This window comes from Pristiophorus japonicus, chromosome 13, assembly GCF_044704955.1.
Source record: "Pristiophorus japonicus isolate sPriJap1 chromosome 13, sPriJap1.hap1, whole genome shotgun sequence".
NCBI lineage: Eukaryota > Metazoa > Chordata > Chondrichthyes > Pristiophoridae > Pristiophorus > Pristiophorus japonicus.
This window is the reverse complement of record NC_091989.1, coordinates 170,869,565-170,997,271: the sequence shown is the minus strand read 5'-3', so window position 1 is coordinate 170,997,271 and position 127,707 is coordinate 170,869,565. Positions and strand designations below refer to the sequence as shown.

At 43.4% G+C, this 127,707-nt stretch overlaps 2 protein-coding genes across 4 annotated transcripts; one reads left to right on the top strand and one right to left on the bottom strand.

The window, feature by feature from the left end:
* Window positions 1-17,830: 17,830 nt before the first annotated feature.
* On the bottom strand, window positions 17,831-90,038 carry mthfsd (methenyltetrahydrofolate synthetase domain containing). Of its 3 annotated transcripts, none has more exons than XM_070897020.1 (8): window positions 89,825-90,038; window positions 74,213-74,316; window positions 66,005-66,118; window positions 45,820-45,933; window positions 32,505-32,595; window positions 28,039-28,151; window positions 20,682-20,807; window positions 17,831-18,479 (listed from the first exon to the last, which is right to left on the bottom strand). In XM_070897020.1, the coding sequence occupies exons 1-8, from the start codon at window positions 89,850-89,852 to the stop codon at window positions 17,931-17,933; spliced, it is 1,239 nt and encodes a 412-aa protein (XP_070753121.1). In that variant the 5' UTR covers window positions 89,853-90,038; the 3' UTR covers window positions 17,831-17,930. The 3 variants fall into 3 exon arrangements, with proteins under 3 accessions (XP_070753121.1, XP_070753120.1, XP_070753122.1); XM_070897019.1 differs by lacking the exon at window positions 66,005-66,118 and adding an exon at window positions 65,859-65,972; XM_070897021.1 differs by lacking the exon at window positions 66,005-66,118.
* Window positions 90,039-122,654: 32,616 nt separating this feature from the next.
* On the top strand, window positions 122,655-124,336 carry LOC139278348 (forkhead box protein C2-like). Its single transcript, XM_070897018.1, has one exon. It carries the CDS (start codon window positions 122,655-122,657, stop codon window positions 124,071-124,073), a length of 1,419 nt encoding a protein of 472 aa, XP_070753119.1. The 3' UTR covers window positions 124,074-124,336.
* The last annotated feature ends 3,371 nt before the right edge of the window (window positions 124,337-127,707 follow it).

Sequence of the window (127,707 nt, the reverse complement as noted above, 5' to 3'; positions counted from 1 at the left end):
GAAGGGGGGGGAAGAAGAGGAGGGGGAGAGAGGGGGGGATCGGGTGTCGACTGGGGCGGGAGCGGGAGCGGGCCTCGGGGGGGGAGCGGGTCTCGTGTCGGGGCGGGGGTGGGGGAAGCGGGTGTCGGGTCGGGGAGCGGGCCTCGTGTCGGGGCGGGGGGGGAAGCGGGTGTCGGGTCAGCGGGGAACGGGCCTCGGGTCGGGGCGGGGTGGGCGGGTGTCGGGTGTCGGGTCGGGGGGTGGTGAGCGGGGGTCGGATCGGGTCTGGTCGGCGGGGGGGGGGGAGCGGGTGTCGGGTCGGAGCGGGTCTGGTCGGCGGGGGGCGGGTGAGCGAGTGTCGGGTCTTGTCGGGGGCGGGGAGCAGGAGCTGGCCGTGGGAGGAGCCTCATTCACGCAGCCCCAGTGAGGCCATTCATCCAGGGCTAGGGGCTGCGTGCTTCGGGCCCCTCCCACACAGTTCGGCGCCTGGAGCTACTGCACTTGCGTGCCGACTGTAGCACGCATGTGCAGAGGTTCCGGCACTGTTTTCAGCGCCGGGACCTGGCTCCACCCCCCCCACAGCTCGTGCTGGCTGCGCCGAGTGCCACAGGACCTGTAAGTCGGTGGAGAATACCGAGGATTTTTTTAGGCGCCGTTTTAGGCGCGAAAAACGGGTGCCCAGCTCGGAGGGGCGCCCGTTTTTTTTCTTGTGGAAACTTGGGCCCATTGACTCAATAAAATTAACGTAAGTAAAATAACAGTAATGAAGAAAATAATGGCACTATAGAGTGACAAATCCCCAGGGCCAGATGGTTTCCATCCCAGGGTTTAAAGAAAGTAGGTGAGCACATTTCAGATACCCTAACTATAATCTTCTAAAGTTCTTTCGATTCAGGAACCATCCCTTTAGATTGGAAAATAGCGTGTGTTACTCTGCTTTTTAAGAAAGGTGAGAGGTGGAAACCAGAGAATTATAGATCAATTAGCCTTACATCTTATGTCGGGAAATTGCTAGAGTCTATAATTAAGTAATTAAGGATAGGGTGACTGAACACCTCGAAAACTTTCAGTTGCTCAGAAAGAGCTAGCATGGATTTGTGAAAGGTAGATCATGCCTGACAAACCTGATTGAATTTTTTGAAGAGGTGACTAAAGTAGTGGACAGGGGGATATCTATGGATGTTATTTATATGGACTTCCAGAAGGGATTTGATAAAGTCCCACATAAGAAACTGTTAACTAAGGTAGAAGCCCACAGAATTGTTAATCTGGTTAGGAGATTGGCTGAGCGGCAGGAGTCAGAGACTAGAGATAATGGGCAAGAACTCAAATTGGCAGGATGTGACTAGTGGTATCCCACAAGGATCTGTGTTGGGGCCTCAGCTACTCACAGTATTTATTAATGACTTAGATGATGGCATATATCCAAATTTTCCGATGAACAAAGATAGGCGGCATTGTAGACAGTGTAGATGAAAGCAAAAAATTACAACAGGATATTGATAGATTAAGTGAATGGGCAAAACTGTGGCAAATGGATTTCAATGTAAGCAAATGTGAGGTCATCCACTTTGGACCTAAAAAGGATAGAACAGGGTACTTTATAAATGGTGAAAAGCTAAAAACAATGGAGGTCCAAAGAGACTTGGGGCCCAGGTACATAGATCTTTAAAATGTCATGAACAGGTACAGAAAATAATCAAAAAGGCTAATGGAATCTAGATCTAGATCTAGAATTTATATCTAGAGGTATGCAATACAAGGGGTTAGAAGTTATGCTACAGTTATATAAAACTCTGGTTAGACTACACCTGGAGGACTTTGAACAGTTCTGGGCACCATATCTTAGGAAGTATTATTGGGCTTGGAGGGAGTGCAGCGTAGGTTTACCAGAATGATACCTGGACTTCAAGGTTTAAGTTGCGAGGAGAGATTACACAAATTAGGGTTATATTCCTGGAACTTAGAAGGTTTAGGGGTGATCTGATCGAAGTTTCAAGATATTAAGAAGAACAGATAGGGTAGATAGAGAAACTATTTCCACTGGTTTGGGAGTCTAGGACTAGGGGGCATAGTCTAAAAATTAGAACTAGACCTTTCAGGAGTGATATTAGGAAACACTTCTACAAAGGGTGGTAGAATTTTAGAACTCTTTTCCATAAACAGCAATTGATGCCAAATTAATTGTTAAATTTAAATCTGAGATTGAGAGTTTTTTGTTAACCAAAGGTATTAAGGGATATGGGCCAAAGGAGTTAGGTCGCAGATCAGCCATAATCTCAATGAATGGTAGAACAGGCTTGAGGGGCCTCTCCCTGTTCCTATGTTCATAAAATCTGAAAACTGACTGCCAAGCAATATCAATGAAAAAGCGACTTTGTTGGAAAAATTAAAGGGGTATGGTTTTTGGAACTGTAGGAGGCATCTTGGGAGAGTAGAGAAGACATTGCTGCTCAGCTCTTCAACCAACCACAGGCATTTATCATTAAGCTGGTCCAGTACTGAAACTGGCATTAGCCTGAATGTAAGAAAAAGTATTTGGCACATCGAGATTGTCGCTGTAGTATTTTACCTAATCTAGCCAAGTATCCAACTGTATCTTGAACTCCACTAATGTCTTTGACCTTTTTTCAATTATTTGTTCCTGGGATGTGCAGTTTTGGTCTAATCTGAGGAAGGACGTGCTTGCTATTGAGGGAGTGCAGCAAAGGTTCACCAGACTGATTCCCAGAATGGCAGGCCTGACATATGAGGAAAGACTGGATCGCCTAGGCTTATGCTCACTGGAATTTGGATGAATGAGAGGGGATCTCATAGAAACGTATAAAATTCTGATGGGACTGGACAGGTTAGATGCAGGAAGAATGTTCCCAATGTTGGTGAAGTCCAGAACCAGAGGACACAGTCTAAGGATCATATAGGACCAAGATGAGGAGAAACCTTTTCACCCAGAGAGTTGTGAACCTATGGAATTCTTTGCCACAGAAAATTGTTGAGTCTAGTTCATTGGACATATTCAAAAGGGAGTTAGATGTGGCCCTTACGGCTAAAGGGATCGGGGGTATGGAGAGAAGGCTGGGGTGGGGTACTGAGGTTGAATGATCAGCCATGATCATATTGAATGGAAGGGCTGACTGGCCTGCTCCTGCACCTATTTTCTATGTTTCTGTGTCCCCTTCTGAGAATTTCTTCAGGATACCAACAGTTCTTTGCATTTTCATGTGGTTGTTCGTTACCTCGTCGCCAATTGTTACGCTCATAATAAAGGATGAAGCTGAGTACTGTATGCAATGAATAAGTGTGACCTTAACTCCTTTAATTAAACTCGAGTGTTGGTACAGCATGGGAGGCCTGCTTATATACAGTGCTCCCAAGGGATGCTGGGATCCTTTGGGACTTCAACAGGTAGGCCCTCTGGTGGTGGTGTGATACAGGTTGCCAAGGGTTACATACATAACAGACCCGAAACATTAACTCTGCCTCTTCTGCACAGATGCTGCCTGACCTGCTGAGTATTTCCAGCATTTTCTGTTTTATTCCAGATTCCAGCATTTGTAGTATTTTGCTTCACCTTTTAGAACATTATTTCTTCAATATGCAATGCTTTTCATTCGTCAGTATTACATTTCTTTTGCCCACTAGACAGAAGAGATTATCTCCAAGGGGTTCTCCTGATCTACTGCCGTGACTTCAGCAGCGACCCTGGTGAAACAGTGTCAAAGGCCAATTTTAGCATTAAAGTTAAGCTCTACCGTTTTTAAACTGTTTCTCTGCATCAGCCAAAGTTACAGCAGTGGATCAGGAAAACCCCTGCGGAAATTCCAGGCTTAGATGTTGCTCATTGCACTTGGATTGGAAAGGGTAATGGCAGGGTAATAATATGCTCTCCATTAGAATTTACAAGATCATGCAGGGCATTTTATTACCTATATCAGTACTCTATGTCCAGAGGCTTTGAGGAAGCTTTGGATCCTGCAGTTTATATTAAACCCTCCTTGGATTAACCATTGATCAATCCTATTGGATTTGATTCCATGTGACAATGAGTGTTCTCTCAAAGATGATGGATTAATCCTCTTCTCTTCTGCATGATGCATCTTGTGTCCAGCGCCGTTACCATCCAATGTAGCTGTAATAATATTAACATAGTCTGTGGAGTTATATTTCCTGAAAACACCATCAGAATGAGCAGACTGATAAATTATATTTTTCCTGGAAATACTCAATTTGTTTTGCTAATGCAGATTTCAAAAAGCAATAAATATATATATTTCTAAAAGCAACAGAATCCCTCGAAAACTTCGAGATATTGAGTAAACTTGACAAAAAGCAAACACCTCATTCTCTTCCCTGTAGCTTACTTCCCTGTAGCTTACTTCCCTCTAGTGGTGATATATGGACAATACTGACTGTGGAGAAAAATTAATATGAAGTTTGATGTTGTAAAGGAAGAAAGTCTCTTAGATTTTCCAGATCGTTGTGCTTACCTCACTCACTGTATTTAATGAATGAGGAGTATCGTTTTTCTATTCTCTCTAAATGTGAGGTACCACAAACAGATTTTTGCAGCTTGATACATTTCGATATTACCATTTACTTACTGTTACCATTGTTCGAATTTAATTGAAAGTACGTTATTCCTATTCAATACCTGTACTGATAACCAGACAAAATAATGAATAACAGACATTTGGTTAAGATTCCACCAACATTTAACATTTATTCCAGAAGTTCTCAGAGAACTTCACCTAAAAAAAGTGAGTGCTGTGCTACTCTACCGTATTGGACACCTTATAGGGGTCACCAGGAGAAAGGGAGTGCTTGGTTATCGACATCTTGCTAGGAGTCCCGCTTGGTTTGCAGGAGGAATGGGAGGAGAACATGAGGCCTGGCAGAGCAGCACCAGATGCTGCAGGAAAGAGAAACAGGAGGGACAGGTAGACTCCTTCCCTCCCTGTGGGTACAGGACATCCCTCCTCCTCTGGACCTCCTCCACCAGGACCTCCAGTGCTGTGTTGGAGAACCTGTGTGGCCCCTCCTTCCGTCCATGAGCCATCCTGAAACATGCCATTGTGAGTCAGTCAGCACACTCCACACCTTCAGTGGAAGGAGGTGAGTGCAGCCCATATATACTGCTCCACAAAAATTGCTTTTAAGCAGTGCCTGAGTGCTAAACCTGCAGGTGTCTCTTTTAGCACCTCCACGCAAGTTCAAATTATGGTCATCAGCAATTAGGCACAAAATTGTGTGCTAAAACCAGACTTTCAAACTGGTGTGCCTTATTAGCATGGCACCCCCTTGGCACCTATTTTCATCCTTTCATCCAAAATAACCCCCTAGAAAGAGTAAACCGTAAACAGATGACCAAAAGTGTGGTCAAAGAATTGATTTTAATGGGCATCTTAAGGGAGGAGAGAGAGTTAGAGAGGTGGAGAGGTTTAGGGAGGGAATTCCAGAGCTTAGGGCTTAAGCTGAAGGCACAGCAGCCAATGGTGTAGCAATGAAAATTGGGGGGGGGGGGTGAACGAGGTGCCAGAATTGGAAGAGCAGAGAGTTCTCGGGGGGATTCTGGGGCTGGAGGAGGCTAGAGAGCGGTGAGGCTATGGAGAGATTTGAAAACAAGGATGAAAATTTTACAATCAAGGCGTTGCCAGACAGGGTGTCAATGTAGATAAGTGAGCACAAGGGTGATGGGTGAATAGGACTTGGTGCGAGTTGGAATTCGGGCAGCAGAGTTTTGGATAAGCTCAACATTACAGAGGCTGCATGTTGGGAGGCCGCCCAGGAGATCTGTTTGCAGATCGGTATACCACATCTTTAAAATTATGAAAGGTTTTGATCGAGTGGATACAGAGAGAATGTTTCCACTTGTGGGGAAGAGCATAACTAGAGGCCACCAAAATAAGATAGTCACCAAGAAATGCAATGGGGAATTCAGAAGAAAATTCTTTACCCAAAGAGTGGTGAGAATGTGGAACTCGCTACCACAGGGAGTGGTTGAAGCGAATAGTATAGATGCATTTAAGAGGAGGCTAGACAAGCATACGAGGGAGAAGGGAATGGAGAATTAAGCTGATATGGAGTTAGATGGGGGAAAGACAAGAGTTGGCTCGAGTGGAGCATAAACATTGTCAGGGACTTGTTTCCATGCCGTATATCCTATGTAATCCTACGTAAAGAATATTTGAGCTATGGAAAGTATAGAAAAGTTTCACTGCAATGATACCAGGAAATTGAGAAGATAGCTTTAAAAAAAAACTCAGAAAAGTGGACATTTTTCACAAGAACAGAGCAGGTTAAAGGAGGGAATCTAATTGATATTTTCAAAATGATGAAAGGTTTAGAGATGCCACAAAGAGGAACATTATTTCTACTGTTTGGCAAATCAGTAAAAAGTAGCAAAGAACAAACAAGGAATTAGAAAACACTCTTTACATACAGAGGATTTTTAAAACATGGAATGGTTTGCCACAAGTGACTATTGAGACAGAGTCTAAATATCATTTAACAGAAACTGGATAAGTATTTGCAAAGGAAGAAGAGGGAAAGGGCAGGTGAATGAGATTAGAAGAGATAGCGCCAACTGAAGAACTAGTGCTAGCACAGGCATGATGGGCCAAATAGCCTCCTTTTGCTCTATAAATTCTAAGCTTTCATTTTTTGTAACAAGTTGTTCATAGTGGCTGGAACAGAACAATGGTTTCTCAGGAAGGGGGTCAAGCTGTTTAATTAAAATGGACGTCTGACAATCTAAATGTAGTTATGATAAAATCGTTTCCAATTTTATTTCTTCTATAAATTTCAAGCAATTCCAGGTTGTATGGCACCCATCCAGTTGTCAGCCTGATGGCAATAGATACAAAGATTGAGTCAGTGACTCCATGATGGCGTTTAGCTACACAAGGAATTGTGATTCAAGTTCATTTTGAAGGTTAACCTAGGCGATATGCAGGGACGGATTGGGGGCGGGTGGCAGATGGGGCAGTCGAGCCTAGGGGGCCCATACAGGGTCGGATTAAGGGTAAACAGTATTGATGTAAGTGACATGGCAAGAGCAGGGTGAAGCCACGAGGGCTCAGGCGCATGTTATTCTCGACGATGTAAACAGAATCTAGACGCCTGCAATGCCTGGCAGGACGTTACCAGCCAACCGTTCTGGCCCAGCATGTTGTACTGAAATGACATGGTCTAATCCAACACCAACACACTCCCATCCGCGAAGTGTTGGAATCCCTGGCAACTGACGTGGAACAGAAAGTTGAATGCCGAAATTAAGCTCAGTCGATCCTTGATGAGCTGGGCGAACTGAATTCAGTTATTCTCATTGTTATTTGGAACACAGTCTTGAAGCGCTTTCACCTGACCAATCTCTCGCTTCAAGAGACCGGCTTGAATCTGAATGTCATGGTGTCCTACTCGAGTCCCTTGATGATTTTGTCAAGACCCAGCAGACAGAGTTTGAGGATTTTGAAGACCTAAGGATTAAACTGTGTGGCCACGAGTACAATTCAGTTCAGAGGCACGTCAGGGTACACAACCGTCGCTGTGACAATGGAAATGCTGAAAACACTGTGGTTACCCAAGGAGAAATTCAAATCTGAAGTATTCCTTGTCATCACTGATCAACTAATCAGTACTTTGAAACACCGCCTTGAAGCATACAAGGAAATCAACTATAAGTTTGGATTCCTGTCCAAGCCAGCTGCTCTCTCGACTCATGAGATTAAGCAAGCCGCAGAAAATTTTGCCCGCTCCCATCCCAAAGATCTGGAACCTATGATTGAAAGTGAATTCATCCAGTTTTCTAGCTTGGTGGCACCCTCAACAGGGCTTCAAACCTCAATTTGTGACAAACAAACCAAGTCAGCAGAGCTGAGAATGTACCAATTCCTCCATATGAAATAGCTCTTCGGATATATCGGTCGATGATGGTATCAAATTGTAGTGGTGAGCGATCCTTCTTGAAACTAAAACGCATCAAGGATGAGGTCAGGAACCGAATGGAACAAGATCGACTTAATCGCCTTTCAATCATGAGCATCGACAGCAAAGTACTAAGAGGCCTTGACTTCTCTAAAATCATTGACAAGTTTAGCCGACAAAAATTTCGGGAAAGACCAATGTAATGTTATACCTGTAGTTGCCTCTGTGGAGAAAATGGAATACAAATAACAAACGATGGTCTTCCAAAAAGTTGCGCTATCTTGTTCTAAATTGTTGTCATTGTCGATTTATTTTCAAAATGTAAGGACTTTTTTTAAATTAAAGCATTGTTGCTTACTGTTTATACAGGGTTTCATCAAGATATCAGTTTGATTGTTTGGAAACATAATAAAATATTAAATGAGTGTCATCATAGTATCAATGAGAACATAATCTGAGATGTAGATCTGACCAGACCTTGACCTGATGCATACTCAGTATAGTATCCTGTGACCTAGCTCACTAATGTCATTTACTGTAGGATGTGAATGGGAGTAGGGGGCCCATGGTCGGGGTACTGCCTGGAGCCCAAGGCACCCTTAATCCGTCCCTGGAGACATGACTTTCTGTTTTTAATAAAGTGTGTAAATGTACTGGTTTTATTGAGTACTGTCATTTAGCTGTTTAATATTCACTACATTTGTCTATTGGTTTATTGCCTGAGCCACAGACAGAGCTAAACGTCCACCTCTAGTAATTTTACAGGATGTGGGCAAAGAAAGAAAGACTTGCATTTATTCAGTGCTTTTCACGACCACTGGACGTCTCAAAGCACTTTACAACCAATGAAGTACTTTTTGAAGTGTAATCACTGTTGTAATATAGGAAACGTGGCAGCAAATTTGCACAGCAAGCTCCCTCAAACAGCAATGTGATAATGAACAGATAATCTGTATTAGTGATGTTAATTGAGGGATAAATATTGGCCCAGGACATAAGGAATAACTCCCCTGCTCATCTTTAAAATAGTGCCATGGAATCTTTTACGCACATCTGAGAGAGCAGACGGGGCCTCAGTTTAACATCTCATCCAAATGACGGCACCTCTTAAAGTGCAGCACTCCCTCAGTATTGCACTGGAGTGTCAGCCTAGATTATTGACAAGACTGCATTTGTTACCCCTCCCTAGTTACCCCAGGGCATTAAGAGTCAAAACAAATGTAGTGTGGACCGGAATCATATATATATATGTATACATACACACAAACACACACTCAAGGCCAGACCAGGTAGAAATGGCAGTTTCCCTTCCCAAAAGGGAAACACTTGTGGTTTTTAGGACAAATTGGCCATTTTCTTTCTTTGGTGCTTGATGATCAGATTTATTGAATTCCATTTGATAACTTGCTATGTGGGGTACCATAACCACTATCTTATTGTACCTGCCGAAGACATATGATCATGAGGTGGCACTTTATATATTCCGCTGGGTCATAGAATTAGACATTTACAGTATAGCGGTATGCCATTCAACCCACTGTGTTTGTGCCAGCTCTTTGCTGGAACAATCAAAAACGAATCCTAATGCCCCACTCTCTTTTCATAGCACTGTATCTTCCTCTGCTGGCGCACAGTGACATGGGGTATCTGTTTGACTACTGGGTCTGCTGCATTTACCTAGGTGTTGGGCAGGTAATGGCATCCTTCGGCTTGTAGGGGGGCATGATGTCCATTTACAGTGACCCTAACAATGTGAAGCTAATTGAGTAAACCTTGGATGTGTTCAAATAACACTTCAGCTGCCTAGACCTCTCTGGTGGTTTCCTCATGTATACCCCAAGGATGCACCATAAGACTGTAAAACTGTGACTGTAAAATGCTCCAATGTACTGCTTACATTGGGCCAGCAATAGTCTCACAACCTGAGACAACGTCACCACTAAATGCATAGTCAATGGAATGTTCAGGCAATACTTGCGATGAACTATCGCCAACATGATTACTAACCAACAACATACCTAACATTTTAGAAAGGCAAGCATTGCATAACATTTAATATTGTTTATTTTTAACCTGGTATAACTCTTCCTTCCCAATTTGTCACATAGCTGTATTTTTAAAAACAAATTCTCACAATATGGCAAAGCCACATTTATTGCTCATTGAGGTGGTGTTGGTGGGGCTCCTAGTAATTGCTCAGTCACCTCAGAGGACACATCAATAAACCAGGTGGATTTTTACAACAATCTGGCACTTTTTATGGTCATTTGATTCAGTGCCAGCTCGTAAATGATAAGATTTATTGAATTCAATTTCACAACTTGCCCTAGTGGAATTTGAACTCATGATCGCTGGATTTCCGGCCCAGTACCATAACCAGTACACGACTCTTGCTGCTGTGGTGCACTAAGACAGGGCTGAGTTCTGGCAAATTTCACCGGGTCCACTCTGCTGTACATCACCAAGTTGGGCAGGGAGTTCTACTAAAAAGTGGCATTGAAGAGGGATTCTGGTGTTCCTGTGACCTCAGTAATCCCTGGGCTATGTCTTTATCAAAATTACTGACATCTTGTGCAATTAGTGATTATGGTGTCTCCCTTGCTTCTCCTGTGTGGTCCACCTCCAGGCATCACCCTCTCTTGGTTACATTCCTAATTGCCCCATTGTTGGCAGTTCATCTTTTCCAGTTGCTTATCCTTCTGGACTTGCATGGGTTACTTTGGATGGCCCCATGGCTCCATCCTTATCTATGTATTGCCTTTCAGAAAGGTCATCTGCCAATATGGGATTAACTTCTATGTGCACATCAATAACACCTAATTCTACCTCACCATTTGCGTCGAGGCTACTGTACTGACTGACTGAAATCAAGTCCTGAATGAGCCATAACTTTCTCTAAATCAGTATCAGCAAAACTGAAGCCATCCCATTAGGCTACACTAGAAATTGTACACCTCAGGTAGCTATTCCAGATTTTTCTCGGGCTTCTAGCTCAAACTGAGTCTGCAAGTGCATGATCTCGGTATGATCCTGATTTTCAAACCCCGTATCACCACGTCTGCTAACTTCCATTTCTGGAACCCTGATTATTTAGACCACTACCCTTATTTCTCGGTTACTGTACCCCTCATCCACATCTTTGTCACCATAATACTTGATTTCTCTAGTGTTGATTTGCAGCCTTCCTATTCAAACCTATGCAAAAACGAACTCATCCAGAACTCTGCTGCTCCGGTTCTATCCTGCATAATGTCCTGGACTCCCATAATACCTGACCTTTACCCAATAAATGTTAAAATCCTCGTCTTCAAATTTCTCTACCCTACCTCTAGATCTTTGACCAACTTTTCCAGGACCCACTTCTGGTCTTCCAACTCCAACCTATTGCACATTCCCCCACTCTCTGCGCCACCACTGGTGGCAAAGCTTTCAGTTGTTGAGCGTGTCCATTTTAGAATTTATTTGACCAAAATTCCCCTTGCTCAAAGGCTTCCTTAAAATCTTATCTCTTTGTGCCTTCAATCAATTCCTCTACATAGTGCTTATTGCTTCCTATTATAAAGCAGTTTAGAACATTTTGTTAGATGAAACGTGCTCCATAGATGTAAGTTATCATGAATTTATAGTTCCTTCACCAGGTGAAAAAAGCAGACATTAATATTTCTGTAGTATCATAGCGATACATCTGTGAAGCTCTTCCGGCTAGTTACAACAACATTTGGTAGAGAATTACAGTTCTCATCACATGGCACGCACATACCACAATGTGGTTGTACCATCCCCACATTCTAGCGATGTCAGGACCTAAATGTTTTATCAGGCATTGCTTCTTCCAAGGTCCCTAACCAGTGATAACTCTTAATTTACAATTTGGCTTAAAGCAAGAAAAATATTCAAGTTTCCGAGATGGTGCTGGTCAAGGCTGACACCCATTTATAATACTCATATGTACACATACGAGACTCTCTTGGGTCCTTCAGCCAGCTTTACTTTAAATTCTAGTGGATTTCCTTTGGCATTGCTTACAGTAAGTGGGATGATGCGCTGTTTTAAAAGGCCAGAAATGTTATACCATGGGATAAATTGTCTTCAGCCCATGGCGGAGCGGACTGACTGTCTGTTGTAGAAACTGCCCGATTTTCATCCCATGTGGTGAAAATAAAAGTTTATCCGATGGGCCGAAATGGCCTCCTTCCGTGCTGTAAATGTCTATAATTCTTTGAGAATGCATTATTTTGATGCTTAAGGTTGCAAAGTCCCGAGCCAATCAGTTTAATTGTTGTTTCGGAAAGGAATTTCGCAGACTGGAAATTACAAGCTCCAGGTCAGAATAAAATGTAGCACTTTGAAGCATCACAAGCAGAACTACTCATTCAGTCCTATGGATACAAAGGGTCTCTGTTAAAGTCAAATGACAATACACTTCTGCATTTCCAATCCTAGAACGTGACTTGTTTCTATCAGACAATCGGTCCATCACTTTATGCAATGCATTTTACTTCAGAAGATACTATTTTTGTCTAAGTCAGTGTCTGCACATTTGCATTTATATTTCATTTGTCACATCATATTTGGTCCATGCCATGCCAACAGGATTTTTATATAATAAACAACTTGACATGTGACCTTACTTTGGCCATTCCATATTATAATCCTATTAGCTCATTTTATTCCAGTTATTAAACCTTTTTCTGACCTCCATCTAGAACTGGGGAGGGGGGGGCGGAAAGAGAGTCATGGACAAAATATACACTCTCGTTGTGATTTCAGCATGAGACCTATGTGGCTGCAACCACTAGTTAGCCAGAAATACCCACTTCCTTTCCAGGATTACATCAGCGAGCACTATCATGACGTTGCCTGTGAAACAGGCTTCACACCATCTCTCCCGAGATCCATTTCCTTGGAAAATATGCTGCCTGAATGGCCCTTGCCCACTACTTTAATTAGTTACAACCCTATGTGAAACAAGCAATATTACATTATTACAATACTAACGGAAACGGTAGCATAGTGGTTATGTTACTGGACGAGTAATCCAGAGTCCTAGACTAATAAAATCTGGAATAAAAAGCTAGTATTAGTAATGATGACCATGAAAATACCGATCGTCATAAAACCCCATCTGGTTCACTAATGTCCTTTAGGGAAGGAAATCTGCTGTCCTTACCTTGTCTGGCCTATATGTGACTCCAGACCCAAAGCAACGTGGTTGACTCTTAACTGCCCTCTGAAATAGCCTAGCAAGTCACTCAGTTGTACTCAAGAAGGCAGCTCATCACCATCTTCTCGAGCACACTTAGGGATGGGCAATAAATGCCGGCCATGCCAGCGACGTCTACATCCCATGAATGAATTTTTTAAAATTACGTTCTGATGGCCCAGATTTCGACTGTTAGCAGTAAAGCTAACGGGTTCCATTAATTCTCATGGCAGGAAACATGGGTACATGGCAATATGGAATTAATTAAGTTAATAGTCCAAAAAAAAAGAGTACTTAATGCAAACATTATCGAAAGCAAAAAAATAAATTGATTGCTTATGTTCACTTACGTGTCGATCAACTTTGTGAGCATAGAGCCATTAATATTTACTGAATGCTTATTGTAAAGCTGTATGGGGAATACATACAAATTCTGTTGCAGAGTACTTTATAAGGTTTCTCTATTATAGTGGGTATCATGTTATGTCAGAGACTGCATGTTATCAGAGAGTCCCACAGTATCTTGTACATAATGGGGCAGAATTTGCAGTAGGTAATAGCGGCAAACTAACAGCTTTTGCCATTATTACCCTTTTGCAACTTCAGAATATAGCGCGTGCACATCTAAACATGGAAATCCTGAAGTTGTGGTCAGTCCGACACTGGCTGCACTGTGAGGCTCCTCACATAGCAGGCACTCGGTATAATCAGTGAAACTAATGAAAGCTTGGGCTTTTTCACAGTGATATCGCTGTTAAATATCCCATTAAATGTTAGGCCTTGTTGGATTTGGTGTAACTGGGGTTTTTAAACAGTGTACTGACTGCTAAGCAAAAGTTATGGCCCTGAAAAACAAATTTTAATTTTGTGGAGTGTCAAATGTCTCCATTATGATAAAAATTACAATTGTTAAGAAACTTAAAAATAATTGTATTTTTTTTTTTAAAGTTTGTTCATATTTATTTCAGGTTCTATCTTATCCCCATGTGAGAGCCTCAATCTTTGTTTTGCTCTCTAATATATATATATTTTTTTAAAAAGTCCAGATAAAAGCAGCTTCTCATTTCCTGCTTCCCTGTCTGTGAGGATCCTGCAATGTGATTGGCTGCTTAGACAGTTTGTTGACATCACGGCAGATCGCATTAGAGAATCCCAATTAAACTGCACTGAAATCACCTGTGCGTCAAAAAAGGCTAATTTCTAGCCTCGGAGATCGAAAGATCTCCGTGAGGAGTTTTCTTTGGGGCCATCGGCAAATATCTTTGCCTCGATGCTAACTGCAAATCCCGGGCCACTGACTGTATGTACCACATCAGATTAGCTCTTTTGAATGCTCATGTAGAACAAAGTTTCTAATTCCATTGTCTGTTCATCGAGTGCATATATGTTATTTGATGTGATTCAACAGTAGCCTGTTTGAATTCTACCTTTTTCCAACTGTGCAGCAGGGAGGGATTCAAATTCCTGGGGCATTGGAACCGGTTCTGGGGGAGGTGGGACCAGTACAATCCGGACGGTCTTCACCTGGGCAGAATCGGAACCAATGTCCTCGGGGGAGTGTTTGCTAGTGCTGTTGGGGAGGAGTTAAACTAATATGGCAGGGGGATGGGAACCAATGCAGGGAGATAGAGGGAAACAAAAAGGAGGCAAAAACAAAAGACAGAAAGGAGATGAGGAAAAGTGGAGGGCAGAGAAACCCAAGGCAAAGAACAAAAAGGGCCACTGTACAGCAAAATTCTAAAAGGACAAAGGGTGTTAAAAAAACAAGCCTAAAGGCTTTGTGTCTTAATGCAAGGAGTATCCGCAATAAGGTGGATGAATTAACTGTGCAAATAGATGTTAACAAATATGATGTGATTGGGATTACGGAGACGTGGCTCCAGGATGATCAGGGCTGGGAACTCAACATCCAGGGGTATTCAACATTCAGGAAGGATAGAATAAAAGGAAAAGGAGGTGGGGTAGCATTGCTGGTTAAGGAGGAGATTAAGGCAATAGTTAGGAAGGACATTAGCTTGGATGATGTGGAATCTATATGGGTAGAGCTGCAGAACACCAAAGGGCAAAAAACGTTAGTGGGAGTTGTGTACAGACCTCCAAACAGTAGTAGTGATGTTGGGGAGGGCATCAAACATGAAATTAGGGGTGCGTGCAATAAAGGTGCAGCAGTTATAATGGGTGACTTTAATATGCACATAGATTGGGCTAACCAAACTGGAAGCAATACGGTGGAGGAGGATTTTCTGGAGTGCATAAGGGATGGTTTTTTAGACCAATATGTCGAGGAACCAACTAGGGGGGAGGCCATCTTAGACTGGGTGTTATGTAATGAGAGAGGATTAATTAGCAATCTCGTTGTGCGAGACCCCTTGGGGAAGAGTGACCATAATATGGTGGAATTCTGCATTGGGATGGAGAATGAAACAGTTAATTCAGAGACCATGGTCCAGAACTTAAAGAAGGCTAACTTTGAAGGTATGAGGCGTGAATTGGCTGGGATGGATTGGCGAATGATACTTAACGGGTTGACTGTGGATGGGCAATGGCAGACATTTAGAGACCGCATGGATGAACTACAACAATTGTACATTCCTGTCTGGCATAAAAATAAAAAAGGGAAGGTGGCTCAACCGTGGCTATCAAGGGAAATCAGGGATAGTATTAAAGCCAAGGAAGTGGCATATAAATTGGCCAGAAATAGCAGCGAACCTGGGGACTGGGAGAAATTTAGAACTCAGCAGAGGAGGACAAAGGGTTTGATTAGGGCAGGGAAAATGGAGTATGAGAAGAAGCTTGCAGGGAACATTAAGACGGATTGCAAAAGTTTCTATAGATATGTAAAGAGAAAAAGGTTAGTAAAGACAAACGTAGGTCCGCTGCAGTCAGAATCAGGGGAAGTCATAACGGGGAACAAAGAAATGGCGGACCAATTGAACAAGTACTTTGGTTCGGTATTCACGAAGGAGGACACGAACAACCTTCCGGTTATAAAAGGGGTCGGGGGGTCTAGTAAGGAGGAGGAACTGAGGGAAATCCTTATTAGTCGGGAAATTGTGTTGGGGAAATTGATGGGATTGAAGGCCGATAAATCCCCAGGGCCTGATGGACTGCATCCCAGAGTACTTAAGGAGGTGGCCTTGGAAATAGCGGATGCGTTGACAGTCATTTTCCAACATTCCATTGACTCTGGATCAGTTCCTATGGAGTGGAGGGTAGCCAATGTAACCCCACTTTTTAAAAGAGGAGGGAGAGAGAAAACAGGGAATTATAGACCGGTCAGCCTGACATCGGTAGTGGGTAAAATGATGGAATCAATTATTAAGGATGTCATAGTAGTGCATTTGGAAAGAGGTGACATGATAGGTCCAAGTCAGCATGGATTTGTGAAAGGGAAATCATGCTTGACAAATCTTCTGGAATTTTTTGAGGATGTTTCCAGTAGAGTGGATAAGGGAGAACCAGTTGATGTGGTATATTTGGACTTTCAGAAGGCGTTCGACAAGGTCTCACACAAGAGATTGATGTGCAAAGTTAAAGCACATGGGATTGGGGGTAGTGTGCTGACGTGGATTGAGAACTGGTTGTCAGACAGGAAGCAAAGAGTAGGAGTAAATGGGGACTTTTCAGAATGGCAGGCAGTGACTAGTGGGGTGCCGCAAGGTTCAGTGCTGGGGCCCCAGCTGTTTACACTGTACATTAATGATTTAGATGAGGGGATTAAATGTAGTATCTCCAAATTTGCGGATGACACTAAGTTGGGTGGCAGTGTGAGCTGCGAGGAGGATGCTATGAGGCTGCAGAGCGACTTGGATAGATTAGGTGAGTGGGCAAATGCATGGCAGATGAAGTATAATGTGGATAAATGTGAGGTTATCCACTTTGGTGGTAAAAACAGAGAGACAGACTATTATCTGAATGGTGACAGATTAGGAAAAGGGAAGGTGCAAAGAGACCTGGGTGTCATGGTACATCAGTCATTGAAGGTTGGCATGCAGGTACAGCAGGCGGTTAAGAAAGCAAATGGCATGTTGGCCTTCATAGCGAGGGGATTTGAGTACAGGGGCAGGGAGGTGTTGCTACAGTTGTACAGGGCATTGGTGAGGCCACACCTGGAGTATTGTGTACAGTTTTGGTCTCCTAACCTGAGGAAGGACATTCTTGCTATTGAGGGAGTGCAGCGAAGGTTCACCAGACTGATTCCCGGGATGGCGGGACTGACCTATCAAGAAAGACTGGATCAACTGTGCTTGTATTCACTGGAGTTCAGAAGAATGAGAGGGGACCTCATAGAAACATTTAAAATTCTGACGGGGTTAGACAGGTTAGATGCTGGAAGAATGTTCCCAATGTTGGGGAAGTCCAGAACCAGAGGTCACAGTCTAAGGATAAGGGGTAAGCCATTTAGGACCGAGATGCGGAGGAACTTCTTCACCCAGAGAGTGGTGAACCTGTGGAATTCTCTACCACAGAAAGTTGTTGAGGCCAATTCACTAAATATATTCAAAAAGGAGTTAGATGAGGTCCTTACTACTAGGGGGATCAAGGGGTATGGCGAGAAAGCAGGAATGGGGTACTGAAGTTGAATGTTCAGCCATGAACTCATTGAATGGCGGTGCAGGCTAGAAGGGCCGAATGGCCTACTCCTGCACCTATTTTCTATGTTTCTATGTTTCTATGTTTCTACTAAGCCCACTTAAGGCAATAAATGCAATGCCAAATTGTAAATAAGTTGACTCCATTGTATTTTATACACCTAGATATAACCAATACTTTTAAAACATCTTTGAGATACATGAAGTTGAATGCTGTCACTTTTGGTGTGTGATCAGGATAATAATGGCTGTTTGCTCGTTTTTTCAGTGGTCTGATTTCTAGATCGGTTACCTCTCTGGTTCTTAGCAAATTCAACTGTAATCATACTCCCACTTATACTTAGCTTAGCTAGGGAAGTTACAGCTTCTTTTGCAGTTTCTGCATCCTTATAGTCAAGAAAGGCCCTGTGCTGGGCACCCTGCCAGTTCAGACGCAATGGAACTGCATTGTGATCTCTCAAGATAGTCTTCAATTCACTGACTCTCAGGCTATGGGGTATGTTACCCATATAAACCGCAGTGACTCTGTTTGGAGCATTAAGCTGCGATTTACAGTCAGATTCTATTTGTTCTTTACTATTTCCAGCCATTTCAGTTGGAGTATGTTTAAACTTGGTTGCGTTTCCACCTTTTCCTGACGGCATCCTTTTGTCCGAGGACCACTGAAGGTCTTTTTTCTCCATGAACCTTTCGTCCTTCAGCGTGACATCCTTGCCTGCTTTCTTTTCCCTGAATTGAAGGCTTACGAGGATCGGCATTTTATCCATCATCTCTGAATCCACCTGTCCAACAGAAAAGGGAAAAGGCGGAGCTGAAGGAGCGGCTACAAGATGCTTAATGTGAGCAAGGTATGTTTTTATTTGAGACACGATGGGAAAGATTTTTAATTTATGCCCGGAACAGGTGGAGGGGCCCCAACAAAAAAAAACAGCGTCAGGAGGCCCAACACATTTCCAGGTTCAGTCCCCATCAGTATAACCTGGGGAACTGCCGACCAAGCTCAATGAGCACCAGCCAGCAGTTCACGACACCGGAGGGTGGGGGAGAAAAATCCCACGCTCCAAGGGTGAGCCGAGCTGGGAGTCAGCAATCAAAGGGAAGAGGGAAGTAGTCGGCAGCAGCCGAAAGTACTTTTATGGGGCTATGAAAAAAAACATTCCTCTTCATCCTGGTCCTACAAAAATCCTCCCCAACCCCCACAAAAAAAAGTTCAAACAGCCTCCAGCATTCTCTTTAAGGACCGCTGGTTAGGTCGCTCACTGCCTGATACAAATGGGCAGAGCATACATGGCTCCGCCCACTTGTACCTGATAATTGCCAACTGGGTTCCACAATTTAAAAAAAATGTATTCGTTCCTGGGATGTGGTACGTCACCAGCATGGCCAACGTTTATTGCCCATCCCTAATTGCTCTAGAGAAGATGATGGTGAGCCGCCATTTCAGAGGGCAGTTAAGAGTCAACCACATTGCTGTGGGTCTAGAGTCACATATAGGCCAGATCGGGTAAGGATGGCAGATTTCCTTCCCTAAAGGACATTAGTGAACCCGATGGGGTTTTAAGACAATCGCAGCTTTTAACCCATTTCTAGTGGGCTTGCAGTGATTTGATTTACAGGCCCAGCTGACAGGCCTTGGGAGTCCTTGGCACAGCCCATTATGACTCTAGCTACTTTCTTTTTTAAGTTTTGTAAAAAAAATTGTTGATGCAATTGATTACAACATGTTCAGATAGGGCAGGGCAACTGTTCGGTACTTTTCAATGCACGATTGTTAACCTGTTGAGCCTGCAGATAAACTCTAATGCTTGTTCACTGAGATAACGCAAAAAATACATTTCCCATACTTGGGGCCAGCATCAGACATTCCCAATTCATGGATAATAGTTTGTACTACTCTAATGTGCTAATTCCAATCTCAGAAAAAACACCAGCAAGACTCTTCCATTTATAACACCAGCCATCCTTGTACTCAACTTAGTGCCAATTTATGGGCAGTTTTATGCCATGGGCACATATCCACTCAGAAGTTGTGTGAGATTGCCCAACATGATTTACTTTAGATTGGATATCTGTAAGTGATCTAGATTGCTTGCAGACATCATAAGAATTCTTTCATTCCACAATATAGAGTTAATAAATAAATGCATAACAGAGATTGCAATAGTGTTGCAATGGTGCAGTTCACTGATTCCCACGCAATGTCCATCCATCCCCTCTGATTTCTCAATCTCAGCCAAGCTTTCATGGGGTGGAGTGGTGGCCATGCACTTCTCCACTGAACAGGGACAGAGAAATGTGTATGGGACGGAATGAAAACGAGACTCACTGTGCTTTTGCACCTCTTAGTGACTGTTTACAATGTGGCTATCTTAGATCTGGGTCATCTATGTGGAGAATGGTATGTGCTCCAGGGAGAGCTAAAAGACTTACATTTATATAGTGCCTTTCTCAACCTCGGAACATCCCAATTAAGTGGCTGTAAAGTGTAGTCCCTGTTGTAATGTGGGAAACGCGGCAGCCAATTTGCGCACAAGCTCCCACAAACAGCAATGTGATAATGGCCGGATAATCTGTTTTTAGTGATGTTGATTGAGAGATAAATATTGGTCAGGACACTGGGTATAACTCCGCTGCCTTTCTTCAAAATATTGTAGTGGGATCTTTTACATTCACCTGAGGGGGCAGATGGGGCCTCAGTTTAATGTTTCATCCAAAAGATGGCACCTCACACAGTGCAGTGCTCCCTCAGCACTGCACTGGAGTGTCAGCCTAGATTTTTGTGCTCGAGTCTCTGGAGTGGGACTTGAGCCAACAACCTTCTGACTTAAGCAGGAGGTCCAAGATGAAAGAGTACGAGTATAGTTCCAAAACTTGGATTCTAAAAGAGGGAAAGGGGAGAAAAAATATTGTGACAAAAACAATGAACCTTCCCTTCCAGCCGAAAGAACAGATTGTGCAGAAAAAAAAAATAAAGGATTGTAAACCTTTGACCATATAATTCCTTGAGGTTTGGAGCGTTTGCAGTCTGTTCTGATCACTTGTGTAGGTGTAAGGATGTAATCTACGGTTAGATCGTGGTCGCCCATCAGCTCTTCTGGGATGTCAAGCAACTAGAAAAAAAAAACATAGAAATGGGGAAATTGGTTAAAACTCTTGAAACTTTCTTCAATCTTTGTCCCAAGAATAGAAACATAGAAAGTAGGTGCAGGAGTAGGCCATTCGGCCCTTCTAGCCTGCACCGCCATTCAATGAGTTCATGGCTGAACATGCAACTTCAGTACCCCATTCCTGCTTTCTCGCCATACCCCTTGATCCCCCGAGTAGTAAGGACTTCATCTAACTCCTTTTTGAATATATTTAGTGAATTGGCCTCAACAACTTTCTGTGGTTCAATAATCAGTGGGTGCTCCTAAGTACTAAACATATTATTACACCCTACAAATCATTTACTAATGCTGGAATTCGCTTGGTAGAGCTGCAAAGACGGCACCCTCTGACATCTTCTCTGAGTCAGTGAACTGTAGTGAGAGTGATGCCAAATGGCATCTTTGGCAGTGAATGAATTAAAAGGAAAAATTCAAGGATTGGGCTGCAAAGCAGCCTTATCCTCGAGTAAATATACATCCAGGTATTTATTTTTTTTAAACTTATTTAGAACTTAAGACCATGTTTAAATGTTTACCTTGTCATGATTGGCTTCCTGATTGGAGCCGGAGTTTTTGCACCATCTTTCGATGCTGGGCGGTGAGGCATGATACTTCAGCCCTCAGCCTTCACCTCCCACTGGGTTTGCTCCTCCAGTAAAAGTCATCTCCCTAAGGCGCCGAGATGCTCACGGATGCATGCCTTTCACAGCTACTTTTATATACTTACAAAACACTTAAGCACCTAGAGGGAATAAACAGGATGCTTCTTCCAACTACAACTAAGTATTTTTCCGAACTACAGCAGTTCAAAAGTGATTATTTTGAGCTCTATCTACTTGTACCTTGCAGTACATATTCCACCTCCTGGTTCGTTCATCTCCTTGTAGTCTGTCCAGGGCCATTGGAGCCACTTGGGCTACCGCCATACTTTTTCCTTTCCTTGTCTGAAGCTGGCCTGATTTCTTCTGAATGGGCCAACCTGCACGATAGGAAGGTACAGCCTGTGTTCAACTGGGTGCGTCCTGCCAAGTATGAACAGCTGTTCAGAATTCCTGTTTCTTTCTGGGCAAGAAGAGCTTGGATCTCTGCCCGGGTAAGAAACAAGCAAACAGTACTAACTGTTCTTGTTTAGTAAAATAAGCAGAATATTTTGGAAGAGTAGAGAGATGTATTGTATCGTGCAGGTTTTGTGAGGCTGTTCATGTCCTGTGTTTGTTGCTTAGTAAGGTTCCACCTGTCCTGGAGCCACTATACCCTGCTGGTAACTAAGCAGCCCAAAAAAACTATTCCAAAGGTAACATTTTTGGAAATACAGGAGAAGATTTTCCTGTTGCTGCACTCCACTTGGGGATAATCAATGGACACAATGAATACAGAACAATCAGATAAGAGGAATCCATACTCCGAAGAGTGCCCGTCCAATTTTCAATCGATTTAAATTAATGGAGTGCATTAGTGATTGGATATCGCACTTGCATTATTAAATTTATGGATGGAGGAATGTGGGCAGTTATAACCCCAACCGATAATCTTGAATAGTGATGAAAGCCACTCAGTGCTGGAGGAAAACCTGGTAAATAATTGTAAACTAAGGCAAGGACATTCATGATTTTGTTTATTCATTCATGGGATGTGGGTGTCGCTGGGAAGGCCAGTATTTATTGCCTTGAGAAGGTGGTGGTGAGCTACCTTCTTGAACTGCTACAGTCTGTGCGGTGAAGGTACTCCCACAGTACTGTTGGGTAAGGATATTGACCCAGCGAAGATGAAGGAACGGCAATATATTTCCAAGTCAGGATGGCGTGTGACTTGGAGCGGAACCTAGAGGTGGTGGTGTTCCCATGCGCCTGCTGCTCTTGTCCTTCTAGGTGGTAGAGGTGGTCTGGGAGGTGCTGTCAAAGAAGCCTTGGCGAATTGCTGCAGTGCATCTTGTCGATGGTACACACTGCATTGGTGTGATAATGGTTCCTTGCTCAACCCATGAACCACTGCTGTCAGAAAAAGCCTTCTACTTGCTCATGGGTAGGAAACTTCAAATGCAAAACTTCAATGGCTGGTTGGATATTTTTTTAAGAAGTGCCAAATCTGCGAGTGGTGAAAATGCAAGAACAGTAATGGTCATCTTATTGAATGGTGGTGCAGGCTCGAAGGGCCGAATGGCCTACTCCTGCACCTATTTTCTATGTTTCTATGTCATGATGAACAGAAGGAGAAATTGCTATTAATAATCAGTGATTCTGATCCTTGTGATTACTTCAACCATGGTGAAACTGATGTGTTCTATTGAGCACTCAAGAGTCGAACTGTCGAACACATTGCAAATGGAAGAAAAGAAAGCAGAACTGTCGGAAAAGACCTGCTGTTATTGGAATATTGATAAATTCCACTTCAGAAACGATCCCAAAAGGAGCTTCCATGACCTACATTGCAAATAAAAAAGCATGGGTGACTGGAATCATTTATATTATTGTTACAAGGTGTTCGATTGAGGCAGAAACATTAAGCTCTCTTCTTTGTGCTTGTGGTCACTCTGCAAAGGACACTTACACTTCAGAATGTCAGTCAAATTCCTTCCAGGAAACAATATTTCAAAATTTCAGCTATTGGTTCAATTTATGTAAAGATTGTCTGTAGAACATTTCTGTCGTGTTAATTTCATTTTAGGAATAACCAGGCTATGCTGGCATTTATGCTCCATTCGAGCCTTCTCCCATCTTTCCTCATCTACATATATCAGCATAACCCACTACTTTCTCCCTTGTATGCTTGTCTAGCCTCCCTTTAAATGCATTTACACTTTTCGCTTCAACTGCTCCCCATGGAAGCGAGTTCCACATTCTCACCACTCTATTGGTAAAGAAGTTTCTTCTGAATTCTCTATTGGATTTCTTGGTGACGATCTTATATTGATGACCTCTAGTTATGCTCTTCCCCACAAGTGGAAACATTTTCTCTGTATCCACTATCAAACCTTTCATAATTTTAAAAACTTCTATTAGGTCACCCCTCGGCCTTATTTTTTCAAGAGAAAGGAGACCCAGCCTATTCATCATTTCCTGATATGTATACCCTCACATTTCTGGTATCATCCTTGTAAATCTTCTTTGCACCCTCTCCAATGCCTCTATATCCTTTTTATAATATGGTGACTAGAACTGTATGCTGTGTGGTCTAACCAAGGTTCGATACAGGTTTAGCATAACTTCTCTACTTTTCAATTCTATACCTCTGGAAATAAACCCTAGTGCTTGGTTTGCTTTTTTTTTTAAATGGCCGTGCGAACCTGTGTCACAACTTTTTTGATTTGTGTATTTGTTCTCCAAGATCACCTTCATTCCTCTATCCTACTTAGACTCACATCTTCTAAGTAACAAGTGACCTCCCTATTCTTCCTACCAAAATATAACACCTCACATTTGTGTGTGTTGAACATTTGCCAATTATATGCCCATTCTGCAAGTTTATTCATGTCCTCCTGTAATTTGTTGCATTCATCCTCAGTATTGACTATTAATTTGGTGTCATTTGCAAATTTAGAAATTGTATTTTTGATTCCAAGGTCTAAATCGTTAATATAAACAGAAATTGTGAACAACATAAGTGATACAGGTACAACGACCCAAATCTGGAATTCTGAAAACCGGAATTGCCTGAAAACTGGACATTTTGAGGTGGCCAAGATGGCCACATTGGGCAGCAAGGGACCAGGAAACAGGTAAAAAATGCAGTGCTGCGGGGCCACAGGTGGCAAGAATCGGCGGGCAGCGAGGAGCGGCGGGAATCAGCGAGCGGAGGAGCGGCGGGTGGCGAGGAGCATCAACAGTGAGGTCCGAAATCCGGCAAAACCCATAAACCATCATGGATTCGGACCTGAGGATTCTGGATTTCAGACGATTGATTTTCTTGTCCGAAATCCGGAGGAAAAAAACAAAATCCGGCACAGACTCGGTCCTGAGGATTCCAGATTTCAGACGTTGTATCTGTAATACTTTGGATGTCCTGAAGTACATTATGGACCGCGATGTCATTTGCTGGACTAAGAAAGCATGGGATCAGATCAAATCAGAGATGATCATCATCAAATGCTTCAGTAATTCAGGATTCCCAATTGATGCCAAATGACGATAGTGTCCCGATATTAGCACACGTTGTCATAATGGGTGAACGGAGCTGCTAGTGTTATCAGTGAGCTCTTGACTGCAGGTTAGGACACGATACTGGATTAAGAAATGTTGACTACAGACTACTTTCATTTGGATGATTACACTGTCTGAGTAGCAATCAATGTCAGATCATGATGACAGTGAAGATGATAGGAAATTGAAAGTGCCATGAATCAACCCACATTCCTTTGCCATAAAGACTGTGACCACATCATTGAATCTATAAAAGTGATTTAACTGTTATGAACTTTCGGCACGGCACATTAATGAATCTACGTTGGCTTTCAAACAGGAAAAGCAAGTCAGCAGAGGGACAATTTTCTCTTGAAACTACTAAGTGATGGCCTGTCAATGTTCCTGTTAAATAGTGCTATTGTTAACTAATGCTGATTAAATATACTGCAATGCAGGCACTTCAACAGGACAAACCAGTGAATTATAAAATATGATTGCTGTATATTGCATCCATCTGTGAATTATGACAACTCTGCCCATGGGGTCCTGCAATAGACAGGATTCAGTTGGAGCCAATGGTGCACAGACTACCAAATTAGCAGGTACTTTTCTTAAAAGTCTTGAGGTTGAAACCACTGTGGATAGAATCACAGAATCATACAGCACAGAAAAAGGCCATTCAGACTTTTGTTCCTGTGCTGGCTCTTTGAAAGAGTATTTAAATTAGTGCCACTCTGGTTTCCTTTCCCCATAGCCCTTCCAAATATGTTTTTCAAGTATATATCCAATCCCCTTTTGAAAGTCACTATTGAATCTGCTTCCGTCACCTTTCAGGCAGTGCATTCCAGATCCTAGCTCGCTGGGTAAAAAAAAAAGTCTTCTCATCTCTCCTCTGGTTCTTTTACGAATGATTCAAAGACTTGAGCACATAACCTAGGCAGACACTCCAGTGGACAACTGAGGGGGCTGCGACATAATAAGGAGTGTTAATCATTGAATGAGATGTTAAACTAAGGCCCAGTCGGTTTAAGTTAATGTTAAAGATCCCAAGGCACTTCCTGAAAATAATAGGTAGTTCTCCCAGTGTCATATGAACAATGACGGACAGGTAAAGACCCTCTGGTCCATCGAGCCTGTCCCACACAATTGCGATACCTTGTGTATCACAACTTATACACTCCACCCCACCCAAAACCACATGATCTCCTGGGAGAGGCAAAAATGATTATTAAATCTGTGTCCTCTGGTTACTGACCCTCCTGCCACTGGAAATAGTTTCTCCTTATTTACACAATCAAAACCTTTCATGATTTTGAACACCTCCATCAAATCACCCCTTAACCTTCTCAGCTCTAAGCAGAACAATCCCAGCTTTTATAGTCCCTACACATGACTAAAGTCCCCAATCCCATCTAATCAGTTAGACAATAAAATCACTCTGCCCTTGCAATGTAGACATATTGTTTTTCCCCTTTCTGAACCGCATGAATAGAACCGGACACATTTTGTACAACATTTCGGAATGGGAGACATTACTCCCAGGGGGCTGTGAACGTAGACATTAACAGGACTTCAACAAGAAACACCTTCCTCAGTGCTACTCAGTCACAGATATGCTCCAGCCAAACACTTTGATTCTTAATATAAAAATTCAAAATGCCAGAAATGCACAGCAGGTTGATCAACATCTGGAACAGACAGGTTAATGTTCCGGGTGTAACCGTTCAGTGGAACAGAATGTCCTGCTGTCCACTTGCAGTATTTTCGGTTTTTATTTCAGATTTCACCATTTGTGGTTTTTCTTTTTCCTCTACTTATTTATTTTTTCTAGTTGAAAGGAAAATATTCTATTGATGGCCTCAGTCACAACATGGTGTTCAGCATTACCCGTGTGCAAAGGTCGATTCATGCCATAGTCCAAACTGGATGGCGTGTCCATTGATGGAATATTTCAGTTTGACAGATTGGGGAGGATCAGGGAACATGCATTTAAACGAGGCAAAAGTAGGAATAGGCTAGATGTTAGTCGGTTCTGCCTTTCCCAGAGAAGCATGAGGCTGATGGTGGTAGGCGCTGACTCTTTGCACGCCTTCAAGAGGGAGCTGAACCACTTCTAGGCTGGGGCAGAGACAGCATCATACACAAGTGGATTAACACAGTGATGTGAGATGATCTAAAACTCGGCTGCCCATGTCCTAACTCACACCAAGTCCCGCTCACCCATCACCCCTGTGCTCTCTGACCTACATTGGCTCCTGGTTAAGCAACGCCGCGATTTCAAAATTCCCATCCTTGTTTTCAAACCCCTCCATCCCTTCGCACCCCCCCCATCTCTGTAATTGCCTCCAGCCCCACAACCCTGAGATATCTGCACACCTCTAATTCTGTACTCCTGAGCATCCCTGATTATAATCTTTCAACCACTGGTGACCATGCCTTCTGTTGCTAAGGCCCTAAGCTCTTGAATTTCCTGCATAAACCTCTCCGTCTCTCCACCTCCTTTAAGATGCTCCTTAAAACCTACCTTTGACCAAGCCTGCCCTAATTTCTCCTCGTGTGGCTTGGTGTCAAATTTTTTGTCTCGTAACACTCCTGTGAAGCGCCTTGAGACGTTTCGCTATGTTAAAGCCGCTATATAAATACAGGTTGTTGTTGTTTGTTGTTGGTTTTGACCGCTTTGGAGGGGGGGGGGGGGCAGAAATTTTCCAGATTTTCATTCCCCTTATTAGCCCTGGTTTTATTTTCTGGCTTCTTGCCTCTCGCAGGAGATTGCATAGCTGCGAGGCAGGGTAGGAAGAGTCTAGTCATGATGCTCCAGGCATCATGGTTGTGGGGCAGGCCTGGTGGACCAACTGGTCTTTTCCTGTCATTTTCATACGTTCGTATATCTGAAACCCCTGTGCTTAGGTTGCAGACAGTGGGACTGCGCATTATATAATGTCAAGGCTCACTTTTCTAAGATATCTGTTTTGACCTACCGAAGTAAAAAGGATTGGATTCTTTTTTTTTTAAATGAGTGAGCAACACACAACCTCAATGTTACACTTTGCAGTTCCTTGTACTTTTGTTTAACGAACCTGACAGTCATGCACTGAGGTGACAACAACGGTGTTCTCATCAACGGCTCCCATCGATACCATCATCGAGTATTCCAAATCAGCAAAGCCCTCTCCTTTTCCAATTCTCCAGCCTTGACGTTAAACACAAATTACATTTTAAGAACAGTATTACAGACGAAAGAAAAAAAAGAGACAATTGTGAAGTGAACATTTGTATTTTTTTTAAAAATAGGTCTAAAAGCTCAAAAAGTAAAATGCATAGGGGGAGAAATTTGGTTGCGCCTCTGTTGCGGCATTAATCCAGGTGGAGCGGTAAACTTTTCGTCGGGAAATGGCTTGCGTCTTCAGTCGCAAAATTCACTAGCTGGGTCTCGGGTGTGAAGCACAGCACTAAGGGAGGCGTTCCACACCTCTTTTAGGGTGCTAGACCGGCTGAGCAGATGAAAGTCCCGAGCTAAACAGCCGGCCTTGGAGCGCACTCAAAGAGGCTTCCGTGAAAAAAAATTTAATCAGAAAAAAAAATAACACCAAAAACATTCGCAATACATTACTGACGCCACCACAACATAAATTGCAAAATTACAAAAAAAATAACTAACAATCACACTTAGCTCAGGTCGACATTGCTTACCTCACTGTGGCCACTATAGCTTGGAATGCCACCTTCCACAGGCATTGCCACCAGGGCGCGCTATTGTTCGGACGCCAACCAAATATCGACCCGGTGTTGCAACCACGGGCGTTGCACACTGGCTTGCCTCTTCCGGGCGGTAATGTTCCTTGGCCCTTCGAAACTAGCACCGGATGTCCGAGGGGTGGCTGGGAGCTTTTATTGCATTACAACAGTAACTACATTCATTGGCTGCAAGGCGCTTTGAGACGTCCAGTGGTCATGTAAGGCACTGTATAACTGCAAATCTTTCTTTTCTTTTTATTGCAGTCATCGGATGTAGTTAAAATTATAGTCCGCATGTTGAGTCTATTTAAAATATTTTGCACCTCTCATCATGTTCTGTGCAGATTTTGGTGTGGCTTTTATCACATGAAATATTCTTATGCTCTTATTTTGAACCTAAGAAATAGGAGTAGGAGTAGGCCATTCGGCCTTTCGAGCCTGCTCCGCCATTTAATATGATCGTGGCTGATCTTCGACCTCAACTCCACCTTCCCGCACTATCCTCATATCCTTTGATTCCCTTAATATTCAAATATATAATTAGCTGTTAGTCCCCAATATGAATACTTAAGTAACTAGAGTTCATAATGGTGTTGCATTTATTCTTACCAATCTGTAGGAGACCAAAGCTGTTTCCTTAATACTCAAATAAAGTGTTAGCATGGCTTAGTGGCTGAGTTAAGGAACGGGCAGCATGAACACCGAGATCGTGGACCTGTGTCTTAATTCTCAACCAGTCTTCCAAAAGATTTGCATGGCAAGGAAGGTGCCTCAGAAAAATAAGAGGAAAGTGTAAATCAGAAAACAGAAAAATTAAAAACCTGGCACCATGTTTAGTATTGAGTAATGAGCCAGATTTAGTTACCAGCCTAACTGTACGTAAACATTTATCTAATAACGATCATAACATCGAGCTCAAAGTAGCATTTGAAAGGGAGAAATGTGAAACAGCTACTAAGTTTCTAGATTTAGGCAAGACCGACTTCAACGGGCCGAGGCAGGGACTGTCCATGGTTAACTGGGCAAATCTGTCAATGGGTAAAATGACAGATGATCAGTGGGAGATGTTCAAAGAAGAATTTAATGTGATACAGAATCAGTTTATACCCCTGAGGGGCAAGAGCTCTAGTTGCTAAAAAACTAGCCATGGATGACTAAAGAGGTAAGGGCGAGCATTAAACTAAAAGAAAAAGCATACAAAAATGCAAAAAGTAGCACAGATCCTGACGAATGGGAAAGGTACAAAGAACAGCATAGGATCACAAAACATTTAGTAAGGGCTACAAAAAGGGAGCATGAAAGAAAACTTACAAGGGATATCAAAATCAATACAAAGAATTTTTACAATTACATTAGGAAAAAGAGAGTGGTCCCTTAAAAACTGAAAGCGGTGATATTGTCAATGACAATGTCGACTTCTAATTAAGGATAGGGTGACTGAACAGCTCAGAAATTTTTCATTGATCAGAGAGAGCCAGCATGGATTTGTGAAAGGCAGGTCATCCCTGACAAATTTTTTGAAGAGGTGACTAAAGTAGTGGACAGGGGAATGTCTATGGATGTTATTTATATGGACTTCCAGAAAGAATTTGATAAAGTCCCACATAAGAGACTGTTAACTAAGGTAGAAGCCCACAGAATTGAGAGCAATTATTGACCTGATTAGGAAATTGGCTGAGCGGCAGCAGATAGAGAGAGTAGGAATAATGGGCAGGAACTCAAATTGGCAGGATGTGACTAGTGGTGTCCCACAAAGATCTGTGTTGGGGCCTCAACTATTCACAGTATTTATTTACGACTTAGATGATGGCATAGAAAGTCATATATCCAAATTTGCCGATGACACAAAGATAGGCGGCATTGTAGGCAGTGTAGATGGAAGCATCAAATTACGAAGAGATATTGATAGATTAAGTGAATGGGCAAAACTATGGCAAATGGATTTCAATGTAAGCAAATGTGAGGTTTGGACCTAAAAAGGAGAGAACAGGGTACTTTGTAAATGGTGAAAAGCTAAAAACAATGGCGGTCAAAAGAGACTTGGGGATCCAGATACATAGATGATTAAAATGTCATGAACAATTCTGGGCACCACACCTTAGGAAGAATATATTGGCCTTGGAGGGAGTGCAGCACAGGTTTACCAGAATGATACCCAGACTTCAGTTACGAGGATGATTGCACAAATTAGGGTTGTATTTCCTAGAATTTAGAAGATTGTGGGGTGATCTGATCGAAGTTGTCGAGATATTAAGGGGAACAGATAGGGTAGATAGCGAAAAGCTATTTCTGCTGGTTGGGGATTCTCGGACCAGGAGGCATAGTCTAAAAATGAGAGCCAGACCTTTCAGGTGTGAAATTAAGAAACACTTCTATGCACAAAGAGTAGAAGTTTGGAACTCTCTTCTGCAAACAGCAATTGATGCTACATCAATTGTGAATTTTAAATCTGAGATTGATAACCTTTTGTTAACCAAAGGTATTAAGGGATATGGGCCAAAAAGGTTGCAGATCAGCCATGATCTCATTGAATGGCTAAATGGGCTCGAGGGGCTGAATGGTCTACTCCTGTTTCTATGTTCCTGCTAAGGTGCACGTGCGACCACACCATAATCTGAAAGGTCCACGTAAATACAGCGCATGAGCAGAGATTTAAAGGGACTGCGCATTAAAAGACCCAGGCCATGCAGAACAAAGCGCTGCTTACAGGGAACCTTGTATGTGAAGCCATCAGGCTTTAACTGTCTGCTCCGTAAACTTGAACTCAATCAGATCTCGGCTGCCTGTGTCCGAACTCGCACCAAGTTCCGTTCACCCATCACCCCTGTACTCACTGACCTAAATTGGCTCCCGGTCCGACAATGCCTCAATTTTAAAAGTCTCATCCTTGTTTTCAAATCCCTCCAAAGCCTCCCCCTTCCCGATATCTCTGTAACCTCCTCCAGTCCTACAACTCTCTGAGATCTCAGCGCTCTTTCAATTCTGGCCACTTGTGTACCCCCGATTTTCATTGTTCCACCATTGGTGGCCGCGCCTTCAACTGCCTGGGCCCTCAGCTCTGGAATTCCCTCCCTAAACCTCACTGCCTCTCTCTCCTCCTTCAAGACACTCCTTAAAATCTACCTCTTTGACTAAGCTTTTGGTCTTCGGCCCTAATATCTCCTTGTACGTCAGTGTCAGCTCAGTGGGTAGCGCACTCGCCTCGGAGTCAGAAGGTTGTGGGTTCAAGTCCCACTCCAGGAACTTGAACACATAAATCCAGGCTGACACTCCAGTGCAGTGCTGAGGGAGTGCTGCACTGTCGGAGGTGCCGTCTTTCGGAAGAGGCATTAAACCAAGGTCCCGTCTGCTCTCTTAGGTGGACATAAAGGATCCCTTGACAGTATTTCGTAGAAGAGCAGGGGAGTTATCCCTGGTGTCCTGACTAATATTTATCTCTCAATCAACATAATAAAAACAGATAATCTGGTCATTATCACATTGCTGTTTGTGGGATCTTGCTGTGCGCACTTCCCACATTACAAGTGACTGCACTCCAAGAATTGGCTGTAAAGTGCTTTGTGATGTCTGGTGGTCATGAAAGGTGCTATTTAAATGCAAGTCTTTCTATATGGTTCGGTGTTCAATATTATCCGATAACGCTAATGTGTAGCGCCTTGGAATGTTTTACTATGTTAAAGGTGCTATATAAATGCAAGCTGTTGCTGTTGGTGGTGCTAAAAATCTTTAGCAGTGGCAGATTGGCACATACTTTTTAATATTACAATAGCAAGTACTTATTTTTTGGAGTTTACATTGTAAATATTACCTTTCTTTGATACAGCCACAGAACCCACCACAACCAGGTCCACACGTACTTTTGCATCAAGTCCCACAGGTACACTGAAATCCTTCACTCCCTGGGGTGGAAAAAAGAAAGTTTTATATCACATCGCAGAATAGAGGTATTTGCCAGCCAAGCATCCTAAATTGAATGGGAAAAGAAGTTTTAGGTGAAATATCCTGGTACAGTACACCACAAATGTTATATAATCAACAGTGATTTCAAAAGTACTTCATTGGCTGTAAAGCACTTTGGGACGTACTGAGCCCGTGAAAGGTGTTGTACCAATGAAAATCTTTTTTTTCCCCATTTAAAATTTTTTTAAATTACTTTGCCATCTTACCTCCCGAGGATATGTTCCGCAAAATTATTTTTCTTTTCATATCTATTTTCAAATGGTTAGGGAAATATACTCAACTGAGCCCGTCCTACCTCTGACTACATATAGGTGACAGAAATTATGGTGGGAATGTGTGACGCACTGTCTGGTAAATGGTGTCAGACGGCAGCTGGACTGAAACCTCTAACTTGATTCATTTTAACTAGCCTGTTAATTCTGTTCTATAATAAAGTGTATTAACAACATTGCAATTTAGTTTTATTAAAAGTGACTCAATATGAGCAACAAATATATTCAAAGTGTTAAGTAGCTCCCTGTACACACTCTAATGATGTATCGGATATGTCCTTTAACGATTTTGTGGAACTTGAAGGTGCTGGCTTTTTCATGTATGCCTTTGTGTATAACAGCATCAGATAATTGTCTTATTAAAATCAAGAATTGGCTTGAAAACAGGGTATGCAATTCAACCTCTGAGGGTGTGAAACAGGCAGTAACAGATCAGCCACCTGTCACATGCCCCACTCGATTTTCTGTTCCAATGATTTCAAGAGAAAGGAAAATAAGGCGGGTTGTTTTACAGTCAATCCGGTACTGCCCGTTTGGCACCTCTGTCGAGATTGAAGTTCAACAACTCCAAAAACTTTAGATTAGAAAAATTCTTAACTATGTTGAGAATTATCAAAATAAGCTCTTTTCATTTATATTACCTGTACTGAGGTACATTTTCAAGTCAATTCTTGATTTAATAAGACAATTATCTGTTTTACACAAAGGCATACACGAAAAAAGCCAGCACCTTCAAGATATGGCAGGAGGATGGGAACCAATGCAGGGAGACAGAGGGAAACAAAAAGGAGGCAAAAGCAAAAGACAGAAAGGAGATGAGGAAAAGTGGAGGGCAGAGAAACCCAAGGCAAAGAACAAAAAGGGCCACTGTACAGCAAAATTCTAAAAGGACAAAGGGTGTTAAAAGAACAAGCCTGAAGGCTTTGTGTCTTAATGCAAGGAGTATCCGCAATAAAGTGGATGAATTAACTGTGCAAATAGATGTTAACAAATATGATGTGATTGGGATTACGGAGACGTGGCTCCAGGATGATCAGGGCTGGGAACTCAACATCCAGGGGTATTCAACATTCAGGAAAGATAGAATAAAAGGAAAAGGAGGTGGGGTAGCATTGCTGGTTAAGGAGCAAATTAAGGCAATAGTTCGGAAGGACATTAGCTTGGATGATGTGGAATCTATATGGGTAGAGCTGCAGAATACCAAAGGACAAAAAACGTTAGTGGGAGTTGTGTACAGACCTCCAAACAGTAGTAGTGATGTTGGGGAGGGCATCAAACATGAAATTAGGGGTGCGTGCAATAAAGGTGCAGCAGTTATAATGGGTGACTTTAATATGCACATAGATTGGGTTAACCAAACTGGAAGCAATACGGTGGAGGAGGATTTCCTGGAGTGCATAAGGGATGGTTTTTTAGACCAATATGTCGAGGAACCAACTAGGGGGGAGGCCATCTTAGACTGGGTGTTGTGTAATGAGAGAGGATTAATTAGCAATCTCGTTGTGCGAGGCCCCTTGGGGAAGAGTGACCATAATATGGTGGAATTCTGCATTAGGATGGAGAATGAAACAGTTAATTCAGAGACCATGGTCCAGAACTTAAAGAAGGGTAACTTTGAAGGTATGAGGCGTGAATTGGCTAGGATAGATTGGCGAATGATACTGAAGGGGTTGACTGTGGATGGGCAATGGCAGACATTTAGAGACCGCATGGATGAACTACAACAATTGTACATTCCTGTCTGTCGTAAAAATAAAAAAGGGAAGGTGGCTCAACCGTGGCTATCAAGGGAAATCAGGGATAGCATTAAAGCCAAGGAAGTGGCATACAAATTGGCCAGAAATAGCAGCGAACCCGGGGACTGGGAGAAATTTAGAACTCAGCAGAGGAGGACAAAGGGTTTGATTAGGGCAGGGAAAATGGAGTACGAGAAGAAGCTTGCAGGGAACATTAAGACGGATTGCAAAAGTTTCTATAGATATGTAAAGAGAAAAAGGTTAGTAAAGACAAACGTAGGTCCCCTGCAGTCAATCAGGGGAAGTCATAACGGGGAACAAAGAAGTGGCAGATCAATTGAACAAGTACTTTGGTTCGGTATTCACTGAGGAGGACACAAACAACCTTCCGGATATAAAAGGGGTCGGAGGGTCTAGTAAGGAGGAGGAACTGAGGGAAATCCTCATTAGTCGGGAAATTGTGTTGGGGAAATTGATGGGATTGAAGGCCGATAAATCCCCAGGGCCTGATGGACTGCATCCCAGAGTACTTAAGGAGGTGGCCTTGGAAATAGTGGATGCATTGACAGTCATTTTCCAACATTCCATTGACTCTGGATCAGTTCCTATGGAGTGGAGGGTAGCCAATGTAACCCCACTTTTTAAAAAAGGAGGGAGAGAGAAAACAGGGAATTACAGACCGGTCAGCCTGACATCGGTAGTGGGTAAAATGATGGAATCAATTATTAAGGATGTCATCGCAGTGCATTTGGAAAGAGGTAATATGATAGGTCCAAGTCAGCATGGATTTGTGAAAGGGAAATCATGCTTGACAAATCTTCTGGAATTTTTTGAGGATGTTTCCAGTAGAGTGGACAAGGGAGAACCAGTCGATGTGGTATATTTGGACTTTCAGAAGGCTTTCGACAAGGTCCCACACAAGAGATTGATGTGCAAAGTTAAAGCACATGGGATTGGGGGTAGTGTGCTGACATGGATTGAGAACTGGTTGTCAGACAGGAAGCAAAGAGTAGGAGTAAATGGGGACTTTTCAGAATGGCAGGCAGTGACTAGTGGGGTACCGCAAGGTTCTGTGCTGGGGCCCCAGCTGTTTACACTGTACATTAATGATTTAGACGAGGGGATTAAATGTAGTATCTCCAAATTTGCGGATGACACTAAGTTGGGTGGCAGTGTGAGCTGCAAGGAGGATTCTATGAGGCTGCAGAGCGACTTGGATAGGTTAGGTGAGTGGGCAAATGCATGGCAGATGAAGTATAATGTGGATAAATGTGAGGTTATCCACTTTGGTGGTAAAAACAGAGAGACAGACTATTATCTGAATGGTGACAGATTAAGAAAAGGAGAGGTGCAACGAGACCTGGGTGTCATGGTACATCAGTCATTGAAGGTTGGCATGCAGGTACAGCAGGCGGTTAAGAAAGCAAATGGCATGTTGGCCTTCATAGCGCGGGGATTTGAGTACAAGGGCAGGGAGGTGTTGCTACAATTGTACAGGGCCTTGGTGAGGCCACACCTGGAGTATTGTGTACAGTTTTGGTCTCCTAACCTGAGGAAGGACATTCTTGCTATTGAGGGAGTGCAGCGAAGGTTCACCAGACTGATTCCCGGGATGGCGGGACTGACCTATCAAGAAAGACTGGATCAACTGGGCTTGGATTCACTGGAGTTCAGAAGAATGAGAGGGGACCTCATAGAAACGTTTAAAATTCTGACGGGGTTAGACAGGTTAGATGCAGGAAGAATGTTCCCAATGTTGGGGAAGTCCAGAACCAGGGGACACAGTCTAAGGATAAGGGGGAAGCCATTTAGGACCGAGATGAGGAGGAATTTCTTCACCCAGAGAGTGGTGAACCTGTGGAATTCTCTACCACAGAAAGTTGTTGAGGCCAATTCACTAAATATATTCAAAAAGGAGTTAGATGAAGTCCTTACTACTAGGGGAATCAAGGGGTATGGTGAGAAAGCAGGAATGGGGTACTGAAGTTGCATGTTCAGCCATGAACTCATTGTATGGCGGTGCATGCTAGAAGGGCCGAATGGCCTACTCCTGCACCTATTTTCTATGTTTCTATGTTCCACAAAATAGTTAAAGGACATATCCGATACATCATTAGTGTGTGTACAGGGAGCTACTTAACACTTTCAATATGAGCAACAAATATATTCAGTCACTTTTAATAAAACTAAACTGCAGTGTTAAAAATACACTATTATAGAACAGAATTAGCAGGCTAGTTAAAATGAATCAAGTAACATATACAAAAACACACTGTTTATTACAATATTTGATGAAACATTTTTTTTTAATTTTCAATGCATCTCAGTCTCACTCCTTTTTAAAATTGTCAATTGACCCCAAATTAACCAGCTTCTCTTGAAATCATTTTTTCTAATTTCCTGATAAAAGCTTGGGAATCTTCTACTTAAATCTTGCACCATCCAAATTAACAGACTTTCTGCAACCTTATCTACATCTTTTCACATTCTATGTAGCTACATAATGTGTCTTTTCTGCAGCTATAATAAAAGTGTTGATAGTAGCACTCAAATCTTCATCCAGTTTCCGAAGAACAACATCTGTTCCTGGCTCTCCTGGACTGGGAATCTGGTAGCCTTCGGCATGCTGGGCCCTGCATCACTAAAACTCTCTCTGTTACCCAAGGAGCAAAACCCACATTTTTGGCTTCTTTAAGACAGAGATAGACAGTTTCTTAACCGATAAGGGATTAAGGGGTTATGGGGAGTGGGCAGAGAAGTGGACCCTAGTCCATGATTGGATCAGCCATGATCGTAATAAATGGCAGAGCAGGCTCAAGGGGCTGTATGGCCTACTCCTGTTTCTTATGTTCTATGTTCTTATGACCTTGAGGGATGAAGTCCATGAACATCCCCTTCTGTCAGCTGCACTTGTACTTGGGCTACTAGAACGGGTGTGCTTAGGGGAATACCTGTGACTCCAAGCCTTGCTCTCCACTTTGTGCATTAGCCAGTTGATATCAGTCTACATTGTCTCTCCGATGGCCGAACAATAATATCCTGGACACGGATGACGGCACAGTTCCTTAGCTGCTGGAGCAGTGCGCACTTGCTGCCAACTTACACGGTCAATTTAAAATTTCACTTGGAAGAAATGCCAGTATTGATTGGAGAAAGCCATTCATGAATACTGGTTCAAACTGGCTGAAGGTTTTTTTAAGTTAATATAAGATAAGATAGTGCATGCCGTCACCACAGGAAGGATGTAAAATAAATACTGAAACAGAGTCTGTTTAAATACTGATACTGAAAATTGTGTTAGTTATATAAAGCTCTTGTTACAACCTATTTAGAGTACTGCGCTCAGTTCTGGACACCACATCTCTTTTATTTGTTCGTGTAAATGGGCGTCACTGGCATGGCCGGCATTTATTGCCCATTCCTAACTGCCCTTGAGAAGGTGGTGGTGAGCCACCTTCTTGAGCCGCTGCAGTCTGTGTGGTAAAGGTACTCCCACAGTGCTGTTAGGGAGGGAGTTTCTGGATTTTGACCCAGCGACGATGAAGAAACGGCTATATATATTTCCAAGTCAGGATGATGTGTGATTTGGAGGGAAACATGGAGGTGATAGTGTTCCCATACGCCTGCTGCCTTTGTCCTTCTAGGTAGTAGAGGCCGTGGGTTTGGGAGGTGCTGCTGAGGAAGCCTTGTCAAGTTGCTGCAGTGCATTTAGTAGATGGTATACACTGCAACCATGCCGGTGATGGAGGGAGTGAACGTTTAAGGTGATGAATGGGGTGCCAATCAAGGGAGCTGCTTTGGCCTGGATGATGTCAAGCTTCTTGAGTGTTGTTGGAGCTGCACTCATCCAGGAATGTGGAGAGTATTCCATCACACTCCTAACTTGTAACTTGTAGATGGTGGAAAGGCTTTGGGGAGTCAGGAGATGAAACACTCGGCGCAGAACCATCATCATCATAGGCAGTCCCTCGGAGTCGAGGGTGACTTGCTTCCACTCTAAAAGTGAGTTCTCAGGTGACTGAGGAGTCAAATGCGGGACCTCCAGTCTCTGTCACAGATGGGGCAGACAGTGGTTGAAGGAAAGGGTGGGTGGAGAGCCTGGGTTGACGCATGCTCCTTCCGTTGTCTATGCTTGCTCTCGCGACGAGACTCAAGGTGCTCAGCACCTTTCCGGATGCTCTTCCTTCACTTTGGCCGTTCTTGGGCCAGGGATTCCCAGGTGTCGGTGGGGTTGTTACACTTTATCAAGGATGCTCGGCACACTTGCCGTGTAGGAGTTCCGAGTGGAGCGCTTGCTTTGGGAGTCTCATGTCGGGCATGCGGACGATGTGGCCCACCCAATGGAGTTGTTCAATTGTGGTCAGTGCTTCGATGCTGGGGATGTTGGCCTGAGCAAGAACACTGACGTTGGTGCATCTATCCTCCCAGGGGATTTACAGGATCTTGTGGAGGCAGCGCTGGTGGTACTTCTCTAGCGTTTTGAGGTGTCTGCTGTATATAGTCCACATCTCTGAGCCAGCCTCTGACCTGCTCTTGTAGCTACAGTATTTATGTGGCTGGTCCAGTTAAGTTTCTGGTCAATGGTCACCCCAGGATGCTGATGTTGGGGGATTCGGCAATGGTAATGCTGTTGAATATCAAGGGGCGGTGGTTAGATGCTCTCTTGTTGGAGATGGTCATTCCTGGCACTTGTGTGGCACGAATGTTATTTGTCACTGATCAGCCCAAGCCTGAATGTCGCCCAGGTCTTGCTGCAGGCAGACATGGACTGCTTCATTATCTGAGGAGTTGCGAATGGAACCAAACCCTGTGCAATCATCCACGAACATCCCCACTTTTGACCTTATGATGGAGGGAAGGTAATTGATGAAACAGTTGAAGATGGTTGTGCCTAAGACATTACCCTGAGGAACTTCTGCAGCGATGTCCTGGGGTTGTGATGATTGACCTCGAACAACCACAGTCATCTTCCTTTGTGCTAGTATAACTGCAGCCAGTGGAGAGTTTTCCCCCTGATTCCCATTGACTTCAATTTTACTCGGGCTCCTTGAAGCCACACTCGGTCAAAAGCTACCTTGATGTCAAGAGCAGTCACTCTCACCTCACCTCTGCAATTCATCTCTTTTGTCAATGTTTGGACCAAGGCTGTAATAAGGTCTGGAGATGAGTAGTCCTGGCGGAACCCAAACTGAGCATCGGTGAGCAGGTTATTAGTGAGTAAGTGCCACTTGATTAACATTGTCAACAACACCTTCCATTAAAAATTCTGACGGGTTTAGACAGGTTAGATGCAGGAAGAATGTTCCCAATGTTGGGGAAGTCCAGAATCAAGGGTCACAGTCTAAGGATAAGGGGTAAGCCATTTAAGACCGAGATGAGGAGAAACTTCTTCACCCAGAGAGTGGTGAACCTGTGGAATTCTCTACCACAGAAAGTTGTTGAGGCCAATTCATCAAATATATTCAAAAAGGAGTTAGATGTAGTCCTTACTACTAGGGGGATCAAGGGGTATGGCGAGAAAACAGGAATGGGATATCACATCATAAGGTCAAAAGTGGGGATGTTCGTGGATGATTGCATGTTGCAGGTTCAGCCATGAACTCATTGAATGGTGCAGGCTCGAAGGGCCAAATGGCCTACTCCTGCACCTATTTTCTATGTTTTCTATGTTTATTACTTTTCTGATGATTGAGAGTAGGCTGACGGGGCGGTAATTAACCGGATTGGATTTGTCATGTTTTATTGTGGACAGGACATACCGGGGCTGTTTTCCACATCGTCAGGTAGATGCCAGTGTTGTAACTGTACTGGAACAGTTTGGCGAGAGGCACAGCTAGTTCTGGAGCACAAGTCTGCAGCATGACAGCCGGGATATTGTCGGGGCACATAGCCTTTGCTGTATCCAGTGCGCTCAACTGTTTCTTGATAGCACGTGGAGTGAATCGAATTGGCTGAAGACTGACTTCTGTGATGCTGGGGAGCACTGGAGGAGGCCGAGATGGATCAGCTACACAGCACTTCTGACTGAAGATGGTTGCAAATGCTTCAGCATTGCCTTTTGAACTCGAGTGCTGGACTCTGCCATCATTGTGGATGGGGATGTTCATGTAGCCTGCTCCCTCCGTTAGTTGTTTGATGGTCCACCACTATTCACGACTGGATGTAGCAGGACTGCTTTGAACTGATCGGTTGGTTGTGGGATCACTTAGCTCTGTCTGTAGCATGCTGCTTCCACTGTATGCATGTTGCATGCATGTAGTCTTGTATTGCAGTTTCCCCAGGTTGGCATCTCATTTTTAGGTACGATTGATACTGCTCCTGGCAAAGACTTCTACATTTCTCACTGAACCAGGGTTGGTGCCCTGGTTTGACGGTATGGTAGAGTGAGGGATATGCTGGTTACAGTTTGTGATTGAATACAACTCTGCTGCTGCTGATGGCCCACAATGCTGCATCACGATGGAGGGTGTCTTCAGTTTGAAGACAGGATTTCATCTCCACAAGGACTGTGTGGTGGTCACTGCTACCAATGCTATCATGGACAGATGCATTTGCAACGATAGATTGGTGAGGACGAGGTCAAGTAGGTTTTGCCCTCGTGTTGGTTCTCTCACCACCTGCTGCAGGCCCAGTCTGGTAGCTATGTCCTTCAGGACTCGGCCAGCTCAATTAGTAGTGGTGCTACCGAGCCACTGTTGTTGATGAACATTGATCTTCCCCCATCCAGAGTACATTCTGTGCTCTCGCTACTCTCAGTACTTCTTCCAAGTGGTGTTCAACATGAGGAGTACTGATTCATCAGTTAAGGGAGGGTGATAGGTGGTAATCAGCAGGCGGTTTCTTTGCCCATGCTTGACCTGAAGCCATGAGACTTCATGGGGTCCGAGAGCCAATGTTGAGGGCTCCCAGGGCCATTCCCTCTCGACTGTAAACCACTGTGCCGCCACCCCTGGTGGGTCTGTCCTGCCGGTGGGACAGGATATACCCAGGGATGGTGATGGAGGGGTCTAGGAAATTGGCGGAAAGGTGTGATTCTGTGAGTATGACTATGCCAGGGTGTTGCTTGACTAGTCTGTGGGACAGGTGCTCTGACATAAGTGATCCCATCCAGGGAAAGATGCTTTTCCACTGCCTCCCATGTTTGTCAGAAGTGCCGTCATTGGGATGAGACGTAAAACCGAGGTCCTGTCCACCCTCTCTGGTGGATGTTAAAGATCCCATGGCACTATTCAAAGAGCAGAGAAGTTATTCCCAGTGTCCTGGCCAATATTTATCCCTCAACTAACATCTAAAAAAGAGAGAGATAATCTGGTCATTGTCACATTGCTGTTTGTGGGACCTTTTTGTGCACAAATTGGTTGCCCTGTTTCCTACATCACAACAGTCACTACACTTAAAATAAAAAAGTACTTCATTGGCTGTAAAGAGCTTCGGGATGTCCTGAGGTCGTGAAAGGAGCTATATAAATGCAGGTTTTTTTTTTACTGCTGTACGTCAATGAGAGCTTGTAAGGGAACATCCATACCAACGGCTCCAAGATAACCCATACTGAGCTTTGCAATGTTAATTTTCTTCCTTTGTCGTGATGGGGGGGGGGGGGGGGAAGAGAAAGGGTGGTGAACAATATTCTAGTATGTGTAGAAAATCACAGCAGAATGTATTGAATAGCTCTGATTCAATAGCCAAGTGAGAGCCGTTCTCAATTCTCGGTGCGCCTGTTAGTAGATAAATGTGTAACCGAGTAAAAAAATATACTGAATGTTGAACGAATGAAGCTTAAAACAAATGAAGACTATTTCAGTAACCTCCTGATATTTGCAAATGCTATGTGTAAACTTGTAAACAGCCAGAGTGAACCCCGTTTCCAAGTTTCTCAAATTAACGGCCCTATCAATCAGAGAAACAAAAGGGAACTTAAATATTAACCACGTCAGTCAGCTTTGAACAAAAAGATCACAGTTTCTGTTAGCACACGGTGCCAGCACAAGGAGTTAACCTTTTATAATGGCACCCTTGTGATACAGTCACTGGTATCATTATACCAAGACGTGTGACCACGTTACTGAATCTAATCGTTTGCTGCGGATTCTCTGCACGTTTTTTCCATGTCTACTTCTCAGTTAATTCATCAACAGTTCACATCCTGTCACAGCGGCAATTTTAAGTGGATGGTGACCCTGTTAATGAAAGCCCTATCATTACCCCTTAACTTCTTCCTCTGTTAAAGACAATCGCGTTGGTGTCCTCTCATTTATTCTCTACCAGATCTTGAATCAAGGTAACATGCTGCTCCAAGTTTGTGCCCTGTTCCAGATCACTTGAGCTGCCAATCTTTAACTAGCTGTTAATATTTGCAGGTCCGAATTGATTGCCCATTTCCAAGCAGTAGCAATCGGTGTACCAGAAAGAAACACTAGGTGGTGCTCTATCACCAGCAGAAGCCCTCCAATGCAGCTGGCAACAAGCAGAAATATTCCCCCTAGTCAAAAGGCAACTACTGCATGGTACACTGGCCATGAAAAGTCTTTTGAATTGGGTCATCATAACACAGCAAAGAGTTATCAAATGAAGACATCTAACAAAAATAAAATAAGTTCGAAAACTGAAAGGACCGCCCAGAGTTTTCAGGAAGGCCAGGCTTTTGGAACGGTCTGGCCGTGTTTTCCCAAAGTTCATAACGTTGATTTCGTCGTTAGGTATTTTGAAAACATGGATAAAAAGAAAGACTTGGATTTATATAGCGCCTTTCATGACCACCAGATGTCTCAAAGCGTTTTACAATGAAGTACTTTTGGAGTGTAGTCACTGTTCTTCCAATGTGCGCACAGAAAGCTCCCACAAACAGCAATGTGATAATGACCAGATAACACCACACTTGATCAGCTCCGTTGGGCGAGCCACATTGTTCGCATTCCTGACACAAGACTCCCAAAGCAAGCGCTCTACTCGGAACACCTTCATAGCAAACGAGCCCAAAGTGGGCAGAGGAAACGCTACAAGCACACCCTCAAAGCTTCCCTGATAAAGTGCAACATCCCCATTGACACCTGGGAGTCCCTGGCTAAAGACCGCCCTAAGCGGAGGAAGTGCATCCAGGAGGGCGCTGAGCACCTCGAGTCTCGTCGGCGAGAGCATGCAGAACTCAAACGCAGGCAGCAGAAAGAGCATGCAGCAAACCAGTCCCACCCACCCTTTCCCTCAACGACTATCTCTCCCACCTGTGACAGAGACTGTGGCTCTCGTATTGGACCGTTTAGCCACGTCAGAACTCATTTTAAGAGTGGAAGCAAGTCTTCCTCGATTCTGAGGGATGGCCTATGATGATGATGATGATGATGATAATGACCACATAATCTATTTTTATGTTATGTTGATTGAGGGATAAATATTGGCCAGGACACCAGGGATAACTCCCTTGCTCTTCTTCGAAATAGTGCCATGGGATCTTTTATATCCACTTGAGAGAGCAGACAAGGTCTCGGTTTAACATCTCATTTGAAAGACACCATCTCTGACAGTGCAGCGCTCCCTCAGCATTGCACTGAAGTGCGAGCCTAGATTTTTGAGCTCAAATATCTGGAGTGGGACTTGAACCCACAACCTTCTGACTCAGAGGTGAGGGTGCTACCCACTGAGCCACGGCTGACACCTTTAAAACTGTGCCTTTAGTCAGTTTAGAATACTGTGGACGCGCTCCAAGCATAGCGTGTTTTCTTGGGAATTTTCCAACATGTAAGTTGGTATGATGGTTAATCTATGGAATAAACTGAGTAACTCGTATGGACTTCAAACAGTATCTCAACAACTCGTTTTCAGACCCAATCAACAGATTCCTTGATCTTGAAACTAAATAGGGCATTTTATGCCATCATGCCTCATATTTAGGGCAAATGAGTTGTTGGTCGAAAACTGGCTTTTAATTGTCCCCAAAATCTTTTCTACAAAATGACAGCATCAACATCATCATATGCAGTCCCTCGGAATCGAGGAAGACTTGCTTCCACTCTAAAAATGAGTTCCTAGGTGACTAACAGTCCAATATGAGAATTACAGTCTCTGTCACAAGTGGGACAGACAGTGGTTGAAGGAAAGTGTGGGTGGGGAGTCTGGTTTGCCGCACGCTCCTTCCGCTGCTTGCGCTTTGTATCTGCATGCTCTCGGCGATGAGATTTGAGGTGCTCAGCGCCATCCTGGATGCACTTCCTCCACTTAGGGCGATCTTTGGCCAGGGACTCCCAGGTGTCGGTGGGGATGTTGCATTTTATCAAGGAGGCTTTGAGGGTGTCCTTGAAATGTTTCCTCTGCCCACCTTGGGCTCGTTTGCCGTGAAGGAGTTCCAAGTAGAGCGCTTGCTTTGGGAGTCTTGTGTCAGGCATGCAAACAATGTGGCCCACCCAGCGGAGCTGGTCGAGTGTGGTCAGTCCTTCAATGCTGGCCTGATCGAGGATGCCAACGTTAGTGCGCACTGTCCTCCCAGGGGATTTGCAGGATCTTGCGGAGACATCGACGATATTTCTCCAGCGATTTGTGGTGTCTACTGTACATGTTCCATGTCTCTGAGTCATACAGGAGGGTGGGAATCACTACAGCCCTGTAGATCATGAGCCTGGTGGCAGATTTGAGGGCCTGATCTTCGAACATTTTCTTCCTCAGGTGGCCGAAGGCTGCACTGGTGCACTGGAGGCGACAGCACTCAAGCAGCAACTCACACCAACCCAATAACACACCCACACAGATGTGTGTAGGGGTGTTGGTGGTTGTAATATATTTGCTTCATTGGTTCTTTACTTAAGAATTCATAGCAATTTAATTGCTATTAAGAACTAGTTGATTTATTAGCAAAGGTTTAACAAACACACTACACATTACCAGTTAATCAACCAGGCTCACAACCACCTGCCTCATCGTGAACCCAACTGGCTGGGGTTTTATTGAGTCTTGTGAACATCACGTGACTGGCTAAGCCACTCACAACTCAACTGCTCTACAAACCTGAGAGCATACTCACAGATGCATACATTACAATGGTAACTGTAGAAAGTTGTGGGATATATCGTGGAACACTGTGACACACCGAATCACTTGCCCTGCTCATAACCCAGCAAAGGGTTGCTTAAAACATGAAAAGGACTTGGTTTATTGCTGATGTACCTACCTGAGCAGTAGAACACACTCGCAGTATTTCCTTTGAGGCCCCAGGAGGGGGGACAATTTTGTTGAACAGTCCTATTCGCAGCCGAGGAGTTGGAACCAACAATGTTTTTCTGGCCTACAGTATAAAGAGCACACCAGTTATATCATGATGCATGCATCTTGTTACACCGCTGTATCTTCCACAGTACCCGCAGAGATTACAGAACATTAACACACTTTAATGCTGTTAAGTTGCAAAGTGGCAATGACAGTGTTTGTGAGATGTCCAACCGTACTGCAAACTTCACTTTTCAAAGGATCTTTCTTTACAATTATGAAAGCTCCTCACTACACTGATACACATAACAGCTTCACACATCATGATAATAGCTCTTTTTGTTTTGTTTACGAGCACTCCTTGGTCTGAAATTAGTGGACATACCGCCGACTGCCGACATACTGCCCAAAATTGTGAAATTCATCAAAAAATACCAACATACCGCCCGGTGGAAAATTCATCAGTGACATACCACCGGGCAGTATGCATACTGTCCACCCCTGCATTCCGCCAACATACCGCCCAAAATTGCCAAACTGATGACTTACCACCGACCCTGCAGACCGCCCTGGAAAAGGTGGTTTTAAGTCAATCTTCAGTCGGCAGTATGCACCTTTACCTGTGAATTTTTAAAAATCTTTCACCTCCCCTGTCTCTTGCCCTCCCCCACAACGATCTGTTCCCCCCCCTCACAGCGATCTCCCCCCCCCCCCCCCCCCAGATAGCAATCTGTTCAACGAGCATGTCGGCGAGTGTCATTCTCATCTACATGTGCCCGTGGCCACATCATCCGGAAAGACAGCGTCAGTTTCCACGTGTACGCTGACGACACCCAGCTCTACTTCACTACCACTTCTCTCGACCCATCCATGGTCTCTAAATTGGTAGACTAATTGTCCGACATCCAGTTCTGGATAAGCAGAAATTCTCTCAAATGGAATATTGGGAAGACCAAACCCATTGTTTTTGGTTCCCGCCACAAGCTCCGTTCCCTAGCCACTGACTCCATCCCTCTCCCCAACTCTTGTCTGAGGCTGAACCAGACTGTTCACAACCTTGGTGTCTTTTTGACCATGAAATGAGCTTTTGACCACATATTCGCAACAAAGCCAAGACCACCTATTTCCAAATCCATAACATCGCCTGTCTCCACCCTTGCCTCAGCTCATTTGTTGCTGAAGCCCTCATCCATGCCGTTGTTACCTCGAGACTTGACTATTCCAACGCACTCCTGGCTGGCCTCCCACATTCTACCCTACGTAAACTAGAGATGATCAAAACTCGGCTGCCCCTGTCCTAACTCGCACCAAGTCCCGCTCACCGATCACCCCTGTGCTCGCTGACCTACATTGGCTTCCGGTTAAGCAATACCTCCATTTCAAAATTCTTATCCATATATTTAAATCCCTCCTCTAATTCTACTCTCTTGAGCACCCCTGATTATCATCGCTCAACCATTGGTGGCCGTGATTCCTTTACCTAGGCCCGAAGCTCTGGAACGCCCTGCCTAAACCTCTCCACCTGGGTGAATGTGTGTCGGTGTGTGTGTGTGAATGCGATGATGTGTTGGTGTGTGTGTGTCGGTGTGTGCGAGTGTGATGATGTGTCGGTGTGTGCGTGTCGGTGTGTGTGAGTGTGAGTGAGTGTGATGATGTGTCGGTGGGTGTGAGTGTGATGATGTGTCGAGGTGTGTGAGTGTGATGATGTGTCGGGGTGTGTGAGTGTATGTGATGGTGTGTGTGAGTGTGATGATGTGTCGGTGTGTGTGTGTGATGATGTGTCGGGGTGTGAGTGTGATGATGTGTCGGGGTGTGTGAGTGTGATGATGTGTCGGGGTGTGTGAGTGTATGTGATGGTGTGCGTGGGGAGAAGGGTAAGGGTAAGGGTAAGAAGAGGTAGAAATCGAGTTACGGCAACAAAATGTATTATATTTTATAAAAAGAGATTTAAAAAAGACTGAAAGATTAAGATACTATGATCCTCCCTGCAATTTGTGCTTCAAGAAGCCATAGGAAAGCTCACTGGCAAACCTTTAACACAATCCACTGACATTTTACAAGTTCATGAGCATTCAGTTCAAGCCATGCATGCAATTACTTTAGAGGAAGGGAAGCTTTAGGAAAGTTCCAACAGCAGAGTTTAAAGTCTGATGATGACTGGTGACGTCACAATACAAGTGTTTAGAATAATCCTTTAACGCCCTCAAAAGCTGCAGGTAACTTAAATAACAAAAACAATTTGTATTTGTATAGCATCGTTAACGTGGTGAAACGTCTCAAGACGCTTCACAGGAGTATTAAAATGACACTGAGCCGCTTAAGGAGAAATTAGGGCAGGTGACCAAAAGCTTCCTCAAGGGGGTAGGTTTTTGAGGAGTGTATTGAAGGAGGAGAGAGATAGAGAGGCATGAGGTTTAAGCAGGGAGTTCCAGAGTTTAGGGCCCAGGCAACAGAAGGCACGGCCACCAATGGTTGAGTGATTATAATCAGGGATGCTCAAGAGGACAGAATTAGAGGAGTGCAGACATCTCAGGAGGTTGTGGGGCTGGAGGAGGTTACAGCAATAGGGAAGGACGAGGCCATGGAGGGATCTGAACACAAGGATGAGAATTTTAAAATTGAGGTGTTGCTTAGTCAATGTAGATCAGCGAGCACAGGTGTGATGGGTGAGTGGGACTTGGTGCGAGTTAGGACATGGGCAGCCGACTTTTGGATCACCTCTAGTTTACATAGGGTAGAATGTGGGAAGCCAGCCAGGGTGCATTGGAATAGTGAAGTCCAGAGGTTACAAAGGCATGGGTGAGGGTTTCAGCACCAGATGAGCTGAGGCAAGGGCGGAGATGGGCGATGTTAGACAGTTGGAAATAGGCAGTCTTAGTAATGCTGCGGATGTGTGGCCGAAAGCTCATTTCAGGGTCAAATATGACATCAAGTTTGCAAAAAGTGCAGCTCAGCCTCAGACAGAAGTTGGGGAGAGGGATGGAGTCAGTGTCTAGGGAACGGAGTTTGTGGTGGGGTCCGGAAACAATGGCTTCGATCTTCCCAATATTCAATTGGAGAAAATTTCTGCTCACCCAGAACTGGACGTCGGACGAGCAGTCTGACAATTTGGAGACCATGGAGGGGGTTGAGAGAAGTGGTAGTGAGGTAGAGCTGGGTGTCATCAGCGTACATGTGGGAACTAACGCTGTGTTTTTGGATAAAATCCAGCAACACTGTTAACATGAGGAATGAACAATGTTTTCCACCGCGCTTTCCTCATTGAAATAAATGTTTGTGACCACTTTTACGCCCCAACTTGAAAAGGTTATTAAAAATATCAATGGAATCCTGCGTATACGTTAAAATACATTATATACAGATTTTGGATGCTTTATTTTACCAGAAGAATTTCAGATTACGGTAGTTATAGCAAATACTTTGCAATGCTCAATGGTATTTGGGATTTAATGGATAAGCCTCTGATAAATACACTTAAACCTTGGGTCTGTGGTGCAAGGGAGCTGCAGGAAAAAGCGAGGCAATAAATAAAATAAAGATTATGCTTCAGAACATGTTGCAGTATAATTCTTTAAACCCAAGTACAACAAGAGGGGCATCATTTTTGAGGATATATATGGAAAACATTCAAGTGGCCTAGTAATTGGCAACAAGCACAGAAAGTACTGCCACCCCCTGCCATGCCATAAATGGCTTATCTTACATTACAACAGTGATTGCACTTCAAAAGTACTTCATTGGCTGTAAAGCACTTTGGGACGTCCTGAGGTCGTGAAAGGTGCTTTCTTTAGTTTACATCCGTTGTGAGATTAACATGCTTTTAACATGCCACTTGTCCCCTGCTGCTCTTTTGGAAGGGAGGGGAGTAGAGGAGAAAGTATAAAATTCCTCTATTACTTTATCCTTTCCTGTCCACATTCCAATTGAAGGGCCACCTATCTCTTGTGGTTGACCAACTCCCATGTCTAATGCTGCTCTTCAGTTGGATGACCAGTGCATGACACAGTCCAGTACACAGAGGCTCTCCTCACCGTCTGATCTTATTTCCCTCCCCTTGCATAACCATGGAACTAAGTGGAGGCCAAGCACCTCCCATAATAATATCACGGAGATCTGGAACTGAGCCGAGCTTGGAGTGCGGTTATATCAATCCGAGCACCCATTATTCCCTTTGCTCTTTAAATCGTGCTTCAATGTGCTTCGTCATCCTGGAACCCCTGTTTTTAATTTTACTATCAGATGATTTCTGTTGGCATTTTTTGCAGTGTCTTGTATAGCATCGAGGTTAGGCAATTACCACTGCTACCTCATTCCACAGACAGTGCCACTGAAAAGTCAAGTCTGTGGCCTTGGGTTTCGGAATGCACCCTGGCCAGCTCTGAAAAATGGACCCAATATGGTGAGCAACTGGGAACAACCAAACAACTGGATGGAAAGTAATAGGTCAGAAGTACCCTTAAGAAAGGACAATGGTGGGGAGGAGCAATTCATCAGTGTACAGGGTCAACCATGACCCAGTACTCTCATCTCTGAGTCAGAAGGTTGTGGGTTCAAGTCCTGCTCCAGAGACTGGAGCACACAAATCTAGGCTGACACTCCCAGTGCAGTGCTGAGGGAGCGCTGCGCTGTCAGAGGTGCCGTCTTTCAGATGAGACGTGAAACCAAGGTCCCGTCTGCTCTCTCAGGTGGATGTAAAATATCCCATGGTGCGATTTCGAAGAAGAACGTAAATTAAAACGGGGAAGGTGGCTCAACCGTGGCTAACAAGGGAAGTTAAGGATAGTGTTAAATCCAAGGAAGAGGCATATAAATTGGCCAGAAAAAGTAGCAAACCTGAGGACTGGGAGAATTTTGTAATACAGCAGGGGAGGACAAAGGGTTTAATTAGGAGGGGGGAAATAGAGTATGAGAGGAAGCTTGCTGGGAACATAAAAACTGACTGCAAAAGCTTCTATAGATATGTGAAGAGAAAAAGATTAGTGAAAACAAACATAGGTCCCTTGCAGTCAGATTCAGATAAATTTATAATGGGGAACAAAGAAATGGTGGACCAGTTAAACAAATACTTTGGTTCTGTCTTCACGAAGGAAGACACAAATAACCTTCTGGAAATAATAGGGGACTGAGGTTCTAGTGAGAAAGGGGAACTGAAGTAAATCCTTATTAGGGGGGGAAAATGTGTTAGGGAAATTGATGGGATTGAAGGCCGATAAATCCCCGGGGCCTGATAGTCTGCATCCCAGAGTACATAAGGAAGTAGCCCTAGAAATAGTGGATGCATTGGTGATCATTTTCCAACAGTCTATCGACTCTGGATCGGTTCCGATGGACTGGAGGGTAGCTAATATAACAACACTTTTGAAGAAGGGAGGGAGAGAAATAACGGGTAATTATAGACCAGTTAACCTGATATCAGTAGTGGGGAAAATGTTGGAATCAATTATTAAAGATGAAATAGCAGCACATTTGGAAAGCAGTGACAGGATCGGTCCAAGTCAGCATGGATTTATGAAAGGGAAATCCTGCTCGACAAATCTTCTAGAATTTTTTGAGAATGTAAGTGGTAGAGTGGACAAGGGAGAACCAGTGGATGTGGTGTATTTGAACTTTCAAAAGGCTTTTGAGAAGGTCCCACACAAGAGATTAGTGTGCAAAATTAAAGCACATGGTAATGGGGGTAATGTACTGACGTGGATCGAGAACTGGTTGGCAGACAGGAAGCAGAGAGTCGGGATAAACGGGTCTTTTTCAGAATGGCAGGCAGTGATTAGTGGGGTGCTGCAGGGCTCAGTGCTGGGACCCAGCTATTTACAATATACATTAATGATTTGGATGAGGGAATTGAGTGTAATATCGGCAAGTTTAGAAACATAGAAAATAGGTGCAGGAGTAGGCCATGCGGCCCCTCTAGCCTGCACCGCCATTCAATGAGTTCATGGCTGAATATGCAACTTCAGTACCCCATGATCCCCCTAGAAGTAAGGACTCCATCCAACTCCTTTTTGAATATATTTAGTGAATTGGCATCAACAACTTTCTGTGGTAGAGAATTCCATAGGTTCACCACTCTCTGGGTGAAGAAGTTTCTCCTCATCTCGGTCCTAAATGGCTTACCCCTTATCCTTAGACTGTGACCCCTGATTCGGGACTTCCCCAACATTGGGAACATTCTTCCTGCATCTAACCTGTCTAAACCCATCAGAATTTTAAACGTTTCTATGAGGTCCCCTCTCATTCTTCTGAACTCCAGTGAATACAAGCCCAGTTGATCCAGTCTTTCTTGATATGTCAGTCCCGCCATCCCGGGAATCAGTCTGGTGAACCTTCGCTGCACTCCCTCAACAGCAAGAATGTCCTTCCTTAAGTTAGGAGACCAAAACTGTACACAATACTCCAGGTGTGGCCTCACCAAGACCCTGTACAACTGTAGCAACACCTCCCTGCCCCTGTACTCAAATCCCCTCGCTATGAAGGCCAACATGCCATTTGCTTTCTTAACCGCCTGCTGTACCTGCATGCCAACCTTCAATGACTGATGTACCATGATACCCAGGTCTCGTTGCACCTCCCCTTTTCCGAATCTGTCACCATTCAGATAATAGTCTGTCTCTCTGTTTTTACCACCAAAGTGGATAACCTCACATTGATCCACATTATACTTCATCTGCCATGCATTTGCCCACTCACCTAATGTATCCAAGTCGCTCTGCAGCCTCATAGCATCCTCCTCGCAGCTCACACTGCCACCTAACTTAGTGTCATCCGCTAATTTGGAGACACTACATTTAATCCCCTCATCTAAATCATTAATGTACAGTGTAAACAGCTGGGGCCTCAGCACTGAACCTTGCGGTACCCCACTAATCACTGCCTGCCATTCTGAAAAGTACCCATTTACTCCTACTCTTTGCTTCCTGTCTGACAACCAGTTCTCAATCCATGTCAGCACACTACGCCCAATCCCATGTGCTTTAACTTTGCACATTAATCTCTTGTGTGGAACCTTGTCAAAAGCCTTCTGAAAGTCCAAATATACCACATCAACTGGTTCTCCCTTGTCCACTCTACTGGAAACATCCTCAAAAAATTCCAGAAGATTTGTCAAGCATGATTTCCCTTTCACAAATCCATGCTGACTTGGACCTATCATGTCACCTCTTTCCAAATGCGCTCCTATGACATCCTTAATAATTGATTCCATCATCTTACCCACTACCGATGTCAGGCTGACCGGTCTATAATTCCCTGTTTTCTCTCTCCCTCCTTTTTTAAAAAGTGGGGTTACATTGGCTACCCTCCACTCCATAGGAACTGATCCAGAGTCAATGGAATGTTGGAAAATGACTGTCAATGCATCCGCTATTTCCAAGGCCACCTCCTTAAGTACTCTGGGATGCAGTCCATCAGGCCCTGGGGATTTATCGGCCTTCAATCCCATCAATTTCCACAACACAATTTCCCGACGAATAAGGATTTCCCTCAGTTCCTCCTCCTTACTAGACCCTCTGACCCCTCTTATATCCGGAAGGTTGTTAGTGTCCTCCTTAGTGAATACCGAACCAAAGTACTTGTTCAATTGGTCCGCCATTTCTTTGTTCCCCGTTATGACGTTCCCTGATTCTGACTGCAGGGGACCTACGTTTGCCTTTACTAACCTTTTTCTCTTTACATATCTATAGAAACTTTTGCAATCCATCTTAATGTTCCCTGCAAGCTTCTTCTCGTACTCCATTTTCCCTGCCCTAATCAAACCCTTTGTCCTCCTCTGCTGAGTGCTAAATTTCTCCCAGTCCCCGAGTTCGCTGCTATTTCTGGCCAATTTGTATGCCACTTCCTTGGCTTTAATACTATCCCTGATTTCCCTTGATAGCCACGGTTGAGCCACCATCCCTTTTTTATTTTTACGCCAGACAGGAATGTACAATTGTTGTAGTTCATCCATGCGGTCTCTAAATGTCTGCCATTGCCCATCCACAGTCAACCCCTTAAGTATCATTCGCCAATCAATCCTAGCCAATTCACGCCTCATACCTTCAAAGTTACCCTTCTTTAAGTTCTGGACCATGGTCTCTGAATTAACCGTTTCATTCTCCATCCTAATGCAGAATTCCACCATATTATGGTCACTCTTCCCCAAGGGGACTCGCACAACAAGATTGCTAATTAATCCTCTCTCATTACACAACACCCAGTCTAAGATCGCCTCCACCCTAGTTGGTTCCTCGACATATTGGTCTAGAAAACCATCCCTTATGCACTCCAGGAAATCCTCCTCCACTGTATTGCTTCCAGTTTGGTTAGCCCAATCTATGTGCATATTAAAGTCACCCATTATAACTGCTGCACCCTTATTGCATGCACCCCTAATTTCCTGTTTGATGCTCTCCCCAACATCACTACTACTGTTTGGAGGTCTGTACACAACTCACACTAACGTTTTTTGCCCTTTGGTGTTCTGCAGCTCTACCCATATAGATTCCACGTCATCCAAGCTAATGTCCTTCCTAACTATTGCATTAATCTCCTCTTTAACCAGCAATGCTACCCCACCTCCTTTTCCTTTTATTCTATTCTTCCTGAATGTTGAATACCCCTGGATGTTGAGTTCCCAGCCCTGATCATCCTGGAGCCACGTCTCTGTAATCCCAATCACATCATATTTGTTCACATCTATTTGCACAGTTAATTCATCCACCTTATTGCGGATACTCCTTGCATTAAGACACAAAGCCTTCAGGCTTGCTTTTTTAACATCCTTTGTCCTTTTAGAATTTTGCTGTACAGTGGCCCTTTTTGTTCTTTGTCTTGGGTTTCTCTGCCCTCCACTTTTCCTCATCTCCTTTCTGTCTTTTGCTTTTGTCTCCATTTTATTTCCCTCTGTCTCCCTGCATTGGTTCCCATCCCCCTGTCATATTAGTTTAACTCCTCCCCAACAGCACTAGCAAACACTCCCCCTAGGACATTGGTTCCGGTCCTGCCCAGGTGCAGATGTCCGGTTTGTACTGGTCCCACCTCCCCCAGAACCGGTTCCAATGCCCCAGGAATTTGAATCCCTCCCTGCTGCATCACTGCTGAAGCCACGTATTCATCTGCGCTATCCTGCGATTCCTACTCTGACTAGCACGTGACACTGGTAGCAATCCCGAAATTACTACTTTTGAGGTCCTATTTTTTAATTTAGCTCCAAGCTCCTTAAATTCGTTTCGTAGGACTTCATCCCTTTTTTTACCTATGTCGTTGGTACCAATGTGCACCACGACAACTGGCTGTTCACCCTCCCTTTTTAGAATGTCCTGCACCCGCTCCGAGACATCCTTGACCCTTGCACCAGGGAGGCAACATACCATCCTGGAGTCTCGGTTGCGGCCGCAGAAACGCCTATCTATTCCCAGGTGACACTAAGCTGGGTGGCGGTGTGAGCTGTGAGGAGGACGTTAAAAGGCTGCAGCGAGACTTGGACAGGTTAGGTGAGTGGGCAAACGTGTGGCAGATGCAGTATAATGTGGATAAATGTGAGGTTATCCACTTTGGTTGCAAAAACACGAAGGCAAAATATTATCTGGCGGTGAAGAAGGCAAATGGTATGTTGGCCTTCATAGCTAGGGGATTCGAGTATAAGAGCAGGGAGCTCTTGCTTCATTAGCACAGGGCCTTGGTGAGGCCTCACCTGGAATAGTGTGTTCAGTTTTGGTCTCGTAATCTGAGGAAGGACGTTGTGGCTATTGAGGGAGTGCAGCGAAGGTTCACCAGTCTGATTCCCGGGATGGCAGGACTGACATATGAGGAGAGACTGGATCGACTGGGCCTCTATTCACTGGAGTTTAGAATGATGAGGGGGGATCTCATAGAAACATATAAAATTCTGACGGGACTGGATAGGTTAGATGCAGGAAGAATGTTCCTGATATTGGGGAAGCCCAGAACCAGGGGACATAGTCTAAGGATAAGGGGTAAGCCATTTAGGACTGAGATGAGGAGAAACTTGTTCACTCAGTGTTGTTAACCTGTGGAATTCCCTACCACAGAGAGTTGTTGATGCCAGTTCATTGGATATATTCAAGAGGGAGTTAGATATGGCCCTTACGGCTAATGGGATCAAGGGGTATGGAGAGAAAGCAGGAAAGGGGTACTGAGGTGAATGATCAGCCATGATCTTATTGAATGGTGGTCCAGGCTCGAAGGGCTGAATGGCGTACTCCTGCACCTATTTTCTATGTTTTCCCCAGCATCCTAGCCAATATTTATCCCTCCATTTACATCACTAAAAACAGATTATGTTGTCATTATCACATTGTTCTTTGTGGGAGTATGCTGTGCGCAAAATAGCTGCGTTTCCTATATTACAACAATGCCTACACTTTGGGATGTTCCACGGTCGTGAAAGACACTATATAAATGCAAGTCTTTCTTTTATCAACATAGTTTGGCTATGAAGAAAGTCAGCAGCTGCCAATCAATGACTGAATGAGTAGGCAGACACCACAGCACTGCAGAGTAGATGAGGGATAGAAATTGGAATACCTAGGGACAGCTACAGAGCCTCTCGGTTTGTATCCAATCACTCCCTTCTGCTTTGGAGACAAATTTTTTATTCTGTTCTTTTTGTCCATTACTTTTTACAATGCAATATATCTTAGTGATTAATAAAACCGGGAATATCAAACGCGATGCATTTTTGGCTCACGTGCATAACCTTTTCCTTTCAAAGCGCACGCACACAAGTATCAACAAGGTCAAACTGACCCACAATAAACTGGCATTAAACACCAGGGTTGGATTGATTTGTGACAACAATCGATGGACTGCAACATATCTGGTGGAGATATCACAACATTGCAACATTAATGTTCTCAACGCAGGTTTAAACTCTCTCTGGAACATAAACATTTTGTACGCTTCATCATACGCAATACCCAAAAAGAAATGGGGAGTCTTTTGCATTCAGAATGTGCCGTGTTCTCCGGAGTAACTTTCTGACATCTTGTGGACAATGCAGAGATCCGGGCAAATATTTACTACTTAACATCGTAAGTCACCATAATAGTAACATTACGGCTTTAACATTAAGCGCTTTGAGGTGTCCAGTGGTCGTGAAAGGCACTATAGAAATGCAAGTCCTTCTTCTTAAAATCTAAAATGTGTTCAATTACTTTCTGAAATATCAGTATTTTATTTATCTCCGTGACCAAGACATTGATTGCATATTAATACCCTCTCCATTACACTTGGGCACAATAAAATCTGAACTGTTCACTCTTTGCTTTCTCGGTCTTCGTGGGTTACTCCCATCAGATTTAATAACTGAACATATTCTACATCCCATTTGTATAAACATTTGAGGTATGAAGTTTTGACATATTAAAAGCACTCCTTGGAAGCTCCTTGCAGCATTCCTTGGAACCTGACTAACCAAGCGCTAGCGATTTAGTGCCAATGGCACTCCTCCCCCAAACAATTGTCCAAGTCTGCAAATTCATAGCATGTACTATATGGATGACCAGTCCCCAGACAACCAACACTCAGCCATCACATAACAATGATGCTGGTGGGCTGAGAGGTGATTCTCTGCACAATACCTAGACGTGCACACAAGTGATATCTTGGCATTAGGACGGCCTGGATGTGGGCCCAACGACAAAGTAAAAATGCTCTGCAAGCAATGTGGAGGAGTGAGTCACGGCTACAAGCAGCGAGCATGGGTTCTCCTTAAGTTCATATTGAAATACTTCCTTTGCCTGAGCCCATTTTTATTATGGGGTCAAATCATCAAGTATCTAGTTTGGCAGACTATGACCTCCCAAGTTGCAAGATAGCTGTGCTTTTATGTGTCCTCCAATTGCAGAGGTGCAAAGTAACCGAGTCGCTACCTTTTTCACATCAATTATGCTTTTATCATATTTTGCAGCGGAAACGTTCCACCTGATGCATTACTCGTATATGAAAGATTGTTTGAGCATGGCAATAAAGCGTTATTCATCTGGTCGTGTGGATCCCAAAGGAAGAGGAGAAACTTGCAATTATATAGCACTTCATCAAAACATCTTAAAGCATGTCACACAATGAATGATTCTTAAAATGTAGTGCCTGTTGTACTGTAAGTAAACACGGCAGCCATTCTGAACTACGAACGAACCAACGCAGTCAATTTGGTAGCTGGCCAGGATACTGGGAGAACTTTTGCTCTTTTGCCAGTAGTGCCACGGAATTTTCAATGCCCATCAGGCCGGTGGGAGGTCAGGTCAATGTCTCAACCAATGGTAGGCCCTTCAACACTACAGCACTGTCTCAAGACTACACTGGAGTTTCAGCAAAGTTTGTGTGCTCAAGTCCTGGGGTGGGACTTGAACCCACAACCTTCAGATTCAAGTGTGCTATTAACCGAGTCATTATACATTTAGAACAGACTGTATAAGTTTAAAAAAAATTTCAAAATAATGAGTCCATTTCCCCTTTGCTAAATGCATAGCATTGCATGAAGTGTGAAAGAAAAAAAACTGAAATTTGCAAACCAACAATGAAAATATCACTTACTTACAATGGGATTTTATCACAAAATCATTTTTTTCTAGCCATGATACTATCATTAGGTTAACAAGAGAATAACTTCCAGTGCCAGCTAACTTCCAACAAAAAGGTATTTCTAAACCCCTCTCAATCTTCCCTCCTGAAGTCGCTGACTTTAGTTCCACTTGCCAGTATCTCACCCAGGAGGCTACTTTTCATGAGTACAGTAGCATAGTGGTCATGTGACTGAACTAGCAATCCGGAGACTGGGCTAATGATCCAATGACATGAGTTCACATTCCCCACGATAGCTGGGGAATATAAATTCAGTTAACGAAACAAATCTGGAATAAAAAGCCATTATCAGTAATGGTGACCATAAAACTACCGGATTGTCGCAAAAACCCATCCTTCGCCCAGTATGCAAGAAATATGTGACTCCAGACCCACACCAATGTGGTTGACTCTTAACTGCCCTCTGCGGTTCAAGAAGGTGGTTCAAGGGCTGCGACTCCCACATCCCATGAACAAATAAAAGAAAAAATGAATGAGATTTCTAACCAACTGTTGGATCATGGAGGAAAAATCACACGAAGCTCGATCCCATCTCATGAGATATTTGTATATGCATATTTCCAGGAAGGGTCACTGGATAGTGATCGGGAATGGAAATATTGGCTGATTTTTCCCCGAGGAATTGACTTGCTTACTGATAAGCAAACTAAAGCAGCATAGGCTGGGGATGAAGCCCAAAACCTTCATGGTCTGTATGACACAGTGGCCACGACTTCACCTACTGAGGTGGGCTAAGTGCGGCCGAGTTAGGTGGTGGACTGAGACCCCACTCCCGGTTCCATCGCGCCACGTTAAAGTGATTTTGTCCTGATGGGGCTTGTTCAGCCCGTCCTGCGAGGTTCCCAGCCAAGTAAAAGGAAGTGGGTCTGATGATTGTGCTGTCAGTGGTCTGCAGCACAATCACAGACACTGACAATGACTGCACAAGGTACACAGCTGCACCCAGGCTCTCCTATGACTCCCTCCAGATGCTTATGGAGGGAGTCACAGCACACAGAAAGGCTCTCTTGCCTTCCAATGGGTGGAAGAGACCTCCCCAGGACACCAACGCAGTCTGGTTGCACGTTGTACAGGAGGGCATAAGCAGGGATGTCGTCAGGAGGACCTGGCTGCAGTGGCACAAATATTTCAATGATCTCAGTAGATCATGAAGCATTACTGCAAAGTCACACTTAACCTCATCCTGCTATGCCACTCATCACATCCCCATCACTCTGCCTTCTCTACCTTACTCCTGCACATCCTTACTTACCTTGCACCTCCACCCACCCTTTCTATCTACATTATCACTTCACCATTTCATTAGCCACCCCTCACACTCACCCTCACCCTCATCCTAGTCCAAATATATCAACTAACAATACACAAGGGAAGGCACTTGGATCTTTTAGCCAAGGTTCATGTCAAGTTTCTGTTAATGTGTTGTCAAACATTGAAATCTTTATTTTCAACATTTTGCCTTCTTGGACAGATTTTGTGCACTCCTTTGGAAGTGGCTTAGTGAGTTGCAGTGAATCGTGAGACACAATGGTGCTCCCTGCAGTGGTGATGAGTGTGAAGGGAATGGCTTGGGCATTGTAGGGATGCTTTATGGTGTTGGTGTGGGGTGGTGTGGTGCCAACCTGACGCATTATGTGGCAGCTAGAGTGTACATCGTCAAGTGAAGTAAATGTGGACATGAAGGCCATCCTTGGCCTCCCGGGCAGCAATGTGGTCAGATACTGATGCCCTGTGTTCTGTCCAGCATCAGGTGATTGCGGAGAAGGTTGGTGTTGTTGTTGGTGTTGCTGGTGTGCCTGGTGATGTTGGTGTTGGGACCGATTGTGGTGAGATTCTGAGGACCAAGGGGAGATTTTTTCAAGAGCACCTATGCTGATGGAACAGTTGAAGTTGAGATGACAGAAGCGATCTGTCAATGGTGAGATACGTTGTTCCAAGATTGTGACAGTGGATAGAGAGTTTACTCCAAATATTTTCAAACTGCATAAAGCTCAAAAGTGTTTTCCAAATCTCAAAGGATCCAGTTTCTAACACTGGAAAATGAACAGTTGTGAAATGGTAGCTTTTATACCAATTTTGCTGCTATCATCTATTCAGAGCAATGGAGAATCATTGAAAACCCGACATACTTACCTGACATGATCCCCGAGTGATGAAAACCTCGTGAAAAAGTTGGAAAAATGGTGAGTCACTGGTAAAATGCTGCTTAAATACTTGTAACATCGTTTTAAGTATTTGAATTGGCTCACCTGCCGCTTAGTGCACAGATAGAGCTGGTACTTGGGAAACTTACAAGGAGGCGGGTTCAGAGCGGGATACTGCCCCCTGTCAATCTTTTAGATTTTGACAGCAGACCTGCCTCTGACTCCACCTTCTGAGTGCCAGCAAAATCCAGCCCAGTGGGTTTTTAAAAAAACTGATCCATTACAGTAACGTAAAGAGCAATTTCATGGATTTCTGTAGATATAGCACAAGATTTATTAAAATCCCAGTTACTAGGGTATCTGAGGAGGTCACATGATTATTTTTGAAAGATTAAGGACCTGAACTTGGTGGCCTTATCGCCCACTGCCGCTGACTGCCGCCGAGTTTTTTGGAAGTCTTCCCTCAGTGCCATTTTCCACTGGGCCTCCCGTCGATGGGAGGGGAGGACCGCTGGGAACCGCCCACTAGCTCGCAAGTGTCCTCCCGCCCGAGCTGCCAGTTTGGTCCGGGCGGAAGTCAGCAGCAGCAGATGGAAGGACCGCTGCGTGAAAGGCAGGTCTAACCCCAACGGTAAGTAAGAAGACCTGCAAAAAAAGGTTAGTGAACTACTTTGATTTTTTTTTTCAGCAACTTGTGTGGATTGGGTCCCCTGAAGGTGTTCCAGTGGGGTTTGTGTGTGTGTAAATATTTTATTTTTGGCTGTTCCCCCCCCAACCCCGTCCCTGGGCCCGACTCATTCCTTGGTGGCACTTTGGCGAGGATCACATTTGCTGCCGAGATTGGGAGCTCCTGCCCGCTGCCACCCAGATTCACAGCGTAAGTCGGTTTTTTGCCACCAGGCAAACCTTGTAGAGGAATCTTCTTGGCAAAGTATCGGCAGGTCTCTCGGCGGTCCTTTGGGCAGCACTTGGGCAGGCCTCAGCTTTCACCAAGTTTGGGCCCATAGGCCCTGAAATTATGGGCGCTCCGGGTGCGCCCGCTCCTGAAGAGGCCCCGCCAGATCCAGGTTTAGGTGCGCAAAGCACATGCGCCGAAATCCAGCACTTGCGAACTGTCAACATTTATTTTGACAGATCCAACGCATATGAAAGTAAATGGCCTCCGCAGGCAGAGATTTGGGCTATTTGCCCAACTCTGGCCCAGCAAATGACTTTAAAACTCTGACTGGTAAAATTAATTATCACTAATTTTTCTATTAAAAACCCTATCCATTAAGATAAGTTTATTTTTAACCCTATTAAAACATTTTAAAAACATTTTCAAAAAAAACACTTTTTTTCCGAAAACACTTAATTCAGTTTCAATTAATTTTAAACATGGGAGGTGTTTTTCTTTCATTTATTGTGTTGGGTTTCTGTGTTTTGGGGGGTATTCTCATTGATAGTAATGGGAGCTCGTACAAACGGAACTCACCATTATCATCAATGAGAATATTACATTGTGATTGGTGGTTCAGGCCCACGTGATCCCAGGGTGCGCTTACGATCCCTGGAGTGCGAGGCCATTCGCTGGGCCGCCCATCTAGGCCTCGGACAGGAAGTGTTCGTTCCTACGGGACCACCAGGTACTTTTATATTTAAAAAAATTGATCGGAGGCATCCGTCTGCGGGAAGCCTTCAACCGCAATTTTTGGCCCACAGTTAAAATCATCAAGACCAGCACTTAATCCAGTGTTTGTTGAACAATGAACAATGAACCATGGCTGGTCCAATGACTGTCATTTTGTGCCCATGATACCATGCATCATGATTTTCTAATTTCAACCTACACTGCTTTCAGGCACGTCCTGGTCTATTGAAGGAATAGCAAACGTCTGAGAATTTGACTCATTTTAAAAATGCCACAAGGAGTTGAGAGCAATAATGAAGAGCTATAATAGCTTTTGCTATCATCAGTACAGGGATGCAGGTTGGCATCAATAGACATTCATATCAGAAATATACATGTGGTAGTAATTGTACAATAAAACTTTTCTAAATAATCACCTGGCTCCCCAAACCAAAAACATAGAAACCTAGAAAATAGGTGCAGGAGTAGGCCATTCGGCCCTTCGAGCCTGGACCACCATTCAATAAGATCATGGTTGATCATTCACCTCAGTGCCCCTTTCCTGCTTTCTCTCCATACCCCTCGATCCCTTTAGCCGTAAGGGCCATATCTAACTCCCTCTTGAATATATCCAATGAACTGACATCTACAACTCTCTGCGGTAGGGAATTCCACAGGTTAACAACTCTCGGAGTGAAGAAGTTTCTCCTCATCGCAGTCCTAAATGGCTTACCCTTTATCCTTAGACTATGTCCCCTGGTTCTGGACTTCCCCAACATCGGGAACATTCTTCCTGCATCTAACATGTCCAGTGCCGTCAGAATTTTATATGTTTCTATGAGATCCCCACTCATCCTTCTAAACTCCAGTGAATACAGGCCCAGTCGATCCAGTCTCTCCTCATATGTCAGTCCTGCCATCCCGGGAATCAGTCTGGTGAACCTTTGCTGTACTCCCTCAATAGCAAGAACGTCCTTCCTCAGATTAGGAGACCAAAACTGAACACAATATTCCAGTTGAGGCCTCACTAAAGCCTGTACAACTGCAGTAAGACCTCCCTGCTCCTATACTCAAATCCCCTAGCTGTGAAGGCCAACATACCATTTGCCTTCTTCACCGCCTGCTCAACCTGCATGCCAACGTTCAATGACTGATATACCATGACACCCAGGTCTCGCTGCACCTCCCCTTTTCCTAATCTGTCACCATTCAGATAATATTCTGCATTCGTGTTTTTGCCACCAAAGTGGATAACCTCACATTTATCCACATTATACTGCATCTGCCACGCATTTGCCCACTCACCTAACCTGTCCAAGTCATCCTGCAGCCTTTTAGCATCCTCCTCACAGATCACACTGCCACCCAACTTAGTGCCATCTGCAAACTTGGAGATGGGCCTGCAAACTCAATTCCTTCATCCAAATCATTAATGTATATTGTAAGTAGCTGGGGTCTCAGCACTGAGCTCTGCGGTACCCCACTAGTCACTGCTTGCCATTCTGAAAAGGACTAGTTTATCACGACTCTCTGCTTCCCGTCTGCCAACCAGTTCTCTGTCCACGTCAGTACATTACCCCCAATACCATGTGCTTTAATTTTGCACATCAATCTCTTGTGTGGGACCTTGTCAAAAGCCTTTTCAAGTCCAAATACACCACATCCACTGGTTCTCCCTTGTCCACTCTACCAGTTACATCCTCAAAAAATTCTAGAAGATTTGTCAAGCAGGATTTCCCTTTCATAAATCCATGCTGACTTGGATCGATCCCGTCACTGCTTTCCAAATGTGCTGCTATTTCATCTTTAATAATTGATTCCAACATTTTCCCCACTATTGATGTCAGGCTAACCAGTCTATAATTACCCGCCTTCTCTCTCCCTCCTTTCTTAAAAAGTGGTGTTACATTAGCTACCCTCCAATCCATAGGAACTGATCCAGAGTCGATAGACTGTTGGAAAATGATCACCAATGCATCCACTATTTCTAGGGCTACCTCCTTAAGTACTCTGGGATGCAGACTACCAGGCCCCAGGGATTTATTGGCCTTCAATCCCATCAATTTCCCTAACAATTTCCCACCTAATAAGGATTTCCTTCAGTTCCTCCTTCTCTCTAGACCCTCGGTTCCCTAGTATTTCCGGAAGGTAATTTGTGTCTTACTTTGGTTCTGTCTTCAAGAAGGATTTGTTTAACTGGTCTGCCATTTCTTTGTTCCCCATTATAAATTTACCTGAATCTGACTGCAAGGGACCTACGTTTGTTTTCACTAATCTTTTTCTCTTCACATATCTATAGAAGCTTTTGCAGTCGGTTTTTATGTTCCCAGCAAGCTCCCTCTCATACTCTATTTTCCCCCTCCTAATTAAACCCTTTATCCTCCGCTGCTGTATTACAAAATTCTCCCAGTCCTCAGGTTTGCTGCTTTTTCTGGCCAATTTATATGCCTCTTCCTTGGATTTAACACGATCCTTAATTTCCCTTGTTAGCCACAGTTGAGCCACCTTCCCCATTTTATCTTTACTCCAGACAGGGATGTACAATTGTTGAAGTTCATGATGTGATCTTTAAATGTTTGCCACTGCCTATCCATTGTCATCCCTTTATATATTACTCGCCAGTCTATTCTAGCCAATTCATGTCTCATACCATCGAAGTTACCTTTCCTTAAGTTCAGGACCCTAGTCTCTGAATGAACTGTGTCACTCTCCATCTCAATAAAGAATTATACCATATTATGGTCACTCTTCCCCAAGGGGTCTCGCACAACAAGATTGCTAATTAGTCCTTTCTCATTACACATCACCCAGTCGAGGATGGCCAGCTCTCTACTTGGTTCCTCGACATATTGGTCTAGAAAACCATCCCTAATACACTCCAGGAAATCCTCTTCCACCGCATTGCTACCAGTTTGATTAGCCCAATCAATATGTAGATTAAAGTCACTCACGATAACTGCTGTACTTTTATTGCACACATCCCTAATTTCTTGTTTGATGCTGTCCCCAACCTCACGACTACTGTTTGGTGATCTGTACACAACTCCCACTAGTTTTTTCTGCCCTTTGGTATTCCATAGCTCCACCCATACCGATTCCACATCATCCAAGCTAATGTCCTTCCTTACTATTGCTTTAACTTCCTCTTTAACCAGCAACGCCACCCCACCTCCTTTTCCTTTCTGTCTAGCCTTCCTAAATGTTGAATACCCCTGGATGTTGAGTTCCCAGCCTTGGTCACCCTGGAGCCGTGTCTCCTTGATTCCAATTACATCATATCCGGTAACTGCTATCTGCGCAGTTAATTCGTCCACCTTATTCCGAATACACCTCGCATTAAAGCGCAGAGCGTTCAGGCTTGTCTTTTTAACACACTTTGCCCCTTTAAAATTTTGCTTTAATGTGGCCCTTTTTGCTTTTTGCCTTGGGTTTCTCTGCCCTTCACTTTTACTTTTCTTCTTTCTATGTTTTGCTTCTGCCCCCATTCTACTTCCCTCTGTCTCCCTGCATAGGTTCCCATCCCCCTGCCATATTAGTTTAAGCCCTTCCCGACAGCACTAGCAAACACTCCACCTAGGACATTGGTTCCGGTTTTAAATTCAAGAGCTTTTCAATTCAGGTGGTTTAATTTAAGTGCTGTGTTGAAGTGCTTGGCTCTAAATGACTTATTACCTGGAGGGTGGCTAAACGGATTCCTTCCAGTGGTTTGTCGGGATCCACCTTCACCTCTCTTGTCTTGATGAAACAATCTAAGTCTTTGATTTTATTACAGGCATCATATGCACCCTGCAGTGACAATAAGAAACAAAAAGACTTACTTCGAGCGTGAGCAAGCGGATATTTTCCTGAGGCTTGTCGGGATTTACTTTGATAATCCTTGCATTTTTGAACTCTTGCAGATTTGGCAAATTTTCGCCAGCCTGAGCAGCCCCCTGCTTCCAGAAGATGTGACGAATTACAATTAAAAACAACAACCGGAAACATGCATGCTTTATTGTATCTTTATTTCCCCCACATTTTAAACTCTTCGCACTCCCTTACAGTGCATTAACCTTTTTACCCACATAAATCTCCTTTCCCAGCACATGCTAAAAAATCTAGATTACACAAGGGGTTATGTTTCACTGTGGTATTTTCAACACTGAACAAAGTAATAAAACTGGAGTACCCATACACTTCATTTTTCCATTTGTAGTGAACAATACTTTCAGAATAAAATGAGCTGAAAAAGCATTGCTTGCACCCTTGAAAAGTGCATAGAGGGATACTGCAGAAAATAGAAAAAGGAACATGGCTAAAGTGCAATCCTTTGTATAAGGGACACTGGGTGATACAATGGATTAGACACCTCAAGGCTAGGACTTCTTCAAATCTAGCCCAGTTGGACGAGCTGAAAGTGTTCTCTCTTTGTTGGCTGTAAACTATTGACCCAGTCTCAATGGGTTCACAACACAGGAAAAGTGCTTTTAATTCAGCATTAATTGGTCATTCTACTCAAAAACACCACTGTAGAGCTTGTCTGAGAAATGGCTAAAAAAAGACTTGCATTTATATAGCGCCTTTCACAACCATGGGGACATCTCAAATTGATTTATAGCCAATGAAATACTTTTGGAGTGTAGTCTCTGTTGTAATGTGGTAAACGCAGCAGCCAATTTGCGCATAGCAAGCTCCCACAAATAGCAATGTGATAATGACCAGATAATCTGTTTGTTATGTTGATTGAGGGAAAGTATTGGCCAGGGCACCGGGATAACTCCCCTGCTCTTCTTCTAAGTAGTACCATGGGATCTTTTACGTCCACCTGAGAGAGTTGACGGGGCCTCGATTTAATGTCTCATCCGAAATACGGCACCTCTGACAGTGCAGCACTCCTTTAGCACTGCACTGGGCGTGTCAGCTTAGATTTGTGCTCAAGTCCCTGGAGTGGGACTTGAACCCACAATCTTCTGACTCAGAGGTGAGCGCGCTACCCACTGAGCCACAGCTGGTACTGTTAAATGTTACTTTGGTGCAGTAGAAGTGCTAGTCTTGAGGCACGCTGCTCGGGCAAAGTCGCAGCAGATTGCTGGACCTAGCTGTGCTATACATGTGATCTGTGAGTGATTGATACCAACACTGACACTCGGTAACTGAGATGCAAAGGGTTTCATTCTCCAACATTAAAATCACCAGGACAAGCAAAAAAAATTACAAAAATAATAAAACTGATCTTAATCTTCTCACAAACCATCCTCTGCTACGTGCTGGAACGCAGGACGCTACTATGTGAGAGAGTAAACAGTCGCTGGAGTTAATTAGTGATGACATTGCATAGTTAGTTGATGCAAGAGCCTCTCTCTTTCTCTCCTTCCCTTGCTCTTTTGTACAGCACAAATGACCCAGTGCAAAATGAAGAAATTGTGGGCAAAAAATGTTCTAGTCGTAAACACTGACATCCCCTGATAAGTACAAAATTCACTAAATGCAAACAAAGATAACAACAGGGCTAGAATAAGAGGCTTCCTACATGTGGGGAACCTGACTGGGTATGGGCATAGCACAGATTATAAAGGCCGAAGAGCTCAGCAGATCTTTCAGCACCCACCCAGATTCTGTAAGCAGCTGCGTGTGATATATTTAAATGTTTACTCATAAGATTTGATTGTGGCTGGTTAACTTATGGTAGTTCAACGTTTTGTTTTGTTTTCACCCACAGAATGTGTCCTCTGGTTCTCGACCCTTCTGCCAATGGGAACAGTTCCTCTCTATCTACTCTGACTAGAGCCCCTCATGATTTTGAACACCTCTATCAAATCTCTCAACCTTCTCTGCTCTAAGGAGAACGACCCCTGCTTCTCCAGTTTATCCTCATCCCTGGAACCATTTTTTAAAAAATTTTCTGCACCGTCTCTAAGGCTTTCACATCCTTCCGAAAGTGCGGTGCCCAGAATTGGACACAATTGTCCGGTTGAGGCCGAAACCGTGTTTTATACAAGCTTAACATAACTTCCTTGCTTTGTACTTTATGTCTCTATTTATGAAGGCCAGGATCCCATATGCTTTTTTAACCACTTTCTCAACCTGCTCTGCCACCTTCAACGATTTATACCCCTGGATCTCTCTGTTCATGCACCCCTTTAGGATTGTACCCTTTAGTTTATATTACCTTTCCTCGTTCTTCCTACCCAAATGTATCACTTCGCACTTTTCTGCGTTAAATTTCATCTGCCACGTGTCCGCCCATTCCACCACCCTGTCTATGTCTTCTTGAAGTTCATCACTATCCTCCTCACTGTTTGCTATACTTCCAAGTTTTCATTTATTCATTTTCTACTAATCTTCAGTATTTCTAAATTCCCTAAAGTACGCTCCAAGCATGCATTAAAAGGAGGGGAAAAAAACATGGTGCATCCAACTTATTTTTCCCACACCTAGAACAAGAGTTTGTTACTCTCAATTGAGGTGCAGTTCAAATTCATACATGTAAACTGTGTCTTGGCCCACTTTGGGGAAATAATGTAAAGCAAACATCTCGCTGAATTTGACACAGCTACTTTGTCTGAGTAGATTCACAATCACGCTTCCTTGTCTGCGCATCACTGAGTCTGTAACAGCGCTGCACAAACCCTAATGTCTCACCTACATTAATGAAATTCTGGGAAGGAGGAGACAGAGGAAACAGAAGTCAAGTTTAGAGTTTAGGTCATTTCAATTTCATGAACAAGTAAAATAAAGCTTAATTTCTTTAACATACTGGAAGGCAGTGTGACCATCGAAATTCCCAGGTTGAGGCACGACGATATAAATTTGTTTAGCAACATGAAAGAACCATCAATCTCCTTTCAAGTATTTAATTAACAAGACAGAATGTTACGCAAAGGCAACGCTGGCTTTAAACTACTGGTTTATCGACATTTTTTTTCTGTCTCTTGCTCCATTTTTTGAAGTGACTTTTTTTGTCCTGCTCTGACAGCTAAGCACAGAGGAATTTCTTTAAAAATTAATTCTCAACATATGGGCCTTGCTGGCAAGGTCGACATTTATTGCACATCCCTAGTTTCCGAGAAAGGTGGGGTGTCTCTTGAACTGCTGAAGTCTTGTTATTCTTTGTAGCAATTTGACTCCAGGATGGTATGTTGCCTCCCTGATGCAAGGGTCAAGGATGTCTCGGAGCGGCTGCAGGACATTTTGGAGGGGGGAGGGTGAACAGCTAGTTGTTGTGGTGCATATAGGTACCAACAACATAGGTAAAAAAAACGGGATGAGGTCCTACAAGCTGAATTTAGGGAGCTCGGAGTTAAATTAAAAAGCAGGACCTCAAAGGTAGTAATGTCAGGATTGCTACCAGTGCCACGTGCTAGTCAGAGTAGGAATTGCAGGATAGCTAAGATGAATACGTGGCTTGAGGAGTGGTGCAGAAGGGAGGAATTCAAATTCCTGGGACATTGGAACCGGTTCTGGGGGAGGTGGGACCAGTACAAACCGGATGTTCTGCACCTGAGCAGGACCGGAACCAATGTCCTAGTGTTGTTGGGGAGGAGTTAAACTAATATGGCAGGGGTATGGGAACCTAGGCAGGGAGACAGAGGGAAGTAAAATGGGGGCAGAAGCAAAAGATAGCAAGAAGAAAAGTAAAAGTGGAGGGCAGGGAAACCCAAGGCAAAAATCAAAAAGGGCCACATTACAGCAAAAGTCTAAAGGGACAAAGTGTGCTAAAAAAAACAAGCCTGAAGGCACTGTGCCTCAATGCGAGGAGTATTCTTAATAAGGTGGACGAATTAACTGCGCAGGCAGCTATTAACGAATATAATATAATTGGGATTACGGAGACACGGCTCCAGGGTGATCAAGGCTGGGAACTCAATATCCTGGGGTATTCAACATTCACGAAGGATAGACATAAAGGAAAAGGAGATGGGGTAGCGGTGATGGTTAAAGAGGAAATTAACGCAAAAGGAAGAATGATGTGGAATCTGTATGGGTGGAGCTGCGGAATACCAAAGGGCAGAAAACGCAAGTGGGAGTTGTGTACAGACCACCAAACAATAGTAGTGAGGTTGGGGATAGCATCAAACAAGAAATTAGGGACGCGTGCAATAAAGGTACAGCAGTTATCATGAGCGACTTTAATCTACATATAGATTGGGCTAACCAACCTGGTAGCTGTACGGTGGAGGAGGATTTCCTGGAGTGTATTGTGATGGTTTTCAAGACCAATATGTCGAGGAACCAACTAGAGGGCTGGCCAGCCTAGACTGGATGATGTGTAACGAGAAAGGACTAATTAGCAATCTTGTTGTGCGAGGTCCCTTGGGGAAGAGTGACCATAATATGGTATAATTCTTTATTAAGATGGAGAGTGACACAGTTCATTCAGAGACTAGGGTCATGAACTTAAGGAAAGGTAACTTCAATGCTATGAGACGTGAATTGGCTAGAATAGACTGTTGAATGATACTTAAAGGGTTGATGGTAGATAGGCAATGGCAAACATTTAAAGATCACATGGATGAAATTCAATTGTACATCCCTGTCTGGAGTAAAAATAAAATGGGGAAGGTGGCTCAACCGTGACTTATAAGGGAAATTAAGGATAGTGTTAAATCCAAGGAAGAGGCATATAAGTTGGCCAGAAAAAGCAGCAAACCTGAGGACTGGGAGAAATGTAGAATTCAGCAGAGGAGGACAAAGGGTTTAATTAGGAGGGGGAAAATAAATGATGAGAGGAAGCTTGCTGGGAACATAAAAACTGACTGCAAAAGCTTCTATAGATATGAGAAGAGAAAAAGATTAGTGAAGACAAACATAGGTCCCTTGCAGTCAGAATCAGGTGAATTTATAATGGGGCATAAAGAAATGGCAGAACAATTGAACAAATACTTTGGTTCTGTCTTATCGAAGGAAGACACAAATAACCTTCCGGAAATACTAGGGGACCGAGGGTCTAGCAAGAAGGAGGAACTGAAGGAAATCCTTATGAGTCAGGAAATTGTGTTAGGGAAATTGATGGGATTGAAGGCCGATAAATCCCCGGGGCCTGATAGTCTGCATCCCAGAGTACTTAAGGAAGTGGCCCTAGAAATAGTGGATACATTGGTGATCATTTTCCAACAGTCTATCGACTCTGGATCAGTTCCTATGAACTGGAGGGTAGCTAATGTAAAGCCACTTTTTAAAAAAGGAGAGAAAACTGGGAATTATAGACCGGTTAGCCTGACATCAGTAGTGGGGAATATGTTGGAATCAATTATTAAAGATGAAATAACAGTGCATTTGGAAAGCAGTGCCAGGATCGGTCCAAGTCAGCATGGATTTATGAAAGGGAAATCATGCTTGACAAATCTTCTAGAATTTTTTTAAGGATGTAACTTGTAGAGTGGACAAGGGAGAACCAGTGGATGTGGTGTATTTGGACTTTCAAAAGGCTTTTGACAAGGTCCCACACAAGAGATTGGTGTGCAAAGTTAAAGCACAAGGTATTGGGGGTAATATACTGATGTGGATAGAGAACTGGTTGGCAGACAGGAAGCAGAGAGTCAGGATAAACGCTCCTTTTCAGAATGGCAGGCAGTGACTAGTGGGGTGCTTAAGGACTCAGTGCTGGGACTCCAGCTATTTACAATATACATCAATGATTTAGATGAAGGAATTGAGAGTAATATCTCCAAGTTTGCAGATGACACTAAGCTGGGTGGCGGTGTGAGCTATGAGGAGGATACTAAGAGGCTGCAGGGTGACGTGGACAGGTTAGGTGCGTGGGCAAATGCATGGCAGATGCAGTATAATATGGATAAATGCGAGGTTATCCACTTTGGTGGCAAAAACATGAAGGCAGAATATTATCTGAATGGCGGTAAATTAGGAAAAGGGAAGGTGCAACGAGATCTGGGTGTCATGGTACATCAGTCATTGAAGGTTGGCATGCAGGTACAGCAGGCGGTGAAGGGGGAAAATGGCATGTTGGCCTTCATAGCTAGGGGATTTGAGTATAGGAGCAGGGAGGTCTTGCTGCAGCTGTACAGGGCCTTGGTGAGGCCTCACCTGGAATATTGTGTTCAGTTTTGGTCTCCTAATCTGAGGAAGGACGTTCCTGCTATTGAGGGAGTGCAGCAAAGGTTCACCAGACTGATTACTGGGATGGCAGGACTGACATATGAGGAGACACTGGATCGACTGGGCCTGTATTCACTGGAGTTTAGAAGAATGAGAGGGGATCTCATAGAAACATAAAATTCTGATGGGACTGGACAGGTTAGATGCAGGAAGAATGTCCCCGATGTTGGGATAGTCCAGAATCAGGGGTCACAGTCTAAGGATAAGGGGTAAGCCATTTAGGAATGAGATGAGGAGAAACTTCTTCGCTCAGAGAGTTGTTAACCTGTGGAATTCTTTTCAGCAGAGTTGTTGATGCCAGTTCGTTAGATATATTCAAGAGGGAGTTGGATATGGCCCTTAAAGCTAAAGGGATCACGGGGTATGGCGAGAAAGCAGGAAAGGGGTACTGAGGTGAATGATCAGCCATGATCTTATTGAATGGCGGTGCAGGCTCGAAGGGCCGAATGGCCTACTCCTGCACCTATTTTCTATGTTTCTATCTGAGTGGCTTGCTGGCCACTTCAGAGAGCAGTTAAAAGTCAGCCACATTGGTGTGTGAGTGGATTCACATATAGGCCAGACCGGGTAAGAACGGCAGGTTTCCTTCCCTAAAGGACATGAATGAACCAGTTGGGCTTTTACGACAATCCGACAGCTTCATAATCACTTTATTTTACTGATACCAGCTTTTTATTTCCAGATTTTTACTTGGGACCCACTCCATTCTTAAAAATTATTTTGTTGCCTCATCTTGAAAACAAATGCGTCGAAGGTAATGGTGGCCCAAATACTGCACACTTTGTACTCTGCATAATAAGGAAGACTGTTACTAAAATTCAAATCAAAAAGCACTGGGATGATTTTGGAAGAGATTATTTTATAGAATAGGGAGTAGGATGCCTCCGCAAGATCCTACAAATCCCCTGGGAGGACAGACGCACCAACATTAGCATCTTCGACCAGGCCAACATCCCCAGCATTGAAGCACTGACCACACTTGGTCAGCTCCGCTGGGCAGGCCACATTGTCCGCATGCCAGACACGAGACTCCCAAAGCAAGCGCTCTACTCGGAACTCCTTCACGGCAGAGGAAATGTTACAAGGACACCCTCAACGCCTCCCTGATAAAGTGCAACATCCCCACTGACACCTGGGAGTCCCTGGCCAAAGACCGTCCTAAGTGAAGGAGATGCATCCGGGAGGGCGCTGAGCACCTCGAGTCTCGTCGCCGAGTGCATGCAGAAAACAAGCGCAGGCAGCGGAAGGAACGTGCTGCAAACCTGTCCCACCCTCCCTTATCCTCAATGACTGTCTGTCCCACCTGTGGCAGAGACTGTGGCTCTTGTATTGGACTGTTCAGCCACCCAAGGACTCATTCTAAGACGAAGCAAATCTTCCTTGGTTCCGAGGGGCGGCCTATGAGAATACGGGAGAATAGTGTGAAAAAGTAAATCATCATTGTAGGGCAAGATAGCTTCGAGCACAATTTAAAACTGGCTATTAGCACATGGAATAGTGAACCAAGGCACAAATTGTCTCAATAGTAAATTGGGAGCCCTCACTTAATATTTAAAAGTCAAGATTGTTAAAAAAAAAAGTTTTTAAGTAAGTGCTATGCTAACATTTCTTTTATGTCAATAGGTTGGGTTAACAACAGATATCACTGTACCAATCCAAGAACTCTACTGAATGGGACAACTGGCGATGCAGATTTTAACCACTTGTGGTCAATCTTATGATCATCTATTAAATCAGTTGCACATTGCCACAGCCAACAATAATTGGCAGATAAAGTTTCAGTCTGCTAAAAGTAGTGAATCAGATGAAGTTTGCTAATGATTTGCCTCCATCAGGTTTGCCTATAATGAATTTGACATGAGAGCACAGACAGGGTGAGACAGACGGTTATTAAATATAAAGCTGCAGAGGCTTCAACCAGTGATTTTTACCTTGAAATTAGGAATTCTGTGATGAACTGGTCTTGGGAAGTTTGCCAAATTTTTTTCTTCTATATAATCCCAAACCTTCTTACGAATGTCCCACTTAGTGACACCTAGGAAGAATTTAAAAAAGAATCTCAGGTCTGAAATATCATTCCAGACTTACCACAGGCTTATCTTTATCACTGATAGGAACAAAATGTTCAACAATTACTACATGAAGAATTTGTGTACTCTCCCCCAGAGAGGAGGCAGAATGCAAATAAGGGCAGCAGGTAAACTATATTTACGACTTACATAGTTACTTCATAATCTGCTCTCGACTTGTAGACTGAATTTTGATTATTTCTGCATTTTTCATTTGACTATGAAAAACAATTAGGCCCCGATTAGGGCGGCTTTTTAAACATTTTCTGCCGGTCACAATCTTTCAACCTATGCAATTTCTTGACTGTTAGAATTAAAGTCCTAAATGTAACACCCTTCTTATGCTCTCTGGTTACATTATTTTTCTACTCTGTAGATGAACAGAAATTTTCTCCAATCAAATCTTGGGAAGACCAAAGCCATTGTCTTTGGTCCCCACCACAAACTGCGTTCCCTAGCCACCGACTCTATCCCTCTCCCTAGCATCTGCATGAGGCTGAACCAGACTGTTCACAACCTAGGTGTTATATTTGACCCTGGAACCGCCTATTTCCACCTCCGTAACATTGCTCGTCTCCGCCCCTGCCTCAGCTCATCTGCTGCTGAATCCCTCATCCATGCCTTTATTACCTCTAGATTTGACTATTCCAATGCACTCCAGGCTGGTCTCCCACATTCTACCCTACGTAAACGAGAGGTGATCCAAAACGTGGCTGCCCATGTCCTAACTCGTACCAAGTCCCGCTCACCCATCACCCCTGTGCTCGCTGACCTACATTGTCTCCCGGTTAAGCAACGCCTCAATTTTAAAATTCTCATACTTGTTTACAAATCCCTCCACGGCCTCGTCCCTCCCTATCTTTAATCTCCTTCAGCATCACAAGCCCCCAAGATATCTGCGCTCCTCAAATTCTGCCCTCTTGAGCAGAACTGATTATAACTGCTCAACCATCGGTGGCATACCTTCAGCTGCCTCGGCCCTAAGCTCTGGAACTCCCTCCCCAAACCTCTCCGCCTCTCTATCTTCTTTCAAGACGCTACTTAAAATCTACCTCTTTAACCAAACTTTTGGTCACCTGCTGTAATTTCTTCTTATCTGGCTCGATGTAAAATTTATTTTTTTGTCATATACTGAGGCAGTCCCTCGTATTGAGGATGACTTGCTTCCACACTAAAAAGGGATGCGTTCACAGGTGTTTCAATGAAGGACCTGATACTCCAGGTCCCGAACTACATGTTGAAGGGTGGAAGATGCCTGTGCGTGGATTTTTTTAATGTGTGGTGGCCGTTGCACACCAGCCACCACACGTGCTTGACAGAGCCAGGTCTTGGTCCAATGGCAAGGATTAACCAAGACAACTGGAGACCAGCTCTGCTGCATGGACCTAGTGCTCACACGTATCGCAGTGTGGTCTGGCCTGTGCTGCCCCTGGGCCCTTGCCTCTGCTGGGCCCCGAATTCACGCCTCTCCTGGGCCCCGAAATATAACACTCCTGTGAAGTGCCTTGGGACGTTTTACTACATTAAAGGCGCTATATAAATACAAGTTGTTGTTCGTAGTAGATGCATAATATATATACACTTTTGTGGCCATTGCACTCCCTTCCCTGCACCATTCCATCCACAGTGGTATTTCTGAGTTCAGTTCGTTTTAGTCTTTCATCACGTATTTTATATAAAACCACAGGCCCCGTGAAGGGAATTCATGAATTTTTCAGATACTCACATACCACTACAATTGACATTTCTAAAAGCTTCATGCTCACACAACACATCATCTAAACCCCTCGACTGAATGAAAGTCTTGTAACGCACTCCACAGAATTCTTTATGAATACGCAAAGCTGAGATAGCAGAAGCACAAAATTTGACATCGCATCATTATTTGCATTGGTAAACATAAGGAATAGTATGGACAATGTCAGATCAACCAACGGGTATCATCCGTCAACACTATTGCCTCACACTTTTCATATTGATACGCATGCAAGAAATTCACATTTGAAAACAGAATATTTTGTTCTTGTCTATCAGTCATTAACTTGATGAAATCAGGAATAAAATAACTATTTTATCTGGTCCCATAATTATGGTATGCCTTTCAGTGCTGTATTTTAGTGCTCATGGTCTTCAGATACACCATTAGCTTCATTTGAAAGTCTGAGAGTAATAATTTTACGCCTTACCCACACGTCTAGTGAAGACCTTTTGGATTAATTAAATCTTTCGAATCAATATCATCCATTTACTATCTCCTATCACCCCAAATTGTTTAGGCAAGATTTATTGCACCAATTGCTCAAAGCAGTTTTTAAATAAATAAAAAATATGAACGCGGAGCCCTAATTGTAACATGCAGCCATAGCCTCTGCATTTAAAAATGATCAGTGTAGCCAATGCTTTGAGTTTTCATCAACCTTCAGTACTTTTATTGCTGTACATAAATATTGTAAAGTATCACATTGCTTAGCAGAGCTATTGTACAACAAGGGAAACAAAACAGAACAAATGAGGTGAAAGACATGTTTTACTTTAAAAACCCTCCACTCTTCAGACTATGGGGGAGAAATTGGACTACTTTGCTCCACCTGTTAGTGTCACCAGGGGCGCTAACGGGGTGCAAACGCGGCACTGTTAACAGCTCTCGCCATATTGGGCGGGAGTTCAGCGGCGGCGCTACGGTGTTGCGCCCCGATCTCCTACGCCTGGAGAACGTGGCATCATCGCGGTGTGCATCGCTCCATTAGCACCCTGGTCCGGAAATTGGCCTTTGCCCCCCCCGATAACACCGACAGCTTCAGGAGACATGTTTCGGGTGGCCGGCCACAATCGGGGCGAAAATTAAAGAGGAGGTGGTCGAGTGCTGAAAAAAAACCATTTTTTTTGTTGGTGCTTCTGACGCGCTCTCTCCGCGGGGTCCGTGCCGCGATCGCTCAGTGCCAGGCTGATCGCGTGGCACCCTCGCTACCCGCTGGTCCAGCTAGGTGCCGCCTTCTTTTGCACAGTTGGCAGCGTGGGCCCTTCCCTTTAGTTGAGGGAAGAGCCCCTCAGACACACAGCGCTGCACGGCCCAGTATCTAGCGCTGCTGAGGTGACCGCCCTGTTAGCGCCCCAGGAAGGCAGTGGAGCATGTAATTTGGCGCTGCACTTCCTTCCGGGGGAAGTAACCCGAATTTATCAAGTGGGGCAGGAATCCGCGCCTGCCACAAAGTTTCACGCTTCTCAGAAATTACCGCACCCAAACGGGGCGATACAGAATTTCCAGGCCAAGGTCTCATAAAAATGTGGCAATCTTAAAAGTTTAAAACAAAAATTGCATCTGAAACTGGATCTGTTGATTGGTAAAATAATTTGTTCTTTTCAAATTATCAAGAGATCCCCAAAGGTGCAGTCTTTACAAAAACTCTGCCCAGTGTTATGATCGGATATTAGCTCCTCATTGCATTATTGGCATGAATTATCTGCATGTCAGCAACATTTATCATGGCTCGTGTTTGGGAATGTCCATCTCACTTTGTAAAATTTGAATATCATTAAAACAGACAGCTTGAAAAGGGACTTCTGCTAGTATAAGCAGCACCTACCTCTTTGACCAAGCCTTTGGTTATCTGCCCTAATTTCTCCTTATGTGACTTGGTCTCAAATTTTGTGTCTCATAATACTCCTGGGAAGCGCCTTGTAACGTTTCATTATGTTAAATACATCATCATCATAGGCAGTCCCTTGAAATTGGGGAAGACTTGCTTCCACTATAAAAGTGAGTTCTCGGGTGACTGTACAGTCAAATACGGGAATTACAGTCTGTCACAGGTGGGACAGACAGTTGTTGAAGGAAAGGGTGGGTGGGGAGGCTGGTTTGCCGCACGCTCCTTCTTCTGGTTTCTGCATGCTCTCGACGACGAGACTCGAGGTGCTCAGCGCCCTCCCGGATGCTCTTCCTCCACTTAAGGCATTCTTGGGCAAGGGATTCCCAGGTGCCAGTGGGAATGTTGCACTTTATCAAGGAGGCTTTGAGGGTGTCCTTGAAATGTTTCCTCTGCCCACCTGGGGCTTACTTGCCGTGTAGGAGTTCCAAGTAGAGCGCTTGCTTTGGGAGTCTCGTGTCGGGCTTGTGGACGATGTGGCCTGCCCAACGGAGCTCGTCGAGTGTGGTCAGTGCTTCGATGCTGGGTACGTTGGCCTGATCAAGAACACTGACATTGGTGCGTCTATCCTTCCAGGGGATTTGCAGGATCTTGTGGAGACAGCGCTGGTGGTATTTCTCCAGCGTTTGAAGTGTCTACATCTCTGAGCCATATAGGAGGGCTGTTAACACTACTGCCCTGCAGACCAGAAGCTTGGTGCCAGATTTCAGGTCCTGGTCTTCCAACACTTTCTTCCTCAGGCGACCGAAGGCTGTGCTGGCACACTGGAGGTGGTGTTGGACCTCTTCATCGATGCCTGCCCTTGCTGATAGTCGGCTCCCAAGGTATGGAAAATGGTCCACGTTGTCCAAGGCTGTGCCATGGATTTTGATGACCAGGGAGCAGTGCTGCATGGCGGGGTCAAGTTGGTGGAGGACCTTTGTCTTACACTAAACATCTATAAGGCCCATGCTTTCGTACGCCTCGGTGAAGATGTTGACAATGGCTTGGAGTTCGACCTCTGAATGTGTGCAGACGCAAGCGTCGTCCGCGTACTGTAGTTCAATGACAGAGGATGGGGTGACCTTGGATCTAGCCTGGAGGCGACGAAGGTTGAACAGGTTCTCATTGGTTCTATAGTTTAGTTCCACTCCAGCTGGGATCTTGTTGAGAGTGAGATAGAGCATTGCAATGAGGAAGATCGAGGAGAGCATTGGCACAATGATGCAGCCCTGCTTGACCCCGGTCCAGACGTGAATTGGTCTGTAGTGGATCCGTTGGTCAGGATCACGGCTTGCATGTTATCGTGTAGCAGGCAGAGGATGGTGCCAAACTTTTGGGGGCAGCCGAAATGGAGGAAGACGCTCACAGTTGACAGTGTCAAAGGCCTTTGTGAGGTCAAAGACGCTATGTTCAAGGGTTGGTGCAGTTCCCTGCATTTCTCGTGTAGCTGTCACGCCATGAAGATCATATTTATTGTACTCTGTTGTGGATGGAATTCACATTGTGACTCTGGGAGGAGCTTTTCAGCCACAGGGAGAAGACGGTTGTTGAAGAGTCTAGCGATTACTTTCCCAGTGGCCAACAGCAGGGAGATTCTTCTGTAGTTGCCGCAGTCGGACTTGTCCCCTTTTTTGAAGATGGTCACGATAACGATACCTCAGATCTCCTGGCATGCTCACCTTCTTCCAGATAAGAGAGATGAGGTCATGCATTCACGCCAATAGTGCCTCTCCACCATACTTTAGTGCCTCCACGGGGATTCCATCTGCTCCTGACGCCTTGGTGTTCTTGAGCTGACGGATGGCCTTTTCTATCTCGTGCAGATCTGGGGTTTTGCGGAGATGGTGGCGGGTAGCATGCTGCGGGATTGAGTCAAGGACACTCATGTCAAAGGCAGAGTTTCGATTAAGGAGATCTTCGAAGTGCTCCTTCCAGCGGGCCCCGACTGCCTCAGTGTCCTTAATGAGTGTCGCCCCGTTCTTGGCCAGCAGTGGGTTAGAGCCTTGGACCGTTGGTGGACTTAACTACAGTGAAGAATTCTCGCGCGTCACAGCTGTCGGCCAGCTGCTGGATCGCCTGTGCTTTCTCCACCCACCATCTATTCTTTAGGTCGCGAGTTTTCTGTTGGACCTCAGCTTTCAGCCATCTCTAGAGCTGCTTTTCTGCTCCCAAATAGAGTTGCTGCTTTAAGTTCAAAAATGCCATGCGCTTGCAGTTTATTAGCTCCTGGATCTCCTGGTCATTCTCGTCAAACCAGTCTCAATGTTTCCTGGTTGAGTGACTAAGCATCTCTTCTTATGCGCTGGTTATGGTGGCCTTGAGGGCAGACCAGGCACTGTGGGCACTTTGCGGCTCGGGGTCATCGAGGGTCAACAGGTTAGCAATGAGGCGCTGGCTCTCTTAACTGGGTCTTTGAGTGCCCCGGCGTTTATTTTTCTGCGGCATTGCTTCTGTTGCCGTCGTCGCTTTGGGGCTATATTAATGTTGATGACGGAACGGATTAGGTAGTGATCCATCCAGCAGTCGTCTACTCCTGTCATGGCGCGGGTGATGCGCACGTCCTTGTGGTCCCTCGCTCAGACGATGACTTAGTCGATCAGGTGCCAGTGCTTGGAGCGAGGGTGTTGCCACAATGCCTTGTACTTGTCCATCTGATGGAACAAGGTGTTGGTGATGACAAAGACGTGTTCTAGGCATTTTGTCAGGAGCAGGGTACCGCTGGAGTTGGTTTTCCCAAACCGATCATGCCTCCCCAGAGGTGTGTGTCCTTACTGACTCTGGCGTTGAAGTTGCCGAGGAGGATCAGTTTGTCGTCCGTAGGGACTCAGGACAGGGATTGTTCGAGGCTGGAGTAGAATTCCCCTTTGGCTTCATCCGTTGCATCAAGTGTTGGGGCGTACGCGCCGATAACTGACGCACTGGTTCCTGGCTAGGGTGAACCGGAGAGTTATGAGATATTCGCTTATCCTGCAGTGGGAGTCTCTGAGGCGGTCGACAAGCTCATTCTTGATGGGGAAGCCAACTCCATGGGGGCAGTTTTCTTCTTCTGGTTTGCCTTTCCAGAAGGTGGTGTAACCTTCACTTTGTTCTTTGAGCTGGCCTTCCCCTGCCCGCCGGGTCTCACTTAGGGCGGCGATGTCAACGTCGAAGCATCAGAGTTCCCAGGCAACGATGACAGTGCGGTGTTCCGGTCTGTCGCTGTTAGGATTGTCCATGAGGGTCCTGATATTCCAGGTCCCGAACTTCATTTTGAGGGGGTGGAAGATGCCAGTGCGCGAGTTCTTTTTAACGTGGGGTGGCCGTTGCACACCGGCTAAGCAGAGCAAGGTCTTGGTCTCGCGGCAAGGGGGTCCAAGACGACTGGAGACCAGCCTCTACTGTATGGGCCTAGTTGCCGACGGTGGGATGCGAGCCGTAAACTCGGCACTGAGCAGCGCCCTTCGGTGAGATGGAGAGAGATCCAAGGCGTGGGAAGTGGGGGTGAGCGATTTAAGGTCATGCTTTCCTCTCACAGGTATTAGTTCCTGACTGAGGGCAGGCATTGGAATGGCCAGAGATCCATTTCATGGGAGGAGGAGAGGTCAGAGTGGCCACAGTCATTGTGCTCATCAGGGGCTCCGCAGTGGAGTAGGACCAGCGGCCGGGAGGAGATACGAACGTCGCCGGAGCGATAGAGACCCGAGCGTGAGGGCGGAGAAAGGGGGCAAGGCCCAAACTTGTAGTCGAAGCTAGTCGGAGGCTCCCCGGACACCATCGGGGATTGAGTGGAGCAGCTGAATTGGCCACTTCCAGTGGGGAGCGGAAGGCTGGTGGTAGGAAGGTGGATCAGGGAAGTTAGTCCAGCGCTCAGTGATTGGGTGAGCAGGCATGGTTGGGGGATGGGCAGTAGGCTCAGGTAGCTGCCCCTGCAGCACGGGTTTTAGGGGTAGGGGTAATATTTTAGGGGTAGAAAATGCACCCACTATTAGGCTTAAACGGTGGGGAAGGAAGATTGGGGAAGAGAAGAGTGAAGGATGGCAGCAGATGGCCGGAGGGAAATTTGTTCAGGGAGAGCTCCCTCAGGAGCTGCCACCCCGACCACCATCTTGGCTCCCTTAAATACAAGATATTATTGTTGTACACTGATACTTTCTCACGTTCACAGCTGTAATTCTCCAGCTGCTGAATTCACCATCTCAGTTCAAAGTTTATATTTTGGGTGGGGTGGGATGGCGAGGAAGCCCGTTCCTTTCAGTGTCCGGGAGACAGTCTATTTATGCACCTCAACAGATGCCTCTTACCAGTTACCAAGTGACACCAGCAGGAGTTTCTGCTGCCAACTCCTTGGGCAGAAACAAGTACCATGGCATCAGAAACCTCACGACAGGAATCAAATATTTGGAATTAAAAAATGTTTTAAAACTGACTTTTGGTAAGTAGCAGAAATTAGTTGTAACTTTGAAATTTATCAAATAGGTATTTTGTTAGAGCTGCACCTTTGTGGGGAAAAGCAAGGGGCAAGGCCACAATCCATGTACTGAAAATCCACAGGAGATCCAGTATTACCAAAGATGTAGAGAATGAACACACAAAGGACGTGATTTAAACTCAGTGCAGATTATATCTATAAATCACACTCTGCTCACGTCATTTTAACCCTCAAGTAAAAAGGGCACCAGTGACTTGTACAAAACAAACCATGGGCCCAACCCATGAATAAAGGTATAATGGTTATGTCTCATGGGCTTAGTTTGTACAAGTCCCTCGTCTCCCACATGCACTCTCTTTATACAGGTAGAGTACAGATACAAAAATAAACCTCGTTTGTTTTGAGTGATTTGCCAGCAGCATTTACAAGGTGCATCGAGTTGGGACCAGGGCTACTGGCAGCAGTGCAGTGTCCTTTTGAGATTTAAGCTTGATGAATGGAAGTATAAGGTTTCAAAAATATTACCCAGATGTTGACTGGGGAAACAGTAGAGGGAAATCTGTAGAGGGGCTCATAGTCCAGGACTGCTTTCTAATTACGTCTGTCAAACAGCCAACAACATTGTGAAATGTCCCAAGGTTCTTCACAGGCGTATTATGAGATAAAAAACATAGAATCATATAGCACAGGTGGTCATTTGACCCAAATCACCTCTGCCGGCACGTTTAAAGAGCTCTCCAATTAGTACCACTCCCCTGCTCTTTGCCCATTGTCCTGCAGGATGTATCCCTTTTGAAAGTCACGACTGAATCTGCTTCCAACATCCCTTCAGCCTGTGCATCCCAGATCATAACAATTCGCTGCATCAAAAAATTCTTCTCATCTCTCCTCTGATTCTTTTGCCAATTACCTTAAATCTGTGCTCTCTAGTTATCGACATTCCTGCGAGTGGAAACAGTTTCTCCTTATTCGATCAAAACCTCTCATAATTTTGAGCACCTCGATTAAATCTCGCCTTAACCTCTGCTGCTCTAAGGAGAACAATCCCAGCTTCTGCACAGAACTGGTACTATTCTAGCAAATCTCCTTTGCACCCTCTCCAAGGCCTTGACATCCTTCCTAAAGTGCGGTGCCTAGAATTGGACACAATATTCCAACTGAGGCCTAACCAGTGATTTATAAGGGTTTGCCTTTATATGGTCAGCAGCTAGTCTGCATCTAGACTTCAGTAAGAATCCAGGCATGACATATAAAATAGAAGGATTTAGTGATCATATCATAAGAACTGAAGTGATGAGGAGGCCATGTATAAAAAGACAATGAAACAAAAATACAGGGAGGGGGGAATTGCCCTCTGCCCCATTTCGGGCAGATAATTCGAATATTTGGAATTATTACCGCCCGGTGGGAGTTGTCGGGAATAGGTGGAAAATTTGGCTCTTTTACTGTGACACCGCCTCCCAGTGCTTTGCGGCGCTGTTTGAAGCGGGGTAGGGGCAAATTTGGGTCTGTAGCGGGGCAATGATGACGTCAGCGTGATGCATGCATGCCATGTCGTACTGATGTGTAGCAATGTCCCTCCCTTTCAGTTAAAGGGGAGGGATGTTGCAAGGCCTAGTGAGGTCTCCTTGGTGCCCCCTGGGCCACCAGGGAAGGGTTCAGCCAGGTCAGCGTGCCGGCACCCAAGAGGGGGTGTGGGGCATCCCGTTGGCACGCGGCCGACAAGGGGTCAGATGCCAGGCAGGGCGGAAAGTCGGGGCCCGGCCCCCGGCCCTGGGGCAATTGCAGAGGAGTTGCATCCCTCCGCCTGCCTCCGGTCAATAAGAGGTAACAGGCCTGAAAAAAGGGGCAATTTTGCTTCCCCGGAGTTTAAAATAGCAGACTTCAAAAGAATGCAAAGTGAATTTTGAAAAAGTGAGAGAAAATCTGATGTGGCTACGAAGAGAATTATAGGTCTGATTTGCTAATTGTAATAAAGATATTATTGCCGTTGAGAAAATCAGCAGCGGCAGACTAATTTAATTGGCACTTGCCCGTTAATATTTTTAAATCAAAATTACCAAAGGCTAAACTACAGTGCAAGACTTTACATAAAGCAAGGTAGAGTTTCCGTTAGTTTTATCAGCTCAATCCGAATGAAATCGGTCGAACTAGCGCAAAAGATCAGGGCATTTTAAGCATAAGTTACGTGAAGCGTAAATCGAGATTCCGCAATCTTTAGCTGAAATAATGTTGGCGAGTTTCCACCAATTGCACCTGCCTGTGGACTTTCAAGGAGGTTCTTCAAACTGAGCTCGTACAGGCATTAACTAGTTGGCATGTTTTCAAAATTTTTACATCTTAAAATATATTTAATTTACTAAGAAACTGACTAGTGTACACCAATGAAACTAGTAAATAGTTCAATATAGTTGTTTTAAGTCTTTTTCAGTGATTTTAAATCAGGTTACTCACAGGTAGAGGACACCCTTATTAAAAAAAAAAGCCAATTTTTTGTGATAAACCCATTTTCATGTATTAATAAAAGTACACCTGGTTACCACTCTTCAATACATCAATGCATATTTTTTCATGCAAAAAAAATTAGGTTCCATTGTGCTGCCTGATCACATTGATTCATGGAAGATTTTACATTTATGATTATGTAAATGTTTTTTAGTGGAAACTTAAACTGTAATTTAACCAGCGTGATTTGCCCTTAATTTCCTGATTTTTTGCTTTGTGAACACTTACCCCCAGTATGTTTATTCACTTCCAACTCTCATAAGTACTATGCTTAAACAAAGGGGACTACAGTGGGATGAGGGCAGAGTTGGCTAAAGTAGACTGGAAACAAGGACTAAACGGTGGCACAATTGAGGAACAGTGGAGGACTTTTAAGGAGCTCTTTCATAATGCGCAACAAAAATATATTCCAGTGAAAAAGAAGGGCGGCAAGAGAAGAGATAACCAGCCGTGGATAACCAAGGAAATAAAGGAAAGTATCAAATCAAAGACCAATGCGTATAAGGTGGCCAAGGTTAGTGGGAAACTAGAGGATTGGGAAAATTTTAAGCAACAGCAAATAATGACTAAAAAAGCAATAAAGAAAGGGAAGATAGATTACGAAGGTAAACTTGCGCAAAACATAAAAACAGATAGTAAAAGCTTTTACAGATATATAAAATGAAAAAGAGTGACTAAAGTAAATGTTGGTCCCTTAGAAGATGAAAAGGGGGATTTAATAATGGGAAATGTGGAAATGGCTGAGACCTTAAACAATTATTTTGCTTCCGTCTTCACAGTGGAAGACACAAAAACCATGCCAAAAATTGCTGGTCATAGGAATGTGGGAAGGGAGGACCTTGAGATGATCACTATCACTAGGGAGGTAGTGCTGGACAGGCTAATGGGACTCAAGGTAGACAAGTCCCCTGGTCCTGATGAAATGCATCCCAGGGTATTAAAAGAGATGGCGGAAGTTATAGCAGATGCATTTGTTATAATCTACCAAAATTCTCTGGACTCTGGGGAGGTACCAGCGGATTGGAGAGCAGCTAATGTAACGTCTCTGTTTAAAAAAGGGGGCAGGCAAAAGGCAGGTAACTATAGGCCGGTTAGTTTAACATCTGTAGTGGGGAAAATGCTTGAAACTATCATTAAGGAAGAAATAGCGGGACATCTGAATAGGAATAGTGCAATCAAGCAAGACGCAGCATGGATTCATGAAAGGGAAATCATGTTTAACTAACTTACTGGAATTCTTTGAGGATATAACGAGCATGGTGGATAGAGGTGTACTGATGGATGTGGTGTATTTAGATTTCAAAAAGGCATTCGATAAGGTGCCACACAAAAGGTTACTGCAGAAGATAAAGGTACGTGGAGTCAGAGGAAATGTATTAGCATGGATAGAGAATTGACTGGCAACAGAAAGCAGAGAGTCGGGATAAATGGGTCCTTTTCCGGTTGGAAATCAGTGGTGAGTGGTGTGCCACAGGGATCAGTACTGGGACCACAACTGTTTACAATATACATAGATGACCTAGAAGAGGGGACAGAGTGTAGTGCAACAAAATTTGCAGATGACACTAAGATTAGTGGGAAAGCGGGTTGTGTCGAGGACTGAGAGAGGCTGCAAGGAGATTTGGATAGGTTAAGCGAATGGGCTAAGGGTTTGGCAGATGGAATACAATGTCGGAAAGTGTGAGGTCATCCACCTTGGGAAAAAAAACCAGTAAAAGGGAATATTATTTGAATGGGGAGAAATTACAACATGCTGTGGTGCAGAGGGACCTGGGGGTCCTTGTGCATGAAACTCTCTGGGGGTCCTTGTGCATGAAACTCTTTTTGGAGTTTATCTGAAAAACATAAAACATTAATCGGTGCCACCCGACCTGGATGACACACCAGACATTTACAAGGCCTCTTTTTTCTTTCTTTTTTGTGTTTTTTTTTGTTTTTCTTTTTTTTTGGTTTTTTGTTGGGCACTAAAATCAAATTTTTTCCTCCAGTACCCGCTATAAAAGGGGAGGGGGACACTAAAAGCACCGGCAATTAAAACAAATTAAACTTTAAAACGTAAAATCAAATTAAAATTTGGTTGCCGGGCGTGATGATGCACTCCAGTCCCTCCGGTGCCCACCTCTCGCGGAAGGCCGCGAGCGTACCGGTGGACACCGCGTGCTCCATCTCCAAGGATACCCTGGACCGGATGCAAGAGCGGAAGAGAGGCAGGCAGTCAGGTTGAACGACCCCCTCGACCGCCCGCTGCATGGACCGGCTGATGGCACCCTTGGCCGTGCCCAGGAGCAGTCCTACGAGGAGGCCCTCGGACCTACCCGCTCCCCTCCGCACAGGGTGCCCAAAGATCAGGAGAGTGGGACTGAAGTGCAGCCAGAATTTCAGGAGCAGCCCCTTTAAATAATGAAACAGGGGCTGCAACCTCGTGCACTCAATAAAAACATGGAACACGGACTCCTCCAGACTGCAAAAATTGCAGGCGGCCTGGGAGTCCGTGAACCGGCTTAAAAATTTGTTGCATGGCACTGCTCCGTGCACCACCCTCCAGGCCAAGTCCCCGATGAATAGTGGGAGGACTCCCGCATAGAGTGCCCTCCATCGGGGACCCCCGCCTCCTCCGGACAGCAAGATGGTACGCCATGGCGTGTCCGGACGGCCGGCGAGGATGGCAAAGTTGAGAGTGTGCAGGAGCAGCCCGTACAGGAAACCCCTCCGCGCGGAACTGAAAGGCACGGAGGGGATTTCCCCGAGGCGGCTCAAGTTGTGAGGCGCCGGCCCCCGAGGGAGGTTCCGGGGTTTGGCGCCAATGAGGAATTCCGTCCGGACGGGGGTCAGTTCGGACGGGATCTCCCCACGTGCTTGAGCCTCCTCGATGCACCTAACAGAGTCAGGGCTGTTTTTAGCGACTCGATCCTTGTGCATGAAACTCTTTTTGGAGTTTACCTGCAAGACAAAAACATTAAATCGGTGCCACCCGCCCTGGATGACACACCAGACATTTACAAGGCCCTCTTTTTTTCCTTTTTTTGGGTTTTTTTTTTGGGCACTAAAATCAAATTTTCCTTTTTCCAGTGCCCCCTATAAAAGGGGGGGGACGGACACTAAAAGCACCGGCAATTAAAACAAATTAAACTTTAAAACGTGAATCCCAAAAGGTTAGTTTGCAGGTGCAGCAGGTAATCAGGAAGGCAAATGGAATGTTGGCCTTCATTGCGAGAGGGATGGAGTACAAAAGCAGGGAGGTCTTGCTGCAACTGTATAAGGTATTGGTAAGGCCGCACCTGGAGTACTGCGTGCAGTTTTGGTCACCTTACTTAAGGAAGGATATACTAGCTTTGGAAGGGGTACAGAGACGATTCACTAGGCTGATTCGAGAAATGAGGGGGGTTACCTTATGATGATAGATTGAGTAGACTGGGTCTTTACTCCTTGGAGTTCAGAAGGATGAGGGGTGATCTTATAGAAACATTTAAAATCATGAAAGGGATAGACAAGATAGAGGCAGAGAGGTTGTTTCCATTGGTGGGGGAACTAGAACTAGGGGGCACAGCCTCAAAATACGGAGGAGCCAATTTAAAACCGAGTTGAGAAAAAATTTCTTCTCCCAGAGGGTTGTGAATCTGTGGAATTCTCTGCCCAAGGAAGCAGTTGAGGCTGGCTCATTGAATGTTTTCAAGTCAAAGATAGATAGATTTGTAAGCAATAAGGGAATTAAGGGTTACGGGGAGAGGGCGGGTAAGTGGAGCTGAGTCCACAACCAGATCAGCCATGATCTTATTGAATGGCGGAGCAGGCTCGAGGGGCTAGATGGCCTACTCTTGTTCCTAATTCTTATGTTCTTATAAGATGCAATGATCATCAACGTGCATTTATATAGCATCTTTAAAAGTAGCAAAATGCCATTAGGCACTGCGCAGTGGCATAATCAGACAAAATTTTACACGTGCCGCAGAAGAGAGATATTCGGGGCTGGATTTTGCTAGGTCCCACCCCGGGAGATGATGGGAAACCTGGAAGTTCGAGTGGAGTTTTAAATCCACAGTGTGCGTGCGACGTCAAGGGCGAGTTTCCTGCCCGGAAACCAACCTGATTGACAGGGTTCAAGGCCTGGGAGGGGAGGGGAGAAGAGGGGGAGTCCGATATCCCTGGGCGGAGGTGGTGTCTCCAACCCACCTGCTCTTATCTCAGAATATTCCGCCTAGGACAGGGAAGAGGTAGGTTTCAGGGAGCGTCTTAAAGGAGAGAGAGGCGGAGAGGTTTAGGGAGGGACCGAAACAACTGTTGGCACGGCCGCCAACAGCGGAGCGGTGAAAATCAGGGATACGCGACCATCTCAGAAGGCTAGAGGAGCTTACGGAGATCAGTTGAAAAGTATATTACAACAGGATTTGAAAAAAGACTAGCACCTTTCACAGCCAGACGTCTCAAAGCGCTTTACAGCCAATGATGAACTTTTGGAGTGCAGTCACTGTTGTAATGTAGGAAATCCAGCAGCCCAGCAAGCTCCCACAAACAGCAATGTGATAATGACCAGATAATCTGTTTTTGTTATGTTGATTCAGGGATAAATATTGGCCAGGACACCATGGATAACTCCCCTGCTCTTCTTCGAATTAGAATTAGTGCCACGGGATTTTTTTTTACATCCACCTGAGAACGGTTTTACATCTCATCCAAAAGACGGCACCTCCGACAGTGCAGCACTCCCTCAGCACTGCACTGGAGTGGTAGCCTCGATTTTTTGTTTGTGCTCAAGTCTCTGGAGTGGGACTTGAACCCACAACCTTCTGACTCAGAAGCAAGTGTGCTCCCCATTGAGCCACAGCCGACACTGAAAGCTGAAAAAAAGTATAATGAAATGATAGTACACATGAGCATAAGCAAGATACTTTAAACCTTTCCAAAACACACACACACAGGCAGGCAGGCACACCTTACCAGGCTTTATCTTGATTGAAGGTTCCATGCTTTTATAAGTTAATGCAGAAAAGGAATATGCGATTGAGAATCATGAGGTGCTGGTGCCTTTAAACTGGGATTGTTTCCGCTGAATGCAGTTTCATAACGCGGATATACAAAGTAGCGGAGGGGGAATAGAGTTCGCGGAATAAGGAGAAACTATAGCAATTCCCAGCTCCTCTCTCGCCGCCGACACGTGTCTCCGCAGCTGGTACGGCGCGGCGCAGCGCAGAGCCAGAGTAGCAAACATCCTGAATCCGAAACCGCGCATCTCTTCGCATTACTGGCAGCTGGAAACTATACACACGCCGCCCTTAAACCCCCTTTGCTACTTCGCGGCATGACAACTCATTTTAAACAACATGCAGGTCATCCTGAGTAAAAAAAAATCTTACCAACAGTTATAAAACACGTTGGTTCGTTGGGTAAGTGAGAGTCTTAGTCCACACACGGCATGGCACAGCAAAAGTTGGCTTCAAAACATTTGGTCGCCCCAACAATGCTGGCAACGCAGATAGTCCTGAATGTCGGCATAATCTGAAAATAGAAAAGGGGGATATTAGAATTGCTAACTCTGGATGCTAACCTGGAGGTTTCATCATATATATGCTGGAGTGCAACTAAATTACAGAACTAGTGGGAACCTGTTCAACCTTCACCGTCTCCAGGCCAGGTCCAAGGCCACCCCAACCTCTGTCGTCAAGCTACAGTACGCGGACGACGCCTGCGTCTGCGCACATACAGAGGCTGAACTCCAGGACATAGTCGACGTATTTACTGAAGCGTACAAAAGCATGGGCCTTACGCATCAGTAAATACGTCGACTATGTCCTTACGCTAAACATCCGTAAGACAGGTCCTCCACCAGCCTGTACTCGCCGCACAGCACTGCCCCCCAGTCATCAAGATCCACGGCGCGGCCCTAGACAATGTGGACCATTTCCTATACCTCAGGAGCCTCTTATCAACAAAAGCAGACATTGACAACGAGATTCAACACCGCCTGCAGTGCGCCAGTGCAGCCTTCACCCACCTGAGGAAAAGAGTGTTTGAAGACCAGGTCCTCAAAACTGCCACCAAGCTCATGGTCTACAGGACTGTAGTAATACCCACCCTCCTGTATGGCTCAGAGACATAGAAACATAGAAAATAGGTGCAGGAGCAGGCCATTCAGCCCTTCTAGCCTGCACCGCCATTCAATGAGTTCATGGCTGAACATGAAACTTCAGTACCCCATTCCTGCTTTCTCGCCATAACCCTTGATCCCCCGAGTAGTAAGGACTTCATCTAACTCCCTTTTGAATATATTTAGTGAATTGGCTCAACTACTTTCTGTGGTAGAGAATTACACAGGTTCACCACTCTCTGGGTGAAGAAGTTTCTCCTCATCTCGTTCCTAAATGGCTTACCCCTTATCCTCAGACTGTGACCCCTGGTTCTGGACTTCCCCAACATTGGGAACATTCTTCCTGCATCTAACCTGTCTAAACCCGTCAGAATTTTAAACATTTCTATGAGGTCCCCTCTCATTCTTCTGAACTCCAGTGAATACAAGCCCAGTTGATCCAGTCTTTCTTGATAGGTCAGTCCCGCCATCCCGGGAATCAGTCTGGTGAATCTTCGCTGCACTCCCTCAATAGCAAGAATGTCCTTCCTCAAGTTAGGAGACCAAAACTGTACACAATACTCCAGGTGTGGCCTCACCAAGGCCCTGTACAACTGTAGCAACACCTCCCTGCCCCTGTATTCAAATCCCCTCGCTATGAAGGCCAACATGCCATTTGCTTTCTTAACCGCCTGCTGTACCTGCATGCTAACCTTCAATGACTGATGTACCATGACACCCATGTCTCGTTGCACCTTCCCTTTTCCTAATCTGTCACCATTCAGATAATAGTCTGTCTCTCTGTTTTTACCACCAAAGTGGATAAACTCACATTTATCCACATTATATTTCATCTGCCATGCATTTGCCCACTCACCTAACCTATCCAAGTCACTCTGCAGCCTAATAACATCCTCCTCGCAGCTCACACTGCCACCCAACTTAGTGTCATCCGCAAATTTGGAGATACTGCATTTAATCCCCTCGTCTAAATCATTAATGTACAATGTAAACAGCTGGGGCCCCAGCACAGAACCTTGCGGCACCCCACTAGTCACTGCCTGCCATCCTGAAAAGTACCCATTTATTCCTACTCTTTGCTTCCTGTCTGACAACCAGTTCTCAATCCACGTCAGCACACTACCCCCAATCCCATGTGCTTTAACTTTGCACATTAATCTCTTGTGTGGGACCTTGTCGAAAGCCTTCTGAAAGTCCAAATATACCACATCAACTGGTTCTCCTTTGTCTACCGTGTACAGTAGACCATGTACAGTAGACACCTCAAGTTGCTGGAGAAATATCACCAACGATGCCTCCGCAAGATCCTACAAATCCCCTGAGAGGACAGATGCATCAACATTAGCATCCTCGACCAGGCCAACATCTCCAGCATTGAAGCACTGACCACACTTGATCAACTCCGCTGGGCAGGCCACACATCGTTCGCATGCCATACACGAGACTCCCAAAGCAAGCGCTCTACTTTGAATCCTTCATGGCAAATAAGGCAAAGGTGGGCAGAAGAAGCATTATAGGGACACCCTGAAAGCCTCCTTGAAAAAGTGCAACATCCCCACTGACACCTGGAAGTCCCTGGCCAAAGACCGCCCTAAGTGGAGGAAGTACATCCGGGAGGGTGCCGAGCACCTCGAGTCTCATCGCCGAGAGCATGCAGAAATCAAACACAGGCAGCGGAAGGAGCTTGCGGCAAACCTGTCCCCCTCCCCCACCCTTTCCCTCAATGACTATCTGTCTCACCTGTGACAGGGACTGTGGTTCTTGTATTGGACTGTTCAGCCACCTAAGGACTCATTTTTAAGAGTGGAAGTAGTCTTCCTCGATTCCGAGCAACTGCCTATGATGATGATATGATGATATAAATATATATATGGGTCGGATTTTGTGGTGGGAATGACACAAAACCGTCAGCTCGCACCTAGTCCTGCTCATCCATCACCCCAGTGAAAAAATGTGGACCTACATTGGGTTCCGGTTAAGCAACGCCACAATTTCAAAATTCTCAACCTTGTTTTCAAATCCCTCCGTGGCCCCTCCCTATCTCTGTAATCTCCTCCAGCCCCATAACCCCCGAGATTTCTGCACTCCTCTATTTCTGCCCTCTTGGTCACCTGTTCCTACCTTAGAACAGTGACTACACTCAAATGTTCTGGTGAAGGGTCATCAACCTGAAACGTTAACTCTGTTTTTCTCTCCACAGATGATGCCTGACCCACTGAGATTTCCAGCATTTTCTGTTTTTACTCCAAATATACTTTATTGGCTGTAAAGTGCTTTGAGTCGTCTGGTGGTCATGAAAGGTGCTCCATAACTGCAAATCTTTCTTTCTTGAGCATCTCTGATTATAATCGCTCAACCATAGGTGGCCGTGCCTTCTGTTGCTTAGGCCCCAAGTTCTGGAATTCTCTGCCTCTCTACCTCTCTTTCCTCCTTCATGATGCACCTTAAAACATACCTCTTTGACCAAGCTTTTGGTCGCTTGCGCTAATTAATCCTTATGCGGCTCGGTGTCAAATTTTTTAGCTCATAATACTCCTTGGGACGTTTCACTCATTAAAAGTGCTATATAAATACAAGTTGTTGTTGTTGTCATTGCCTCTCTGAAACTGACCATTACTTCAGGATTTAGCGCATACGCAGATAAACGTGGAAATCCTGAAGTTGCGGTCAGTCATTCACTGCTCCAAGACAGGCTGCACTATGGAACTTCCCAGAGTTGGCAATCAGTTGAAATCAGATATATTGACGGAAACTTGCCTTTTACGATGGTATATCGCTGTTTTAAAAAGCCCGAACATTTTAAGCCTTGTTGAAAGAGGTGTAACTCATTTTTTACTGACTGCTGAACAAATGTTCTGGCCCTGAAAAAATAATTTTATATTTGTGGAATTTCAAATGTTTCCATTAATATGATTAAGAATTTCAAGTTTTTAATATTTTTAATAAAAGTTTGTTTATGATATTTCAGCTTCTATCTTAATTATATGTGTATGTTCAAATCTTTATTTCGCTCTCTGAAAAATTTATAAAACATTAATAATAATCAGTGCATTTTACTTCCTGGTTTGCTGTCTGTGAGAATTCTTAGCCAGCTTGATGACAGCACTGCTGTTGTATGCTTATGATTTGCTTGATTTAGCACCAGATTCAAACTAAGGTCAGGAGAGCTGAACTCGACACCACAGAAATCGTTAGATCTTTGTGGGTAGCTTTCTTCGAGTTCAGCGGTGAGTGTCGTCACTGCTCCACTGACCACAAATTCCGGGCCATGATCCTCCAACTTTAACTGTCCCGCCCAGTCCAAGAGCTCTTTTCCCATCTCCAATATGTTTCATAAACAAAATTGTTCAAAGAAATTGGAAAAAAAAAATTTCAGATGCCCCAGTGATTTTTTTTCTCCCGGGTTTCTCACAACAGTGTCCGGGAGATTAATCTTCAATTCTTGGAGACTCCAGAACAATCCTGGAGGGTTGGCAACTCTATGGGACATAGACTTAAAATGCAGATGTATCCAACATTTAGCACTTTTTATTGCAGCACATAAAGAAAATCTAAAGTACACAGAAGTACAATTAGCAGCAGCAGGAGATTTAGAAATTTGTCATGTGTCATATACCTAGGATGAAAAGAAAATCCTTCAGGCTCGTGAGCACTTGCCCCATTTTTTGCCAAGCTCATTCCTGTATACCTACCCTTCTTCCCGCACGTTGTGGGAGAAGCAAACGCACACAGTGACCCATAGGCAATTCAGAAATCCTTCATCAGTGAAAAATTCCTCTTCATCCCCTTAAAGGCAAGCCTCGGGAGGCGTTATTAACTGTAATGACCTTATAACCTTTCTTCTGCTGTGATCACATTGATTTTCAAAAATATATCGAATATTTTCTTGAAGGACTGCAAGGAGTCAATCCTTACTACCACCATAGGAATGCTATTGCACAGGTCAGAATCATTAGAATGATACAGCACAGAAGTAGGCCATTCAGCCCATCATGACTGTACTGGCTCTTTGAAAGGGCTATCATAGAAACATAGAAAATAGGTGCAGGAGTAGGCCATTCGGCCCTTCGAGCCTGCACCACCATTCAATATGATCATGGCTGATCATTTTTGCAACTTTAGTACCCCATTCCTACTTTCTCTCCATACCCCTTGATCCCTATCCAATTAGTCCTACTCCCCTGCTCTTTCCCCATAGCCCTGTAATTTGTATCCCTTCCAGTAATTATCCAATTCCCTTTTGAAAGTTACGATTGAATCTGTCTCCACCACCCTTTCAGACAGTGCATTCCAGGTCACAACAACTCGCTGCGTAAAAAAGTGTTTCCTCATGTCATCGCTGGTCCTTTTACCAATCATTGTAAATCTGTCTGCTTTGGTTACCGACCTTTCTGCCACTGGAAACAGTTTTTGCTTATTTATGCCATCAAAACTGTTCATGATTTTGAACACTTCTATCAATGCTCTTAATAATTTGAAATTTTTAAATCAGATCCCCTCTATGTCTACACCTCTCCAGTAAATCCAAACAAAAAGCCTGATGACTATCTTCATACTTCAATATACTTATGCCGTTCCTGTTGGCCTTTTCTGTACCTTCTCGAGAGTCACAATCTCCTTCCTGAGGTGGGGAGACCAAAATTGTACACATTACTCGAGATGAGATATCATACACAAGCCTTATACAATCCTATTATTGTGGCCCTGGTTTCATAGTCAATAGTCCAGGTATTACAGTCCGGCCCTGCTGAACTTCTGCCGATGCAACGGTTGAATCGGAATTTCCACAAGTTTTGCCAAATTTAGAAACAAATGATTTTTAAATAGAGTAAATATCACCAGATAGCAGAGTCCATTTTTCAGATATATGAGAAGCAGACAAATTTTCTTGTTTGTGTGGAAGCAGTTGATGAGTCACGCAAGATCAGCATTCCAAAACCGAAGAATGTAATTAATTTGTACCACAGAAATAAGATAGATGATTTCAGGGCTTTATTTCAAGCTGTTGTTGATCAGTATGAATGGAGAAATGATTGAACTGGTTGATTCTGGAGTGCACATGATGCAAACGTTCAGCATTGAGTGATATTACTAAATGAAAAAACAATGGCACAGTAATTTGAAAAGAAACATTAAAGAATGATTTTACTTACCTACTCATACCATGTCTAATGAAGTTAATTCTTGCAAAGATAATAGTTGAAAACACATTTAAAGAGCTGAAAGAAGGATGGAAACAATTAACCAAAGCAATTGAATATGGCATTATTTACATGCAAAGTTTAATTGCTACCTGCTGCAAATTGCGCAATGTGAGGAAACGCAAGCATCAAGTTCTCACTCAGCAATAAAAAGCATGAAATGCTCTTAAAGGATGTTTTATTTTAGTACCCATACAAGAATGTCATTCTAAAGAGTTTATGCATCCAATGGGTAATTGGGGAAGGAGGTGGGATCCTACATGATGCCACATTTTCTAGCTGGCCTGATCAGTCGTGCAAATGTTTTAGAAGGTTGGATTCCTGGTATTACTGGTGTTGCAAAGTCAAGGTCAGAGGCACAGAATAAGTTTGAAGGAGGTCAGGCTGTGGTATCCAGGCTATACTAAGTCACGAGAGAAGACTTCTGAGGGTTTCTGACCTCTGATGTCCTTTGCAGTTGTCAGCAAGGACGCCTCTAAGTGATGTTGTCCTTATGTTTTGCTCTCTGAAGTTCAAGATCCTCTCTGTTTGGCCATGTCAAACTGTAGCTCTTCCCGAATGGCAACGTTGTGAAGGGCACTCTGGACATCTTATTCGGCACATACTGCAGATCCCTACCTGCCCTTGTCGGATGCCTCAAAGCACTTTACAGCTAATGAACTACTTTTTGAAGTGTAGTTGCTGTTGTAATTTGGGAAATGGTAGCTACATAGGCCTCATTGTACTGCTCTATTTCCGTTGAGGGTAGTGAGATTAGGGTCATCAGCAGGTAACAAGGGATATGCCTTGTTGCCCTGTAGCCACCCATAGGGTTTCTTACTTGAAGCAGTGTGGGAGAGCCAACTGAAGGAGGATGAAGGACTCATGGTAACTTCCTGCAGATCGGGTGTTAACATGAGGGATCCACAGAGTGGTGTCACAAACTATCTGCACATTCATGGAGTGGAATATTTTCCTATTCACATAGGTGAGAGGTTGCTTTGTGATTGTCTTCAATGTAACGTGGGAGAAGTCAGCAACCCCATGGAATTGTATGGCCCTTTCTCTCTGCTGCCTCACTGGGATGCTAAAGCGTATGAAATGGGCTGCTGTGCTGTAAAGGGCATTAGTGACCCAGTGTATGCATGTCTGTAATGCTGCTTGGCTTACATTGACAGGTTCCCTGAGGCTGCCTGAAAGGTGCCTGAACAACCAATTTTTTAAAAACAGCTTGAAAATACATTTTCAAACTGCTTAGATCTGGAAAAAGACGCAGTGGTTTTTGTCGAGGTTCATCCGGAGCTCTGTCTACAGACTGTTCCCAGGGATGTACACTGAGATAGACATTAACAACTGCTGGAGGACCATCGACTCAGTGAAAGACGCCCTTTAGTCTGCCCGAAACTTGCTGGTCTTCCAGTGTAAGGAGTTGTCCACGACCGAGTGTTGCTGACTGGTACATTCCAAGGTCCAGGACTACGTGCCGAGGGATGCACTGAAGCTTGGTGCAGCCGCAGCAAAGGCTCAATGGGGGAAGGGCCACAGTTTGAGGCCCTCCCGCCATTATACACCAAGGGGCTGGAACCAGTGTAAACCATCACCACCCCCCCGCCCCCCCCCCCCGCCCCCGCACCCCTGGGCTGTATGTCATAGTGATTACGTTTGCAATGTAAATGTACATGCAATCTGTACTGCAAATGGAATGAGGCACCTTACTGTATTCAACCTGTATTGTACAATGTGAAATATGATATATGGATTGTAATGTAAGGTATCTTGACAAATGTTATGAATAAAGTATATTTTGAGGAAAAAAATCCAAACTGCTTAAATCACTAATCAAGCTTTAATGACTCTTCGAAGCTGACAAACTTCTCACTTCCACTTCGTTCAGATGATAGACAATTGCTGCTCTTCATCGTCTTAATTCATAGGCAGTCCCTCGGAATTGAGGAAGACTTGCTTCCACTCCAAAAATGAGTTCTTAGGTGACTGAACAGTCCAATATGAGAGCCACAGTCTCTATCATCGATGGGACAGACAATCGTTGACAGGAAGGGGGACTGGTTTGCCGCACGCTCCTTCCGCTGCCTGTGCTTGGTCTCTTGCATGCTCTCGGTGACGAGACTCGAGGTGCTCAGTGCCCTCACGCTTGCACTTCCTCCATTTAGAGTGGGTCTTTGGCCAGGGATTCCCAGGTGTTGGTGGGGATGTTGAATTTTATCAAGGAGGCTTTGAGGGTGTCCTTGAAACGTTTCCTCTGCCCACCTTGGACTCGTTTGCCGTGAAGGAGTTCCGAGTAGAGCGCTTGCTTTGGGAATCTTGTGTCAGGCATGCGAACAATGTGGTCCGTCCAGCAGAGCTGGTCGAGTGTGGTCAGTGCTTCAATGCTGGGGATGCTGGCCTGGTCGAGGACGCTAACGTTGGTGCGTCTGTCCTCCCAGGGGATTTCCAGGATCTTGCGGAGATATCGTTGGTGGTATTTCTCCAGCGATTTGAGGTGTCTACCGTACACGGTCCACGTCTCTGAACCATACAGGAGGGCAGGTATCACTAGAGCTCTGTAGACCATGAGTTTGGTGGCAGATTTGAGGGCCTGATCTTCAAGCACTCTTTTCCTCAGGCTGCGCTGGCGCACTGGAGGCGGTGCTGAATCTCGTCGTCAATGTCTTAATTACCCTGAGAGCAATAGCTAGGTACCTCGTATCTGCAATGCCATTGGCTGACTTTCAGTCATATGCAAATGTTGCCAGTGGGGACTAAGCAGGTGGATCACAGAATGGCTCAAAAAGAATGTGGAAACTCAAGGGTTGCGGGGGGCGGGGCGGGGGTGGGTGGCGTTGTGGAGGGAGAGCTTCAAAGGAGCACAAGCGATGAAATTGACTTCTAACTGAATTTCCTCACTAAAAACAGGTATTGCACTGTTCCAGCACTGCTAATGTGCTGAAAACATTGAGGAAATCCCTCTTCAGTGTTCTTTGTCAAAGTGACTTGCAAGACATTCTAAATTTCTATAACATGTGCAGTGACCCAGGATAGGAAAATCAAATATATACAGCAAAAAAATTGTGGTGTTAATCTCCTGGGCACCAAGGTAGAGATGTCTAAGTCAAGACTGCAGCTAATGGAGCATGGACTGTCCTTGTCTGTTATGTTGTTAGCTCGACACAATATTCTCCAGTGTGACATGGTGGCCTTTCTAATCTCCCTTTACCTCAGTAGTAAACATCTATTTGCCCTTGAGGATCACTTCATAATTAAATGAGAGCCCTGTCCCATTTCAAAAAACCTACCATTAAAATCTATTATGTAACTATAAAAGTAATGGGCCTAAACTTCTTTTGGTTCCAGTATATGTTTCAGCCCTAAATGGGAAACTTCTGTTCCATGTTAAAATTAGAATTGGAAGCAAGACTACAAATGAGTCTGAGGGCATCTAAATTGTTTCAACTAGCTGTGTGTTATACTTGGCAGCTGGTCACCAAAGCTGATGCTGAACATTCATTCTCTGCCCATGGCAGACTTTCAAATGACACACAAAGAAATTTGATAAAAGCCGATGTCAAATTATTTGTAATGATGAGATTTAGTAAGGATTATCTAATCGCTAAAGTGAAGGAACAAATACAAGTACATTTGACGGCTTGTGAAGTCATTGCTTATTTAATAAATTAGTTTCACGTTTATTTGAATGCTTCCCTCTGCTGTAATTGTAGGCAGCACATGGTACATCAGTTTTGTTGGTGAGGGAACATGCTTTGCTATGTGGAATTGTCCCACATATTTGATTAAATAACTCCACATCTTAATAATAACCTGACATGAAACCAATGGTCAGTTTTCTTTTTACTTATTGGTTGTACATAAGAATGTAAGAAATAGAGAAGGAGTAGGCCATTCGGCCCTTCAGGCATGCTCCACCATTCAATAAGATCATGGCTGATCTTCCTCAAATCTATCGATCTCTGTCTTACATATACTCAACGACTGAGCATCCACTGTTCTCTGGGGTAAAGAATTCCAAATATTCACAACCCTTTGAGTGAAGAAATTTCTCCTCATCTCAGTCCTAAATGTTTGATCGCTTATTCTGAGACTGTGACGCTTAGTTCTAGAATCCCCGGCCAGAGAAAAATTCTCCCAGCATCTACCCTGTAAAGCCCTGTAAGAATTTTATTCTATCAATGAGACCACCTCTCATCCTTCTAAATTTTAGGAAATATAGGCCTAGTCTATGCAATCTCTCCTCATAGGACATTTCCCCCATCCGAGAAATCAGCGTGTTGAACTTTTGTTGCACTCCCTCGAATGCGAAACTATACACATACCCCAGGTATGAACGTATTTATGCCGCCGTGTTTTTTCACCTTTCTTCTTTTGCTATGCTCTCATTATTCAATGATCAATTTGTGCAAAACCTTTCTCCCCAGTCGGGTTCCACCAAAAGAAATGTTCAAAATACCGCTGGCATGTTAGTTCTTCATCCAGCCCATACATGCTACTAAAAATAAAAGTTTTCACAAAAAAATTCATGAGAAATCATAATTTGGTTCCAATACCTTCACCGCATCCTCCACAACGAACATACCACAGCATACCAGGTCTCTGAACATCCTGGACTTTGATGCAACTTCCCCTCCGTATTCAGTTTAATTTGATTATTAGTCACTTGTGAAAAGGAAGCAGCAATTTTATCCAATTGATCTCTATGTATTCCGGTAAAAGGAGACAAAAAATGTGTTTTTTTAAATAATTTTCACTCTCTGACATGCATCAGTTTAATTCAAAGGGGGAGCTTTGAAAGTAACAGTGTTGGAACTGGCTGAAAGAGTAAAGACAAATTGTGTAAAGTGAGTGGGAAAAAAGATAAAAATGTTGCATTTATATATGTCTTTCACATCCTCAAGATGTACCAAAGTGTTTCACAGGCAAGTGTAGTCTCTGTTGTTTTTTTAGGCAATTGCAAAAGCAAGGTCCCACTAACAGCAATGAGATAAATAACTGTAAATCTGTGTTGGTATTGTTGGTTGCAGGATGAATCTTGTCCAGGATACTGGAAGAAATCTCCTGCTTTTCTTCAAATATTGCCATGGGATATTTGGTGTCCACCTGAACAGACATCCTGGTCCTCAGTTTAACGTCTCATTCAAAAGACAATGTAACACTCCCTCAGTACGACACTGAAATATCAGCCTTGATTATATACTCAGGTCCTGGAATAAGGCTTGCATCCACAATCTTCTAACAGAGGTGGGAGTGTTGCCTCTGAGCACTGTGCAGTATATATGTGAAGGGAAGTTGGGAGATTGAGATAGCTACAGGGAGTGGCAGGGCTGTACATTCAAATAAATGCAAATATATATGAATAATCTAAATCCTATATTCTATGTTTCTTAAGCTCATCTATCCATCTCTAATTATTATAATGTGAGTGTATGAAATGAATGAGATGCACAGAATTATATGCTTGATAATAGTGAGATGCGAAAAAGAAAAGACTTGCATTTATATAGCACCTTTCATGACCACTGGACGTCCCAAAGCACTTTACAGTCAATGAAGTACTTTTGAAGTGTAGTCACTGTTGTAATGTAGGCAAACACAACAGCCAATCTGTGCACAGCAAGCTCCCACAAATAGTAATGAGATAAATGACCAGAAAATCTGCTTTTAGTGATATTGTTTGAGGGATAATAATTGGCCAGAACACCAGGGAGAATTCTCCTGCTTTTCTTCAAAACAATACTATGTCCATTTTGATGTCCACCTGAAAGAGTAGTCAGTTCAACATGTTATCTGAAAGACGGCACCTCCGATAGTACAACACTCCCTCAGTACTGCACTGGGATGTCAGCTTAGATTATGTGCTCAAGGAGGAGAAACTTGGCTGCTTTGCACCTCCCGTTTGTGCCTCCGGGGGGCGGTAATGGGGCGCTAAGGGGTCAGCAACCGGGCGCGGTGAAATCATCGATGCCCACAAACTTCTCTGCTGGTTTTGCGCTGGCGCTAGCACTTGCCACCTCAGTCTCTAGCGCCCCGTAGATCGTGATATCATCAACTGCTCAGCTCCCATTACCGCCCCGGATGTGAAATCTGCTCCCGCTGCAACGCCGGGCGTCAACAATGGCAGCAAAAGGAGGCATTGTCGCCTCAGCTGGCCGCTTGGGGAGCGATAATTAAAGACAGTGGTGTTCAGATAGGCCAAACTTTATTCTTTTCACCAGTTTTGTGCCTGCTGACAGTTTGTGATGCCTCACTGCTACGCGATGTCTAAACCCGCCACTCTCGGAGAGTGATTGGGGCTGTAATGGCAGTCGTGCAGGCCCCCTGGCCCTACATAACTGTCTACAAAAATGTTGCAAACCATCACTGGGACTTCCTTTTAAGCGAGGGAAGGAGCCTCTGATACCGGCAGCACTGCACTGCACATTGTTCAGCGCTCTGCCGCTACCACCCTCTTACACACTTTAGCGCCCTGAGAGAAGTGGATAGCGCTTGATTTAGCACTCCACTTCCTTTTTGGAGTGCTAAAGCTGAAGTTTCTGGGATCAAAAACGAATTATCGCTTGGCGATACTTTTCATAGGTTTCAAAAGTTATCACCCCAAACGGGGCGCAACGGAATTTTGTAGCCCTTACGTGTCAGAAGTGAGGCTTGACCCCGCAACCTATTTACTCAGAGACATGGCAGCAATACATCGTTATTTATTTATTTAACTACATTATGCCCACAATTGATTAATGTAACTTTAGTATGTAAAGGACAGAAATTTATTTTTCCATTTATTTACCTGCTGTGTGAGAAGAACACTATTTATTTATCTCACTGTTTTTAATGTTCTTTTATCTGGGTGCAACATACTGCGAGATCCACTGGGTGGTTCATTAAAAGGCTGCTGAATTTACCAAAATTCTCTGCTGATTTCAATAGAAATCAGTAATACGCTAAAATTATTTAGTAGTCGGATCCTGATAAGTGAATAAGTATACGGCCATGCAATTTTATATTTGGATTAGGAATGTGGTTGACTCAGAATCATCAGTAACTGCACATAAATTAGTTGATTTCTGCTGCCAACCTTGCCATTTATTCAGCAATCCAAACAGCAACAAAAAAAGCAGAAAATACTTGCTTTAAAAATTATACTTTACATAGAATAGATTAGAACTCTAGAACATGCTGCCTTGTCTAGATAAAATTTGACAATGGATTGACTGTTCAATGTGCAACGGATTAGAGACCTGATAGCTGGAGGAACATTTTATGCTTGGAAAAGAATTATGTCGTGCTTGGAGCAGGAATTCTCTACAATTGGAGCGAATTGAACATGGTTGGATGCCTTAGAATTCTATACTTAAAGAGCTCTGTATTTTGTAATTGATAGTCAATAATTATGGCCTTCTGAAGGAAAGCTATTAACTCTTAAAATACAGGAGTTTATTTGCATTAATATACTTCCTGCCTTGCTGGAAAATAGTAAGCTGGAGAATGATTCACTCATAGAATTGAAAGAAGCTATTTAATATTGGGCATTTAAAGAATCTTTCTATTTATAACATGTCTGTGATTCCTGTAATTAGAATGGTTACAGCACAGAAGGAGGCCATTCGGCCCGTCGAGCCCTTGCCAGCTCTCCGCAAGAGCACTTCAGCCTGTCCCATTCCCCTGCCCTTTCCCTGTAGCCCTGCATTTTTTTTCCCTTCAGGTACTTATCTAAATCCCTTTTGAAAGCCACGCTTGAATCTGCCTCCACCACCCGCTGAGGCAGTGCATTCAAGATCCTAACCACTCGCTGCATAAAAAAGTTTCCCCTCATGTCGCCTTTGGTTTTTCTGCCAATCACCTTAAATCTGTGTCCTCTGGTTCTCGACCCTTCCACCAATGGGAACAGTTTCTCTCTATTTGCTTTGTCCAGACCACTCATGATTTTGAACACCTCTATCAAATCTCATCTCAATCTTCTCTGCTCCAAGAACAACCCCAGCTTCTCCAGTCTATCCACGTAAGTGCATAATGCAACAGGTCGGAATCTACAACAAAGTTCCTTACATTCATTCCCGTCTGACAGCAGTGCTGAGTGACCGCACCAGTCTTACAGGTGATCAGGCTCCAATTAACTTAGGATGAATGCAACAGACGAAGGGATGGAAAGGGTTAATCAGGGACTCCTGCAGCTAAGCTGAAGTGAATTTATTAGGTTTATTAGTGTAGTAATGAACTACAGGGTAGATGAGGAGCAAATATTTGATGCAGTGAGTTGTTATCATCTGGAAGGCACTGCCTTAAAGGGCGGTGAAAGCAGATTCAATCGTAATTTTCAAAAGGGAATTGAATAAATATTTGAAGGGGAAAAAATTGCCGGGCTGTGGGGAAAGAGCGGGGGTAGTGGGACTAATTGGATAGCTCTTTCATAGAACCGGCATAGGCACGATGGGCTGAATGACCTCCTTCTGTGCTATAAGATTCTATAATATTTGCTTGATAGCAGATTTTCTACCTGCATGGGCTCTCTGTAGAGTCTTTCACTATAGGTTCTGGTTCTTATTTTTAGCGGATATTTTAAATTATTCCTTTCCAATTGAAATTCATCCTTCCGCCATGTGGTCAAACCTTGTGTCAATACCGACTTTAAAAAAATGAAGTGCATAAAAAAGCTTTTGTGGACTGCACAAATTTCAAGCCAATACTGGGTAGATTGCAAGATTTTAGCCAAGGCATTGGCATCAGGATGACAGAAAACTATGTCAAAGCATATACAGTGGAGCCAAGTGCATTTTATATAAGATCAACATGTCTTTAATAACATCCATAGGATACTTGATCTTAAAAGTGAATGTGAAGGCTTATTGCTCCGTGTTGGTGGACCCTGAACCAACCTTTGATAGGATTGAATGGAGTTTTTTGTTTTGGATCCTTGAAAGAGTTTAGATTTTAAAAGAGATTTGTTCAGTGGATTATAATATTATATGGTGGAAGTATGTCCACAGAACTGTCAGAAAAGGTGGGTGTAAGCTCCATAACTTTTACAGGGGAACAAGGAAAAGGATCACTGGTTGAAACTAACTTGCATGTCCTATTAAGCATTGTCCTGGTCGTGTAAGACAAGAGAAACGCAGCAAACACAATGAATAGCTAAGCAATATATCCAGATGGCGTATCATAATTGGCTAGAGTCCCTAAATTCTCTCTGCCATATTTAACAAGTGTTTTTAATAAGCATTGGGATCCAATGGGTTATTCAGTGAGCTATAGTTGAAAGCTGTGGCTCCATCAAGAACCTGATTTGTTTGGGCTATGTAAATGTGCTCTTAGGAGCTAGCGTGGCAGCTTGATTTAAAAAAAACTCAATTCTGCCACAGTACAAAAGGGATAAAAGACAGCTTCAAATGCAGAAGAACTTTCCAGCACATCTTGCTATATTTTGTTTCAATAATTTGTCAGTTAGTCTGAAAAACAAATGTTTGGTACAGGAGCCAAACCACTGAATTCAAATAGAAGCATTCTGTGTGATTTATTCAAGTATGTGTTTGATTGGCAGCCTATTGAACTCGCAGTTATTTAAATTCATGAATCGCTGGTCACCTTTTTGAAGGTATATATCAGCCAATCTTTTTCGAACTTATTATTGGGATGAGTCAGTGCTCCTGACTATTGGGATGTAAGTCAGTGCTCCTGATATTTGGGATTATAGAAACATAGAAACTAGGTGCAGGAGTAGGCCATTCGGCCCTTCGAGCCTGCACCACCATTCAATATGATCATGGCTGATCATGCAACTTCAGTACTCCATTCCTGCTTTCTCTCAATACCCCTTGATTCCTTTAGCTGTAAGGGCCACCTCTAACTCCCTTTTGAATATATCGAATGAACTGGCCTCAACAACTTTCTGTGGTAGAGAATTCCACAGGCTCACCACTCTCTGGGTGAAGAAGTTTCTCCTCATCTCGGTCCTAAATGACTTACCCCTTATCCTTAGACTGTGACCCCTGGTTCTGGACTTCCCCAACATCTGGAACATTCTTCCTGCATCTAACCTGCATATAACATAATTTCAAAGCTTACAGATGACACGAAACTCAATAACGCAGTAAACAGCGAGGAGGATTGTTAAAGACTATAGGAGGACATAGAGGGCCCGATTTTCCTCCGCCCGCCCAAGTGACACCCAAAGTACCGCCAATGGCCGGCAAGGTACCGGATGGTACTTTGGGCAGGATATTCATGGCCGAGGTCCCTCGAAGGTCGACTGGCAGCAAGTAGATTACATATGCCGTCAATCTGGGCAGTAGCGGGCGGGACGTCTCATTCTCGGCGGCAGAGGCGCTTGCTGCCGAAGTGCCGCTGAGGATGGAGTCGGGCCCACGGATGGTCGAAGACCTGAAAAAAAAATCAACAGTAAAAAATAAAACAACTATCCGAAGACCTTCAAGGGATCCCATCCAGATAAGTCGCTGTTGACATTTTAAAAAAACTTACCTTTTTTTCAGGTTCTTCAAACTTACCGTCAGGGACAGACAGCCTCCTCATAGCGGTCCACCCCTGTTCTGCTGCTGACTCCTGCCCACAGGAATCTGGGTGCTCGATGGGCAGGAGGTCAGTTGCGCCACTCAGCCATCCGCTGACGTCGACGGGCAGTTCCCAGTGGTTCTCTCCTCCCGCCCGCTCCAGACCGCTCCAGTCCACCTCCAAAGTGGCACTAGGCAGATCTTCAGGAGGAATGTTGGCGGCAGTGGGCAGTGAGATGATGAATTTAAGCCCAAGACTGACTGGTGAAATGGGAAGACACATGGCAGATGAAATTTAACACAGAGAAGTGTGAAGTGATGAATTTTGGAAGGAACTAAATTGAGAAAGAAAGAAATGGAGAAATGAAGAAATGAAGAAAGAAAGAAAGAAAGAAAGAAAGAAAGAAAGAAAGAAAGAAAGAAAGAAAGAAATGGAGAGAGGGAGGGAAGAGAAGGGAAGGGAAGGAAGGAAGGAAGGAAGGAAGGAACTAACTAACTTTATAAGTAGAGGCATAGGGTACAAAGGCAAGGAGGTTATGCTAAACTTTTATAAATTATTGGTTGGGCCACAGGTAGAGTATTGTGTCCTATTATGGAATACACTGCCTGAAAGGATGCCGGAAGCAGATTCAATAGTAACTTCCAGAAAGGAATTGGATAAATACTTGAAGGGGACATATTTACAAGGCTATTGGGAAAGAAAAGGGGAGTGGGTCTAATTGGATGCTCTTTGAAAGAGGTGGCACAGGCATGATGGGCTGAATGGCCTCCTTCTGCATTGTGTCATTCTATGATTCTATGAATCAAATAGTCTGTCTGGAGTCTTTGAAGATAATCTATTGGGAACTGAAACTGAGATGTCTGTTTTACTCATTTCTTTTGGGCACATGGAAAGAAGATAAAAATTTAACAGGTTAAATTTGATTGTCATAAGACACAGGGAGGGCAGAATTTTCCTGACCTCTTTAAAGCTACTTCTCCTTCTGACTCAGGCATCTTCAACATTGATTGTTTTCTCCCTGCATTACCCTGGTAAGAGTTGGAAGAAGCAATAATCACTGTGAAACTTCTGACCATAGCATATTGTATGGAAGATTGACAGATGAGTCTTTAGATGCTATTTTAGAAGTGTCTTTCAAAGGACGACACATCCCCCTGATTAATTGTATGAATGTGTATTTTAATGTAACTTCTGAAGACTGTAAAGCAATATGGGAGCAATCACAATTAGAACAATTTTGATTATGTTGTGAAATTGTTCAAAATTATTGACCTTTTTCAGAGTACATAGGATTCTCTGGGAGAGTGAAGGATGGGCAAATAGAATAATATACACTTGCATTATTGAAAATTTGTGGTGGTTTATTAGAAATCCAGATGGAAGCTTTTAATTTCTGGTTTCATTCATCACAACCTACAAATTTAAATGTAACTTGTGGGCCTTGTACAAATGCTCTGGTCTTTACTCTTCTGATGGGAGGGTTTCATACGAAAGTGATATTTATGCTCTATGAAAAATGCTGTCAATTGTCAAACTTTTTGTTCACTGATCAAGGTTGCACTTAAATCCTCAACAAAAAATTTAACAAATTAATGCCACACGTGAACCAAACAAAATTAAATGGTACAAACAAGATAATAAGAGGCAGTGCACATTATCACTGTGCTCCACTTGTCCCCAATCTTACCACTAAAACAAATGGGAAAGACAAATTACAAATTTACTGAGTTATTTGACATTGCATCTTCCCTAGCTCCATGAGTTAAACTGGTAAGGGTGACATGCAATGAAAATGCTAGGATTTTTACCTATAGAAAATACACAATATTTATTATGATAAATTCCATACATATTTCTGTGATTACTATGTGATAGAGTTCCTTTTTTGTTTGGCTTTCAGGAAGTACCTGAACGAAAAATAGTTGCAGGGCTACGTGGAAAGACGGTGGAATGGGACTAGCCGAGAGCCGGCATGGGCTCAACGGGACAAATGACCTTCTGTGCTATAACCATTCTATGATTGTTGCAATGAGAAAAAATTGCAGTGGAACTATCCACTAGAAAGAAAGACTTGGATTTATATAGCGCCTTTCATGACCACTGGTCATCTCAAAGCGCTTTACAGCAAATGAAGTACTTTTGGATTGTAGTTGCCGTTGTAATGTGGGAAATGCAGCAGCCAAGTTGCGTGCAAGCAAGCTCCCACAAACACCAATATGATAATGACCAGATAATCTGCTTTTGTTATGGTTGATTGAGGGATAAATATTGTCCAGGACACCAGGGATAACTCTCCTGCTCTTCTTTGAAAGAGTGTCATGGGATCTTTTACGTCTACCTGAGAGGGCAGACAGGGCCTAATATTGATCACTACTAGAGAATTACATCAGGTATGGCACAGATTAGGTGCATGGCAAAGCTCCTTGTACTCCATTCCAACAAGGTGCCTAAGCCTAGCCCCAGAACAACTCCCCTTGCTGCACCAGAGCATACTTTCAGTTTCCCACACCAGCTGTCCCCATGGGCCTAAGTGAGATTGCCAAGTTGTGGTCAGATTTGTGTTTAGGACTTTGGGCTAATGCATGGATTGGGACCATTCATGCTCACTTCACTGAGGCCTCTTACAGCTTTTACAGAGAAGAGTCTTTCATTCCATCAATCTGGGCTGGATTCAAACCCAGGTGAAAGAACAGTTATGCTAACTCGCTGTGCTACCCAGTCCCTCTCAAGAGAATTTTTTAAAAAGTAAATAAACTAAACTGTTTTGAATGTTTTTCAAGATTTAGTGTATCTTTTCCTGTTGTGCTCACTGTGTTAATTTGGATGTGAAAAGTCTGTCTTAAACTTCAAATTAGCAATTTGCTCAATTACAATAAGCAATTCCATGAAATCTCAATGCATATATTATACACCTTTGAGTGTTATTTTTAGTTCTTGTATTGCTACTTAAAGTAAGTGAAAATTATATATCATGCCTGTTGTACACAAAACTCTGAATGCTTTATGGCATGCCTATTAAGTCCTTACTAACTAACACCCATCTCACAACTTTCCATCCATGTATACACCTCCTAAAATAGAACGATAGATCACAATGACAGAACAGGTATTGCAGATATGTCACTCTGTGAAGCATCAAATCTTATATTAATGTATTCAAAAGTAATTATATTAAATGCTGCAATTTAAGATGTTTTGACCATATTTTTCACGCGATAACATGAATGCACAACTAGAAAGACAAAACTTCCACCTATATGGTGCCTTTAACCACCTCAGGATGTCCCAAAGTGCTTCACTGCCAATTAAGTACTTTCTTGAAGGGTAGTCACTATTATAATAAAGTAAATCACAACAGTCAATTTATGCACAGCAAAGTCTCACAAACAGCAGTGCTAAGATGACCAGATAACCTAATTTAATGATGTTGGTTGAGGAGTAAATATTGACCAGGACAGCTCTTTAATTCTCTTCAATTAGGACCATGGGGTCTTTTACGTCTATGTGAGAGCATAGTCAGGACTGCGGTTTAACGTCTCACCTTAAAGATGGCGCTTCTGACAGTGCAGCACTCCCTCAATAGTGCACTGAACTGTCAGCATAATATTATATGCTTAGGTCTCTGGAGTGGAGCTTGAACCCATGACTTTCTGATGCAGAGGCAAGTGTGCTCCCATTGAGCCAAAGCTGACATTTAGAGATAGATTGTTGCTGTGGCAGTTTACTACAACAGTGACTACATTTTAAAAGTACTTAATTGGCTGTAAAGTACTTTGGGAAGTCCTGAGGTCATGAAAGGCTCTATATAAATGCAAGCTCTTTTTTTTCTTGATTTAATTCATGAGAAGTGCTTCATAATTCACTCATATCAATGACATACACATATGTACCTTTCACTCATGTATAATAAACCCAACAGAAGACTGCTGTCAATGTATGACCCTATAAATCTAGAATAACACTCAGTCTTGATACTTGAGAATCAACTCAAATACAATTTCAGTACAAAAGCAAAATACTGCAGATGCTGGAATTTGAAATAAAAACAGAAATTGCTGGAAATCTCAATGCGTCAGGCAGATCTGTGGAGAGAGAAACAGAGTTAATGTTTCAAATCGATGACTGGCAGATGTTTGAATAAACTGATTCTTAAGAAGCACTGAAAGGGAGAAGGGAGGAAAGAACAAAAGGGAAGGTCTGTGATAGGGTGGAAGACAGGAGAGATTTGAGAGACAAAAGGGATGATGGGCCGACTTGAGATGGTAATGGCAGAAGTTAGAAAAAGGTTAGTCAAGATAGGGTGTGAATGGCAGCATAATTAACAGCTGCCATGGGAAACAGAGAGAAAAAAATACCTAAGATCGGGGCGGTGGGGGGAGGGGGTTTAAAAAAAGGAGGAAAGGGAACAAAATATGGGCAAAGGTTATGGTCTGAAATTGTTGAACTCGATGTTAAGTCCAGAAGGCTGTAAAGTGCCTAAACAAAAAATTTCAGTACGAAGCATTCTGTGATTACATGAATTTTCTTGGAAATGGCATCCCTACTGCAGCAGAGGCAATGCTGACAGCCAGCAGGGAAGCAGGACCAGGGTGCACGGTATAAATCATGCAGGAGGGCCTGGCAAAGTTAAAGTTGTCCTACTCTGATGGGTGATTGGTTCCAACGATGGGATGACTGCAGAACATTGGATGACTGGAGATGGCACACTTCACTCTGGAGGCAATTTGCGCTCAATTTAAAAAATAGATCCAGTATTCTAGATATGGAAGTGCAATAACTATAAGATTCACATATTCTCAGAATGACACTCAGAGTCACTGTGACATAACTGAGTTTATTTTGGATGAAGCAAAATAATAAAATAATAGCTCCTAAAATAAGTTTTAAGCATAAATAATTGGCCTGTTAATGCGAAGAGCACAATACTCTGTGGTGTGTGTGTGTGAAACATGAAGAGTATTTCATGATAAACTGATTGAAATGCATCCAGTGATTAATCACACTGCACAAGAATGCAAATTTGTGAAAATATTTTTTATATTTTGCCTCTGATCATTGTACTTCTTGGCTAGTTAGGGAAAATAAGATTCAACTCCTTATAATAAGAAGCCAAATTAAAAATTCCTGAATTTCCATGCATTAGTGAATAAAAGAATAAGGCAGAATCTCAGTTCATTGTATGTAATCCTCAGAAACTTTCTGTGGTCTTCTCCCTTCTAGCACTCACAGCCTGTGTCACTTTTTTATATAGGTATTATCTAATATTAGTTAACAGTATTATGGTCAAAGTGCATTCAGTCACTCAAGGGAGTTGAGCATGAAAATTCTAGGCTGATACTCCAGTGCAGTGCTGTACTGTTGGAGGTGGTGTCTTTTGGATGCAATGTTAAACTGAGGTCCTGTCTGCTCTCTCAGGTGGATGTAAAAGATCCTATGGCGCTATCTCAAAAAAGAGCAGGGGAGTTATCCCTCAATCAACATAACAAAAACAGATTATCTGGTCATTATCACATTGCTATTTGTGAGAGCTTGCGTATGTGCAAATTGGATGCTGCATTTCCTACTCTTCAAAAATTAATTCATTGGCTGTAAAGTGCTTTGAGATGGCTGGTGTTCATGAAAGGCACTATATAAATCCAAGTTTTTCTTTTTCTTTTTCTTGGGACTGTTTATCACTTTTCATCAATCTCTGAGCAAAGAGAAAGCTGGATTCAAACCCAAATGAACGGATAGTTGTACTAACTTGCTGTGCTATCCAGTAGCTCTCAAGAGAATGTGTTTTTCTTTCTTTAGCAATTCTGGACATTTGTTAACATTTATTATATTCTTTCTCAATTGTGCTCAATTGTCTATGAAGATGAGAATTTTTTGTATTTGATTTAACTGGCTGTTAATTGGTTCCCTTGGAAAGTGATGGAATGGGTCCCAGCTAGAAAAAAGCTTAGATCGAGTGGCTGTGTATAAAAATACCTGAATGGAAAAGTGGCAATGCCATTGGGCATGCCATCTATGGAAGCTGATAGGAAGTAGACTGCAACAATGAGGTCTGATAGTATTGATGAACATCTTGGTTCGAATAACTCACTACATTGTCGTAAAACAACACCTTTTTAAAAAAAATTCAGGTTGCTAAAGCTAGTCTAATAGTCCTAATGCTGGAGTATTAGATTCCCAATAACCTGAGTTCAAATCCAAAAGCTGGCCAAAATCTTCTGATTTCACCCTTCTCTAGACTTCTTTGACTAAAGTCTGTTAGTCTGAGTCAAGCAGTCTAAAGGAGATAAGGAAAATCAACTGAGGAGGAAATGCACTCACTCAGTTTGATGGAGATATCACTAAGCTAAATTATCCCATCCTTCTGGTGTAGAGGGAGGTGGAAGTTACAATAATGCATAGATAGGAGACTATGGTTTTTCCATGACATTACAATTGTAGGATGAAGACCCTTGAAATCAGAGTAGAAAATCAATTGAATCTCCATTTGCAGCTTGTTGCATTATACGATTCTCTCTCTGGCCCATATGTCTATTTAACTTGGACAAAATATTCAAAGGTGGCATTTGGCAATCTGGTGCGAAGACCTGTAAGCTTACAATATATTCAAATGATTATGGCATAGATATAACTGTGTAAAGCAAACACATCTTACAGTAAAGAAATGCAATTGTAATGAAATCCTTTCAAGGTTTGGGGGTAATGATATTATTGGTATACATTTTCTTTGAATAACGCAAAAATGATAAAACCATTATGCTAATGTCTGATACCATAGATTCCTCCCTTGTGGTTGTTTCCACAAAAATGGTTTATTCTGAAGACACAATAAAAGTGTCTTTGTGATAATGTATATGATTCATTACTAGCATTTGAATGTGATTTCTAAATCACTTCAGATCCTTATCTTCTGACTGAAGTACATGCCAAAATGAGGAAACTTTGATACAATTATACTGTAGCTAATGATCTGAGACTAATATCTGCTGCCTTCAATGTGCAATTAGCAAACCCTTGATATAGTGCATTCTGACCCAAGTCTGCCCAACAATGAAGGCCAGTGACAACAGAGTGCTGCAGTATGTGTTCTCTGATGCACGCGCAAAACTCCACTCCTAATTTTTCATGTTAGGAGAGTATGGTGGTAACATTTACTTTCTCCTAATATAAAGAAAATGCATTCCAAGTTTTGAAAGTGCCCAGGTAGTCCAAGAGATGATATGAGTATTTTTTAAATGCAACTTTATACTGGGCTGGAGTTATATTACAGATTGCATAAATTTAAAGTGATGTAAGGCACCTGTTTTGTCTAATGTACTAGGTTTTTAGATTGAGAACTGATACCCAGATTATCCTTCTACTTTAAGAACAATGCACGTCAAGGATTGCTTTGCATCAGTGCAAAGGAGTCAGTAGAACTGCAGTTCTAGAGTATAGAGAGCAGGATTTTCTATGTCCATTTAGGGACTATTTTTTCTGCACTTCTTAATCATTACCAAATCTCTCCGAAGTTCCTAGAATTTAACAAAATCTCATGAAAGCTTCCTAATAGATTGAGATATTTTCAGTATTTGCCAACCTTGGTCTATCTACAGCTATGGTAGTGCTAAGTAAGAATCAAGCACACTCTCGAGTTAGTCAAGAATCTGCACACAATCTGATAGCCCAGATATGGATAGCATTCTCTGTCAGAAGACACTATAGTCTGGTCTGAATGGAGTCAGCTGTTCTTTTATGGTTACTTGTTTGTTGAAGTTTAGAGATATTTTGCAACACTCATAATCTTAAAGAGGCTATTCGACAGAGTAAATAATTGATTTTAAAATATATATACACTGCATATTATAATTGGAAACCACAGCAAGAGGAAAATACTCATGTTCCAGGCACTTTGCTGACAGCTGCACTGTTTTCCATGGAAATTGCTGACATCACTGAATGGAAACTGACATACTGGAGTTTTGGAGTCAAGCTGAAAAGAAACTAAAAACACTTCTTAGTATTTGTATCAGAGGGTGGGGGGCGGGGGAGGGGGAGGGCGTTGAGAAAAATTTCAAACAAATATTACCCAAAATACCACTGCTTACCTTATGAAATGCAAAAACCGCAGCAAAGAATCAGGCAAAAAGATTCCATTTGATGAAATGGATTCCCATCCATGTAATAGTCCCTCTCTACATTGTGGTTTTCATTCTTATTAACCATCAAGAAAAGTAAGTAGTTCTATGCTGGAGGAAAAAGCATTTCATTGTTGCAGCAACAGAATTCAGTTTGCTTTATATAAATTCATTTAGAGCATAAATATGTAATCATTCTCTTAATAACTGTTTCCTGCAATTTTTGTAGCAATTGAAACTCAGCAAGTCAAACACATAAATTCAACGCATGATATTATTTCTTCGCCTATAAAAGCCAAGAAATCCTGTCACAGGAGACATTATGAAAATGTATTGCATTTCACAACCCAATTTCATAATTGGTTATATGATGTTAATGTCACATTGACCCACATTAGGATTGGAAAGCCCACTTAACAAATAGCATGTTATTTTACAACAGCTACCATATGATAATAATATGGTCAGTGAGGTAGGATACTTTAAATTAAAATAACGCTACAAAATTTCCCATACTGTATTGGAACCTCCGATAGCTGCATTTCAGTTATTTGATTTCCTGGTTCTCAGAATTTTTCTTGGGATATTTTATCACATTTTTGATCAATAAATGCTCCTTTTGTTACTTGCATTCTGCCCATCGTCATTCCTGGGCCGAGGATGTGGTTGTACTATATATGCAAGACCAAAATTTGGGGAGCTTCAATTATCTACCAATTTCCATTACCCATCAGGATCCCTCCATTATGGTAGAGGTACTACTGTATTATAAAACAGTTTTTGCCTCATATATATATATATACTGCCTGGTAATATAGTTTATACCTGAACCAACATCACAAAAAAAATGATTATCTGCTCATTGTCATATTGTTGTTTGTGGGAGCTTGCTGTGTGCATATAGGCTGCTGTGTTTCCTACATTACAACAGTGACTACACTTCAAAAAGTACTTCAATGGCTGTAAAGCTCTTTGGGACATCCTGGGGTCATGAAAGGTGCTATATAAATGCAAGTTATTTCTTTTTGATGAAGCTTCACTGTTTTGTTCAGCAGACAAATCGATATTATATTTATTCAAATAATTAATCAAAATATTGTAACATCAGTTTCTGACCTATGCTTTACTAATCATTCTTTTTCATAAATGTACAAAAGTAAACTTGAGAACAGGTTGAGAATTTTAGAGTGGAACATGGCTTTAATATGACCAAGTGATATCTGCATCTATAACGTCGATGTCACACGTCAGTGCAATTTCTGAGGTATCAAAGCTCTAAGAACATCATCTGATGTAGGCACTGACAAAATTGTTCAAAGTCTGACGGTTCAAAGGCTGCTTGTCATTTGAATCTGCTAGAACTTACAATTTGTTACGAAAGAACTTGCATTTATATAGCACCTTATCATATCCTTGGGATGCCCCAAAGCACTTTACAACCAATGAATTACTATTTGAAGTGTAATCACTGTTGTTATGTAGTCAGATGAGTTTTACTCAGTGTCTAAATGAACGGTCCTCCCTCTAGGAATGCTATCTTAAGATGAGAAACAAAGGTGACACTGTTTAACTTGTCTTGCTTGGATTTATATAGCGCCTTTCACTACCCCAGACATCTCACAGACTTTACAGCCAACGAAAGTACTTTTTGAAGTACAGTCACTGTTGTAATGTAGGAAACGCGGCAGCCAATTTGGGTACAGCAAGCTCCCACAACCAGCAATGTGATAATGACCAGATAATCTGTTTTTGTTATGTTGATTGAGGGATTCATTTTGGCTGGGACACCAGGAATAACCGCCCTGCTCTTCTTCAAAATAGTGCCATGGGATCTTTTATGTCCACCTGAGAGAGCAGGCAGGACCTAAGTTTTAACGTCTCATCTGAAAGACGGCACTGGTGTGACGGCACCTCCCTCAGAACTGCACCTGGAGTGGGACTTGAACCCACAACTTTCTGATTCAGAAGCAAGTGTGCTGCCCACTGAGCCACAGCTGACATTTGAACCCTGAAAAAAACAGTCAAATAGGATCCCTGCAGTAAATGGCATGTAAAAAATAACGTTGGAGTTGTCGAATATCATTCATATCTTTTTGAGCACTTTATAAGTTATTGACAACCCCCTTAAGTCTGTTGTTGTAAGGAGCAGTCCTAATGGTGGGAAGAAAAAAGCAATGAGTTATCAGTCAAATTCCAAATTACAAGCATCACCCCGCCCCAAGTCAATGGAAAGGAAAATGCATAAAGTGATGACTGCATAGCTAGAGGTGAAAGGAGCGTCTGAGCAAGTGGGAAACTTCCTGCCGAGCTATTCTTGCCCCCTGTGTACTTGAAAATCGCTATCTCCTAATCAGTGGCTCCATCCTCTCCGTTTTAACGATTAGACTATTTCAAAAATCCTTTTCACCTTAGAGCAATAAATCTTTGCTCTCCTTCCTGCTGCGTAGTCATAAATTTTCTTTACAATGGTTTCTGCAATTAGGGATTATTATTGTGTAATCTAAAGATTAATGTTCGCGTTTCCTTTCGAGGTATGAAGTGGAATCTCTCTTCGAAAAAAAAATATAGACGAGCTTGTTAGGAAAATATGAAAATGCTTACATCCATGTTCAAGTACGTTTTAATAATAAACATAGGATGAAATTGGCAAGCATTTAACTGTGATAATTGTAAAAACAAGCCCTGGGTTAACTATTTCAAGCGTTAACAACAGCTTTGAATCTTCGCTGACATTTCCATTCAATGCCTTCACGACACAATCGCCTTTCAGAGAAAGGATAGCTTAACGTTAACCCCGCTATAAGAATCGACGAATACTCCAGACACACAGACAGCGAGCGAAGATTGCATTATTTGATTACACTGGGTTACATTCTGTTACAGCTCTGCAATAAAATGTAAAATCGACGTTTTCGTGAGTGTTCAGTCTATTCTTGAGGATTGTCATTTTATTCTCATCTTTTACTGCTCTTGGTCCCCAATTCCCTGCGTCCTCATTCGAAACATGTGTGCAGTCCCAGTCCATTCAGTCTTTTGGCGATGCAAGACGAGCTGGAGAGGGAAAGCGTGATTATTCTGCTATCATTCCTCGCACACAGTAAACCGCATCATTTATTCATCTGATTGTATATAAAATTGTATTTACGTTCCGTGACAGAACTTTTTTTGTTATCTCCGGAGATTCTTCTTTTATATGAGTTAATTAATCTTGTTACATCGTTGTCAAGAACGAAATATTGAAAGAAATAGGAGAAGTGATACTTAACCTTCGGAGTATTTTTTTTTGTTGCCTTCACGGCGTCCAAACTAAAACAAACACAATTTATTTTAACGATACTAATATGTGCACGTACACATACTCCGAGCGACCTCAACAAGGACTGCTCGGTCCTACGAGCGTCTGCATACATGTTTTTGGTGGAAACACTCATTTGCAAATAAACATTAAAAAGAGACCCTCTCGCCGGCGCTCAGATCATTAAAGAGACGAATATATAATAAGAAGGAAGACTGAAACTGCAAGAAATCCAACAGCGAAGCAGCTGAGCACAACTTCCTTCGCGTCTTCCCTTCGGCCAAAAGCGCTTCCTCGGAGTTCGCGCGAGTTAGGAGTCCCGGTGATATGCTCAACGCCGGCTCATGCTTGGGGCAAGAATGGAGCAAATTAAGCACTTAAACAAACTTACCCTTAAAATGCGACGCAATTGTTCAGCATTTCGATTCTGATAGAAGCCAATTTCTGGATGTGCAAAAGGAGCAACAGAAGTGACTAGTTTTGGCATTGATCATCAATCGAAGAGAGAAAGGCGCTTGAATCGTTTTCGTGTCATATTTTAGAAATCCGTTGAGATTTCTATCGGGCATCGCTCTCGTTTTTTAAGACTCGGTCTCTAATGTAAAATGTTAAGTCTTTTTAACAAGCACGTTGGTAACGAAGTCCCAGGCGAATCGAATGACTGTACAGAAGTCCGTGTAAAGTATCAAGACATTAAACCCGAATTTGTTCAAAAATTCACAACTGACATTTTTATCCAAACGAAGCCGGTTAGGCGCCCCCGCTACGTTTTCATTGTGAAGTTCTAAATAATAAAATCCCTGTCTTCATTCGATAAACAGATCAATAACGGTGAATTGATTGGGGTTAAACTGTGATCAGTGTCCCTGCGATTTGCTTTTACCGTATTGTACCTTATCTCTCGAACCGATAAAGTCTTCAGGTGGATGTTTGCGGCATAATGTTAATCTTAAAGAATAACATTTTGCTCGGGTAAATGTTTCTAATCCTCAGACCGTTCATTTTCCAAGTAATTTCAGATTTTAAAGGTAACTTGTAACTAACGAGCTGCCACTATTGTAACAGAATAGTGTCTTATCCTACGGTCCCGATTCTAAATGGATTGTAATGGCATTAAAATGGTATCTTAAACGTAAGGCTAAATAACGAAATTTAATTACCAAGGGGGAAAATTTAATTTTATTTATGCTTATCTATTCAGGTAAAGGTATAAAGATTTTTGAAATATGAAAATGGGAACGCTTGCATGAATACATACCGTCACTAGAGGGCAGCAACAAATAGAGAATGAAGGGACTTCAAACAAGCGCACAGAACCAGTCGGGGTTCTCGCTAAAACGTTCTTGCTGTTTGCACTGGCGGCGAATAAACATAAGTGTTAATGCTCAAATAAAGGCGTTGATTTGCACAACGTTAGATGGTAGACTTAGTTCAGTGCCAAACTCATGAGATACCGCATTGTTGGAAAACAGTTGAATCGCTCGAATAAAATTGTAGTGATCCATACCGTTATTACCATTGAAATAATTTCAGATTTTAGTTCTAAGCATCCTCTTTTACAATAAGTGCAGATTTTTAAAAAAGGTTATCCCTTGAAAATACAGAATCGTTGTGCAGAACCCAAAAACTCTACCAATAAAATCTTCAATTTTCTTCTGCACTTTTATAGGTGCGTTACTCATGTTGAAGAACGATTTGTAACTTATATCCGCAATGGGGAAATAACGTTATCTATAAATATCCAACAACATTAATGTATTAACGTGAGGGAGGAGGGGGGGGGGGGGAAGAGAGCCGCTACTAGGCGAAAAATGCGTATTTTCAACTATTATTGGCTTGGTAAAAAGAGGCACAATAGAAACAGTCAGGGACCAAGTTAAGGGAAAATCTGTCCTTATCTGCACGTACCTCGCTGCTACTGAAGACTTTTGCTTGCCCTGACTTTTGCAACAAGTTGATTTTGTTGCCACTGAACCATGCTGCCTGCAGTTGGTATTGACATTAGGATCAGCACAGACACAATAAAACGCGGAGACATAATATTTGTTCGTCGAATTCAATGTGTCAGTTTTAACAGACTTCTAAAAAAAAATTTAAAGGGAGAGCCCCGTCTAGGACTGAAATGTGATGGCTGGGATTGTGAAGTGAGGTAAGCGATTCACCGCTGAAGCCTTATTCAAACAGTTATGTGATCAGTTAGCTATAGCCCATATTACCCGACATCAAAATCAATTGCATTCAAATCTATGCACTGGACAAAAAAATGAAACCCTTTTGCATCCTGCAGTGTCCCAGTTATGTTCATGATTTGGTTGGTAGGATGATACCCCGTCTGTTTTATTATATAACAAATGTTCACTGTACTTTAAGCGCCACTGGCTGTAACTGGAACACTTACAGAACTTTATCCACCACCCCCCACATTGGATAAAGGTAAATTCATATCATTCTCATCTCTTATTATTTGCATGACCTGAGCTTTCCTTGCAATTGATTTTAAGCAACCTTTACATTCGACCAATCGTTGGTTCACCTGACTGTAGTTCTTCAGACCTGTTCTCGCCGACAGTTTGAACACAACCTATACAATGTGCAACTGCACCAAATTAGGACACTGATGAAGATGGCATTGGCAGATGAAGTATTGAGATGTTCTCCGTATGAATGAGTATCCTTGAACCAGATTCCAGCCGGTCCTTCATTCAACCAGTAATCAGTTGTTCAAACAAATGTTCAGCAATCTGAACAGCACTTGGTATTTCTCTGCTGAAAGACGATTGCCGCTATTTCTATCCCGATCATTGATTAAAATGCAATTTATTCAGAATTAACGTGCCTGTGTCTTTTGTTTAACTACTATAACATGCCCACAAGTTCGCTGACTGGCCTAATTCGACATTCACTTCACTTGCATCCCATAGATTTGTTTTAGTTATTTGGCTTTGTGAGACTTGTTGAAAAGCGTTAAAAGAAAACAATCCTGAAAATTGTTCCACTGAAGTGTGTGCGTGCTGGGTTGGGGGGCTGCAGATAACAGCAATACAAATAACTCGCCAAAATAAAAAAACACTTATCAAAGTCCGCCAGACTTCAGGAGGACCACAGGACGCTTATCAGTGTAATTATTACCCAGATGGACTGTCTGATTTGTGCCAATTAAACGTGTAAAATAAAAGAAACAAATAGGCAAACAAAGAAAAGTCAGCATTAGATACATAAAACAGCTCTTGAAATGTAGTATTAATAAATACTGGCGATCATTATTTTCCCCCTTTGATTTAATTTTGAATAAAAAAGCGGGAAGCCAATGATAGCTCACGTATCATTGGCCATAAACGAAAAATATAATCGAATTCCACGCACAATGCGTAAAGGACAAGTGGGAAATTGCATATTTTGCTTAACAACAGTCTGGAGAATTCAATACAATAAACACTTTAAACCAGGAAAAGTCTGCTCTATCCTATAATCCGAATTGCCAGTTATAAGTTACAATGTATTTGTCCTTTTTTAAACGCCATGTATCGATTGAGTAAATATTTGCTCGTGTTATTGATTCGATTTTAAACATAATCAAAATATAGTTCCCATGCCTTTATAATAAGGTCAACTTTCCATGCATTCCTTGGGGCAAAATGATCAGTTTCACTGTTACTACACGCTGCTTTCAGGATTGCTACGAGATGTTTTAAGACAAACTTACTGTAAAAGGCCGTTATAGCCCCCAAAATCTTTGTAAAAACATTTTGAACGTTTTTTTTTGATGTGCTGGGCTCTCTCAAGATAAATTGCATAACAAATAAAGTCAACGCAGAACAATTTTTAAAAAACGTTTACTATCGCCGCTTGAGGAGGAATTTCAGAATCGGCAACTTGTCAGAGCAAGCCCTTTGGTTAATTCACTAAATCCGGTTAATTTCCAATAAAACCATTAAAATGACGGGGGCTTCTTACGCGAAATCCACCGGCCCACGGCATGTATTGAGCGACGGATTAACAGCACTTGGACTCTGAAAAGAATGAAATTATACATTTTTTTAAATTGCAATGAGCTATAATTAGGTGCGAAATAACTCTGCTCTGATAGCTAATTTCACGTGCGAAGCACGCACGCAAAGACAACGCGATGAATAACAATGTATCCAAAACCCCTTTTTGACTTATATCATGTTCCGCATAGGTTTCAAATGCATGTGCAAAATTCGATTCTAAATAATACCTAAACTATTTACATTACTTAATTTGGTTAGTCTCTCTCCCCCCCCCCCCCCTTCCCGCTATCATCAGTGAAACCTGTTTCACTTTAAATTACGCCACCTACGTGCGTGGACATGTATTAACGCCCTACAACTCCTATTCTGATTGGTTTAAAGTTTCCAGAAGGGGCGGAGTCAGCCTGCCGTAAAAGACTCGCTCGCCTGAAAGTTTTTGAAACTTCCCCAAACCTTTAGGACTATCTACGGGCGCGCTCTTAATCAAGGACTAAAATTGGATCCACGCCTTCAACCAATAAAGATTATTTCTAAATAACTAGTTCCAAGCAGCAATTTTTTTGTGCCGGAAAAAAAAATCGCCCCGTTTAGCAGCGACGATGCAGGCGCGTTACCCAGTGTCAGACCCCAATGCTCTGGGAGTTGTGCCTTACCTCAGCGACCAAAATTATTATCGAGCCGCCGGCAGTTATGGCAGCATGCCCACCCCGATGAGCGTGTATTCGGGGCACGATCAGTATACGACAGGTATGGCAAGATCCTACGGACCCTACCATCACCACCAACAGCCGGCTCCCAAAGACCTGGTCAAGCCTCCTTACAGCTACATCGCCCTGATAACCATGGCAATCCAAAATGCGCCTGATAAGAAAATTACTCTCAATGGGATCTATCAGTTTATCATGGATCGCTTTCCATTTTACCGTGAAAATAAACAGGGCTGGCAGAACAGCATCCGCCACAACTTATCTCTGAACGAGTGTTTTGTTAAAGTGCCCCGGGATGATAAAAAGCCAGGTAAAGGCAGCTACTGGACGCTGGACCCGGACTCTTATAACATGTTTGAGAACGGCAGCTTCTTGCGGAGGAGGAGGAGGTTTAAGAAAAAAGACGCGATGAAGGACAAGGAAGAGCGAGACCGCCAGCCGAAAGACCCAAAAGGGGGCCAGGCGGCCGTTTCACAGACCGACACCTCCAAGGACAGCACGGAGAAGAAGGTGGTGGTCAAGAACGAAGCGGTGTCCCCGGGCATGCCTGTCATCACCAAAGTAGAGAGCTTAGAGAGCCCAGATAACAGTAGCATGATGCAAGACAGCCCACGGAGCGTTGCTTCCACGCCGTCGGTTTCCACAGAAAGCTCCATCCCAGACCACAACCCTCCAAATAACAGCCTGTCCGGCTTTAGTGTGGAAAATATTATGACATTACGGACATCTCCTCAAGGAGATCTTAGCCCAGTGGCTGTGCCCTCCAGCAGGACTGGTATGGTATCCTCGCTGCCGCTGAATTACCCTCAAACGCAACAATCTCTCTACAGCCCAGCGTGCAGCCAAAATATGGACTCCAGTGGAAGTTACCATTGCAGTATGAGAACCATGAGTCTGTACGCGGGCGACAGGAACAGCCATATGCTGGTGCCTACCACCTTGGAGGATGCTATATCAGATCATTCGGTGAGCACCAGCTCCTCGCTCAACGCCATGAATCTCAGTACAGGCCAGGAAGGTGTCCTAACCTCGAGCCACCATCAGCAGCCCGGGGGCGCAGGGCAGGCCGCTTCCTGGTACCTGAACCACGGGGCAGATCTCAATCACCTCTCGGGCCACACGTTCGGCGGCCAGCAGCAGACTTTCCCCAATGTGCGGGAGATGTTTAATTCCCACCGGCTCGGCATTGAGAGCTCAGCCCTCAGTGACCATCAGGTGAGCGGGAACACAAGCTGTCAAATCCCTTATCGCTCAACACCGTCAGTATACCGCCATTCAGGTCCATACGCCTACGACTGCAATAAGTATTGATTTAGAAACCAACCTATCTATCTTTAAAAAAAAATGTATATTGGGAGCTGAAAACAAAACTGCAAAGACAACTTAGGACTGCACATAACATATTGACTGAGACTTTCCAAAGTGCGTTGTGAGTGGCCAAACGTGTTGAGGATTTGTAGTTAGAAAGTATGTATAAGGAGTTTGAAAACGTAAAACACAGTTTTTGTTTAAAATTCTTAAAATAAGGGAAACCTACTTGAATAATTAAAGTTTAGAAAAATGGCAATTGCCAAATGTAGGGTCTAAACTGTTTAATGGACCAATATTGTAGTGATACCTTTGTATGTTCTCTTCATGCAGTATTTGTTCAATACAATCACGTTCCATCTTCAAGTGCGAAGATTTTTTTTCTCCTGACATTTTGTCTGGGTGTTGATGCAACTTTATATTTGATGTAAATTGTACGATTTTCTATGGAGGCGACGTTACAGAGCCATTTAATATATTTTCAAGTTCAGTTCACTGGATGTTGTCGTTTTCTGTTAATGTTTCCCAGCCCTTGTAAAGTGCCAAAGCGTAACTGTTATTCAACCTCAGTTTTATAGCCATGTGCATTGTACAGTGTAATTTTTATTACGTTCTTATCATCGATATATTTGCTCCGTTTAAAACCAAAGAACTAATTTATTGGATGCATAGTATTTTTCTAAAACTCGAAATCTCTCTTTTTTTAAAAAGTGACAGTGCTGCATTGCCGGCCCAGGCCGTGGTGCCGTGAGCACTACTTCAGTCTGTAGTGGATTGTTTTAAGAACATTTCCTTTCTGAGTTCAGTTGATCTTAATTGCTGTATTTATCTGGAAAAAAAACCCCACAATAAATCAGTGTTGTTTTTTTTTTGCCTTACGTTAAAGTGACGTGGTGGATCTTTTTTGGTCTATTGCATGCTGGTTTGTTCTTGGCTTTTTGTCTGCTTGGTGCAGGATTTTCTGATTGTCTCCGCACAGATTTCTATTAAGGCTGCGATCACGTCTAAACCTATTTACTGCAGACTAGCTTACCAGAGTAGTAACAAGCTGCACGAGTTTAATTTGACTACCACACACCATGCCTTTACTGACAACTGTTCGGTTTCAACGCTGACAAATAACTTCTTAAATATCTAAAACTAAACGCATTTTTTTCAGTTCAGTAAATTCAAAGGACGTAATTCAAAGCAAGTCTATAACAAAAATGCAAAGGATCTGAGGTGAATTTATATACGTCTCAGCCCCTACCTTAAAGGACAATTTCATGCCCTTGTAAATTCATTTTGATTTTCCAAGCAATCAGGACATTTATTTATCTGGATAAAATGTACCTTTACAACTTTACTGATGTGTAAGCATAACTATTTCTTGCTGCTATCTTACATTATGCACAATTTCTTATTGATATATTTATATATCACAGAGCATCCGATCTGCAAGGTTGCCGAAATACTTAATCGTATTTACGTTTTAAAAGCCTTAGAACTTAGACATTTGGTACGGCGCACAAGTCCATTTACTGACAGACATAGTCATCAATTTCAGGTTCATTTAATCATATATTCAAAACCGAGCAAGCACCGATTTCTGCGGGTTGCACAAACAAACAAGTCATCTCATCTTAAATGATAAAACTTGGTTATGTTTGGCAGGAACTCACAGCAAAGCTGAAACGAGGACGATGTATTTTATTTTACAGATATTTTTAACTAATAGGCCTCAAAAAGCCTGGAGATGTTACCCTGAAACTGCAACTTCTAAAATATTGGATTTGGGTGGAAAAAAATGAAACTTTTCTGACAACCCAAATTTGCAAAATTCTGATTGTTACTGTGAATTTTAATATTAATTCCACACATAGTATTTGATGATTGTAACTTCTGATTCTAAATTTACTTAGATGTAGTGGCGTATTTCATGAAGGCAGCTATTGGTCTGCAGTGCACTGTATGGCTGTCATGTAAAGGCTGCGAAGGCCCATGGCCAAATGTTCATTCGGCAGACTCCATTATAAGCTAGCCTTGGCAGGTTTAGACCCGATGAAAGTTACTGGAAAGCGCATAAAGCAAGCCCGAGGTGTATTCTAATTGACCAAGAGGCGAGCTGTACAAATGAATGCATGAACGCGTTCCTCAGCGTACATGCGGGCTGTGTTTCAAATCGTGTCGTTCTATCTTCTCATGCACAGGCTCCGGGACCAACTGATGGCCTCGGCAGATAGTTGCACCTGTCATTAACAATATACTTGAAAGTCAGCTGCGAATAGAATGCGCAAACATCTGGCGTTGGGTAATCAAAACGGAAGTCTGTCTGGCGCTCTGGGATCCCATTGATTTGCATGATCCAAATAAACTAAATATGCCCAGTGCAAATTTGGAATAAATGATTCCTCTGTTTCTGTTGTATAAAAAAAAACTATGAGCTGTGCATGCAGTTTCATGCCAAGAACCAGGCATGGAAATTGCGTGCATATTTCGACAATCTGAGATCAATTTTCTGCTGGCGTTATTTTTTTTTAAATATAACTTTTCAATTTTCGCACGCTACCACACTGAACCCAGCATAACTGCGTCGAATATATTAAACAATTTGGCAAAGTTTAAAGTAAACGATTTTGAAGAGAAGGAGCGACTTAAATGTGGATAGTGTTTAACTTCGAGCTCACTATAAGGTGAGATGGGGATTTTACGTGTAATGCAACATGCCTTTATGTGCCACAGGCCTATAGGTCGAGCACCTTCAGCCCCTAATAACAATGAGTATTGAACCGGGATTAGTAAACTATCTGTCTACAAAGACACCTGAAGTCTATCTCAAAGGTGGTCCTAACAGATAAATGCCCCTATACGGAGTAAACTACTGTCTAATGCCATGCAGCAACTCGTGGACGGTGCCTTTGGCCCCGATTCTACAGCCTGTCTTCCCAGGATTTAATTTCTTCGTTTCATTATTTCTGTGAATAAATAATAAATTCCCATTTGCGTTTTAAAAATAAACGCCAGTCGACTTTGCAACGAGGATGATTAATGTGATCTGGATACAGGAATGAGCTTTTCCAAGTTTGGTATATAAACCATTAGTGAAGGGCTGTAATGATAACATTATACATAGGCGCGCCTACTGTAAAATCGGCACATTTCACATCTACTTTAATACGTTCTTGTGAATGTTTTATTATTTTGTTTAAATACAAAAAGAAGCCCATTTATGAGCCCTGTATAGAAATTATAGAATGCTACTTATACTGGTTGGCAAAGGAAATAATTGACAAACACCAACTCGTGTAGTAAGTGTGTGGATAAATGGCATCAAACGTCTTGCAGATATAATAACGCCATTGATTGAAAGTTATCCTCCAGGCACGGTTTTCGCACGGGACAAACAAACCTCACTTAAACAGTGTAATCGTTCGCATTTTCTACAAACTCTGAATGCTGTTCTTCATGCAACGTTGATTAGGCGGCCACCTGCCTTAAGGGCCAGTGTAGTTCATGACCGAGATAACAGCCGAATATTAGCATCAGTGTAATTTTATATATTGGATAGTATATTTTTTACGAGGGGAAACACATGGTAATGCAATTGATACCCAGTATTCTTTAGATTCGCGATAAACCAAACTCAGACTAGAACATT

Coding starts and splice junctions, on each gene's coding strand:
- mthfsd (XM_070897020.1), bottom strand. CDS start 89,852: ATGGAACCTTCAATCAAGATAAAGCCTG. Junction 28,152..32,504: donor TGTGGCTGTATCAAAGAAAG/GTAATATTTACA, acceptor TTTAACGTCAAG/GCTGGAGAATTGGAAAAGGA. Junction 20,808..28,038: donor CCTCAGTGCATGACTGTCAG/GTTCGTTAAACA, acceptor TTTTTTTTCTAG/TTGCTTGACATCCCAGAAGA.
- LOC139278348 (XM_070897018.1), top strand. CDS start 122,655: ATGCAGGCGCGTTACCCAGTGTCAGACCCCAATGCTCTGGGAGTTGTG.